Source organism: Esox lucius, chromosome 2, assembly GCF_011004845.1.
Source record: "Esox lucius isolate fEsoLuc1 chromosome 2, fEsoLuc1.pri, whole genome shotgun sequence".
Lineage (NCBI taxonomy): Eukaryota > Metazoa > Chordata > Actinopteri > Esociformes > Esocidae > Esox > Esox lucius.
In genome coordinates, this window is record NC_047570.1 from 26,318,577 (window position 1) to 26,462,755 (window position 144,179).

General features: G+C 40.4%; 4 protein-coding genes across 12 annotated transcripts; all 4 read left to right on the forward strand.

Annotated features, from left to right (window-relative positions):
- The first annotated feature begins 401 nt into the window (after positions 1–401).
- tpma (alpha-tropomyosin) lies at positions 402–7,861 on the forward strand. Of its 4 annotated transcripts, XM_010891227.5 has the most exons (10): positions 409–710; positions 1,153–1,278; positions 3,248–3,381; positions 3,886–4,003; positions 4,132–4,202; positions 4,370–4,445; positions 4,606–4,668; positions 4,878–4,947; positions 5,735–5,813; positions 6,222–6,579. In XM_010891227.5, the coding sequence occupies exons 1-10, from the start codon at positions 597–599 to the stop codon at positions 6,223–6,225; spliced, it is 855 nt and encodes a 284-aa protein (XP_010889529.1). In that variant the 5' UTR covers positions 409–596; the 3' UTR covers positions 6,226–6,579. The 4 variants fall into 4 exon arrangements, with proteins under 4 accessions (XP_028981053.1, XP_010889529.1, XP_010889531.1 ...); XM_029125220.2 differs by lacking the exons at positions 5,735–5,813; positions 6,222–6,579 and adding an exon at positions 7,111–7,861 and having other exon boundaries at positions 402–710; XM_010891228.4 differs by lacking the exons at positions 409–710; positions 1,153–1,278 and adding an exon at positions 2,421–2,657.
- Positions 7,862–8,501: 640 nt separating this feature from the next.
- On the forward strand, positions 8,502–16,064 carry fbxo22 (F-box protein 22). The gene is made up of 7 exons (XM_010891230.4): positions 8,502–9,217; positions 9,705–9,837; positions 10,081–10,168; positions 11,136–11,234; positions 13,163–13,315; positions 13,640–13,805; positions 14,156–16,064. Exons 1-7 carry the CDS (start codon positions 9,087–9,089, stop codon positions 14,547–14,549), a joined length of 1,164 nt encoding a protein of 387 aa, XP_010889532.1. The 5' UTR covers positions 8,502–9,086; the 3' UTR covers positions 14,550–16,064.
- An 898-nt stretch (positions 16,065–16,962) lies between these two features.
- LOC105022633 (transmembrane protein 266) lies at positions 16,963–68,403 on the forward strand. Of its 2 annotated transcripts, XM_020056517.2 has the most exons (12): positions 16,963–17,581; positions 18,788–18,926; positions 28,031–28,309; positions 32,455–32,679; positions 51,332–51,486; positions 52,779–52,852; positions 55,845–55,901; positions 57,073–57,211; positions 58,932–59,047; positions 60,922–61,114; positions 66,019–66,084; positions 66,167–68,403. In XM_020056517.2, exons 4-12 carry the CDS (start codon positions 32,459–32,461, stop codon positions 66,934–66,936), a joined length of 1,791 nt encoding a protein of 596 aa, XP_019912076.1. In that variant the 5' UTR covers positions 16,963–17,581; positions 18,788–18,926; positions 28,031–28,309; positions 32,455–32,458; the 3' UTR covers positions 66,937–68,403. The 2 variants fall into 2 exon arrangements, with proteins under 2 accessions (XP_019912076.1, XP_010889534.1); XM_010891232.3 differs by lacking the exon at positions 28,031–28,309.
- A 20,632-nt stretch (positions 68,404–89,035) lies between these two features.
- isl2b (ISL LIM homeobox 2b) lies at positions 89,036–93,536 on the forward strand. 5 transcript variants are annotated; one of them, XM_010891233.2, is made up of 6 exons: positions 89,036–89,202; positions 89,638–89,827; positions 90,321–90,583; positions 91,563–91,858; positions 92,312–92,479; positions 92,793–93,536. In XM_010891233.2, the coding sequence occupies exons 1-6, from the start codon at positions 89,145–89,147 to the stop codon at positions 92,907–92,909; spliced, it is 1,092 nt and encodes a 363-aa protein (XP_010889535.1). In that variant the 5' UTR covers positions 89,036–89,144; the 3' UTR covers positions 92,910–93,536. The 5 variants fall into 5 exon arrangements, with proteins under 5 accessions (XP_010889535.1, XP_010889537.1, XP_010889536.1 ...); XM_010891235.2 differs by having other exon boundaries at positions 91,563–91,846; XM_010891234.2 differs by having other exon boundaries at positions 91,566–91,858.
- The last annotated feature ends 50,643 nt before the right edge of the window (positions 93,537–144,179 follow it).

A 144,179-nucleotide genomic window follows, 5' to 3' on the forward strand; every position in this document is an offset into this window, starting at 1 on the left:
ACTTGTCTTATCACATGATCTGGTGTTGCTACCTGAGGCCTGCCTGGCTGACTACCCACGTAATTAATCCACGATGAGGACTTCAAAAGTCATGAGGGAATTCCTCAGATTGTTCTGTGGAATCTAATACTTCCAAAATGAAATAAAAAAAATACGTTTTATGTCATATATGTTTTTGTTATACATCTCTTAGAAATGACCTCTACTTCCCAAACCGAACTCCATGTTCGTGCCGTGCGTCTCAGAACAGTGTTAGAAATAGGAACCGACGTCTTGGAGGGGTGCCTCTTTGTCGCCCATACCCCATATATAGTATTATCAACCGTCAAATGTCTTGGAACAGCGAATCGCCGAGGAGATCCATAAAAAATACAAGACTCGCAGAGAACACCTGGCGTCGTTTCCAAAAAAGTATTCGGTATCCAAGGGGATCCAGTAACTCCTCTAGGAAAGTACATATTTGACAGGCTACGGTCAGCTCGAGCTTGCACTCCAGCTTTAAATTCAGCGTGGTCCAGACGCGTGGAGCTCCTCACCTTCTACACAAGTTTGTTTCTCTTGTCAGTAGGCTAGATCAACCCAACAACAGCACAGCCATGGATGCCATCAAGAAGAAGATGCAGATGCTTAAGCTCGACAAGGAGAATGCCTTGGACAGAGCTGAAGGAGCTGAGGGAGACAAAAAGGCAGCGGAGGACAAGAGCAAACAGGTCGGCATCCATAGAGAATTTGGGTTGTCTTTTTACGCGCGGGTGCCATTGACGCTTTGACGTTTAGGCTGGAAGTTTTTTGGAGCGTGCTCTCTCGATATGGATTTAACTATTTTCCATAGAATGACGATTGTACGGATCAGTACAAAATGTTGAGTTAAATATTGTTTGGAAAATCTATATGTTTTGTGTCTGTGTGTGTGGGTGTGTGGGTGGGGGGGGGGGGCGTATTGTTGATAACTATTTTAAACATATCATAATAATACGTTTGGGTTTGATACATGAAATGTAAATACTTTTCTAATAATTAACAATATCTTAAAACATATCGAAGTGTTTGCATCTGTTCCACTCTTCCTTCCTTGTTTATGTGTCTGTGCCATGCTCTTATTTTCCCCTTGCGTTTTAATCCAATTGGCTGATATTCTCCACCATTCATCAGCTTGAGGATGACCTGGTAACTCTGCAGAAAAAGCTGAAAGGAACAGAGGATGAGTTGGACAAGTACTCCGAGTCTCTAAAGGATGCCCAGGAAAAACTTGAGCTCGCTGAAAAGAAAGCCACAGACGTAAGTTTGGAGGAACGGGATAGCATAAACCAAACTGTCAAGTTGTCTTCAAGGTCCCTACAGTCTACTGACATTGAACCTCAAGACATTTCACTTTAAGTGTAGTTATATATAGCCCACTTGTATATATACATACGTGCATTTACATGCAAGCAATAAGCACATAGCCAATATACCAGAACTAAGCGCTGTTTCCTGGCACATAATTGGCAATGAATCACTAACCCCCTAGATGCCTTATAGCTCTTAGAAAACGATTATCAACGCAATTACTGCAGTAAAAAGTGAAGTCACACTATTGGTATACGGTCTCATATATCACGGCTATCAGCCAATCAGAATTCAAAACACCTGGTTTGTGTGTATACATATAGACATGTACGTAGGCCTATGTGGTTATCATTCATTTTGGAATAATTACATTTTAGGCCTGCCATTCGCAGTATTCCACATTACTGATCGAAACGAAAGCCTGAAGACCAACAATAGGTCTGACACATCTTTCTCAATTGCCGCCCTCCTCAAAGATGCAAGTGGGAGGTTAAATTTAGCCGCATGCTTTATATAGTTACAGATGACTTCTTTACACCCTCTGCACCTGTGCGCCCCTTAACCACTTGTTGAAATGCGTGTTGTAAATTACCTCACAACACACATTTAGGATTAGAACCAACCAGTTTTTAAATACTTGTATGATAATTATTTTGTAATATCTTGTCGAACTTAACTTTATTAACATTAAGAATGCCGAAGTGGGCACAACTAATTAGGCTACAGTTAAACCTCCAAATTATGATGACTAATTATAGTAACAACATATATAGCTGCAATATATTCCAAAAACATGTCATTATAAAGGGTAATCAGATTAACCGTGCTAATATAGTTTCTAAGTATGAGATTTGTTTTACTACTTAATGAAATATAGCCTATGACATTTCTAATGTACATTCTTTATAACGTTATAATTAGGCTATCGGTTAATTCCCCAGTGTGCTTATATCATATCATCATTCTCATATATATTTGGAATGCAATACAATATTAAAATATCTCTCTGACAATATATTTCTTTATATTTCTTACTTCCGGTGTTATTAAGCGCGCGTCATATACTCCCCAGGTACGATCTGTAGAGAAAAAGGGACGGGCGTAGAGATTCGCATCCTGAAAGCATTGCTTGTTTATGCATCAAAAATCGTTACAAAAGGGCGTGGGAAATAGAACATTGTTTCCAAACTAGAGAAATGGCTGGGCCAACGTCGTTGGAAGCTGTGAAAAGGAAAATAAAAACCCTACAAGAACAGGCGGACAGTGCAGAGGAGTCGGCAGAGAGGTTACAGAAGCAACTGCGGCTGGAGAGGGATGCGAGGGAATCAGTAAGCACTTGTTAATAATTTAAGACAATTAGTCTGCAGCCTGCCCGCGACAAGTACAAATCTAGTCATCTCGCTTTAACGATAATCAAACTATAGCATTCGTGTTTTTAAACTGCTCAAACGATTGTGTGTGTAATGTGATGCGCGTAAAGGGATGGATAAATGATACAGTGAGAATCGACTCAGTGAAGAAACGTGCCAGGCAGGATGGCTCCAAAATAAACCCATTAACCTGGGCTCTTGCGGTCCATTATGCCCTAGTCTAGTGGTCATACACTGTCACCATATTTATTTACACAATAGGACTCTTTTTATGTTTCAGTTGCTGCTTTGCAAACATATCACTGCAGGCAAACGGTGTACACAATGCTATCCACATTGCATGCGATGCTGGAGTTTAGTGTGAAATTGTTATCCCTTTCCTGTACATTGTTACATTTCCCCTATGTTAGGAAACCCCCTCAAAGGGGTAGTCAAAAGTCACCCCCCACATCGCACTACAGGTCACATACTACATATCAATATAGTGTGACTGTCTTAGTCCAACTGCACTGGGCTAACAGTGGTTTCTCTGTGTAATGTGATCTCAGGCTGAGGCTGATGTCGCCTCCCTGAACAGACGTATCCAGCTGGTTGAGGAGGAGTTGGATCGTGCTCAGGAGCGTCTGGCCACAGCTCTGACTAAGCTGGAGGAGGCTGAGAAGGCTGCCGATGAGAGTGAGAGGTGGGCGGCAGCGTGGAGACGCTGGGTTTCTGTATCATAAGGGGATAAACGCACGGCCATCGTCCTCAAACCTACAGTGGACAGTGAAACTCTCCCTGAACAGGCACAATAAAGACTACATTTAATATGGAAATATCTATAGTATAAAATGCATGTGCGCCGCACAGTGCTAAATGTAGTTTTTTTTGCAGTGTAGATCGTACAGCTTTTGCAGTGTAGATCGTACAGCTTTTGCAGTGTAGATCGTACAGCTTTTGCAGTGTAGATCGTACAGCTTTTGCAGTGTAGATCGTACAGCTTTTGCAGTGTAGATCGTAAGGCTGCAGAACTAATGTCCTCCTGACCTTCAGTTCTGAATGTCCGTACCATACCAGGAATCACACCGTCTGTTGCAATATGTCCAGTAGCCAGATGTATTGACTAGGTACAACCCCAACTGTGTCAGGACAGAACTATGTCCTCCGGTTCCTAAAATATGTTACCCCTTGTGCTCCTCACTTTTAGAGGCATGAAGGTTATTGAGAACAGGGCGTCGAAGGATGAGGAGAAAATGGAGTTGCAAGAGATCCAGCTGAAGGAGGCGAAGCACATCGCTGAGGAGGCTGATAGAAAATACGAGGAGGTGAATTTCTCAGCCATACAAACCATTGGCTGCACCCGTGGATCTCCCCTGTGCGTGTTGTGTGAGATTGACAGCATGTAGACTTAGAGTTCAAACTAAACACGGCTACATGTGTACTGTGACTACAGGTCGCTCGCAAGCTGGTCATCATTGAGAGTGATCTGGAACGTACAGAGGAGCGTGCTGAATTGTCTGAGGGGTGAGACCTTTGGAACCAACAACAAAATTACTGCACACTTCACTGCTTTTGAGACCCCCTGTCATTACCGTAAATGTGTGCCCGCTACCCAGTTATAATGAATGTTCCTCTCCCCCATCTATTTGTCTGTTTCCACCCCTTTCTTTCAATAACACCTAAAATACCAGCAAATGCTCTGAGCTTGAGGAAGAGTTAAAGACAGTCACAAACAACCTGAAGTCTCTTGAGGCTCAGGCAGAGAAGGTAGGTTTCTTGATGCATTCAGGGTTATATCTCCAATGCTAACGATACCATGGAGGAAGAATAAAGTTGGCCCCTCATGTATGTCTGTTATCCATTAAATCAGTAATTGAAGGCTGTATTATGATGACTCCCTGACCTCTGCTCCTGTATGCCACTACAGTACTCACAGAAGGAGGACAAGTATGAGGAGGAGATCAAGGTTCTTACAGACAAGCTGAAGGAGGTGAGTTCGCCTACACATTATCATTGTATAATATTTCTTGTTCACTTTGCCATCCACTTGCGAGACAGAGTGAGCACGTTGGCCTCTGAATCTTATACACAGTAGGACAGAGGAAAGTGTGGATATTGTGGCATGAACAGTATCTATGTGGGAACTTCTTATGAAAATGGGACACACTCATCTTTTCTTGTCTGCCTATTGTGCCACAGGCTGAGACCCGTGCTGAGTTTGCTGAGAGGTCCGTTGCGAAGCTTGAGAAGACCATTGATGATCTGGAGGGTATAGAAATTTTTACTTAATTTCATGTTGTGTAGCATACTGAGGCATACTGCATATTTTTCTACATTCTGTTATTTCTTTCATGTGACAATCTGTGGCAAGTTTTATATTACAACAGGACAGACATTTTCATTGGCACTTTGTTAATGTTTTTTCCTGAAAAATGATTCCATCAAGATACCAAATCAAATCTGACCTTTCACCATCCCCTCTGTGTTGACATCATGTTATTTATGTGGTCAGTTTATAGCAGGTCACTGAAATGGGATCTGTGGTATATGCTGTAGATGTTTATATACATTCTGCACAGTCATTTCTTTGCAGAAACATTCAGTGCCACGGCTTACATTATACTGACCCTCAGTCAGTCTACGTTAGGCTACACTAGGCCAAGGAAACATTTGTCAAAATTGCTTTAATCAGAAATAGAACGTTTCAGACATCATGATGCTGTTTTTGGGACTGGATCTGGAAGGACAAAGAGTATGTGTTGTCATTTGGAAAATGCAGCTACATGCTGTCAATTATTTAATATGTGTATCTCAGTAACCAGTAGCCTTTAACAGGGTTTCAAGTCATTTCAGGTATTTTTACCTTATTCTTTGTCAGTTTGCAATTCTGTTTCCTTTTGTTCAATTCTGTCCTCTGAAAATCCTTTGTTTTTTTCCTAAACCCCCCCTTTCCTCTATCTGTTTTCTCCTGTCCTTTGTTGCTGGCCCCTTCCTCTTCATTACCAACCTATCAATGTCCTCTTCTCCATCACTCCTGCACTCCCTGTCCATAACAGACGAGTTGTATGCGCAGAAGCTGAAGTACAAGGCTATCAGCGAGGAGTTGGACCACGCCCTCAACGACATGACCTCCATGTAAATTATCCCCTGGTTGTGTCTGCGTGTCATGGAAAGCCCCCCTTCCACTCATCATTTTACTACTACTCCCTCTGGTGGCACTTTCATTGCTTTAGTTTTGTTTTGCTTGCATATTTTGTTTCAGTGTCTACTAATAACTATTCCACAGCAAATAGCTCTGGCATGTTTATGGTTCCTTTCTAGTTAGATTATATTATTTTCTTCACATTCATTTTACAATTAGACATAAAACTTTGAAAGCTCTTAAAATATTCTAAATAGATCCCTAGAATGGTATACCACTCAACAGCTTTTGAGTACCTGGCTCTGCTTTGTTGGTTATGGTTTTCATCCTGCATGTCATATCAGTCAGCTAATTCTATTATTTCTCCCTCCAACACATTCTGTTTTCCCCCTCTTTTCCAGTTAAACTGCTTAAGTTACCTCACAACCATCACAGACGCCACCCACTGGTTGAGAGGCCTCTCTACTGCAACTACATGGCAGTATCGCCCAACATCTTGTCCCCTATATATCTGTCTCTTCTATTACACATCTCCTTGGATTGGGCTTCTGCCGTTGCCAACTTACATAAGTTATACAGAACCCTGACTCATTTTGCTTTCTGTAAAATAAATGTTACACCCACACATGTCAGCTGTCCATCCCCTTTTCCTCTTCATTTCTTTATTTGATTCATTTCATTTCTTGTATTTTATTTTTTTCTATGTTTAATTTATTGAAGAGTAGCTTTGAATAAAACCAAAAGCTCCTCTTTTACAAACCTATGCTTTACTGTTTTGGATTAGATTTTGATTCACGCTATGGTCCTATTGTGCTATGAGCTTATAATGAGCTATAAATGAGCTTGCATTTGGTAAAAAAAGCACATCCACATAGATTTGACTCCTTAGGAACTAGACTTGTTTGGGTTAAATCAAAAGGGTTTGATTTAAAAAGGAAAATGGTTTTAACATTCCTTGCGTCAAGGAAATTCACAAGAGAATGGCAATATAGCTCCCAGGTTATTCTTAGCTTAATATTTCCAGCAAAAGGAAGAATAATGAGTTGTCTAGTAGCAGGGATATTCTGTTAACATAATTCAGTAATTTCCCACCATCTCCACACAGAAGTGAGATTTAATTTTCTTTATTGGCAAATGTTACCACACACTAAAGTAGAGGGTGAAGTGTTTGTGCTAGTGGAAGTATTTGTTGTGTATGCAGCCAATGGAGATTGAAAATCATAATTGTTCCTGTACTAACAATTCTTTTCATTCTTCTATTTTCTCTAAACCCGCTTTCTGACTGCAAAGACCCTCTGTACCAGCAGCTTGAGAAAAACCGCCTCCTTTCCAATGAACTGAGAGTGGTATTAAATCAGGATTGAACCAAAACTGGATGTCTTGTGGATTTAGCACAGTTTGAATTCAATTGGCCATATACAGTGCATTTATATTAGAATAAAACTGACAGTCTCTTTATTTATGTTGCAAAACTAAAATCTCTATTGTCTTGGCATGTCATTGGCCATATACATTTCTCTGATGCTATAACAGAAATATAGTTTGCGTGTCTCTGACACAGGAAATATAATTTTCAATTGTTTTAATACATTTATTGGGAAGGAAGTCTACATCATTTGGATGTAGATTTTGCGGAGCATCAGAGAAATGAAATGCATGTTCACTAAAAGAAATGCATGTTCTCGTTGCAGGTAACAAGGGTGGGTTTCACAGACTCAGAGTAAATGGATTTAAGAAAGGGCCTGTTTTGGTTCAATTTATCAACAACTGGACTTGTTGCATGGATCACAATAACCAGATTAGTGGTTACTGTGACTTTGTCGCTGTACATGGGTATTTCCGGGCATTATCAGAGTCTGTAAAACTGACCCCAATGTATGATAAGGTTTGAAATTAGTGGGCATAAATAACACACACTGACTTTGGTTGACTAAAGAAATACACAGGGACCATATTTTATCTTTTTAGCATTAACAATCTTCATTCAAAATGATTGTTTCTGTAAACTTATAAAAATGATTTGTTTTTCATTCTGAAAGGATATAAATGGTCTAGTGTCTGTTTTTTTTATGTTAAAGATCTGGTAATGCATTTACATGTTTACTGGTATATGATGACAAACTTTCTTGGGCTAAAGAGAACACCGGCTTGAAACATGGTGGGTCATAATTCTGACTTACCTACACCTGGTCTGTGATCACACCAACACTCCCCTGTTCAGAGGGCATTTCCATACCTTCTATGTTGAAATCTGTGGGGATTGATAGTGGTGCCTTTTCAGCTCTTAGAGGGACTGAGATCGCTGACACAAGGGACTTTTAACAGGATGTTAGAAAGCAACGAAGACATATGGCTGAGCTGAAAGTTAAAATTCTAGTTATACTTTGATCTTTTCCACTTAATTTATTAAGCTATTATAATGCACATGATCACTCCTGACCAATTAATTAATAATAATAAAAATAATAATAATAAAGCAATAACCGAAGGTTTAGAAATGGGGACTACTTGACTTCTCCAACATGTTGTTGGGTTATTGTATGTTTGTTATATGAATTGTTAATATAGTTTATATTCTGGTGTTGCGGTAATATACAGTCTGTACTGTATACTTAAAGATGCAATCTGGAATTTCTGCTATTATACAAAGAAATATTTAAAATATATACAACAAAGTTTCCAAAAAAGTTGCACAGTCCCAAAGCCAGCATCCGTGATGGTAGGGGGGTGCATTAGTGGCATATTAGTTGCATACATAGCATGGGTGACTTGCACATCTGGGAAGGCACCATTAATGCTGAACAATATAAGCACGTTTTGGAGTTCATAAGCTTGCCGTCCAGACGATGTCATTTTCAGGGAAGGCCTTGCATATTTCGGGAAGACAATGCCAAACCACATTCTGCACGTCTTACACCAGCATGTCATTGGTGCTAAACAAGCCTGCTTGCATTCCAGACCTGTCACCCTTATAAAACATTTGGCGCATTATGAAACAAAAAAAACGACACCGAAAATTTTAGCAGCTGGAATCCAATATCAATAATAATAGCAGAACAAATATAATATTATTTGACACACTGGAAAGAATCACCCAACAAATAAGATAATGTAAGCTAGATAAAAACGGTGTGAAGTTTCACTTATCACTAGATGGCAGTAATCGTGTATTTGCTTTCCCCGGAAACTGCTTTAGTTTCGATATGCGTTAGAGGTTACAGTTCAAACTCAAGAGTCGGTAGCGAACAACATATTGAGAAGGAAATATGGATGAAAACACAGCTTTTCCCGGAGCTTCAGATGAAAGCAAAGCCGAATACATACTTAGCAATGTAGCAGAAGTCGTGGAGAGAATCTTAACGTTTGTACCAACCAAATCCCTGCTCAAAATGACGTGGTAAGTGAAAGATACAGTATTTGCTAACGTTAGCTAACTAGCTAACGTAATTTAACTAGTACAGTACTTCGCATTAAAATAGTAAAGGTCGATTGCTCGATTTGCCATGGTCAGCTAATCCTATCCAGCAAGAGGTTTAATGTTCATCAGTAGCAATGTATGTTTTAATTGTACAAGAAGTTGGTGAGATCTGAGGTTGCTAGCTAACTTGCTAGCTAAACGAAATGTCTGTTTATGCGTTACATTAGCTACGGTACGGTTTTCTTGCCAACTTTCAGGCAGACAACACGTGAGATTTGAATATCAGTTAAAGTTAGCAAGCTTGTCTTAGCTTATGATACGTGCTGCATTGATACCTAAGAAATGCATGGAATCTAGCTAACTGAGGTTATGTAGCAAAGTGGCTAGTTTGTATAGCGTTTATTTGCTTACCACACAGTGGTCGCAAACACATTTTCTAACCACGCTTGTATTGGTTGCGGTGCAGTGTTTGCAAACTGTGGAGGAACTGTGCACGTAGGGTTCTGAGGGTCCAGCAGAACATGACGTGGGTGTCTGCCTCTGGCCCGTCCAACTGTGACGGCCATGCGCTCTGCCCCAAACTGGCTGACGAAGTAGAGGTAAGTTAGACTCATAACGAAATACGACAGGACACGTTTTTAATAGAAATGTAATTAATATAGAAGACATAATTGCATAACAGAAAGCATATTTATATAACATATTATATTTTTATCAAGTAGACTATTAAATATCCTGCCTTACACTTATAGTCTAATTACTGATGTGGAAAAGTCTTTGTGACATTGTTAAATCATTAACATTCTTGAACATGGTAGAAACACATCTCTCAATGTTTGCAGAATATATACATACTGCCCAAAACAGTCTTGGTTATGGTGGACAGTGAGACCTTCAATGGACAAGACTGTTGCTACAAACAAAAAAAGGGTATGATGTTACATTTATAACACTTGTAACACGGTTATAAAAGTGTTAAAAATATATATATATATATGTTAAAGTAGCTGTTAAGTCAACCCCATTTTTTCCTGTAATGAAACAAAATACATTTGTGTGTGTGTGGGGGGGGGGGGGGGGGGGGGGTCGACTACAAGCACTGAGTGGACATGTAACCTGTCCAGTTAAAAAGGGTAGCCTACGTGTTCCATTTTAATTATTTTATTTCAGTTTACTACAAAGGTTTTTCAAACTTTAGTTAACTTAAAGGCCTTGCTGTATAGTTAGGTTGACTGTAGCAAGGTGACTATTCATTTATTCAGTTTGTGTAGTAGTAGTAGTCGGGCTATCCCTGTTTTGGATGACTTTAGAACAATCGGTTGTTTGAAATGTTAAAACCTGTACTTTTCTACATACTGTATGTACCCCTACTTCTTACAAGTAGGCCTGGGGTCTACATAGTTTACAAAACAGGGGCAGGGTCTACAAAACATAATAATTTCCAAAATACAGACCCTCCAAGTGCTCAAGAATACAAACTTAAATGGCTTTACCCTATTTCATAATCATGTGAGTCAATGTGTATCTGTTCTTTTCTCGCAGCTGTGATCAGCGCCCCCGATTTTGTTTCGTTCAGATGTTTGCTTATAAGTTTCTCTGTCCTTCACCCACTCACCCTTGGATAAACTTTGGATTTGAATGTCCTTGACATTATGTAAAACGTTTTTAGTCAAAAAATCCTGGCACTTCGGCAGTTGGGCAGAGAGAGAAAGAGCGTGTGGTTTGGAGGATAGATGAGAAGTTTTGGGTAATTGCCAAAATTAGGTCATCATTCATTTTCTAGACATAAACACTTGTGAGTTGTTAAGTTGGAAGCTTTGTTCTAAATCTTATAGCTTATACCTGAGACCTAGTCCAAATCAAAATGGAATATGTTAACCTGTATCCACCTTTGCAGCACGTAAGTCACATCACGGCCCAGACTCAATTGAGGAGCTGAATGGACTGTTCCCTAAGGGATGTGACATCATGGGCGTCGCCACTCCCGGCATCGTCTGTAAGAAACCCATTCATTTTGTATTCCCTTTCCTACCCCCTGATAACCAAAACATTGATTATTTCTCTGGTACTTATTGTGTGATGTCTGTTCTGCAATACATGTACAGCAATTCATCCAGTTTCATTTTCCTTCAGCTATTGTGCTGTAATTCATGATGCAGACTGCTGGCAGTGCGTGACATTCAGGTCCTTTGCTCTCTGATGTGGGTTCTGACTGAGTGATGCATTGTCATCTAGCAGAGTATTTTATTGTTAACTAGCTCACTTAATAATAATACATTGGATTTATATAGTGCTTTTCTCAGACTCAAAGTCGCTTTACAGGGGAGGTAACAAAACAAACAAAACAAGATTCAGGCACAGATGAGAAGGGAGGGGGGCGTGGGGCTACGGATAGGCAGAAGTGAAGAGATGGGTCTTGAGGTGGGACTGGAAGATGGTGAGGGACTCAGAGTTGCAGATCTCTTGGGGGTGGGAGTTCCAGAGCCTGGGAGCTGCCCTGGAGAAGGCTCTGTCCCCAAAACTGTGGAGGTTGGATCTTTGGATGGAGAGGAGACCAGCTGAGGTATGAGGGGGCCAGATGGTGGAGGGCTTTGTAGGTGAGGACCAGGATTTTGTAGGTGATCCGGTGGGAGATAGGAAGCCAGTGGAGTTGTTTTAGGACTGGAGTGATGTGGTGCCAGGATTTGGAGCGGGTGATGAGTCGGGCGGCTGCGTTTTGGACCAGTTGGATTCGGTTGATGTTGGTAGAGCTGATGCCGAGGAGAAGTGAGTTGCACTAGTCCAGTCGGGAGGAGATGAAGGCGTGAATGAGTCTTTCAGCAGCGGGGGGTGTGAGAGAGGGTCTGATTTACTTAAGCTTATCAGAGAGGAGTGGGTCACCTGTCCACAAGGGATGGTCCACATTAATCTCCCCCTGCCCGATTAGCATAAGGAGCTCAGCTTTGGAGATTGAAAAGAAGCATGGGAACTGTTACGTTGATTGATTACCAGTCTTCTAGGGCTGGCAACCAGGATATGTGCTCTTTGTTCCTCTGTTAACACTAAACTGGAGAGAAGTGACACTCCCATCGACACAGCACTTGTTCGATATTCTTCTTGACCTGTCTTCTTGTTGATCACATTAACATCTCTCTCTCTCTTTCACTCTCACACTCTCTCGCTCTCTCTCTCTAGTGGGGAACAGAAGGGTTAAAATTAAGACATCACTGCAAATTGAACGCTTCTGTTCCTCACTCAAAACTTTCCTTTTCAACTTCTTTGGAAAGGAAAGAAAAAGGTGCAGTGGTCTCTTCATTTTGTTTGCTGCTGTATATACTCATAAATCAATAATCTACGCTTTTCATTCATTTGAAAATTATTTTAATACAATTTGATTCAAAATACGTATTTCAAATGTCATTTCAAAATAATGTCAGAAGTTTAATATAACCTTCTTTGCTATACCATGTTTTGCATTTTTTAAAACACTGCTTTATGAATCAAATTGTATTATAATAATTTTCAAATGAATGAAAAGCGTAGATTATTGATTTATGTGTATATACAGCAGCAAACAAAAGTATATTTTGATTCATCATCACAATAGTTGATTATCAAAATAGTAATGAATTACAACTCTACTGCAGGCTGAAATTAAACCCTTTCCATCCCCTAACCCTTATCTCAACAACCTAACCTTTAGGTCTAAATATATCATAACCCATAATGCCTAAACCAGTTATTGCATTTTTCAGTTTGGCTACCAGATTCAACGGTTATATCTTCACAGTACGATGGGTGTTGTTACCTCTCCCCATAGTTAATGTTGGAATTTGCTTAAACATCATCGGTTCCCTCATAAAACAATGATAGCTTTTTTTTTTTAAGTAATTTGCCCATTTCCTCAATATCAGAGTCTTGACAATTATTTTATCCCCCCCACAGTAACTCCCACTGGCTCCCACTCTGGTGCACCCAAGGAGTTCCAAGAAGGAGAGGCTGGCTACGCTATCATGTTTCCCAGGATGGAGGGAGTGGACATCCGCCCTTTTCACTTCTGCAAGAACACCATTTCAGAGGCAAATCTGGTGGAAGCAGGTTGGTCTGACCGACTGGGAGTGGAAATTCTGATGACCTCATAAGTAATATACTTGTCATTTTCCCACATGAGGGCAGTAAAACATTCAATTGGTTAGTACTGTTTGACATTGTCACTGCTAGCTTTTCTATAGCCCAATACAAACCATGCAGTGTAAAGTTGATCGCTACAAGGGCTGGTTGGTATATGAATGTATGTAAGGAATGTAGCAGTGTTGTGACAGAAGTCTTTCTGCAGCGTGCTAAACACATCCTGACCAATAGCCAACCGTTGTCATGTGTCAGTATTTCCTCTGTGACCTCTCTCTCATCTGGTCAAGTCAGGCCTGGTGAACAACACTGATCTACGGGTGGTGCTGTTGTTTGGCTATGACGCCTTTAAACCCGGAGCTGCTCGCTTCCTCAACCAGGTGCTAGAGCCACTGGCACGCAGCAAGGTTCTCATTGCCGGTGGACATGTGGAGAACGTCTTCTCCCCTAAAAGAAAGTGGTGAGTACCTAAAGGGTGTGTAAGGTGTGCAGTGCTCTTCTCAGTGCTCAGATAGGGGAGAAGTTCCCCTATGGGGTGCTTAGTCCCACCGTCGTCATGTTTAGGGGCCCTCCATTTTTTTAGTATGTTGCTGTGATTTAGTTTTGTTCTTTCTGTCCCTGTGGCTGTGACTTTATTATGGTCTGTCTGTCCCCATAGCCGTGACTTCTGGTCTGTCTCCCTGTAGCTGTGACTTTATTATGGTCTGTCTGTCTCCATAGCCGTGACTTCTGGTCTGTCTCCATGTAGCTGTGACTTTATTATGGTCTGTCTGTCTCCATAGCCGTGACTTCTGGTCTGTCTCCCTGTAGCTGTGATCGGGGATCTTATGGTGTGGTGGGTCTAACCCTGAGCGGCCCCAAGATCCAGGGGGCCAGTGTTCTGCTGGAGCAGGATGTGAGCAGTGCCAAGGCAGCGGAGGCCATCATTCAGAGGCTGAAGGCTGCCAACCTCCCAGAGAGGAACACCCTGGGATTCATGTTTGCCTGCGTGGGCCGTGGACACAACTACTACAACAACCAGCGCAACGTGGAGGCCGACACCTTCCGCAAGGTCTTCCCTAATATCCCTCTCTTTGGTTTCTTTGGAAACGGGGAGATTGGGTGTGATCGTATCGTGAAGGAGGACTATAACCTGTGTGACATGGATTCCGACGGTCTACAGCATGGATACACCACTGTCATGACCCTGGTCCATCTGGGCTGAGGAGCTCTTTGCGTATTCACATTCAAACAAAATGTAGTTAACTCACTCCTGGCTCGTATTTGTTAGGCACAAAAACAAAGGAAAACGAGAAGAACCCGTAAGGTTCCATCCCAGTCACTCCAACAAATGCCTGGCTTGTTTTACATTGCTAAATGTGTATAAACGGTGTGTCCATCTGAATACAACCCTGGCTCCTTAGTTTTGTGAACGCAGGACAAGGGATGAAGGTTGACAACCACATTTGGATTCTGGAGTCTCATGTCTTATCTTATGGTATTAGTGCATTATTATTAGTACATTATTCCCAATGCTACATTTGATCTGCTCCAATACCGGCAAATACTTAGTTCATCTGTATACATTGATCAGTTTGAAACTTTTATAGGTAATATTGTCAATAATTTTGAGTTGTATTACAAGATCCTGATAGGAATCAGTTATAATAACTACAGTTCATAAATCTCATTCAATTAAAATACATTGGTCTTTCCATGTAATTTATTCTAAATTAAACTAACAAATGTTCTTGACCAAATTATTTATATCTACCAAATAAATATCAACACTTGTTTCCCAGTCATTCATTATTATTAATATTTAATATAATTGCATAGATGAACTGATCAGGCACTTGACTTCAGGACTACAAGGTTTAAGAAAAAGCTTACCTTTTAAAATGCCTTTTAGTACTACTGTATAAAACTGTCTTACATGCTATCATCTATTTACTCAAATAGCTTCTGTGGTTTTTGACCGAATCTTCCTCTCCGGTGTTAATACTTGTCTTAATACTAACATATCAGATCGTATTTCTTGCTTCATTAGAAAAGATCGTTTTGAAATTCACATTATTTCATGGATTACAATCTCCAAAATGTATATCTGTCATTATAGAATTCTGAGTTACACATACCATGCACAAACGTTATATTGTAGTTGGCATTATATACAATAATCTGCTTAATTCTTTACATTTTCCGTTTATAATTCTCATTCCTTATCACAGTGTTTTTGTTGTTTATGAATGTATGGACTTCAAGTCTTGTTTGTTTTTTTTGGAAATGAATGTGCAATTTTACAAACGTGTATGTTTGTTTAATTGATTTCTTTCGGTTTGTGTTTAGACTGAAACGCTGTAAGGTACAACTGGAAAGAATGACGGACTAGCATTCTGATGATTTCTTCCCCCCCAGACGCTGACACTGTGGCAATGTAAAATCACTGTTCATATTTTTCCTGAAATGCATTTCTTGGATTGTTTTCACCTTTTGGATAACAAATGTTTATTTTTATTGACATTCTAAGAACTTACATTTTTGTCAATTTCTACATTTTCATTAAAATGTTCAATATATACTGTAATACGGTTCAGTATATAACTTTCACCTACTACACATTCATTCTATATAGGGTTGAATAGGGTTATTGTAGCATTCTTTACATTTTCTCTGGTTTTAATGAGCAAAATGTTTCATACAAGCACTTTTGAATTGTGTGCCAAATTATTTCAAGTTCAAATAAGATCAGGGATCCTGTGGAGGAATATGGCTGCCTTGCCTCGTTGAGCTCTAGCAACTCCTTGTGGCAGCTGTGATCTCAATTAAAAATTGGGGATAAAAAAAAAGGAGTTGGTTTAGGGAAAATTTAGAATTGGGCAATGTTAGGATATCTAGGAGGATGTAAGAAGTACAATGACTTTTTCTTTTAAAGTATTCCAAGTAGCCTACTCCGACTTATAGCAATGTCTCTGAATCTCAAGCCATATTGTCCAGGATCAAGAACTGTGTAGTTTAATAGCTAATTACACATTGTTTTCAAAGACTCTGAACTTGTATAGTCGATCATTTCAAGACAAAACCAAAAGAAAACAGTTGAATCTTATTAGAATTTAAAAATGAAATACATTTTAGGCTATACAATTAAATTTATTTTAGATTAGGTCTCGGACCTCTGCTGCTACCTTCGACCCTTGTTCTAAAAATCTTCCAGTATGGAATCCTACAATGTAGTTTTATGGAAACAGAAATGTACCGTATGTCCTTGCTTCTTATGTAACTGGCATAGCTTACTTTTTTCAATGGCTTTATTATAGTCCACAATGAATTCATCATATAGACCATTTTCTTAATTTCCTTACTCAAAGCTTAACCAGAAGACGAGCAAGCGTTTGAAATAAAGGCTGCGAAATAGCCATGAGATTGATTGATGTGCGCTCTAACCATCAAAAGTCCATTCCTGGTAAACCGTTCAACCAATTGGTAAAAATATAGTTTATTCTCCCATAGTTACTTTATTTTTGGAAACCTTACAAAATAAAGCTTGTATGATTGTGAGAAAATCTACTGTTATTATCAGGATTATCGAACTAGAAACCACCTTCTAGAATCCACAAAAAACGATCATGTGAGTCATGACCAAAGCAGTCACAATGTTATAGCCTACGATACTGTTACTATTCCGCATGAAAACAAACAGCAATGATGTCGACGTTTTGTGCGGGAACTAGGCTACTATTCTCGGTTTTGAGAGCTAGAACAGGGAAAACCCGCTATCATAGCGTGGCACTAGTGCAGCTGAAGGAAGGTTAATCACGGTTTCAGCACCTGGACAGCTCCGTGTGGAGGAGGTCTATTCGGAAGCAAGGAGTCCCTGCTGCGATCGCGGGGGAAGCCTTCAAACCCAGCTAGAAAATCTGGAGCATTGTAGCCTACGCACACAACGTTCGGTCCTTTCCTACTCCACTCTCCAATGATGCTGTCAGCTGGTTATTTGTTGGATAGTCAGGGAGACTTCATTTGATCCTGCTGAATGACGATGGTGGTTGTATTTCGGCTCCACTCTTTTCGTTCATCTCAAGATTCTAATCAACAGCAGCGGCGGTGCTTGTCCAACGTGAAAGTGCTAAGGATAGCTGCAGCCTACACATCGCCACGAGCTTGGAGCACGGGCCTCACTCACGCTGATCATCACAGTGGGGGACACGGGGCCAACTGGAGGCACGATTAGACAGTCAACAATGTAAATCAAGACAGGTAGGAATGTTATTTTTTTCAAATGAATAATAAATTACTTTTACTTTGCTGGAGTGCTCCCCGGGGTGTAGACTACAATGAGGGCAGCCCCGCTTTGTGCACTAGGCTAGCCTAGACTATTCTAGTCTCTTATCTGTCCCTGCGTCTATGAACGTACTACAGTGACTAAGTACATTAATAACGTGGATAATAGGTTGCTTCTGTTTAAATTACTATTTCGGTTCGGGATTAATTATTATTGTTTTCCGAATAGCGAGGCGAAGGTTTGCATGTCACGCCATCAGTTTAGTTTTGACGTGGATATAGGGCTGAGTAGTGCTTTGAATGGGTTGCAAAGGAAATATCTTGTAAAAAATAGTGTGAAGAAAAGGTACTATAAGGAGGTAGTCAGGACATTCATATTTTTCCTTTTTATGAGCAGTGAGAGACTACTTTTGACCAGAGCTTTAGGCTATTTGGATTGGGCAGTCTAGTCTGTATAGTAAATAATGTGCTGTTTTGGAAGCTTTCCCACAGAAGACTAGAAAGGAGATGGATCTAAACTGATAGACCACTGTGGCATATTAATGCCACGCAGAGAGAATTCAGGGGACTGACCTTTCCTGATAGCACTCAGTTGTAGTCTTCAGTAGAAGTCTTTCTATACACCTTCTCAACATCATCATCTGATATGAAAGATAATGCAGGAAGGTCTTTCCTGTTTCCTCTCTCAGAGCTTTTCCATTTTAAAGCATTGTCTCCAGTCTGTGAGGTGTATGTATTGTATTTAAATTATTATTATTGAATGACTCATTATAGCAAAGCTTACAGTCTCAACGTGTTGCCGTAATAATGTGTCACTGTCAACAGTCAGTCTAAATAAAGCCTAAGCTCCTGGGTAGGTATTCACTCTTGCGCGTACTTTCAAGTGTAATAGCTTTCCACAGCAGTAACACACATGCAGTGGACTCATTGTATGGCAGAATCAGCTAATAGGTGTTATCCACCAGACATGCGGGGGATTTGCTCCAATCACAAGTCATCCTTTAGGTATCGCTGTTGTTGGTTATTCAAATTACTATAGGTTGTCCTTGCCTCTGTATCTCCATACAGCCTGTGATGCCATTTATACAATGTTTGACTGAACCCTGACATGTCTTAGTATAATAAAGTTGGGTGATATGGTTGTTGGTATGTTATGCAGGGTGTCATTTATTTTTATGCTAGGTTCATCATGAGTGCCGCAGAGTCTACCTGGCGTGGTGAACTGAGGAGCTAAGAAAGCCATTGCCTGACGTGGGAACTAAGTGAAGAGCAGCCTCCTCTTCTTCCTCTCTCTACCACCCACCGACATGGCTAAGCCTCAGTAAGTGTTGCCCATTACATCGTTGCATACTCCCCACAGAACATGACCTGTGCTCAGCGAGACGATGCCCACTCTGCCAGACTTTGTTGACCTCCTCTCACCTCTCTCCCCTGACAACAGTTGTACACATAGGCGCCATGTACACACTGATGCTTGCGCACACACAAAAACAGAAGGACACCTCATCGGTCAGCTCGTTTGGAATTCTGCAGTCTTGCCACCTCTTTCACAAATTGCTCCTACCTTGCCATTTGTTTTTTTATTACTGCTATCCTCATCTATGAATAGTTGATGTTTTGATGTGTTTGTGTGTGTGTGTGTGTGTGTGTGTGAGAGAGAATAGTAGAAACAAAATATTGAATGTCCTTGCAGAAGCATAACTGTCTAATTGACCGTTGCTTAAATTGACTTAATTATTAGTCTTTAGCAGGGTGTATGTAACTAGTTATTATTTTCCAGATGTTTAATAAGGTAATGTTAAATGAACAGCACACTCCCACTGATCTCTGTCCTTTGGTATGACAGCGAGCCAAAGGACTGGATTGATTCCGTGCCCTGTTGATCCAATTCCGTTCTGCTGCTCTGTCGTGCTTGGTCAGTGGTGTAGCCGTGTTGCCTGTGGGCCTTGTTGTTTAAAATTCTGAAGGGTTCTTGTTGCAGGACAGCATTATTCATCTTTCCTTCCAAATTGTTGTTTATCCTGTTGTTTATTCAATGCCAACATTATGATCGGGAGGTTTGAGGGCTCTGCCTCCATTAATCACCATGTCCTGGTTGACAACCACATGGAGTCTGTCTGCCTGAATAAAGGAATTACATGGCTATGTCTCAAAAAGGTTTCCATTCAGTACTTCCCTGTATTTTGCCCCGTCTATGCTTTCTTAATTTTATCAAAATGCCCAGTCTCTACTGATGAAAAGCATCCCCACATCATGATGTTGCCAATAGCATACTTCACTGTTGGGTTGGTGGTTTGGAAGGAATAGCCAATGTTAGACTGGCACCACACATAGAGCTTTGATTTCTGGCCAAAAAGCTTTATCTCCGTCTCTTCTGACCATTTCATAACTGGGTCACTTTTATGCTTTCAGATTGTGCTTTCTGAATAACAGCTTCTTTCTTGCCAGATAATATCATTGGCACCTTCTTAAAGTAGTTAGACATTTTAACTCCTTGAAAATCGTAAGGCTGATTGACCTAAGATTCTATATGTGGGTATGTAATATACATCAAATTATATTTTCATGAAAGCTAAGCAATGCATTATAAGATGGCAGAGAAAATGGCAGATGAATAGAAAAATATATAGGCCAAAGTATACATTTTTGTAACTTTGTGCTTAAAAGTATTATGGTCTTGATACAGCTATATGAATTCAATAGAAGGATTCGAAAGGTTGTGACTATGGGGTGGAGAGCATTTGTAAATACTGTAGGAAGAGGAGCTAACAGGGATACATATAGCACAGAATCTTGTTTTGTGCTTTTGTAGTAGTTGCCGAAGTTACATAAGCACAATGTAGCATTGTTTTTATTTACTGTAAATATACAGTTTTTTAAATAAAACATAGGTTAAAAAAAACTAAACTGTGAGAATGCCCAGGTGCCTTCTTTTCCTTCATTATAACTTCGCAGAACTATTTTGGTGACTATAAAACCACTTGACGAGACTACCACACAGCTGCTGCTGAAAGAAATGCAGGGACTTACATTAAGGAAATTCTAGCAGAGGTGAACCACTCTGTTCAGTGTTGGCACTGATTACCGAAACAATAAGACTCATTAAACCTTGTTGATCAGTTTAGAGCTAAAAGCAACTTATGCTAAGTCAGCATGTTAGAGTTGAGATAAGCTATTGGAAGATTTTGGTAGGGGAGTCAAAGGGCAGTGGGGCAGATTCAACACAATGATACATCTGTGTGGCTAACACCACTCGATCATCATAGACCAAGGTGTAAACCTCCTGTGCTTTACCCAAAAGTAACACTATAGGAGCAGTCACCAGATTTCGGCAGCCATTTTAGGGATATGGCAACCCATTCAAACAAAGTAAAATAAACGCTCACCTCCTTTTCTTTGAAATGCGGTACAAACCGGCTGTTCTGATTAAGATCAAACTCTGTTGAGGGTGTGGGCTGGACTTGACTTTGAAGTGCTTTCAGTTCTTTTTCTCTTTGGCATGCTTCCAACTCTATTTTTAATGGCATGCTCACATTGTTTTTCCTGTTGTTTGGCAATATGTTCTTGTGCACATTCCTCTGGTTTTAGTGTGGTTGCACATTTTAATTCTTCTTGTTTTTCCTTGTGCCCCATTTTTCATTAAATGTTACTATTAAAGTAAATACTTTTTATCATCTTCTCTCTCAGGGAGGATTGCCTTCTCTACTAAAGCAACCTCTTTGACAACTACTTTTCACTCGGCCAATGTTAGACTGCCAAAATGCTCTGCAATGTAAATCTGATTTAGTTTGGTACATTGTTCTGCTATTTCCCACGTGGGCTCTTCCTCAAATGTCCATATTTTTATGGTTTGTTGGTATACTTTTATAATAATTGTATTTGTTGGTGTTCTTTTATAATAATGTTATTTGTTTGTGTTCTTTTATAATCATTTCACCATCTTATAAACAATGTTTTGTTAATGAGAGAAACTCAACAACGTAGGGCTTTCCCCAAATAAATCTAAACTAAACAGTATGTTGTTTGATATCATCCCATAAAAGTCAATATCACTGATATTTTCCATACACTTAGTGAATATAAAAAGGATACATTAAAGCATATTATAATTGTGGCAAAAACAAGTCTGTTGTTCATTGTTTTTTTAATGTAAATGTAATTTGCATTGTTACTAATATGCATTTATTGGTGCTAAATAAACTATAATTTCTACTGCTTGTCTATAAAAACCTCAGTCAACCAGTGGCCTAACAATCAAACCGTTGATCGGTCAAATAAATGGGGTCAATGCCACTAAAAATGTGTTGTTTATTAACACTCACATATTTGGGCACATTTGATGGGTGTTAAGAGACTATCACACTCAAGCGAAACAAGATCCCTTCTTTTTGTTGCATTACATTCTCAAAAAAATATTGTTGGTGAAATGTAAAGGGAACTACCAAAGCAGCCACTTCAAAGCAGTCACAATCAAAACAAAACAAAGGTCATTCAAAAATAAATTCTGAAAGACAGTCAGTAAAAAGACATAACCGTAATGAGGTGCCACTAAATTTGCCATTAGCAAAAGCCAAAATGAATACCCAAACATTTTGAAAAGGGAGCGAAAAAGTCAAGAGGAGAACAAAAGTTTTCAGCCACAACATTATGACCACTGACAGGTGAAATGAATAACACCGATTATCTTGTTATCATGGCACCTGTCAGTGGATGGAATATATTAGGCAGCAAGTGAACATTCTCTCCGCAAAGTTGATGTGTTAGAAGCAGGAAAAATGGGCAAGGATAAGGAAGGATCTGAGCGACTTTGACAAAGGCCAAATAGTGATGGCTAGACGACTGGGTCAGAGCATCTCCAAAACTGAAGCCTTTGTGTGGTGTTCCTGGTCTGCAGTGGTCAGTACCTAAGAAGGAAAAGCTGTGACCCGGCGACAGGGTCATGGGCGGCCAAGGCTCATTGATGCGCGTGGGGAGTGAAGGCTGGCCTTTGTGGTCTGATCCAACAGACGAGCTACTGAGCTGAAATTGCTTAAAATGTTAATGTTGGTAATGATAGAAAAGTATCAGAACACACAGTGCATCACAGTTTGTTGCGTATTGGGCTGTGTAGCCGCATAGCAGTCAGGGTACCCATGCTGACCCCTGTCCACTGCCGAAAGCCCCTACTTATGGACCACGGAGCAATGGAAGGTATCCTGGTCTGATGAATCATGTTTCCTTTTACATCACGTGGATGGCTGGGTACATGTGCGTCTCTCCCCCGGAGAACACATGGCACCAGGATGCACTATGGGAAGAAGGCAAGCCAGTGGAGGCAGTGTGATACTTTGGGCAATGTTCTGCTGGGAAACCTTGGGTCCTGCCATACCACCTACCTGAGCATTGTTGCAGACCATGTGCACCCTTTCATGGCAACGGTATTCCCTGATGGCATTGGCCTCTTTCAGCAGGATAATGTACCCTGCCACAAAGCAAAAATGGCTCAGGAATGGTTTGAGGAACACAACAACGAGTTCAAGGTGTTGACTTGGCCTCCAAATTCCCCAGATCTCAATCCAATCGAGCATCTGTGGGATGTGCTAGACAAACAGGTCCAATCCTTGGAGGCCCCACCTCGCAACTTACAGGACTTAAAAGATCTGCTGCAAACGTCTTGGTGCCAGATACCACAGCACACCTTCAGAGGTCTAGTGGAGTCCATGCCTTGACGGGTCAGGGCTGTTTTGGCGGCAAAAGGGGGAAGTACACAATATTAGGCAGGTGGTCATAATGTTATGGCTGATCTGTGTATATTCTTAATTAGTTTGGGAAACTGATGTTGTTGCCTAACTAAAGTTAAAAATGTTACTACAATTTATTAAATATAAAACCAAAAATGTCTCATGTACATAAGAATTCAGATCCTTTATTCAATACTTTGTAGAAGCACCTCTGGCAGTGATCACAGCTTGAATTCTTCTTGGGTATGCTTCCATCTAGCCACTCCAACACTAAGGTCTGATGGAGTGCTACAGAGATAGTTCACCTTCTGTCCGGTCCCCACATTGCTGTAGAGAAATTCTGCCTTGACACAATTCTCTCAGAGGTTTACTGAGTGTTTTTTGGACTTCATGTCTTGGTTTCCGCCCTGATATGCACTGTGAAGTGTAGGACTTTATATTGACAGGGGTGTGCCTTTTTAAATCATGTCTAACCAATTGAATTTGCCACAGGTGGATTTCAATCAAGTTTTAGAGAAATCTTAAGGACAGTCAAAGGATGCAGGATTAATCTGAGCTTAGTTTGGAGTTTAAATACTTATATACATGAGATATTTCAATGTTGTATTATAAATAAATTGGCAAACATTTCTTAAAAAATATATCTTTATGTCTTTTATAAAACAAAATGTAAACAAAGTAAAGGGCTCTGAATACTTTCCAAATGCACAATACACTCTTAAGCACTCTAACATCATTAGATAACCTGTTTAGTCAAAGTATATGGATTCAAGGACTTTGTTGTCTGCCCAGTACAGTAAGACAGCTGTCCAGGAGTATCTCTAGTCATCATTGTGTTACCCACTACTAGAATATGTAAAGGTCAGATCAGACTGGTAAAATGTTCCTGTCTAAAACACTCCATTCCCAGTGTCTTTCGGAATCCCAATATGACCATTATGGAGATTCCCTGCATTAAGTCACAGTTGATGCAATATACCCATAGGCTAACACCACACTGGAACAATTAGTAAGGCACCAAGGTAGGGCCTAAGAGGAAGAGGTGAACAACAGATACGTGTGTGTTTGGAGTTTGCATGTACATACGTAGGACGGGGTGAGATGCTGCGCGGATTGAATGTGCTCTAATATACTGTGCGCCATGCTAAAGTATTTAACAGTAACTCATCTTGATGACTAGCTCCTCAATGTTCTCTGTGGCATCTGGTGGCTAGAATTGGACAGCTGCTTCTTCAGGCTGTTTTTATTACTTGGCCAGGGTGGGTGTGTTTAGCTCTGGCTTACCGCAGCCTAGATACTTTTATTAAGGTGTACGTTGATCATATCTAATCCAACCAACTGTGTGGTAGAATATGGAATGGTGTGGCTTTTCTGGATTAGGAAATGCTGCTAAGGCTATTTATATAAACAACAGCAAGTGGCACAATGATCTTCTATGTAGTTGCTCCCAGTTGCGCAACCTTTTGTATAGTCAGTGGACTGCCTTGAGCCAATTATGCAACATGAATAATGACCTTTTCTACCTGACCCATAACACTTTTAATTCCATATTTTAGCTAAAGGGTCTGGCCATGTCCCAGTGCCCCAAGTCTTACTCCACATGTCTTTTCTCCTGAAAAGCACACACATACAGTAACCGCTGTTTTTTCCTCAGTAGTCCATGAGCCAGGTGGCTTGGCCAGACTCAGTTGGGCCAATGATATCTCATTGTGATCTTTCTAAAGGTCTTTGTTCCGAGATCTGAGTTCACTACCTGTCTAGTATTTCTTCCTGGAGGTTTCTGTGTATTTAAAAAATAAAACTACTTTGGAAGGAAGAGTGTTTAGTGGGAATTATTGATAAACCTTAAATAATGCCTTGCTCCCCTTCAAACATAGAACAAATTAACATTTCAGAGTGTGGGTCCGATAAGAATGGTGACTGTGATGCACCTACAAGATAGAGATTTATTTCGCAGATTTTGTGTAACATTTAACATCTATTCTTCACAGACACTTTTAATAGTCAAGCTTATTGTGAGCATTACTTTAGAAATCCTTATTAAATGCTCAGGGTTTCTTGGAGATTGTCCCAGAAATGTCTAACCAACAGTACTCAATTATAATTTGTATACATTTTTAATAATAACACCATTTTACATATATATTTTGATAGACCAAAGTATCAGTTATTGCAACATATAAAAAGACAATTTCTTATTTTTTCGTGCAATGCATATGTGAGGTTCTGTTTTGTTTTGTTTTTGCTGTTGTCCCTGAATGTAGCCTCTTCTGTTTGGTTTTTTTCATTGTTCTTAAACCTAGCATGTCCTTTTTGTTCTGATTGTTTTCAACTGTTTGTTGTTTAGCGCTCGTTAGCACCCTATTTATTTTGCCCAATGTGTCAGCCCTTTGTTGAGTCATTGAGTCTTTTTGTGTCTTGCCTGCCATCAGTCTGTGGTTTCGCCTGTCTGCCGTGTTCCTGCTGTTTTATTTTCCCACCTCAGTTTCCTTATTAAACTATTTTGTTGTCCTTCAACTCTGTGCCCGATGTCCTGCGTAACCAAAATGAGACAGCATATAACTGAATTAATAAAAAATTAAATCTATTAGTTACAATTCATGGCATTACATGTATTTTCCAAAAGTGTTTACATCTTTGTATACATGTGTGTTTACATCAATCTGGTTCTTCAAATATTACATTATCCGACTTTCCAAAAATGTGGAATACCAATCTTCAAATTGTATACTATACCACAGGAAATTTGTTTTGGCACGTTTAAATTCAGAACATGAAGCAACCATTTTTCCTTCATGCAAAATAAATACTTAAATAGTTTAAGAATAAGTTGCATAAAGCAACCATTTTCCTTCATGCAAAGCATATACTTAAATAGTTTAATTATAAGTTGCACAACAGTAAGTTTAATATATTATTTCATAATATTGACCAAAACAATCTACAATGCTGAAAATATTAGAGTTTCAGTGTTTCTCTGCAAAGATGGGAGAACCTGTCAGTAGGACAACCAGCAGTCTGCAGCTCTCCATCAATTAGGTCTTTATGGTAGAGAGGCTTGACAAAAGCCACTCCCAAGTAAAAGGAGAGCATGAGAAACAACCAAACTATTAGGCCTAATTATGTTTTCATGTCAGGCTTTAAGGCAACAAAAGTTGAATATTTTGAAAGGGTGTGGTGTCGTTCTATACAAGTATTACCCTAAACAAAATTCCACTAAAATTTTCAATTCAAAGTTGTTTCCGCCTCATGGCAGTGTTTTACTTTTTTAAAGCTGGAACAAAAATATTTCATGAGGCAGACAAAATTACAGAATGAGCCGAGTTGATCTTCCTCAGGGGCCAAGAGTTGGTACAATCAGATCTGCACTGCCAAAGTCTTAGTCACAAATGTATTAAAGCCAAAATCATTGTGATAAATGGCATACCTGTTTAATCTGCTACAGTTGCAATGCCGGAAAATACTGTAGCATGCAGTCTGTGTCCCTCATCACTTGATGAGCCAGCATCATAATAAGCCATTATTTAGAGTGGTCACACTTCGCTGACTATCACTAAGGTTAATGGTGTGCTATCACTATCTCTGGGACTCCTGTCTATTCAAAAGAACCACCTCTGTGTTTACAATGATGAATGAGGAGTTCCCTCTTTTCTGCTGGTGTGTACTATACTGCATCGATGTGCAGTAAGCCCACAGGGCTTCTATTCTCTCATGTCTAAGCAAAGGTGTCAGGAAAGGTAAGAATGTGAACCTGTGATTCAAATTTTTCACTGAAAAGGTATATGCCATATATCACAGTTGATTGGGCTTCAATAATCTGGTATTTTTGCTGTAACAGACTTTTGTTGTTCCACGACCTGTGCTTCAGATTTGAGGTGTAAGCCTTGCTGTAGCTCCACCTCACTGTGCCTGAGTGAGAGATGGATTTATTTACCTAGACACATTTTAGATTTTTTAACCATAACCATATACCTCACCATATTCCCTAACCTTATCTCTTAACCTTAACACCTAACCCTTCATATATAGGCATTTGCCTCCGCTTCACCCATATACATTTATCTTCTCTGTATAAATATTAAACACTCATGTAAAACTGCCTGGTAACTTGGTCCCTGGGTAGCTCAGTGTCTAAATATGTGTGTTTTACTGCATTTCGTTGTGCTGCATTTCATTGTACTATACTTGTACTATTCAATGACAATAAAGTTGAATCAAATTTAATCTAATCTGGTGCACAGAGAAAAATGGGCCTAGAACTGAGTCCTGTGGGAGATAGGTAATCATGTGTTGGAGTGTGTTTGTGGGTGCGTACAATAGAATGTGCTCCTGGTCTGGTCTGCTCTCTCCCAAGCTGCCCTTAGTCCTTCTGGAGGCAAGTGAGTCACTACAGCGATCAGATGGGCCGTGGATGCTAACTCCCCATACCTACCTAGCCTGGTATTGCTGATTGGGCAGTGCCCTCTAACTGCAACTAACTGTCAAACCAGATGCCATTAAAATACTGATCCCATTACTGCTGGCTTATCTCTGACTTCCTTTTATTTTTCATGTATAGGAAATGTATATTGTTTTACTTACTTACTTGAGGGGGACATGGGGGGGTGGTGAATAGTAAGGTTAATAAAATAATCCAAAAATAATATTTAGCCTCACAACCACCATCTGATATTTACTTACTCTCACTCTCCTTTTTCTTCACAAGGCTTAGCTAAAGTTCACTGAGAACTGGAGAACTCCCTGACCTGCTAAGCCCAGACCCCACCACCCTGTGAAGTATAAGAATTACACAATCTAAACAGCACATCGGAGCACATCATAGCTCATCACACAGCACAGCAACATCACAGGACGTCATGAGAGAGAAGGCAGGGAATGGAGGACGGAGGAAGGGAGGGAAGACTGGCCGTCCCCAAGAGCCGGCTCCTCTCTAGGTTTCTTTCTACAAACTCGATTCCAAAAAAGTTGGGACACTGTACAAATTGTGAGTAAAAAAGGAATGGAATAATTTACAAATAAAGTTATATTTAATTCACAATAGAATATAGATAACATATCGAATGTTGAAAGTGAGACATTTTGTAATGTCATGCCAAATATTGGCTCGTTTTGGATTTCATGAGAGCTATACATTCCAAAAAAGTTGGGACAGGTAGCAATAAGAGGCTGGAAAAGTTAAATGTACAGATAAGGAAGAGCTGGAGGACCAATTTGCTACTTATTATGTCAATTGGCAACATGATTGGGTATAAAAAGAGCCTCTCAGAGTGGCAGTGTCTCAAGATGGGCAGAGGATCAAGATGGGCAGAGGATCACCAATTCCCCCAATGCTGCGGCGAAAAATAGTGGAGCAATATCAGAAAGTGGTTTCTCAGAGGAAAATTGCAAAGAGTTTGAAGTTATCATAATCTACAGTGCATAATATCATCCAAAGATTCAGAGAATCTGGAACAATCTCTGTGCGTAAGGGTCAAGGCCGGAAAACCATACTGGATGCCCGTGATCTTCGGGCCCTCAGACGGCACTGCATCACACATAGGAATGATACTGTAATGGAAATCACAACATGGGCTCAGGAATACTTCCAGTAACATTGTCGGTGAACACAATCCACCGTGCCATTCGCCGTTGCCGGCTAAAACTCTATAGGTCAAAAAAGAAGCTGTATCTAAACAGGATCCAGAAGCGCAGGCGTTTTCTCTGGGCCAAGGATCATTTAAAATGGACTGTGGCCAAGTGGAAAAGTGTTCTGTGGTCAGACGAATCAAAATTTGAAGTTCATTTTGGAAAACTGGGATGCCATGTCATCCGGACTAAAGAGGACAAGGACAACCCAAGTTGTTATCAGCGCTCAGTTCAGAAGCCTGCATCTCTGATGGTATGGGGTTGCATGAGTGCGTGTGGCATGGGCAGCCTACACACCTGGAAAGGCACCATCAATGCTGACAGTTATATCCAAGTTCTACAACAACAGATGCTCCCATCCAGACGTCGTCTCTTTCAGGGAAGACCTTGCATTTTCCAACATAACAATGCCAGAACACATACTGCATCAATTACAATGTCATGGCTGCATAGAAGAATGATCTGGGTACTGAAATGGCCAGCCTGCAGTCCAGATCTTTCACCCATAGAAAACATTTGGCGCATCATAAAGAGGAAGGTGCGACAAAGAAGACCTAAGACAGTTGAGCAACTAGAAGCCTGTATTAGACAAGAATGGGACAACATTCTTATTCATAAACTTGAGCTACTTGTCTCCTCAGTCCCCAGATGTTTGCAGTCTGTTATGAAAAGAAGAGGGGATGCCACACAGTGGTAAACATGGCCTTGTCCCAACTTTTTTGAGATGTGTTGATGCCATGAAATTTAAAATCAACTTTATTTTCCCCTTTAAGTGATACATTTTCTCAGTTTAAACATGTGATATGTCATCTATGTTGTATTCTGAATAAAATATTGACATTTGAAACTTCCACATCATTGCATTCTGTTTTTATTCACAATTGTACAGTGTCCCAACTTCTTTGGAATTGGGTTTATAGATTCTCAACTTTCTAGAGTTGCTTATCCATCTTTGTGCTTCTCTTTGGGGATTTTGTATAAGGACTTTGTGACAACAAGGTCTTATGAAAAGGTATTTTTATAATACATTTGATCAACTGACTAAGGATCAGTGGTGGACTGCTTGTAGTAACCTCCCTCCGGTCTTCTCTCCCTTCTCCTCTTCCTCCTCCACTCCGCTTCCTACTCGTTCTCTATTTCATGTCTGTAAAATTGCAGAGCCACTCATCTGACAATGGGAGGCTTGTGATCGTAGAGGAGTGACATCACAGCATACATAATACACCCGCATCTGCTCTGGTCTAAAAATATGCACCACAAGGCAGAGAGAGAGAAACAGAGAGACAAAGAAAGAGAAAATGTGATAGAAAGAGAAGATATACTGCAATAATAATAATAACAGTGATGTATTCAGCTTATATAGCTCTCTTCATTAAGCAATGATATCTTAAAGCACTGCCAAGCCCAAAAAATACATGAAATTAAAAAAGAACAACCATATGATTGTTAATAATGATAAGTAGATAGATCTAGTGGAGGTCAAGTGGGGTCCATTCCTCAACGGAACAGGGCTGTTTTGGCGGCAAAAGGGGAACCTATACAATATTAGGCAGGTAATAATGTTATGGCTGATCGGTGTCCCCCCCTCACTTCCCCTTGTTTAATGGGTAACCGCATCAACAGTTGACATGGATGCCCCAGATTTTACACATCTCACTAGGCTGTTGCTAGAGGCCTGACCCACAATACAAATCTGTTATATACAGTGCCCTCCACTAAAATTGACACCCTTGGTAAATAGGAGCAAAATGGCATGTGAATAAAATGTCTTTATTGTGTATTCTCTTAATCTTTCATTCAAAATATTGACTAAAATGTAACTTAAAATAAACTTTATTATAAAATTATTATTCTACTATAATGCATAATGAGGTTGGAGAACACATAGCAAGAGAACTAATATAATTCCTCCATGCAGAATCTCTCCAGATCCTTCAATGTCCATGGTTCACTCTTGTGTACTCTCCTATTCAGCTCATCCCACAGATTTCCAGAGGTTTAGGTCAGGCGACTGGAATGGCCATGGCAAAACTTTGACTCTATGGTCAGTGAACCAGTTTTGTTTTGATTTTGAGTTGTGCTTTTGATCGTTGTCCTGCTGGAAGATCCAGCCCGGGCCAAGTTTAAGCTTCCTGGCGGAAGCCGTCAGATTTAGTTTTAATATGTGCTGGTACTTGATGGAGTCCATGATGCAATGTATCCTGGGCCTTTGGAAGAATGTTCACATAACTTTTGGCAAACTGTAGGCACTTTAGTTTCTGGTTTGATGACCACAAATGCTTTTTTATGGCAATCCTCCCAAACAACTTGTGGTTATGTAAGGGCTGTCTGATTGAAGTTTTGGAGACTTTCCCAACCCCAAGACCCAACGAACATCCGCAATTCTCCAGCTGTGGAGATTCTTTGGCTATGCGAACCATTCTCCTCACTCTGCATGGGGTTAATATAGACCTGTCCTCTTCCAGACTGACTGTTAACATCTCCAGTGGCTCTAAACTTCGTAATTATAGCCCTGATAGTAGAAATGGGTGTTGTCCACCATTGAGCTATTTTGTTACAGCCATTTCCTGATATGTGCAGCTCAACAATTAATTTTATTGTTTTTCTCAGATTTTCAAAGTGTGCCAATTTTAGGGCACTGTAACAGATTGTACAGAGTACACACTTTGGAGGGGACCCTGTGATGACAAGGCTGCATGGAGGTGTGTAACCATACTACAGAGTGAAATGAAAAGATCTGGCTTTGTGCTTTTTGCTCCTTCATTGTGCATTTGCAAAAGCTGTTTACATGGTTATCGCTTCAAAGCTGGACCTTCAGACTGCTTTTTTATTAAAAAATATCTGCTGGAAACTGCTTACAGATGGCGAAAGTGAGACAGATTTATTTCATTGTTCTCCTATTGAGAGATTATTTATATAATAACATTCTGTGTTTGTATCATTTAAACTTTTCTTCCACCCCAAAAGAAGTACTGTAGTCATGCATATAACAATAATCCATGTCAAATAATTGGCTGTGCTCAGTATATTCCCTTTGTCATAGGACTGTGTTGGCTTCAAGCAGTAGAAGGTCAGAGGTTACAACTGCACTGCTCTGCTCTTCTTCTCTATCCTGGGATTCCTCCCACCTTGTTGCTAAAAGTTATTTTGTTTATCTTTAGACTGCTAATGTTTCTTTATAGCTCTTCAATATACTAAATGTTCTCCTGTTTTCTGTCTGTTGTTTCAAGTAATGACTTGAATTTGTCATTCTGACTGATTTGTTTCTTATGAGTATCATTGTTATATAGTTCATAACATGTAGCTCATCGTTCAACGGTTTCAGCCAATGAAATGGCTAACCTTGCATGAGACTATTATATTGTCCCCATGAGCACAATACCTTGACAATACATCTTTCTGGTTGAAAAGACATTAAAAAGACCACTTCAAATGAATTTGCTCACCGGGGTGTTAAGGCTTTAGCTTAATTGACACAATGTTCTTCTTTCCCTGTGTGTTTAGGGACATGGTGGTGCAACAGCAGGCAGGAGGCCTGTCAGACCTGGAGATCATCTCCCAGCCAGACCCAGTAGAGGAGCAGGCTGTAGACGAGATGAACCCATCCGGCATGGCACCTGTCCAGCTGGTCAGCTTTGGCTACAGGGACCTTCCTCTGGCCCACCTGGACCTCTCCCTGGCAGGGTCACAGCTCCTATCTAACCTAGACGAGGATGACAACAGGGATGGGTGAGGCAATATGGTGGCTTGAATCTCAGGAAAACGCACATTAAATGCTTCAAGTTAACTGGCTGTAGTTCTTGATTACCCAGTTTCAAGCCTAGTATCCGGAGGCTTTATTTACTGCCATTACACAAACAGGTCTAAACCTTAAATATATCTAGGGACCTGGCAGACGTTCCTATTAATGACTTTCCACACCTTGGAAATTACAAATTGCCAATTATCCTCCTAAGCAACCTACTTCTAGTATGAGAATGTGAGACAAAATGATGTAATTGAATATTGTTATATTATGCAGTCATACAGTACATTAACCATTTAACAGTTTGAAGGTTAGGAAGAGAAGTCTGTGGATATTCCAATCTTTGCTTGGCTTAGCTGAGAATCACCCCATAAATATAAAAATCACCACGCCTGTACATATTTTACTAGAGGACCCATTTGTTCTCCCAAATTATGTGAGAATGCGTTTTGTTTTGAGGAGTCCAAGGTAAACTTTCAGGACTTAATTCCAAATATTCTTTTTGGCACAAAACACGTCTGGTCATCCAAAGCATTATGCTATGGCGCTGCTTTTCTTCAGCGGGGACTGGGTTACGGGAAAGGATAGAGTGGACAATGAATTACTCCAATTCTGGAGATATTTTTGAAAAAACCCAGCTGCCCTTTGCCCAAAATCCGATGTTGAAGAAGAATTTCACTTTTCAACACAACAATCCAAAGCACACAGCCAAATCAACCAAGGAATGTCTTGCAAAATGGAAGAACAATGTCCTGGAATAATTCAGTCAAAGCCTAGACCTGATATATACAAGCTGTGAATTGACCTAAAGAAATCCCTTTGCAACTAGACCAAGCTTTAAAATTGCTAAATCCACGTGTTCTAGGTTGATAGAGGCCAACCCAAACAGGGTGCTGTAATCCAAGCAAGTTTCCATAAATTTCCATTTTTTTAAATTTATTTATTATAATTATTTAGAAAAATTAAGCATTTGTTTTGCATATTATAAGGTACAAGTTGTCTCACATAATTTATCTTGATTTCAGCCTTTATATCAACAAAATCTGCATTTTTAATAAGGGTGTATAGACATTAGATATGCACAATATATGCCAAATGGATGCCTGGTAAAAAGGGGTATGTAAAAACACATTACATTTGCACCCCTATTAAAACATTTGGGGAGCAGCTGTGCTCTATACCTTTGGGGTTTATGTAGTGGAACGTCTTAATTATGCAAATTAATTATTGCCCAACACAAAGTAAGAAGTGTGGTTGATGTTCAACCTCACATGATTCATTGGTCCTGTTTAACTTCACAGTAGTTGCAATCATTCTTTATCAGTTATAAATAGCCACTTTTTTAAATATTTGGCCTAAATACATTTCCTATAAATGTCTAAATATATTCCTTGAAAACACATTCTGTTCTGCCAAGACCTTCAATGTAAAGTCCATGATTAAACTTCTATATAATTACAGTACACTGCCAATTGAAGAGCTTTTAGCATAACTCTACAGTGCTGTGTGTAGGATATATGTTCTTGGCTATTTCATATCTGTCATTGTGCACTGCATTAACAGACTGTCTTTTTCCATATGTAGAAGCAACATGGCCCTTGTATGCCATCCAGTCCAGTTTTAGTGACTCAGACCTATTTCTTCCTGTGAATCCACTACAGGAAACAGATAAACAACACCATACGCTTTAGCCTTAGGATCCAGAATCCAAAACACACGCACCTTCCAAGCGCTCCGTTTGACACCAGACCAGGTCTTACTCCACTAGGCACCATGTTTGCCGGTCGTCAGCTATCAGCCAGGTCCCAAAACAGATGGATCCGACAGACGCACAGGCAACAGTGGGCAGCTTAGTGCTGACACTAACACATTACTGTTGTTGTCTCAGCATCATGTTGTGCGCACACAGGCTCCGCGTCCCTCATTTGTCCCATTTTCACGTCAGAAAATGTAGGATACTGTAGCTAGCTGTTCACTGACCCTGCCGCACGGGACATGACGCTATGTCACATTGGTTTTTATTGGCGGATGTTTTTTTTGTAATATCTAAGTTGACTAAGTATGGCCCAAACACATGAAATGTCCATCATTGGTTAAAAGGTGATTTTTTTGTTTCTTTCTATTATTTTAGCCTCAGCTGTACTATTCACTATATTAGGGTTAGGGTCACTATTTCCAATCCAAGTCATTAGTACAAAATGTCTGCTTGTAAAAATCCTGCCAGTAGAAGTAATAAAAGTCATAATTCTCTTTTCTACATGCAATCCCATTTAAATCCATGAGGCTTGAACTTGGGAACGTTGTGCATATCTTGTTCTAACGGGAGTATAATTTAAATGGTAAACTAATCTTCCCATTAATCCTCATTATCAGGGCTGTTTGGTCTCTTTCTCTGGGCAGCTCCATTAGAATTCACCATCAGCAGTGGCTCTATAGTAAAGGACTCAAGGGTGAATCTCTGTTAAAGAAGGCTGATGGGATTGTGTCTGCCGTCTGTGCCTGGTGCAACATGGGTCATTTGTATTTACTTATCTCAGTTTCGTATAACCGTGTGAAATGACTTGCTAATTAGCGGTGCAATTTTTATTATTGTGTTTCAATATGACATCACTCGCTGTGAAGTAGATTGCATTGTTCTGTTGACCAGTAGAAAATCTGCATTTTAGGATGCGCTTTTACATACTCACAAAATAATTTGTAGTGACTTAATGTTGTGAAACAATATCATTCCACAATAACAGCAGATATATTATAGAAATGTTCTTAAATTACAATGCAAACATTCTGCATAATGCCTTGGTAAACATTAGGAAAAAATATATGATTTCATTGTTTTGATTTTCTATCACTATAATTATGAGAGAAATGTATGCTTTGATGTAAAATTGTTCTCAAACCCCTTGTGGGCCCCCAGACTTACATTTTGTTGTAGCCCTGAAAAAGCTCACCTGAATAAACTAGTCAAAGGCTTGAGAATTAGTAGGCAAGTTGATTCTTGTGTGCCAGCTTTGGAATACATTTTGTACATTAAATGGTTGGAGACCACTGTATTAGAGTATCAAAAGTATTTCAAAAGTCTTGTATTCAGCATCTGAAAGGTACACTCAGCTGGATTCAGATGGGGTGATTGACTTGGCCGGTAAATCGTTTTATACATTTATAAAATTGGCCCTGAAATCTCCTTGGTAGCTATGGCAGTGTGTTGGCTGTTATTGCCCTGCTGCTTGAGGAAGCACGGCTCAATGTGTTTAGGCATTTGGTTGTGTCTGTACACTTCAAAATCCAACCTGTCGCAAGTGAGCCAGTTCTAGTTGCATTCATACATGGTGAAGCCATAACACTACCTACACCAAGATTTACAGATGAGGTGGTTTACTTTGGATCATGGCCTACATGGAGATCATCCCTGATCAGTTGGGGACTTAGTTCCTCCACTTTAGTAAACATTAAGGCTGACAGTCTGCCCTTCATCCCTATAATTATCTATCATTTCAAACCCAAGTGATGGAATATAGAGCCGTTCATTTTTCTGAGGAATGTGTCACTGTCTAAAAACGGTGTGAAAATGTACACTCACCACTGTTAGTTGCACTGCATGAGAGCATCTGCTAAATTACTTAAATGTAAATATGCCACCTGGGGGTGTTGGACACAGCAGGTTTGAGTGAGATGAGTGACATGGTGAAAATTGAATTACATGGTTAAGAACTTGAACCCAGCCTGGCAGCTTTTGCACAAATAATTCTCATGAGCAATTTTACAAAGAGCCAAGCTAAACAGACAAAACAATAGCCAACAGTTTTTGCCAAGAACTTTTTTTTAAGAATTTGCAAATGACGTGGACTGAAGTGGAAGTAACGTTGACTATATTATCGTCCAATGTTTGATTAAAGAAGCTGGAGGCTTTTTGTTCAGTGGGACCAAGAGCGGAAGAATCAGAGAATGAGTCGTGATTATATCACCTAGAAAGGCAGGGCTTCCAGCCCGACTCCAATTCTCATTGGCTTTCTATGATTGTATAGAGTGTTCAGAATATGGTGCTGTGAGAGCAGCTAGCCCATAGCATGTTGTACCAAATGACCGTCTCAAGTGAGAATTTGCAATTCATATTCACCCAATATTATTCTGTGGATTTCAGCAGTGCTAGCTCCTGAATGCTTACGCACATGCCTGCTCATTACTGTATCGATCGGCCCTACTTAGACAACAGCAGTGGACCTACTTCCTCACGGCAGCCTTCAAGTACCACTATATAACAGAGACCTCCTCTAGAATAGGGGCGTAATGTTGTATCACATTTACGAATAGATATTAATGGTTCATAATCGTCCCTCTCTAGCCCGTAAGTGTAACATGCAATATAATGGACAAACCAGAGGTTTGAAAAACATGTTCATATCTGACTGCTCTGGGGACAAGACCACATTATAAAGGGAGAGAAGTCACCTTTAGAAAGGACATGGGAGAGAAATAAACCTCATTTATCGCTGTGGCTGAATGATGAAGTGAAGTTGGGACAAATGGAGACACGAGCAGCATCACTAACACCAGTGCAAGGAGAGGGTGGAAATCCACCGTCAAAATGATACTGTATTTCACAGAGGAATGTGTCCTGCGCTCCACTGACTCTCTGCAGGAAACTGGATCACTTTCTCTCCCTGCGTTACATGGCTCATTGTCTCTCAGAGAGTAAAGGGACAGAGGGGGAAAGGGAGAGAGATGGAGGTATATTGTTATAGAGGTGCCCAACTGCACTGAAATCAGACGGACCGACTGGCTGACTTATGGATGTGTGTACTCTGTTTTGCGTCTCGCGGCATCACAGTCAAGGTATATACAAAAAGGTGTTTATTTGAGACAGTGGATAGTCATACAAACAGAAGACCACTGATCTCAGTCAACATTTCTTGTTCTCAGTGTGATAACTGCCCTACATTTTGCAAAGGAAATTAAATGAGATCATCTCATCTCCAAGAGGTTGAGTAAAACAATGATTTTCATAACTGTCCACTGTGATTAATGTGCAGGGACTGCAATACAGTCTCATTGAGGCCAGATCGGGTAACAGTCTTGCATTCTAAAAGGCTGCATTTTATCACTGTGCTGCCATAAAAGGTTGCCTGTATTCATGTAGCAACATCCAGCAGAACCGAATCAACAGAAAGCCGCTCATGTCAACATGCTGTGTCTCTGGGTAGGGAACCTGTTTTGGAGGCGTCCTGTGATGAAGCTCCCACCATCTCTGACTGACGGCCAAGTTTACATACCCTGGCCTGTAGCACTCTGAAGGTGGACCTGACCTTTTGTTAACGCTGTCGCTCTTACACACCTACTCTACTGGCCCACTCCACCCCACCCCACATGGGAATCAGACTCCAGGCAGTCACACACACATTAAAAGAGGGCAGACACACAATCTCTGGCTGCAGTTTGTGGTGATTGTTATCTAATCGCCTGTAATCATGGTTCACTTCATATTCAAGTTTATGCCTGCCTGTCACATTTCATTAGAACTAGCAAAGCTCCTTCAGTGCCTCCCATCATCCAGATTGGCTCTCTCTTTCTTTCTCTATCTGCCTAGCAATCTCTCTCTCCCTTTCTTTCTCTTTCTGCATAGCATTCTCTCTCTTTCCCTGACGACTCTGTGACAGCCACCGTCAAAGTTGTTTGTGATGATGTCAAAATGAGTGTTGGCCTCCCAAGTAGCAAAGAGGTCTGAGGCTCTACATTGTGTACAACACCCAGATCAATACCAGGCCATGTATCAGTAAGCTGGGCCTAGGGTTTGTCCTAAAACATGGCAGTACCCCAGCTTTGTCAAACACATCCGTTCAGACAGAATAATACACCAATGTACAAAAAAACTAAACGTTGGCAGGAACCTTTGGTATGGTTTGCATGGATCCATGTTTCTAGGAGGAAGGATATGAAAGGATCACATGCATGTGGGTGTTGACAATGTGGGAGGTGGTTGTTCTTAGCTAGCATCAGGGAGTAGTTGCAATTGTTAGCCATTGTGGTGCACGCATGCATGCAATCTCTCACACACACACACACACACACACACACACACACACACACCTAACATCTATCATCTGTTGCATTTCACCTTTTACCTGGACGCTTACCTGGGTGCTGTCCATGTTGGGGAAGCATTGGGCAGCGTAGCGTGTAGTAAAACAGTATGGGGGAAAAATACACATGACCTCAACTGGAGCCAGGCTGTTGCTTGCCAAACATGGGAGGTAATGGAAGCAGAAGCATATGTCGCTGATCTTACCACTGTGATATGATCTGAGCTCAGGGTGGGGCTGGGACTGGTCTGATACCAGATGGCCCATCTAAAGGCGGAGTCCTGTTGGGATAGGAAGCAGAAGATAACACCCCTCTTTCGTTTTTGGAAATCGTGCTCACAACCCAGTCTAACGCTTTAAATAACCTTTTCCGCTTGCGGTCGCCGACGAAGTGTATTCTATCCTGAGTGACTACTTGAAGCCTACTTGAAGTTTTGATGTCTTCGTCTCCTGCAGAGAGAACTCAAATATAACTCATATTAGAAATGATTACTCCTAAGCATTACTGTATGGCATTAATGATTCGCTTGAGGCTTTGACCAGTTTGGAATGATGAAATTAAAGTGCAGAAGAACTTGTCCGGGAGCCACCTGGGAATCACAAGCCAGACACCTGGTTATCTCCTGGAGACATTTGTCTGTCTGTCTGCCTGAGGGATGGCTACAGGAAGGTAATCCAGGGCCTGAGATTTAAGGTTACCTGTGCATTTGTCAAACAGCTACTTTCTCTGTCTGTCTTTCTTCCCCCCTCTATCTCTCAGCCTTGGAGGTGTCTCACTCACATTGTCGACATACTGTATCTCACTGTGTGTTGAGACCTTTTTTTTGTTTATTCATATAGCATATGCTTTTATACAAAGCAGACAGAGGAGCCCTTTGACTGGGCTGCTCTTCCAAAAGGCCTCCAAGGTTGTCTGAATTCTGGACAGGCGACGCCATGGAGTACTCAACCCCTGTGAAAAGGTTTTGAAGTGGACAGGGACTGGATGTCAGCGGAGGGGAAAGGTGAAAAGTTGTCGAGTGTCATTCACATAGTGATTTTTACAAGAGCCGTGGTTAAGATGTGACAGAGACAAGTGACTTAGGTGTGTAGAGAGAAGAGGACCGAGCCCTGGAGGACCACAGAGGTGACAGCCTGCGAAAGCAGATCGAGATCCTTTCGTGACAGGTAGGAGCGGCCTGCCAGGTGGAATGCAATTCAACAGTACGCGGAGCCTAAGACGTCCAGCCCTGATGGGGGGGGGGGGGGGGGGGTCAGATGGTTCACAGTGTTGAAGGCAATGGATAGAACAAGGAGAATGAGACCAGAGGATAGTCAGCAGGGCCAGTGAGGACACCATCTGTGACACAGCAGAGAGCAGTCTGGATGAGTGAACCGTCTTGAAGCCTGACTGGTTGGGGTCACAGAGTTTGTTCTAGAAGATAATGGGGGCGTTGGTCAGCGATAGCACATCATGTAAGACAAGCCTTTTTGACGTGACAGGGGGTCATGTGTTGGTTTCTTGAGACAGTGAGTAACTCTGGTTATCTTGAAGTCAGAGGGAAAGCTCAGGGATGAGTTGGTTAGGGAGCTGAGAAATGTGAGAGTGTCCCCAGAGATGATCTGAAGAAGGGAGGAGGGGATGGGGTCCAGGGAGGCACACCTCTGAGAATGTGGACTGGTGCTGGAAGAAGTCTCCTAGGATTGAAGCGAAAACGCAGTGAGAACAAAAAAAGAATTTCAGAGATTGTGGTTTCAATACTTTATCCAACACAGGGAGTATAAGCTGACATCAGTGCAGAGCCTGGCCCACCAAATAGACCAAGCCCAATGCTTTGTTCACACACCCTGCACTCCAAAATAGACCCAGATGGAATCACCTTGAGAGGAGGGAAGGAGGGAGAACCATGGCAGCGCTGGTGGTTGATATTCACAGACATGCAAAGTGTGAGATTGCTTTTCTGGCAAAGAGGGAAAGAGATCAACTGTTCTGGGAAAAACCTATTAGCTCAGAGCAGCTTCTCAGCTTCACTGCAGACACAGATAGATCTATCTCACTTTAGCCGGTATAAAAAGGCTATTTCTCTGTCAAAGAACAACTAGAATTTTAAAACTTCATTTTCTGCACTAGGTGAAGTGAACTGGCTGCATCATGAAAATATGTTTAAAATATTTTTTATTGAACATACATAAAGAAAATTGACATGGTGTAATTATTATTATAGTTTTGAAAGTGAAAGTACACTGCCTCTAGATTGATTATCTGGCTAATGATTCTGGCTAACAATTCGGGCCCTGAATTAATGAAATAATGCTGTGTGGTGGCCTCAATAAAAAGAAATATTGCTCTTTGTAGGTGCCTCAAGTCAATAAATTGATCAGTGTAAATAAATGGGTCTAAGTTTCCTTCTGTCTGTGCTACACAAATTCAGGGTAGTCACTGACGCAGAATAGTGGTCATCCTGAGATCATCTACATTGCTAGCCACATTAACAAGTCTCAGGAACAGAGCAAAGAAAGCTACTCTGCAAAACAAACCACATTTTGTCCCCTTGGGTTCCTTGGCTCACTAATCCTGTAGAAATGCCACTGCAGTTTTAATGACACTAACCACATTACAATTAATCATTACTATTAATGATAGACAGGGGTGTAGAATTGGGGGGGGGGGGGGTCCCCCCTGGAAAAGTATGAACATTCTGGTATCCAGTGACCATGACCCACCCCAATAAACAATACAAACCTACGTCATTGATGTTAGACATTTACTTACTTCTAACAGTAATTATCCAATTTGATTGCTGTAATACATAAATTAGCCAAGTATTTGAATTTATCAGTTAAAAATATGTCAAGTCAAAATGTATAAACAAATATGAATAGCCTTTTGACAATATGATTTTTTCTAAAGTGTGTTAGGTCTGAAAAGTCATGAAGCCGTAATTCATATTTCTGTTTGCCAGTTCCAGACTTAGGTTGCCACGATCGCTGATGGCTGGGCATCAGTAATGGGGAACCTTTCAAATGTAAAATTAATTACCTGCAATTTCAGCACATCACTAATGCTCAGTATATATTTTGTGCTTAGTTGGTATTCCCCTCTCTGTGCTTGCTTTAGCAAAAACCTTTATGTGTCTGCCCACGCCGTGGAAGCTAGCTGGCGGGAACGTTTGTTTTTGTGGGGAGCGTTTTGAGAGGGGCGCCATGCTGCTGTGGAGTCTGAGGGCTCATTTTTGTCAGGTGAGATTGAATTTCAAATTAGCCGAGGGGGGAGTAAGTTGTCATTAGGGCGGGAGGTTTTAGTTTCCTTCCTCTACATCCCTCTCAAGCTGTCCTCACACAGGGCTTCAGAATGGTGTGAATTAGTTGAAGCCATTGGGGTACAAGTTGTGATGCCAGTCCAGTCTTTCCCTCTCAGAAACGTTTCAAATTGATTTGTGCAGTAATGCTGCAGTGAGTTTTGTCAGGCATTGGACAAATATTGATGTATTTCAGTTTGTCAGAAATTGGACACTGCGCACAGAAATAAGTCATAGAAAGATCAATCCAACTTGCTTACTATAACTTATCAAGGGGACCTACTCCGCACAATAGTACCAATACAATGTACGCTCTGCCCATTGAAAAGCAGTTCAGTTCAGAGAAAATGCTTTTATTAGAGTGTCATTCTGATTGATAATTCTCTTTGTCTTCTTCTTTCTGCTTCCCACCACCCTCTATTCCCATCTTTCTCTGTCCTTAACCCCTCTGTTTTTCTTTCTCTCTCACAACCTGTATCTCTACACTGGGGAACCAGTCTGGTCTACAGTATACTTCCTGGAATTCAGACAACGCCACATATTAGTATAACAATTTTTTGTAGACATGTACAACAATTTATTTGCATGCTTTGGTGTTAGGTTCTGCTCCTCTGAGGTAACTCGCATGATTCCATCACATGATTGTATATACAATATTACTAGTAATGATATCAACACCACAATATCATTAAAAACAATCGGTAATAGGCAAGGTACACAGTACCGATCCCCTGAAGGAACAAACATGTGGAGGGACTGGTGTTGGGTGGTTTCGCACCTGCATGCTAGAACCAGCGCACATCAGACTAAATGAGGGACCTGACCATTAAATAGTCAGTGCGAAATCTGATATTGTGATTGGAACGATCCCCGGAATCAGCTGATATGTGGCTAACCAATGACCACTCGGTTTTCCTGTCTGAACTGGCAATGGTAATTTATCTAAGGACCATGTCCTGCCTAATGTGTTAAACTGCAGAAAACCTAAATGGGGAAACGAAAGAAGTAATATAGGAAAGAGAAAGGAAAGCCTCCTTTTCTCTTTCCTTCCTTCCCGCTCCATCCTCCTGCTCCCCTTAATCATGGTGTGATGCTTGAGCAAATAGATTGTGTAATACAAATCCACTGTGATTGGCTGATAAGGCTGGCTCTAATCCGTGCCCTGATGAAGAGATCAAAGAGCTGTTGCTCTGTGTGTAACTTATTTTGCGCAATCAGAGTGAGTACCTGTAAATATTTTGAGCAGTAGTAGCACCTGGTCAAGTACGGTGCCTACGGAAATATTCAGCCTCCTTTCCTTTTATGTTATCGACGTACTTTATAACTGATAAAAAATTTTTTTGCCATCAATCCACACACAATATTCCATAATGACCAAGGGAAAACATGATTTTGAGTCAATTTATTGAAGATTTGCTGGGCCACATAAAGACATCCTCCCACCACCATGCTTCACCGCAGGGACGGTATTAGCCCGACGGTGACCGGTACCTTTTTTCACCAGACGCGGTACCTTTTTTCACCAGACAGAGCTTGGTATTCAGGTTTAATAGCTCGATTTTGGTGTCATCCGACCAGATAATCATTTTCCTCATGCTCTCTCATGCCTTTTACACAGGAGTCGCTTCGGTCTAGCCCCTGATTGAAGGAGTGCTGCAGAGATGGTTGTCTCTCTGGAAGTTTCTCCCATCTCTGCAGAGGAACTCTGAAGCTCTGTTAAAGTGTCCACTGGGTTCTTGTTCACCTCCCTGACCAAGGGTCTTCTTTCTTAGTTTGGCCAGGTAGCCAGCTCTAGGAAGAGTCTTGGTGGTTCCCAACTTCTTCCATTTCACAATGATTGAGACCCCTGTGCCCTGGAGAACTTTCAATGCTTAAGCAATGTTTTTATAACCTCAGATTTATGCCTTGATACAATTCTATCACAGAGGTCTGTGGACAGTTCCCTGAACTTAATATGTTAGATTTCGTTGTGACTTACACTATGAAGTATGGGACCATATATAGACAGGTGTATGCCTTTCTAAATGTCCGATCCTTTACATTTGTTACAGGTTTACTGGGTTCAAGTTCTAGAAATATCTCAGGATGTACGGTATCTGAGATCAGTTTGGAGTGTTACGGCAAAGCATCTGAATGGGTCATTTTTTATGAATTGGCCCAAGCATCTTAGTAACAGTTTTTTGCTTTGTCATTATGAGGTATTTTGTATAGCTTGATGTGAACAAAAAAAGATTGAATAAATTCTAAATTCAGTGCAAAACACAGCAATATGTAAAATGAAGCAATCTGAATACTTAACAAAAGTCACAGTATAAGTGTTCAGACCACAGTGGTAGGTGGATGTTAGAGATATGGATTGTCTATTGCAATCTGTCACTGTGTGTTGGAATTGGAGTCCTTGTCTTAATCAGGTGACCATCAGCACTCTGATGAATGGATGCTGCCTGACTGCTGAGTTTGGCTACACACTCCTTCACCGCTCTGCTCAGCTATGTTGTATTGATCACTTTCATGACTTAATCTACCACCTCCGTTTCCTTGTACAGCCTAGCTCAATCTCCTCCACACTACCAGCTCCACTGATGGCTTTATCAACCTGTCCTACACGGATGTGTGGAAAGAGACAGAGATGGATATAGAGACATAGGGAAGAGAGACAGGAAGAGAGCATGATAAAAAATACAGATGGTAGGAGTGAGAGAGCACCAAATACAGGATGTAATAGAAAGTGAAAGAAGAGAGGAAAGAGACAGACCAGTATCAGAGTGTGTTCATTTGGGACATGCATGTTCAGACATGACCTGAGATAAGGACATAATAGTGCTTTCCATATTTAGGTAATATTCACTCTTGTAGGTCATTAATGTTGACTACTAAGAATATTGTTTTGTGTGATGTCATGTCAATGACACAACCATGTCTGCATGCTGTAGACTGTGATAGGTCTGTGTGTGGTGACTAGTCTGTGTGTGGTGACTGGTCTGTTTGTGGTGACTGGTCTGTGTGTAGTAAGTGGTCTGTGTGTGGTGACTGGTTTGTGACTGGTAACTGGTCTGTGTGTGGTGACTGGTCTGTGTGGTGATTGGTCTGTGTCTGGTGACTGGTCTGTGTGTGGTGACTGGTCTGTGTCTGGTAACTGGTCTGTGTGTGGTGACTGGTCTGTGACTGGTAACTGGTCTGTGTGTGGTGACTGGTCTGTGTGGTGACTGGTCTGTGTCTGGTAACTGGTCTGTGTGTGGTGACTGGTCTGTGTGTGGTGACTGGTCTGTGTGTGGTGACTGGTTTGTGTGTTGTGATGTCTGACATCTGTTGTCTGTTGACTCAAAAGCAGGCATAACTGGTTTCCTACAGATCTACCCTGCTTTATGTAAAATCTTTATTGGAATTGCTTTTTATTATGTTCTTTCCTTAATCAGAGTCAAATTTGCCCCATACTGTCTTGTTAGGTATACATAATTGCAATGTAGTTACTCCCAGGCAGTTTTTGCATTTTCACTCTATTAAAGTATAATTTGTCCTTTAGGAATCCCTGAAGGGTTTTCAGCACATTAAGATTACGTATGAACAGGGTAATTTATCTTTACTACTTTGACAACTCCTACAGAAGATTATTGTCTGAGAAATTAATATATTTTTCTTATTATTATTTTTCAAGAAATTATGTCTGTGGAGGACAGTTTAAATGAAGTATGAAATTATACATTCCTTATATGCATTTGAATGCAGAATCTAACAGCATAGAACAGTCCCAAAGCAACTCAACTCATTCAACTGAGGTCACAGACACAAGTGTGTTAAGTGGCTTATGCATCTATGTCCATGAACTAATGACAAAATATATTTTCACTGCTGCAATACAGTAGATAGAATGAACTGAGTCTATTTTTGATTGGTTAAGGCAACTCCATTTCTTCAAGTTTTTTTGTTTCTGTATACACTACAACAGTGAAATGATTTGTAGCACTGTTTTTCTCATATATATGTCACACTCTATGATGATCCACTGAAATAACTTTGTGTATTTGTAATAAATCAGCCATTTTTTAGAGGGTACAAATTTGATTTAAACCTAGCAGCTTGTGTTTGTCCAAAAAAAAACTTTAAGTATCATATGTGGTGTGGCAATTAAAGAGGCCACCCACTTTTTTCCAGTTTTGTGGTTCCATCTTATTATGTCATTGCCTCGTCCCAACAGCATGGTTCAAGACTGGCATCCTGTGATGGACATTCCACCAAGCCGCTCTGCTTCTTATCGCACTCTTCACTCAATAAGGAAGTATGCCAAAACCAGTTCCCCAGAGCACTTCCGTTTTTAGGGACACGGACATGTTCATAACAGGTTATGACTCATCTGCGTTGCGATACACTGCTTCGGCACTGGAGAACCAACTTGGTCCAGATTTATCATTTGTGGTGAACTCTTCAGGGCCGAGAGTATATATTTTGAAGACACTGAACACTGAAGTGAAAACAAGCCTTCATATACAAAGCATGCTTTGATTTACAACGTATTACCAGTCTCTTTATCTGTTGACCCTTTTCTAACAAGCTCTGTATGCTCACTCCACCCTTCCCCCTTTCCTCTGTCCAATCCCGTGGAGCGTAGAGGAAAATGAGGGGACGTGGACCTGAGGTCTACAGACTGGCTTGATGACTGCTTCCTGTCTGGCTGAGGCCTGGCCACAGACGCTGTAGTGACAGTCAGCACCATCTGGCCCAACACACACACTTCATCTCCACAGAGCCTCAAAGAGCGCCAGAAAGATGATTGCTAACAGCATGATTATGGCTGTATGAGATTAGCCTGGCCTTGTTTACAGGCTTGTAGGTTTGACTGTGTCTAGTGAACGTACCACTAACTTCAGAGAAGTAGAGACAGAGAGGAACTGAAGAAAGCAAGCCCATCAGCCACTGTAAGAGCACTTTGCTCGATATCTTGTCTTAACAGGGTTAAGTCTATTATTACAGAGAAATATTGCTAATACATCTGACAGCTAACTACAAAAAGAACACACTTTTCTCCAACTACTACAGTCCAGTAAAACATAAGTAATGCTCTTCAGCTTAAGGAAGTACTGATGCAATTACTGGTTGTCCGCTAATATTCAGTATATTAGCTTGACCAGTTCCCCCCAAACTCATCATTGTGATCTTAATGCTTCCGTGAACTGGCTCTCGCTGCACACACAACACAAGACTCACTAGTACCAAAGTTTCTACTAGTCCATCTTAGACAAATCTCCGCTCTACCTCAGTTCACTCCTCAAAATCAGCCTACGTAACAGAACACTCTGGTAGATACTCCACACTAGTTATCCCTGGAATTAAAATGTAAGAGTATCATTGAATAATAATCTTCTGTGCAATGTTGTAAACTTATTTTGAATGATGGTTTTACTCTTCAAAGCCCACTAATAAATGAAACATTTACTTTAAATTGTTTTATTATTAGTAACATTCCAGTGAAAACACTACAGTCCAAATCCTTACCTCACTGTATAGAAATTCAGATTTTAATTTATTCTATGTTCATGAATTTCAGTCAATAAAATTAAATGTCTTCCAAATTAGGTGGCTGTGGATCCAACTTTTTCTGAATCTTTAGTCTGGCAGACCAAAAAATACAGAACATCCTGAAGCTTATGTACATTTAGGGAAGAATAACAAGCAATAGGTTAGGCTATAGTTTGCTAACACCTGCTCTAAAATATGTTCACTGTACGCTGTATTCAATACAACACTGAAGAATACTTTAAAACAACACTGAATACTACTTTAAAACAACATTGACATATACTGTAAAACAACATTGAAGACTACTTTAAAAGAACACTGAAGACTACTTTAAAACCACACAGTCACAAAGATCAAAATGCACATACCCCTGAATTACAACTGATTTACATCAAATGGTTACTATGCAGAAGGATTCCACATCATCGCTATTACTTGAAGAATTAAGATTCATGATTGAATGCAGTCCTTTATTTGTCTTTCATTAAATTTGGTCCTGTTTGACCTATTTAAAATACTTGGGTCATTATGTGATATTCAAGATGTTGACTCAGTTTTGATCTAGTTGTCTGCTACACAAGTAGACTATAGCAGAGACTGTGTTGAGAATAAACACATGCATTGAACGTGATCTGCGCATGCTCAGAAGCTTCAGCGATATCCAGATCTTTTGGTTTGGCAGACCAGTTATCTTGAAAGGGTCGTATCCACAGCCAGTAGAAATACAGATTTATTCCATTCAACCACTACCGACTCTCCCCACCAACACTGACTACTTTAGCTGGAATTAGCGCCATGCTAGGGAGTGAAGACATGATCACAGAACTGGGGTGATTAGCCAAGCTCTCTGTATGCCAGGCCAAGTACGTGTGGAGCAGAAAAAAGTGTAAAGCAGTACGAGCCAATTTTCCATTCTGGCTGGAGTTCTGGCATCATTTCCCCTTGTCTGTCTCCCACTGCTAATAGAGAGAGGCAACAGTGGGTGTGGAAAAAGAGATTAGGTTATCAATGTCAGGTAGGATCATGGACAATGACGGAATTCTGTTCTGACCAACACAAAGCATTCACAAGTATTCAATATTTCATTATAGAAAAACATCACATATATAGAAAAAATATTATGTATTTATATGTAGCATTTTATCCATAAATTTTATTCTAGTCACTTAAAATTTGTTAATGTTGTATGGAGCTTTTCAATCTACAGACCAACCCTTCATTGACCTCTAAATAGAGTTCCTTTACTATTCCTCTCACAGATCTGCCTGAGAGACTAGCGACTTTCTCAAAGAACCTCAGTGTCTCTCTTAATGCAGCCTCTGTTCTCTTTACGGTGTCCCCAGTCTTGGCCCACGAATCCCAGGCTCAGATTAAGAAACTGGTCCACCACACTGTATAGATGTGGTTATATGTGTTAAATAGCACCCCCTTCTGGTGATTATAAGGAATATATGTCAGCCATTGGAATTTTAGTAATACTACAGTTTTTCCTCAATCACTTTGCCTCAATTCTCGAATGATAACAATTTTTAGTTAGCTTCAATTAATTTCTTGTTCACACCAGATTTTAATTTCTTATTAATTTAAGCAAATTGCACACGTTTTGGCACATGTGCAAAAGGTTAAATATTTAACATAGTATGTTTATGATGTCTGCTACATTGGCAAAATACCTGCCAGGTGACATAGTAAGAAAATAGGTATCGCAAGGAGATTTTTCCTCCGGTGCATCACAAGGGAAAACATCAGATGTGATATTGATGAAAATCTCTTGCCAGACCGACAAGAGTGACAGGATATTCAACAAGAAGATGGGAACTTGTAGTGTCATGTAACACGAGGAGGTGCAATTCATTGTTTTTACAGAACCTATTGTTGCATTGATGTCATTTTGTGGCAAATATACTGTTTACTATCTATGACTTTACATATAAGAAATATGTAAAAATGTACATGTAAATGTAAATTTTCTGTGTATATGTAACACATTGCTAAATTTACTGTATATATACAAATGTGCATATCCTTTTTCTGTGTACTACTGTATTGTACAGTATTGACTTTTCCCAGTAGACCTACATAAAAACCTACAGTTGAAATCGGTAATCAGCTAGCCAAAACTGACATTCTTGTACTGTGGATATAAAAAGTCTACACACCCCTGTTAAAATGCTAGGTTCTTGTGATGTAAAAGAATGACACAAAGATAAAGATCATATCGGAACCTTGTCCACCTTTAATGTGACTTATAACCTGAACAATTCAATTGAAAAACAAACTGAAATCCTTGAGGGGGAAAAATATAAAACAAAAAACTCACAATAACCTGGTTGCATAAGTGTGCACACCCTTAAACTAATACTTTGTTGAAGCACCTTTTGATTTTATTATTGCACTCAGTCTTTTTGGGTAGGAGTCTATTAGCATGACACATCTTGACGTGGCAATATTTGCCCACTATTCTTTGCAAAAGCACTCCAAATCTGTCAGATCTCCTGTGCACATCCCTCTTCAGATCACCCCACAGATGTTCAATTGGATTCAGGTCTGGGCTCTGGCTGGGCCATTCCAAAACGTTAATCTTCTTCTGGTGAAGCCATGCTTTTGTGGATTTGGATGTGTGCTGTGGGTTGTTGTCATGGTGGAAGGTGAACTTCAGCTTCCAAATGCCAATTGCCTGGTATTTGGAACTGTTCATAATTCCCTCTACCCTGACTAAGGCCCCGGTTCCAGCTGAAGAAAAACAGCCCCAAAGCATGATGCTGCCATCACCATGCTTCACTGTGGGTATGGTGTTCTTTGCGTGATGTGTAGTGTTGTTTTTGCGCCAAACATACCTTTTGGAATTATGGCCAAAAAGTTCAACCTTGGTTTCATCAGAGCATAACACATTTTCCCACGTGCTTTTGAGAGACTTGACGTTTGTTTTTGTAAACTTCAACCGGGCTTGGATGTTTTTCGTTGTAAGAAAAGACTTCCGTCTTGCCACCCTACACTATAGCCCATTCATATGAAGAATACGGGAGATTGTTGTCACATGTAGCACACAGCCAGTACCTGCCAGAAATTCCTGCAGTTCCTTTAATATTGCTGTAGGCCTCTTGGAAGCCTCCCTGACCAGTTTGCTTCTTGTCTTTTCATCAATTTTGGAGGGACGTCCAGTTCTTGGTAATGTCTCTGTTGTGCCATATTTTCTCCACTTGATGACAACCGCTGAACTTTATTTGTGATTAATCAGAGTCAAATGATGGCAGGTGTGTAATAACTTCTATTTATCATGAGTTTGAATGTGGTTGGTTAATTCTGAATGCAGTTATAAGAGGGTGTGCACACCAGGTTATTGTAAGGTTTTTATTTATTTTTATTAATTGAATTGTTCACATTATATGTCACATTAAAAGTGAAAAAAGTTATGACATGATTTATCTTTGTCTTATTCTTTTAATCACAAAAACCTGGCATTTTAACAGGGGTGTGTAGACTTTTTATATCCACTGTATGTCCCATAAAACAGTTGTGACAATTGTGCTTACAGTTTTGATAATGATAAAAATTAGCCAAAGCGATTGAGAAAAACCATAACATGGAATCCAATCAAGAAGGAAATTAGGTATACCAACATGGACGAAAAACACTGTCAACACACAAGTAGGCTACTTCCTGTTTTGCTATGCTAACACTGACTTCTAATCTCTCTCTTTGTCTACCAATCTCTGCGCCTACTTTCTCTCCGTCTTCTCCTCTGCTCTTAAACACTTCCCTCTGTCCAGGTCCAACTGGTTGAAGCCGTGCTGTGGTCGGAGGGTCGCCTTGTGGCAGGTGTGTCTGCTCAGTGCAGGCTTCAACTGTATCCTGGTTGCTCTAGTCATCTTGGTGGTGGTCTTCTTGACTGTGGAACTCCTTATAGACACCAGGCATCTGCAATGTAACTATCTCTACCGTTAACAGTGAAGAAATATCCCTGCACACTGTTACACTGAACAGCATTTTTTTTTTTACATATCTCACAATCAGTGTGGAGCCATTATTACTAGAAGATAAGTTGATCACTAAGGCAGGACTAGACCGGAAACGTCCGGTTTCCAAGGATACAGTCTTCCCTCAGCCTAGTTTCCGTTGCCTCCTGAAAACCAGATTTTGTATCTCCGCTCTGGCGTTTAGTTTACGCCTGAAGCGTTAAGTTAGTCTCTCCTTAACAGCACTGACTGCCTGGGCAGATGTTGCCATCGATTATGTTACGAGATGTGAGCCAAGGTATGTCCCAAATAGCACATCATTGCCTACAGAGTCGTGAGTCCTGGTCAAAAGTAGTGAACAGGGTGCCATTTGAGACCTCCCCCAAGAGACAGGACAGTATTGATAGCTGATTCTCGCTCCACTCCACTCTTCACTGCTCTGGAGACTACAGGACACCAGTCACTTCAGATGTATTATCATTTATCCTGACTGCCCTGGCTGTCCTGATGCCAGATCTGGGAAGACAAATGGAGAGGCGAGGAGGGAGTGTAGGGGGTGTGGGATGAATGCACAAAGAGAGAGAGAGAGAGATTAGCGCTGGCGGAGATGGAGAGGTAGAGGTTGGCACACGGCTTAATGGAAGGAGCGGTAGGGAGGGATGCATGGGCTGATCAGATCAGGGAAGGAGAAGAAGAAAGGTGGGCGTGAGGAAGCACAACACTGTTTCAGTGGCCAATTAGAAAAGGTGGGAAAAGGCAGGACAAAATAATGGTGACAACAGCTTACTGTTATATCCTGTACAGTCAAAAAACAGAATTTCCAAATGTTTGGACAATATTTGTACACTATAACAATGAAGTAACCAAAGGTTTAAATTTAGTGTCTTTTTTTCTGTTAGGAAAAGAAAGGGCGTGCAATTTCAGGCTGTTGATTGGGTACTTTTGGCCAATTACATCACGTCACCAGCCCAGTGAAAAATACATTGTCATACATATATTTTGTGATTTATTAGACAAATTAGAAACTTTAAAATAAAAAGGCACAATACTGTGTTGCACTTTTTTAAGAGCTTGCAAGATCACCATGTGCTTTGAATGCCTAGATCCTTTCTGTGAAGAGTACCCCAGTGTTGTACTCGTCCCTATTCCTCAAGCTTAAAGGATTTCTTCTCTTAATCTGGTAGCAAATATTCTGCATATATTCTGTAATAATACATAATATTATACATATATTAAGATTTTTCGCATATTTTTCTTCCAGTTTCCAATGCTTTCCAATTTGCCAGCATAATCCATTGGATCAGCCTTGCCATCCTTTCAATCTTCTTCACTGAGGTAAGACAAAGTTCATACACACACACACACACACACGAACACACACACATTTAACACACACTCCACAAGAACAGTCTCCTGTATGTCCATGCCTAACCCTACCCTTACCCTCAATCACAGAATCCTTTTTCCTAAACTTAACCTACTTATAATGTCAAACCCTTACCCTAGTTCCAACCCTAACCCGAATTGTAATTTTTGCCATAAACATAACATTTAAGACAAAACAATTGTCTTTTTCATAATGGGGACCGGAAGAAAATCCCCATTAGTCAATTTCTTCTGATTTAAACATCATTTCGGGACACTTCTGTCCACATAAAATCTTGTGGACACTTCTGTCCACATTAATTAACACCAGCAGGGTTAAGAAATAATTAAAGAGGAGGTTAACAGGGTTCAGGGGTGGGTTACAGTCATCTGATCCACCCAACAGCTTATAACACCTCTGTTTCCTGACACTATAGATGAAAGGTGTCAGATGGGAAGAATTCTCAAGGTCTGTTAATTACAAACTGTCTGTAACTATAGAGACTGTGACATATTGAAAGGTCACCATCTGCTGCAGATCCACCAATCAAAGAGCAGGTCCCTAAAAGGGGAATATCTGTGTGTTTTTACCTGACGGTGGGGTAGTTGATGCTACTGTATGATGAATGAGGCCACTTTTCAATTAAATGCAAACATTTCATTTTCTGAAATCTTCAATTAAAAGCAAAGATTTCACGAGATGGCCAAGAATATTAAATAGCAGTACTGGATAGTTCTAGAAAGGTTTAGAACTAATCCTACTGGTAATATTTTATATTAATATCTTAGGTGTACTCCCCTTTGAGGACACAAGCTCAAGTACATTTTACAGTATTATATTTTCAGCAGAAAGTAGGGGATAGGCCTTATAATGAAGAATGTGAGGCTGTTAGACTTTCCAATCACACACTCCTGAACCCCTGGCCAAGAATGTTCTGACTTTATATCATGCTGCTGAGAGTTGAATGGGGATCAACCGATCTGGTTAATTCAGTTTCAGATCAGTCACTTTCCCTAATAAGCCCAATTACTGATGCTTACTGTGCACTTAGAAACTCAAGGAATCATTTGATACTTGGGAGAGTTTTCTGAATAATTGTTTGTATGTTTAAACTTTTTTTATGGGTTTTTCATATATAACATGTTGACAATAATAGTGCAGTTGTAGATTTTCAGTAAAAACTATTAAAAAAAAACTGAGAGCCAACATAGAGTACTTAATAATATTTTAAATTACATTTTCCAAATGTAACAATATAGAAAAGGAAGTCTTGAGCAATTTAAATACAAACCTGATTCCAAAAAAGTTGGGACACTGTACAAATTGTGAGTAAAAAAGGAATGGAATAATATACAAATCTCATAAACTTATATTTAATTCACAATAGAATATAGATAACATATTGAATGTTGAAAGTGAGACATTTTGTAATGTCATGCCAAATATTGGCTCATTTTGGATTTCATGAGAGCTACACATTCCAAAAAAAGTTGGGACAGGTAGCAATAAGAGGCCGGAAAAGTTAAATGTACAGATAAGGAACAGCTGGAGGACCGATTTGCAACTTATTATGTCAATTGGGTATAAAAAGAGTGGCAGTGTCTCTCAGAAGTCAAGATGGGCAGAGGATCACCAATTCCCCCAATGCTGCGGCAAAAGATAGTGGAGCAATATCAGAAAGGAGTTTCTCAGAGAGTTTGAAGTTATCATAATCTACAGTGCATAATATCATCCAAAGATTCAGAGAATCTGGTACAATCTCTGTGCATAAGGGTCAAAGCCGGAAAACCATACTGGATGCCCGTGAACTTTGGGCCCTCAGACGGCACTGCATCAACATACAGGACTCATACTGTAATGGAAATCACAACATGGGCTCAGGAATACTTCTAGTAACATTGTCGGTGAACACAATCCACCGTGCCATTCGCCGTTGCCGACTAAAACTCTATAGGTCAAAAAAGAAGCCGTATCTAAACAGGATCCAGAAGCGCAGGCGTTTTCTCTGGGCCAAGGATCATTTAAAATGGACTGTGGAAAAGTGGAAAAGTGTTCTGTGGTCAGACAAATCAAAATTTGAAGTTCATTTTGGAGAATTGGGATGCCATGTCATCTTGACTCAAGAGGACGAGGACAACCCAAGTTGTTATCAGCGCTCAGTTCAGAAGCCTGCATCTCTGATGGTATGGGGTTGCATGAGTGCGTGTGGCATGGGCAGCCTACACATCTGGAAAAGCACCATGAATGCTGACAGTTATATCCAAGTTCTAAAACAACATATGCTCCCATCCAGACGTCGTCTCTTTCAGGGAAGACCTCGCATTTTCCAACATGACAATGCCAGACCACATACTGCATCAATTACAATGTCATGGCTGCATAAAAGAAGGATCCGGGTACTGAAATGGCCAGCCTGCAGTCCAGATCTTTCACCCATAGAAAACATTTGGTGCATCATAAAGAGGAAGGTGCGACAAAGAAGACCTAAGACAGTTGAGCAACTAGAAGCCTGTATAAGACAAGAATGGGACAACATTACTATTCATAAACTTGAGCAACTTGTCTCCTCAGTCCCCAGACGTTTGCAGTCTGTTATAAAAAGAAGAGGGGATGCCACACAGTGGTAAACAACTTTTTTGAGATGTGTTGATGCCATGAAATTTAAAATCAACTTACTTTTCCCTTAAAGTGATACATTTTCACAGTTTAAACATTTGATATGTCATCTATGTTGTATTCTGAATAAAACATTGAAATTTGAAACTTCCACATCATTGCATTCTGTTTTTATTCACAATTGTACAGTGTCCCAACTTTTTTGGAATCGGGTTTGTACTACCATCACATTGGACTAACTTCTCATATTTTTAATCCATATTCAAATTGCATATTCATAATATGTTGCATATACAGAGGGTGTTTTTAGCTTCCCCTTTCCATCCTTTCTCTGTCTTTTCACAGACGGTCTTCAGAATTGTAGTGTTTGGGATTTGGGACTACATTGAGAACAAAGTGGAGGTAAGATTCCAGTACAACAATAAAAAGGCCATAATCACATGTTTGACAAAATCAAAGTAGGGGTAAAAAAATCCAGGGATAACTTCCCTTTAAGAATTAGTTTTCTGTGTCTGAGGTCAGGCCACTGGAATTAGTTTTCTGTGTCTGAGGCCAGGCCACTGGAATTAGTTTCCTGTGTCTGAGGCCAGGCCACTGGAATTAGTTTTCTGTGTCTGAGGTCAGGCCACTGGAATTAGTTTTCTGTGTCTGAGGCCAGGCCACTGGAATTAGTTTCCTGTGTCTGAGGCCAGGCCACTGGAATTAGTTTTCTGTGTCTGAGGTCAGGCCACTGGAATTAGTTTTCTGTGTCTGAGGTCAGGCCACTGGAATTAGTTTTCTGTTTCTGAGGCCAGGCCACTGGAATTAGTTTTCTGTGTCTGAGGCCAGGCCACTGGAATTAGTTTTCTCTGTCTGAGGCCAGGCCACTGGAATGAGTTTTCTGTGTCTGAGGCCAGGCCACTGGAATTAGTTTTCTGTGTCTGAGGCCAGGCCACTGGAATTAGTTTTCTGTGTCTGAGGCCAGGCCACTGGAATGAGTTTTCTGTGTCTGAGGCCAGGCCACTGGAATTAGTTTTCTGTGTCTGAGGTCAGGCCACTGGAATTAGTTTTCTGTGTCTGAGGCCAGGCCACTGGAATGAGTTTTCTGTGTCTGAGGCCAGGCCACTGTAATTAGTTTTCTCTGTCTGAGGCCAGGCCACTGGTCTAATCCACGGCCTCCAGTGTATATGAGTTGATGCAGCATTTCTGTTAAAGAATCATAAAAATATATCTGATGAAATATGAGTTTTATCAATATTAGTATTAATTTAAGTAATTAAAGTCATCACACAAGCTGTGACGAGAAGTTCCTCAAATCAGTTTACATGACACACTGATATTAAAGGCTGCTTTAGCGGTTGTGTTGCATTCTTCCCCATACTAAATGTTGGGAATACAAACAAATTTCACCTAACGACTCTTGTGTTTTTTACTATTAGCGTGTCATATTACACGCTTGCTGGTCTGTGGCCGTGTGGTAGGTGTTATGCTTTCATGCGTTGTCTCTGTGTGTGTGGGTGTGTGTGAGTGTGTGTCTGTGTGTGTGTGCGTATACATTCATCCATGCCGGCTTGCGTGTGTCTCCTCCCTGCAGGTGTTTGACGGGGCGGTCATTGTTCTGTCTCTGGCACCCATGGTGGCGTCCACGGTGGCCAACGGCCCCAGCAGCCCCTGGGACGCCATCAGTCTGATCATCACCCTGCGCATCTGGAGGGTCAAGAGAATCATTGACGGTGAGACCGAGGAGGGAATCCGACACGCCCAAATGTCCCCGTCTGTCTGATTCATTCTCTCAGTCAAGAGCCTGACCGAATGTTCTTAATATCCATTCGAATGATCTTCTTCGAGATATATGATCTTTTTTTCTTTTCAATGATTGCGCCATATTGAAAATGTCATACTTCAGGAAGATGAAGCATATTGCTTATTCAATACATGACTGCTGAATCAATCCCTGCAATGACAATACGACCCCATTCTCCCTGTAATTACACAAATTATTTACTATTCAGAACAATATACTGTAGTTATTGATTGTCCCTCTGAGTAAATTGCCAACCATTCTTCTACTTAAACTGGTATTGATCCTGAGCCTTGTTTAAACAGATTCAGAATGGCCGTGATAGTGAATATACTGGCTGTTATACATGTTATGCTAATGCGATGCAGATCGATTCCTACCAGGGGTCACCCTCATTCTCAGTGAGGAGCTCTGTAGGAAACATCATCCCACTGATCTCACGGTCTACAAAACATCCATGAAAGGCTAATATTGCTACAATGACTTCAATGGGATTTGTGCCACACAATAAAACCATACACAGTAGCATGAATTGCTGTCATACTTTGTCAATTGACCGCCTACAAGGTAAGGACATTTGCATTTACACTCTCATTTGGGTGAACTATCCCCTGATTTATCACTTTTGAAATGCTTAACAGCACTGATAAAATCTGGAGCAATACCATGCTGGTCAACCTACTTCACATAACGTTAGAGTCTCTTTGTGCTTGAACTTGTTTGTTTAGATGTTTTTGAGTGTTTGAATTAGCTCGTTCAGTGGCTAGCCCCGCTCAGCATGAAAAACAAACTCACACCACTATAATAACAGCTGGGGAGACGAGAGCAACCTGGACTACACACCAGTAGGGTCTAAGTCTTCTTGAGAAATAGCAATATGATATTATAAATCCTCATATAAACAAATAAAAAGTAAATCAAAACAAATCAAAACAATTAGAAATATCATTTTCTTTCTTCCATCACTGAAAAAAATAAATAGAGGAAGAGGGACAGAAAGAAATCAAAAAGGGAGAGAGGGCAAGCAGGAGATGTGTGTCGATGCTAGGGGCCTTACGCTTGGCCTCAGCAGAGAGAAGAGGTGGGAGTGGAGTTGGCTCTTGTTACAGAGGCGATGTGGAATCCGCCATGGTATGAATGACACTGCTGCTCCCTATGTCCCGCCATGCCAAGCAGCTGTCAGCAGTTACAAACGCACACACACACACACACAGTACGCCAGTCCTCTATCATATGCTTAGTTATTACCATGCACTTCATCTTCCCCTTGTTGAGTATGACTTATGTGCCGTTCCACCCCCTCTGCTCTCCACATAATAGCTGAGTTCTACTGTTCCATCCTTCCCCCTCTGCTGTCTCCTTTCCTCCTCCTGCATGTTCACGTCAACTACTCTATTATTAGGCTACTGGAAAGTAGAGCTGGTGGAGGGAGCGCTGGCACTGCCTGCAGACAGTAGTTCACTAGTAGTCCTCCTTGGTTATTCATTCTGCTGCCATACAGGCAGTATAAGACTGAATATCTTAGTAATCTGGACTGTCAGCAGTACCAGGAGAGAAGACAGTGGTATGACTCAGATAAACGTGTTTGTCTTAGTGGTGTTCTGTGTATGTTTGGGGGTTTTGAGTGAATATATGATGTACCCCCCACCCAGCCTATGTTTTGCAGGTGAAGGTGGAGATGGAGATGGAGATCCAGCAGTGTGAGAAGACCAAAGCTGTCAGAGAGGAGCAGCTGGAACGGCTCACTCAGATCTGTCAGGAACAGGCAGTAAGTCACACATCATTTAACTCACAGCTAGGACCAGGTAGTAAGTCATACCACCTTCACCTCACAGATGGGAACAGGCAGTAAGTCCCACCACCTTCACCTCACAGATGGGAACAGGCAATAAGTCCCAACACCTTCACCTCACAGATGGGAACAGGCAGTAAGTCCCACCACCTTCACCTCACAGATGGGAACAGGCAGTAAGTCTATCCACCATCTCCTCACAGATAGGAACAGGCAGTAAGTCTCACTACCTTCTCCTCCCAGATAGGAACAGGCAGTAAGTCTCACCACCTTCTCCTCCCAGATAGGAACAGGCAGTAAGTCTCACTACCTTCACCTCCCAGATAGGAACAGGCAGTAAGTCTCACTACCTTCTCCTCCCAGATAGGAACAAGCAGTAAGTCTCACTACCTTCTCCTCCCAGATAGGAACAAGCAGTAAGTCTCACCACCTTCTCCTTCCAGATAGGAACAGGCAGTAAGTCTCACCACCTTCTCCTTCCAGATAGGAACAGGCAGTAAGTCTCACCACCTTCACCTCCCAGATAGGAACAGGCAGTAAGTCTCACCACCTTCACCTCCCAGAGAGGAACAGGCAGTAAGTCACACACCTCTCAGATGAGTCCCAGCAACTGAAGTGAACACTGGGGGGGTATTTACTTCCTTCTAAAAATCCATCTAGAAATCTTAGATTTTGCCTCTGATAATTAAAATATCTGAGATTTACCTTTAGAGTTACGTTTTAACTTCTCAGGGCTAACTAAAGACATTCCCGGTGACACATGAAAGAAATGCAGACTGTCCCTGGAAAACAAGGCTCTCTGGTCAACTGGCTAGGAAACATTAGGGTTGAATCAGGATGGTTCAAAGTGATATGTCAACACATGTTAAACCATATCATAAGAAATGGATGCAGACTGTGGTTGAGGTTAGGGTAAAGTGCGGGCACGGAATAAAGTGAGGGATGTTGTTGAGGCTATCACAGATTTTCAGAGGCTGCAATACCAATTGCTAACAGAAGATGGCAGTAACCCATCACAGTATAGTTCAGCGTGACCCGGATTTTCAGCAAACGTCAGAACGTCCTGTGTTTTTTGTTATGTTTAAATTAATATTTTTATTTTTATTTAAATATACCCTTTTTTACAGGCACCAGAAATGTGTTTTTTTGTAACTTTTGTTATAATGTTATTCCTTGATAATCCCAATATTAAGAAACATGCAACATGATTTATAATGCATTTGTAAATATACAAGTAGATAGGGTGGGAAATAACCTAATGTTTAGAGCATTGGGCTAGTAACTGAAAAGTTGCTGATTAATCGCTGAGCCAATGAGAAAATCATAATTGTGCTAGGAAGTTGAACCCCTAATTGCTCCTGTAAGTCACTGGATAAGAGTGTCTGCTAAATGACTAAAGAAAGATGCTAGTAAGCAACACCCATATTCCATTTTGTTACTTTGACTGTCATAAGCATTACTGAATGCACTCCTCTAGTCAGTAGAGCTAAAGAACTACATTTCTCTCAATGGGCTCAAGGCCCCAAAATCAATAGAGGGTGAAGTCATAACCGTAAATCATTGGAAGCATGTTGTTGTACAAAATGCTCCAGAAATGATGGGATACTCAGTGTTATTCTAAAGGGAAAAAACGCAGTCTGACTCTCTGTTTGTCAATACGAGCCATTAGGCACTGATCCTATAGCTGTAGAAGTATTACCATTTAGCCAGCAGAATGGAATCATGCTGAAGGGACCTTTCTGGGACTGAAGGGATTGGTTAATCAAACCTGGAATATGACTAGAGTTACTCTGTCTCTCTCTCTCTCTCTCCCTCTCTCTCTCTCTGTGTGTCTTTTTTCCCCTGCTCAGTTTGAGATCAGACAGCTCCGGGCCCATCTGGCCCAGCAGGATTTGGACCTGGCTGCAGAGCGGGAGGCTGCCATGCAGATCCACCATGTGTGGGGCAAACAGAGCAGTAGCTACCAGGTGGTGGAGGGCCAGGGCCCTGGGGAGTCTGATGATGAGGGACACAGGGTCCTCAGGGAGCCACGCAACCCAGCAGGTAAACTCACCAATACTGTAGCTAGAGGCTGTATCGGATAGGGTAATATATAGAATAGTCCATACCATGGGACTAATCCTCCTTGCAGTAATATTCTTGCTCGATATTACTTTATTCTGGACCATGTATTGATAGTAAGTCTGATGAATACAGCTGCTCCAGAAGGCAGAGGTGAGGAAAACCAGGCGATCTGTAAAGACAAATTCTAATCACTCCGCTGAACATCAGTGACCTTGGCACATTTAAATAAAGTTCTACGTTTGTTTGTTTTGTCGGCAAGGCCACTTCACAAACAGGGAGAGTGGTTTGGATATAAAGAATGTACATTATTGTGTGGGACAAAAATGTTGTAAAATAAGTAACAGGTGTCTAGATGCTGAAGCAGTGACAGACTTATCTGACTGCAGTATCCCAAGCCAGTCTCCAGGCCCTAGCCCCATAAAACACACACAATACCCTCTGACCGTAGGCAACACACACACACACACACAACACCCCTCTGACTGCAGGCAACTCATACACATACACACACACACACACACACAAAACCCCTCTGACCGCAGGCAACTCATACACACACACACAACACCCCTCTGACCGCAGGCAACTCATACACACACACACAACACCCCTCTGACCGCAGGCAACTCATACACACACACACAACACCCCTCTGACCGCAAGCAACTCATACACATACACACACACACACACACACAAAACCCCTCTGACCGCAGGCAACTCATACACACACACACAACACCCCTCTGACCGCAGGCAACTCATACACACACACACACAACACCCCTCTGACCGCAGGCAACTCATACACACACACACAACACCCCTCTGACCGCAGGCAACTCATACACACACACACAACACCCCTCTGACCGCAAGCAACTCATACACACACACACACACACACAACACCTCTGACCGCAGGCAACTCATACACACACACACACACACACACACAAAACACACACACACACAACACCCCTCTGACCGCAGGCAGTCCAGGATCGATAAGAGAGCATAAAAGCTTTTAGGATGTGCTGAGACCTGGGGATAACAAGCCATGTCACACATGCACACAGGCATTTAGCAGCACACACACACACACAGACTGGTTGTTTCAGGTACAGAGTGCTCTGTGGATTGAGCCTTGTTCTGAGGTCTGTGAAGAGAGTGGGCCACTATGGAACATCTGTTCCTCTTCACCTGGAAATCACAATAGGGCACCAGGAGATGCCGTGGCAACCGCCACACCAACACCCCTAGGGGATTGTGGGAAATCTGGCTCTTAGGAACAAGCGTGTTTTTTTCCTCAAGAACATGGAAGGAGCACTGGAACAGGATGAGCACTTAAGCCGCAGGCTGGCCTGCGAGGGCAAGCCATGGACTGGGTTAAGGGTCCTCACTTCCTTGTCTTTCTCTGCTGTTCCCTCTCTCTTACTGTTTGCTCATGCCTAAGGGGTGGCATCAAAGTGTCATTCATTCTTATTGAGGCACTCTGTTGCTAAGTCTATTTCCTTGTTGAGAATTCAAAAGGAGGTAGAAAAGGTTAGAACATTTTGTCTACTGGTCACAAGGGATTTGTGGTTTTGTTTCTTAAATATTGGATGCCTCTCACAAAAGCACAAACAGATTTTGAGGAACACTGACCACAGAGGTCCATCATATACTACCGTACACACTGCTTGAATAATAACCTAAAATCTTTCCACACAAAGTAGAACTAGCCAAATGTGCTAATCGAATATGTAATAAAATAAATCTAATAATGAAACACTGTTTTACCACTATAATAAAGAACATCCTGCAATCCAGTGCATGAAGTGTTTCACAAATGTATATTTATTTAAAAATGACCTAACTTCTGTCACCTTCACTTAGCTTGACTTCTTTTTTTGTTGTCCATCCTTCTTTCTTTCAATTCTTTCTCAGAGACCTCATCCTCATGTGTTATTTATTAGTGAGTGATTGTCTTGGTCATGTTTTAGTGAGTGCAATGCTTCCTCTCTGGGGTGCTCCCCCTTCCCTCTCTCTCTCCCTACCTCCCAGCCTCCATCCATCCCACCCCCGGATTAATATTTTAGGCCCAGAAATAAATGAAATTACCCGTCAGAGTCTGCCGTGGTCCTGGGGGAGTGGCCCAGGCACTCAGGGTACTTTGGGCACCACTCTGTGGACAGCCACTGAGCTCAGGCCCAATCAGGCGAACACAGAAGGGAAGATCAGGGCAGAACCATTCACCGTGGAGGCCCTAGCTGGCTGGGTGTGGAGACAAAGAGCACTGTATACCAAAATCTGATTGCTCTCACATTCACCTGTACATTTAATTGCTTGGTGTGATTATTTTGTTGCTATAAGCACCTGGGGGAGCCAGTGTTTATGCCAAGGGAATGCATTTTGGGGGGAGATGAGTGAAGTGCAAGTCCCTAACCACAAAGCATTTACAGCCCTGTAATCTGGATAAAGGGGTTTTTAATATAGAGGTGCCAGTTAAGTTTGTTAGCCATCCTTTTCACACAAATGGATTGCTCCTACAGAGAGTTAGTAACATGGCTGTAACTTGGTATATATATATATATATGAAAATATTTCTGATCATGCAAAAACAGCCTTTTTAAGGACATTGATCATATGAAGCCATTTATTATCACATGGTTGTTTGGCTCCTTTTTAAATCATAATAGCAGAAATCACCCAAATGGCCCTGATCAAAAGTTTTACGGTCCCTTGAATGTTTGGCCTTGTTACAGACACACAAGGTGAGACATACAGATGAAAATGGCAAATTTCCACACCTGTGGCTTTTCAAATTGCAATTAGTGTCTGTGTATAAATAGTCAATGAGTTTGTTAGCTCTCACATGAATGCACTTAGCAGGCTAGATACTGAGCCATAGGGAGCAGAAAAGGACTGTCAAAAGACCTGCGTAATAAGATACTGGAACTTTATAAAGATGGAAAAGGATATACAAATATATCCAAGTACTGTTCAATCACTTATTTAAAAGTGGAAAATTAGGATCTCTTGATACCAAGCCAAGGTCAGGTAGAGCAAGAAATTTCAGCCAAAAATGCCAGAAGAATTGTTCATACAAAGAAAAACCCCACAGGTAACCTCAGGAGAAATACAGGCTGCTCTGGAAGAAGGTGTGGTTGTTTCAAGGAGCACAATACAATGATACCATGAGCTGCATGGTTGAGTTGCCAGAAAGAAGCCTTTACTGTGCTAATGCCACAAAAAAGCCTGGTTACAATATGCCCGACAACACCTTGACAAGCCTCACAGCCTCTGGCACACTCATTTGGAGTGACGACTCATTTGGTCACAACCATAAGCGCTATGTTTGGAGAGGGGTCAACAAAGCCTATAGTGAACAGAATACCATCCCCACTGTGAAGCCTGGTGGTGGCTCACGGATGTTTGGGTGGGTGAGCTCTAAAGGCACAGGGAATCTTATGAAAATTGATGGCAAGTATCAAGCGTGTTATCAGAAAATATTGGCAGACAATTTGCATTGTTCTGCACGAAAGCTGCGCATGGGACGCTCTTTGACTTTCCAGCATGACAATGACCCTAAGCACAAGGCCAAGTTGACCCTCCAGTGGTTAGAGCAAAGGTGAAGATTCTGGAGTGGCCATCACAGTCTCCTGACCTTAATATCATCGAGCCACTTAGGGGAGATCTCAAACATGCGGTTCATGCAAGACGACCAAAGACTTTGCATGACCTGGAGGCATTTTGCCAAGACGAATGGGCAGCTAAAGCACCTGCAAGAACTCAGGGCCTCATAGACAACACTTACAAAAGACTGCACGCTGTCATTGATGCTAAAGGGGGCAATACACAGTATTAAGAACTAAGGCTATGCAGACATTTGAACAGGGGCCAGTTTTGCCATGTTTTGTTTTATGATTGTGCCATTCTGATATGACCTACTGTTGAATGTGAATCCCATAAGAAAAAAAAAAAACATGTGTTTTGCCTGCTCACTCATGTTTTCTTTACAAATGGTACATACATTAACAATTCTCCAAGGGTATGCTAACTTTTGAGCACAACTGTAAAGCAATCAGATAGCCATTTTATTAACCTCACCCCCAGGGTCTTATGCATAGCCAAAGTATGCATCTTACTGATCTTACTGAAGTATTTGCCATTTTTGATTGTAGACATTCAAAATACTGCAATCCAGAGGCAAAAACTTCACAATATAATGTTTTTCTTAAAACATTATATTCAATGGAAAAACATGAAAGAAATTTTTCAATACGCTTAATTTATCATTGACGTTTTTCTCAATGCATTGCTTTCAAAAGGGAAATATGAATATCACAGGGCTTAAATATTTCTCTATTCATTGCTATACACATTTGAAACAATGAATTACATTTCAAAAAGGCAAACCGTAACATTTACGCAAAACCTGTTGTTGAAAACCAACTGATCAGACCAGGCTGGTTAGACAGTGGATGCCCAGTGACTTCTCAGAAAAGTAAACATCCTGTCTTGTGTCCATAGGATCTGTGGAGAAGTTGTTGTTTTTTACTGCAAATACTTTTCAACCAATCACAATGCTTAATTTGACCAACATCAGGGATTACATACACATGAGTCCAACTATTGTATTTTGGATTGACCAATTTATTCTGTGCCTAAAGTCTCCCCAAACACTTTTTATTGTTCATCCTCTTGATCTTTCATTCAAAATATTAACAAAAATCAAACCTTAAATTGAAGTAAAAGGATTAAAATAGGAAACCCTGCCACACCATAACAGATTATTTATTCAGGTTTTTCCTTTAATTTATCACCAGTCTGTTGGTTTTCTCTGTCTCTTGCCTGTCTCAGGCCTACCGTACCTCATGTTTCTTTTATCTTTCATCCAGATTCTGTCGTACATCATGACGACATGAACAACTATATCAGTCAGTACTACAGTGAACAAAGTAGTGGTAAGTAACTTTTCTTTATATAACTGACACATACCTACAGCCATTTCCCCAGTCTGACCTACTGTATGATGTTTCATTTCAGACACAGGGGATCCTTGTGCCATCACCACAGCAGCCATTGATGTCCACCACCCAAAGACCCCTAACCCTATCCACAACAAATCTCTGCTGGGTGTGGAGCGAATTGACAATGCTGTGAGTGGGAGTGACACCTGTGCCAGCATATCACAGTCCAGCGGGAGTCTAACGGCCCGCCCTCATAGCCTAAGCAGCCATACCCTGGGCTCATCAAATAAGGACTGCAGCAGCAGCATCAACAGGGACTACAACACCCAGGGTAGAGACTTCCATTTCAAGACCAAGGCCCGGGGGCCCTTCCTGAACTACAAGTCCCAGAAGCAGATTCAGGCCAGGGACTACAACATTGAGGACTACAACACCCAGAGCCGACATTGCTTTCCTCTGCCCTACTGTGGCCCTCTGGGCCTGGGTCTGACACCAGCCCAGCATGCCCTTCCATTGGATCACAGCATGGTAGTTCAGGAGTTGCTTTCCTCCCTGTCTGAAGACTCCTGTCTGGCCCAGAAAAGCCTGGTGGACCCGGTTAACCTGAAGCTACCTAGTCCTGCTGGCTCAGCTAAAGCCAGTCCGGAGCTGGAGCACCGGGTCAACATCTACAACCGTAAGAATCAGGATGAGACCCAGTACCAGAGCCAAGGCCCATCCTGTGTTCTACTGCAGACTAAGCCTCTCATCCATCTACAGGACCGTACTCCTGAGTCCTCTTTGGAGGAGAAGTATAGGCTACTTGGGCCTGCTGATGGTCCACTGAAACGCCTGCCTGATACATAGGTTTGATTCAAACCACTGAGCTAAGCCCAACAAAGCTGCATTGTGCTAGCCTATTAATTTATCTCTGTGTTTGTTAAAGACATGTGAAAACAATCTAAAAGCCAGGACTTTTTGGTTTGGGTTGGCACAACAGTGTTAAGAGGGCAGTAGGTCAGCCCCAAGTATACAGCTCAGACAAAACTCACAGACTTTACTTTTCCAAATCCTTATGCCTCGAACAAAAACAGTAGCAGAGCCTGCTGTCATACCTGGTCTGCTCCATGCTCATACCTGGTGTGTCAGAGACTATCTGGAGTTAGCAAGGCAGCACAAACAGACCTGGGACTTGGCTCCAGACAGCCATAGCCACCCTTGTCCTCCAGTCTGGGCTGACTTTGACAATTGCCTAATTCGCACAGCAATGTTTCAATGAGGACGGAGGGGACAAGTGTGGGCCTAGGAAGAACCACCATCAGGAAATCCCACTTTAAATTGCGTCCTAAATGTGAAATAAAACAGTTTGAAACAAACCAGCAAGGGGAAATATTCAGGTCCTTATAGAACAAGCCTATTTACATTTTCCTGTTTTAACTACCTGACTGATTTGACCTGGGGTTTCTCCACGTTTGGTGACAGTAGGAGTTGGAGGGATGTGTTTTTTTATTATTATAGCTACTGTAACTGTGCAGCTCGTTCTGCTCTAACAACCAAGCCACAGGGTACTTTTCACTGGACTAACAGTCTTTGCCAAACAGACAATTTCTAACTTTACCTTTAAGTTTGTCTTTCTATAACATAGATGAAGATGTTCGTATCTAAATAGAGCGACATCAGTAAAGTCCTTGATATCTTTTTTTGCCAGATACAAGAACAATAAGAGTTTAAACTAGCAGGAAAATGACAGGTACAATGTGAGGATAAGTACTTAAGAATAGTACACATTTATTGCAATTTATTATGTTAAAAGTATGCAAATTCGATTTTGAGCCGTGTTAAAGGATGGATGTTTTCAATTGGTGTGCTTGTAGCATGTACCTTTAAAAGATGTGCGCCTGGCGCCTGAACATGGCAAGCCAATCCTGTGCACTTTAATGTTTACAGATGTTTTGTAAACTTAATATGAGGGAAACTCATTGCCAAATTGCAGATGGGGTCATTCAAATAAACCTTTGTAACATTAACAACATTGTGGTCCCGTTTCAATGCTATTATTTGTACATGGGCCAGGCAATTAGGAATTAAAATAGTTGCCACTTTGTTTGCAGAGAGTTTTCATATTAATTGGTAGTTAATTGGTAGGGAAATGCACGTGGGCTTTTTCCCAGATATGATGAGTGCTCTTATTGTATTCAGACTTACAACACTTTTGCATTAGCAACTGTTAGTGTATTTGCATATTGCATACTACAACTAAATGCATTATTTATATATACAGTATTAACATTAGAGAGACCTGTCACAACAAAAACTTAATTGGTTAACAAGCTTTATCATTATAAATGTCTAGTAAAGAGGATTAAACCCCAATAAACTTTCAATCAAATAATTAATGGAGGAGAAAATCAACCAATGTAGTTGCTTGTCAGGTGTTTCAAGCATTTTAATTGTTAATGAATTATAATCAAAGCTTCAATCAAGCAATCCCAAGTGTTTTATTAGGATTTCATTGAGAAAAGATGATGTTAAGTTAAGTGATCAAGTGTACTAATTGTATTTGAATTGTTTTGACAATAGGACAAGTCTATACAATGTGTTATTTCCAGCTGAAATATTACATAACACTACTGTGGAGACCAGGCTTTCCCTCTACTTATGGTTTGCAGAAGACATGTTTGGTGCGTATCTAATTCATTCACATTATTGAGGACAAAACCTTTGAAACAATTGAGTATTTTGTAGTGTTTTATTAGATATCATCCTTCCGAGGTAGCCTTGTGTAGACCATCTTTTGTCTTTACAAACATTGCTTTGAGAGGGCGTTATGTGTTGTATGTAGAGTGATGATCGAGGAAAAAACAAATAGACTCCATTTTAGAACAAGGCTGTAACCTAACAAAATGTGGAAAAAGTTTAAGGCATCTGAATACTTTCCTAATTTACTGTATTTTGCACCAGAAGCATAAAATGCAGTAAGGCACAATTCATTTGGATAGTAAATTTCACAACACAAAAACGGTTCATGGTTCAGCTGTTTTTTTAAGATATTGGCCGGATCATTATTACAATCAGTTACGATCCAGCAATTCAATGCTGCCAACATCTGACAGCGTACGAGTTCAACCATAGTGTTTTTTACAAACAAACGTTCAATTGTTATTTGAGACCGGCATTGATACAAACATACACGCAAACAAACAAACAGGAAAGATGACCACAGTGTCACAGCTCTGGGCCTGCTGTTATCTGTATCCTCCTCAGCCATCAGTTCAGCAGCGTATTAATAACTAAAACACCCACAACCAGCCGATCACACGCCAGGTCACTGGTTAATAAATAACGAGCTACACCCATATGAAATGGAAAAAGCCACTAGGCTTTCACATTGCACAAAGAGTCCCTCTTGATGTGGGTGCCAAAAGCTTGGTCGCTGTATCTAGGGCTGTCACCTCTGTCTTCATGCATACACTGCATGGTAGAAGTGCTGCTTGGATACTTGTGATGTCAAGCCCTGTCAAAGTTACCTGAGCATGTAAATTAGAAGTGAATAGGTGAAGAGGGACACAGAATTAATCGGAAGGCCAACACAAGGCAGTGATCTGATTTGAACATTTATGTACAGTGCACTCACCACTCTCTTTATTAAGTACACCTAACTAGTACAGTGGTAGCTTCTGCCTCCATCCGCTTCTGTCTCCACACGACTGTTGTAAAGAGCGGTTATTTGAGTATTTGTGGCCTTTCTGTCAGCTTGAACAAGTCTGGCCATTCTTTGACCTCTCTCTTAAGGGGTTTTCACCCACAGGACTGCCGCTCACTGGATGTTTTCTCATTATGTCACCATTATCTGTAATTCAACAGACTAGTATGCAAAAAAAAAAAAAGCAGTAGGTGTGCTTTTTCGGAGATGCTGGAACCACCACGTCTGGCACAAACAATCACTCCACAGTACAAATGATTTAGATCACAAGTTTTCGCCATTCTGTTTGTTTGAACAACTCAATCTCTTGACCATGTCTGTTTTTGTCTGTCGTCTGGAAATAAAACAGATATTTAATGTTGGTACACCAACTGTAACCCTGTTTATAGCACATTTCATTAGTTCAGCAGGCTAAACATTTATAAGATATTGTAATCAGGTTTGCCCAGAACCACCTAAGTGATGGGGCAAGTTCTGAATTAAGAATAATCTGATAGACTGGAAGAACAATTCCCTGCCTAAACAGCACTTTATAGAGGGTAAACCCAGAACTTGCATGTTCCCTAGTGTGGTAGGCCATCATGACATTGGTTAACATCAGCAAAACAGAACAGTTGAAGTCCCTGACCAATCCATCGGAATGGGGATGATGCCGAGCTTCAGGATTTGTGAATGTTCAACAGCAATCCAAAAAAATGGGATTCCAAGTGTCTTCACTGTTCTAAATAAATACTTCAGTGGATGCCACTCTGGAGCAGTTGTTTTTTTAACTGTAATTTTACCCGGTAAGTATGACAAGTAACAAATAATACTTTTCACCTGAGAGCAATTTTGGGGTTAACTGACTGGCTCAGGGACTACCTGACTTGGCAGGGAATGCAGGCAGCCTTGACAGGGGATCAGTGAAAGTTTATTGTTTCCTGGGGCAGTGTACAATTTTGTTCCAGAAATTAGCCAACTGACTACTGAGGTAGACTTTTCAAACACAGATGCATGTAACCATCATGTGGACAGCTCATGGGCTTTACTGCACAAGCCAACATGATGTCTTTGGAGATTTTGGAAAAGGTCAATTTTAAACCTGGCAACTGTCATTTATCACATTAACTGTTTATAGTATGTATGTACCACAATCGATTGAGGGTCCCCAATTATACGTTTTTTTATGAAAGAAAATTAGATTTTCATATAGATCCTTATTTCGTCAAGTTCAATTAAATCACATTATAACCAGATGACACTGCACTCATACTTGGTCAACCCTGCTCTCCCTGAGTGAGAGAGTTACGATCAAAGAGAGACTAACGACTACTTCAAACGATTTCTGAACAAGACAAATCGTAGATATTCATTGTTATTCCACTTCAAGGACTGTTTTTGTGTTGATCAGCGGCAAAAAGTGTAACAAAATGTGGAGAAGTCCAAGGGGGTGAATACTTTTCATTTGGCTAGGTGTGGTTGTCCCACCTAGCTATCTAAAGAGGAAAGCGATAAGTCAATCTGGCTAAATGATGAAAATGTATACAGTATGATCTAGCGTCAGAGGGATGGACACACCAAAACCTGGCTCAGGCATGTCCCGGAGTCTGACAGGGCACAACCGCAGGCATCAAACCGTCGGGGTTGACCACAATTCCTCCATACTGAATCCATACACTGGGGTTCCTCCACAGGTGTGCCTCCCCTATGTTTTTCTCCCTGTTCACCCACGACGGCGTGGCTCCGCATGACGCCAGCCCCATCATTAAGTTTACGGACGACACCGTGGTCGGAGGCCTGAAAAGCAATACGAATGACAAAGCCCACAGGGAGGAGGTAAGTCGACTGGTTCCAGGACAACGCCCTCTCTTTCCAAGTCAACAAAGGTGATTGTTTACTTAGGCTGGAGTAGAGAATCGGCAGTTTTAGGAACAAGTTTGGATTCATTATATTAAAGAGCTGGATCCCATTCAAATTTATGAGGTAAAAATATAAAATAGCATTGACTTTAAACAGGTGTTGAAATTGCTTCCTGCACCACCAATATTTCATAAACCCCACAGTTTATGACTGATGATCAGTCTCGGCATTTAATGTTCTATAATTATAAACTTTTCAATACATATTATCAATCAAATTCTTATTCAGAGCATGTAATTCTGACAGCCTGGGCCTCTGAGCAGACAGGAAATGGCTTGTGGGAGTTCTCTGGTGAACCAGGAAGTGCCTAATTGTCACAATCAGAGAAGAATAAGATTGAATTAACAGTGACCATTAGACTCTTTAATAATTGAAATATTTGAATAATGGCTCAGAGGGAGTCACTTAGTTTAAATGCATTAACATTACATGATCAGTCTTTGATCTGTCTCATCAACTAATATATGATATCTGAGATATGATGTCCTTCTAGTGCATTTCACTTAGACAATAGTTCAGCAGAATCTGATGGTCTTTCAGCATGATGCGAGTGAAGCATGCCTCCATTTCATGCAGTACAGTTCTTCCACTGTCTGTCAACTGATGTTAGTATATGTTAATGTACCGTGTTTTCTTTTGAACACTCAGCTATGGTAGCAAACATTCCCTTCTGAGGAGGATTTTATTTATTTTTTATTTATACCAGCTGCGACATTAGGTAACATCAGGTAACCCTTCAACTTTTAAATGTCAGCTAAAGACCTGCATAACTAAATTAAACTTCACAATTCACGATTAAAAATAGTGGGATCTATAGAAGCGGTTTAGGTAACTTACGCAGCGAACATGTTATTGTTAATTAACGTACAGAAATGTAAAAGGCACTCAATGAAAGTCTGTAACTAGGTCCCCCACAAACATTGTCCAGATCAGAAGAGACCATATGTAGTTATTTTTTTAATAATTACCTAATTGCATTGTACCGAGTGGGTAACACCGACGACAGACACAAGTACGCATTAAATTCCGCAAAGGCGTTTAATTAACAGGAAACAGAACTCAAGTAGTCAAAACAGAAAGCGGCTAACGGCATGCAGTGCACTGCACAACAGATAGACCTTGACTGTGAACTATCTGACCAATAGCCCCAGAGTTCATAAGACTGAACCAGGCAGAATCAGATCAGATGGACTAACCAGGAGCCCCACAAAAGACAGTCCTGTCCCGTTTACTGTTTACACTCTCTGTCCTAATGACTTCCCACACAACAATAAACTGAGCCACCAGCAGACATTTTGGATGTTTTTTTTATCTCATGAAAGAAAACAATAATTAATACAGGAATGAAAGAATCCTTCATGAAATGGTGTGAGGCATCCATGTACTGAAAACCAAGGGGTTAGTTGTAGATATAAGTCATTTTTAATCAAGTTGGCTTGCTCCAGCACCATCTTAGCCTCACAGTCTTTCATTTAAAAATCTTGAAAGAACATTCACGTTGACATGGGTGATATTCATGTGCTTTAGACCTATTGTCTAAAGCACAATATCTCACCCGGCACAGCCAGAAGAGGACTGGTCACCCCTCTGAGCCTGGGTCCTCTCTAGGTTTCCTAAAATTCGGCCTTCTTAGGGAGTTTTTCCTAGCCACTGAAATTCAACTCTACTGTTGTTTGCTCCTTGGGGCTAAATGCCGGGTGTCTCTGTAAAAGCACTTTGTGACAACTGCTGTTGTAAAAAGGGCTTTATAAATACATTTGATTGATTGATTGATTGTATGCACAACCTGAAAAAAATACTTCTGAACATTGTGAATGAAGAATGCTGGTAAGCTTGGTAGTTTATGCTTATCAAACATATAGTCTACATGGGATGTAGACAATACGTGTGATAAAATGCTTACTTAATTACTTAATACTTAATTTAAAATGTTCTGGAAAAAGGCAGACAATGGTTTCACATTCAAATAATCTAAAACACATTCACATCCTGTACTGTCAAGTGATATACAGCAGTTCATCTCAAATCTGAAATGCTACTATTGAGTTTCAGATCTACTGTCTTTTACATTATGTACATTTTATAATGAAATATAACAGCGCTTGGCACAACCAATCAGCCAAATTGTTTGTGGAAAATTGTATTTAATTCACCGTTTGCAGGTGGCTTGTTGTTGAGAGCTAAGTCTTTTTAGTCGCTATTGGAAAGGTCAGTTTCTGAGGGCCACAGTGCAGGGGGTAGAAACTGTTCAAATTGCAGGATTATTTTGTTCAAAATAGGCCTGCCGTCTGCCTGCCAGAGGAACAAGGTGTGATGGATTTGGTAAGAATGGACTCTAAGAATGGACACCTAATGTGCGTTCTTGGAGATTACCGCTATGTTTTCCTCCCCACTGAGGTTGTGGGATGATGGTGCCCAGGAACTTTAGTGATTCAGCCCAACTAACAGCTGGGCCCTCAAACTTTGTTGGTTTTGTGTGCATTACATTTAAGCTTACATTTACATTTTACTGCCACTGACTTCAGTGCATAGCCTAGCTAGGTTTTGTGTATAGCTAAATTGTTAGTCTGTTGTTGACCCTTATTTGGTAGCTAGGAGCCCACCTGGCGCTGAAATCTTGTCCCGCTCTCTCTCTGTGGGCAAAAGCCCACTCACACTGACAAACACACACACACATATCAAACTGTGGTTTAACTCATAAGTACCTCGTCCTAGATACTTTTACTATTGACTGAATGTTTGGGATCGCTGGTATGCCCCCACTTGACCAAAGTAAACCAACAAGGAAGCCTGCTAAGTGTTCAGAAAAGTTAAATGAAATGAATGGCTCCAACAAGGGCCTCAGCTGCGCCAATCTGCTTTCAAGTATCTATTGAATTGAATTGTGTTTTATTCAGTCTAAACCAATGTTATGTTTGCTTTTACTAGGAACCAAGTAACTCTTTGAATTGAAATAGACAGGTTGTGATAAGGATCTGGGATGATTCCTTGAGAGGGTGATGGATATTTCCGCCAAGTTCCCTCAACCCCAATTTACCTGTCAGGACTGTGCAGATCACAAGGACATGAACACTGATACTTTAAATAGTGCCATGAATTAGATATACTGGGTAACATCCAGGTTAAATCAAGGGTATCATTGTTGAGTTGGATGCCACACAGCACTTCACAAAACTTCTATTCAGGTTCAGAATTATTGGCACCTTGATTATGATTGTATCAAATTAATTAAACAAATAGTAAGCTATAAATAAAATATAAAACAGAGCTCTTTGGCACATCTTGGTGGATTTGGCGTCAAAGAAAAACAGATACGCAGAGAAGAATGACACATTTATTAATTATTGGGGTTTTTTATATGGATTTTATCAAAGGTAAAAATATTGTCTGTAATTTTGTCTGACAGTTTAAAGGTAAACAAACTGAACAAAACAACACTAGATTACATTGCAATGTAAATGTATTTATCCAGATCATATAGCAAGGAGTCAACCATCACAATTAGGACAATATACTCGGTGTGTTATTAATCTTAATCTGAAGAAAATAACAAACATGTTGTGGCCTAAGGTGATCTAGAGGTCTAAGCTGCTGTCTCCAATGCACAGGTACTGCTGTAATATAGGTCAAAATCTAGCCCACCGTTTTGAAAAAAACTCTCTTATCCAGCTTTCTCTGCCAACCAGCTAATGAAGCACTAAAGTTCTGAAAGCATATAAACAAAGAATAAAAACATTTTATTACAACTTATCTCTTACTTACTCAGGTTATTTATGCAGGAGGCTTTCATGAAGCAATGGATAGTTGGTTAAAGCGGGAAGCAAATTACCTTCACTTACATGATGTCGTGTATGAATTACTTTTTTTTAAGTGGATGAAAGTGATTTGGAAAACAGCTCAGTGACATCAAGCTGCTGGATATATGTAAAAGCAGAGTAAATCTCAAACAAAACAAATAGATATGGGACTGCAACCGCATAATAGTACATAATAGTGTGGTCTAACATTCAGAACATGTTCCACACAGGACACTCCTCTCAAGAAGCTCTGAAGGAAATACAAATGAATTATACATCATTCTTTAAAAAGCTTCTTCAGGTTCCCCTTTTAAACATACTTCTTAAGTGCATAGGATCCCGGAGCAAATAGCTCGCCTTGGTGGAAGACATCCACTCAGGAGACTGTTGTCATGGCTACGGAAGAGTTTTTCAATTTTTCATTTACATAAAACAATTTCCTCTTCCATGGAGAGAAGTACTCTGCCCTCCATTACTTGTTTTAAAAGTGGGTCAACGACAGAAAGATAAATAAAGAAATGAACCCATGACTAAATTCAATTAAATCCTCCTTATAGGGGAAAAAAAAACTCCTTTAATTAAGGAGCTAACAATTGAATGCTTATATTGGTAATATTCAAGTATATTTGGTGATTCTGTAGGACACCTATTTTTAGCCTATTCTTCCAAAGTCAAATATTATTTGAATGTGTATATTCATACTATTAGATAATTTAATTAGAATCACTTTGATGAAACTTAAACAATAACAGACTGCAAATTGCTACAAAATTTTACTTTTTTTTTACAAAAGTTTATTAATGAGCAACATTAATTACAATAATAGGAAACATCTACCAAACTTGTATTTAATGTCACATTTAATCAATGTCATGATTAAATGTCATGTTTTTTTATTTTGCATTGATATATAATGTATGTACACAGTATATGTACTGCGCATATATGTAAATATACACTCACCTAAAGGATTATTAGGAACACCATACTAATACTGTGTTTGACCCCCTTTCGCCTTCAGAACTGCCTTAATTGTACGTGACATTGATTCAACAAGGTGCTGAAAGCATTCTTAAGAAATGTTGGCCCATATTGATAGGATAGCATCTTGCAGTTGATGGAGATTTGTGGGATGCACATCCAGGGCACGAAGCTCCCGTTCCACCACATCCCAAAGATGCTCTATTGGGTTGAGATCTGGTGACTGTGGGGTCCATTTCAGTACAGTGAACTCATTGTCATGTTCAAGAAACCAATTTGAAATGATTCGAGCTTTGTGACATGGTGCATTATCATGCTGGAAGTAGCCATCAGAGGATGGGTACATGGTGGTCATAAAGGGATGGACATGGTCAGAAACAATGCTCAGGTAGGCCGTGGCATTTAAACGATGCCCAATTGGCACTAAGGGGCCTAAAGTGTGCCAAGAAAACATCCCCCACACCATTACACCACCACCACCAGCCTGCACAGTGGTAACATGGCATGATGGATCCATGTTCTCATTCTGTTTACGCCAAATTCTGATTCTACCATCTGAATGTCTCAACAGAAATCAAGACTCATCAGACCAGGCAACATTCTTCCAGTCTTCAACTGTCCAATTTTGGTGAGCTTGTGCAAATTGTAGTCTCTTTTTCCTATTTGTAGTGGAGATGAGTGGTACCCGATGGGGTCTTCTGCTGTTGTAGCCCATCCGCCTCAAGGTTGCGCGTGTTGTGGCTTCACAAATGCTTTGCTGCATACCTCGGTTGTAATGAGTGGTTATTTCAGTCAAAGTTGCTCTTCTATCAGCTTGAATCAGTCGGCCCATTCTCCTCTGACCTCTAGCATCAACAAGGCATTTTTGCCCACAGGACTGCCGCATACTGGATGTTTTTCCCTTTTCACACCATTCTTTGTCAACCCTAGAAATGGTTGTGCGTGAAAATCCCAGTAACTGAGCAGATTGTGAAATACTCAGACCGGCCCGCCTGGCACCAGCATCCATGCCTTGCTTAAAATTGCTTAAATCACCTTTCTTTCCCATTCTGACATTCAGTTTGGAGTTCAGGAGATTGTCTTGACCAGGATCACACCCCTAAATGCATTGAAGCAACTGCCATGTGATAGGTTGATTAGATAATTGCATTAATGAGAAATTGAACAGGTGTTCCTAATAATCCTTTAGGTGAGTGTATGTGTATATATTTAAATATATCCAATAAACCGCAGAGGAAAACTATATACATATGTGTTAAACATAAGGGTGAGACCAGATTGCTTCATCACAGTTCTCAGATTATATAAATAAAATCATATATACCACAATTAACCCCCAATTGTATCCTGAAAATATATGTACCTACGCATGACTGGGGACTACAAGAATAAGAAAATGTTTTTGAGAAAAAGTACAACACACAGCAACTGACTCTTCAGTTTTACATTGTTACTTTTTCTAAAACATCTGCTTCAATTACGTTCATCCTATATTATATACTGACAATCATAATAAAATCCCAAATATTTATTTATGTACACACAAATAACATGTATTTCATCTTCTTTAAATTGTACTTTTAATGTGTATCAGAATTCATACATTTAAATACAATTTATTGAGAAATATAATGGTTAATACCATAAGGGATAACTGAAATGATTTTGAATTAATGCAATGTGTTTTGTCTTGTGAAAGTTGAACATGTTGTATGTAGTGTGGAATACCTTGATGTGCTGCTGTGACCTAGAGTTCTGGAAATAAAAACAGTAGCATAAAATGGTCAGAAAGTAGGCCTATCCAGTAAACAAAAATGATAAATAATATAACAAAATGTTGATAGTGTCACAATTATACTATGAAAAACAAACCTAATAAATGGTAGAAAAATATATTTGTGAATTTAAATGAACAAACAATTAAACTAAAAAGTTTGGCCACAACATGGTGATTTAACCAACATTTCAGAAATTGAAATTAAGACAGTGCATGTTTGTACACAGATATACACAGTGTGGACATCGGAGAATTCATTTCACCTGAAGAGCTAGGTTCCTATTGTATCAGTTCTCCTAACCAGGTAGTCAGATGAGACTGAGCCCCAATCCCCCTGAACCATTTCCAACATGCTTTGACCAGGTAGGTAGCCAGGGGAATCACTGTTCTGAGTTCCTAACCATACATCTCAAGGGTCCTGACCAGAGTGTGGTACTTTAGGGTGTCTGCCAGCCAGAGTTTTGGGGCCTGGGCCCCTGGCTGCAACATTACTATCCATTCTCTAGAGAGAAGCACATCAATTGCTTTCAGCTAAATGCATTCACATATGAATATTTCAGTACAATTTAATGTTTCAGCTGCAGCCCCAGAGGAGCAGAGCATCAATTTGTGAACACAGTTCTCCCAGAGTTAAAAGCCAGGCCGGATAATACAGTATGAAAGGCACTGTCAATCTTGGGGCCTTTTTTAACCCCAGAGACTAGGAGAGAGAGAGAGAGAGAGAGAGAGAGAGAGAAAGAAAGAGAGAGAAAGAAAAATAATAGAAAACCTCTCCCTGTTAGCCTTTCGTAGGTACACAGCTGGGTTTAAACAGCTTTTTGAAAGTTTTCATCCATAATATGCCATACTTAGGGGTCAGTTAGCCCTGGGTGTTTCTCTAAGTATATAGGGAGTGAAGAGAGGAATGGCCAGCCGATTTGCCAAGCTTGGTCAGTTTTCCCTCCCCATTATCCCCAAGCTTTGGTCGTCTGTTGCCAGACTTCATTGTGTCCTGTCTGCCTGCCTAGTTGTCCGTCTGCTTGCCTGTCTTCTTGCCTGTCTGGCTGCCTGGCATTGCCTCTCCCGACAGCTGCTGTACGCCAGGGCAGCCTGACAGGGACTCAGAGCACCTGCTGGTCTGTTAATAAAATACCCCAAAGTGATGCTGAAACCCGGTTGCTCACACTGCATAGCTCCCCTCAGGTGTGAGAACACAAGCTCCTCTACATGCAGCCAGATTGCAACCCAATTGGGTTAATCAACCAGGTGGACACAGGATGCGGGTGTGTGCAAACAGACACCAATAGACAACAGGTTGGCTCACGATACAGAGTACAGTCAGACTGGCCCGTTGGAATCTCAGGGTTTAGCATGAGAAAAATGTATGTAACGTTTTTCAATATGTTAAGTCTTTGTTTTGGCCTCTGTGGGCCTAGTTTGGACAAAGCTTGTAAAATTATCGATTGTAATGATAAAAGTTGTGACACTTAAAATTAAAGTTGAGACATTTGAAATGAAAAGAACAGACACTTTATGTTAGTCATGTACATTTAAAATAATGTATTTTTTTGTAGTTATTTACTAGATGCTCTTATGCAGTTAATGACTTGTTACTTGACTTGTTAATGCTGTTAAAATGCACAGTTTCCTTTACATGTTAATCATATAATTGGTCTGAAATTATTTAATGATTTTAATTAAAAAAGTCCCATATGGAATAGGTAGTGCAAGTATACAGTAATTGGAAATGTCAAAAATTTCCCAGCATTGCTTTGACTGAGTCTCGCTGTGGTGTTGCTCTCCTCATTTAAGTGACATGGCATCTTGTAAGAGCAACTAATAAGCTTTATCTTGATGAGTGCAGTTCATAATAAAATACACGACAATGCATTTGTAAACTAAAACAGACCACTGACAGTTACACTAATAAGGTAATAATGGCCCAGGTTGAAGCTAACAATGCAGAAATGCCTGCAGGCACCAATCAAAAATTAATCCTAATTATCATGTGAATACTGCATTAACTCTGAGGAATGATGAATTATAAATCCACAACATGGTTTCCCTCTCAGACAAGCTTGCATGAGGAAGGATGTGATTTTTTTTCTCTTTCTTTCACATAGCATTTCTGAAGGCTGTCATGGCATAATCGAGGGTGACTTAAAATGAAAATACCGCCAGCCTTTTACGGAGTAGGAAATATAGCTAACTAATACTATTTGTAAGTAATATTACACTATTAAATATATCACATTACATTTGATCTGATTTCAAAACAAAACAACTATACTGTAAAACACAATAAACTAATGTTAGCAGGTTTTTGTAGTAGGAGAATATCACAGAAAAGGTTTCCTGTTTACATTGTTTACACCATATTGGCAGAGTTGTCCATTTTGAGGGGTAGGGTGGACTCAAAGCACTTAAGTCTCCTCACTAATGGGTCTGGTAAATCATTTAGGACCTTAAATCAGCCATTACTACATTACAGGCACTTCAACCTGCCCTAATGTGTAGCTGATGACAGCTGAGATATCCCTGTCATGAGCCAAATTACCTAATTAGCCCTCATTTAACTTGAAATAATGAAATAATGTCACAACAGAGCATTTATACACAATCAGCGATTGTCTTTGTATTGTTTGTGTGTGTATGTCTGTGTGGGTGTAGGTATGTGTGTGTGTGTGTGTGTTAATTACCTTTGCTCCCCGTGTGGGGTCGGTCTAGGTGGTTGAGGGCTGTGCTTTTTGGTTTTACTGCAGTGTGTTGGCACGTGGACGCACAAGCACACACACACACACACACACACACACACACACATCTGCTAATACATTGTACACACACAATTCATTTAGGAGAAAGATTTACAAATGTATTTACATAATTGAATAAAATGTACTATTACAGGGTTATGTGGTTGTTGCCAATCTAGCTAACTCAAGATAAATGCACTTTAAGTGCATCTTTAAGCCACTCTGAATAAAAAACTTGAAGTACATTTCTAATATTCAAACAGAAGTAGTTCAATTACATAATTAAAAAAGATAAGATTGTTTTTTATTACAAAATAGCTTAATTCAAATTGTAATTTAAAAGTGTTTTTATTTTTACAGAAATTAATAGTTTTTGTCATTTGTATCTATCCACATTTAAGTAATTTTATCAATTAATGTTAAGTAATGTTATTAAGATATTTTTCTTGTCACTTCTGTTGAATGAAACATTGCACATGACAGACAATGAAGGGTGTGTGTCGTTACATTATAAACAGACTGGCGGACCTTCATGTCAATAGAGATCTAGCCAGCATCCTCTGCAGCTCTTCAAACATCTACTGCATAAAAAAAAAAACTGGAAGTTATGAATTCATATGAACATACCTTGAATTTACACACAGGCTATTGATCACAAATGCACACATACCACACACTCTAAAACTGTCCATCACACTAACAGTCTTCCTCACACACTGTCTCAGTCACTTAATGACTCTCAAACATACCTTCTCTTTCCATCTCACAAATGTACCCACACACATGTCCTCATTCTTTCCTGCAATGGCAATAAAATAACTGAACTTTCAATTTTGAAGTTTCACCACGCTTCAGTCCTCGCCCTAATTAGACAAGAAAGAAATCCTGTTTTCTGTGGTGATAAATGAATGAGAATGCAAAGGTATTATGGCTGGAGCAGTAAGAGATTGTAAAACTAAGTCTCTACCCTTCAACACTAGCACTTCTTTAAAAACATTACAAATGGGAATAAAATCTCACTGATAATAGCCTAAGAACTTCTGAATATATAGTAAATCAATTATAAAAAGGTTACTGACAGTTATTGCTGTCACATTTCTACAAAAATATAAAAGATAATGTGTTGTCCAAATGGTAAGAAACAGAAATGACTTTCTGTTAAGGTGCAGCACAGCAGCAGTTCCCCAGAAGGTGTACACCTTGACCTTCACTGTGCACTGTACATTGGCCAAGACATTCTTTTAGCAATACAAGCAGATTCCCAGCCACACACAAGCTTCCAGTGCGAATGGAAATGAAGAAGAAAACGTGAATCAGGAACACAAAAAAAGCTGTATACAAAATGAAACAATTTCAATAACTCATTGCTGGTTAAAGATAAGATAAATGCAATTTGAATATTCTGTCGAATAAAATTACACTGTTCACTGGAATAGCCTAATTAAAAAACAACAACAAAAAGGGCAAGAATTTGCATTCTTTAGAGCTAGGCCGTATTTTTGGTGTAGGCAGTGTAAATGACAAATCAAGCAGCCTGACCACAGAAGCAACAAGGCAAATTACTCATTAAAGGCTAAGAACGTCGCCTGTGTCAAAAGTTCAGCAGAAAAGCGATTGAGAAAGGCCCAACAGAATTCCCAAACAGGGAGTCAGGCTCTTGCCAAAGTTTAAGTGGATAATTTTAAACTGACATATATATTTTATGACTATAATAGGCCCAATCAAAATATGATCTGAGCTTCAGGGAGGCTTTTAGGCTTTCAGACTGACAGCTGGGATCACTAGGGTGGGTCTTTGTAGTCATTAGGAGGTCAAAAACAACAACAACATGCACAACTACAGCCTTTCATCACTTTACTAATGAAAATACAACAATCATCTCCATTTAACCCCTGATCCCAGCCCATTAGCAAAACAGTACACCAATATGGAAAGAAATCCAATAACTTATTCTGCTGCTTACGTAAGCATTATGGCTAATGCAATGAACAGGCCTGCATCGATAAGCAACTGTTAATTAGGCCTACTGTGTGCTTTACAAAAATATTGGTGGAGAATAATTTATAAATAATTGGTTAATATGAAATACTGTACAATATTCACATTATCTGAAAGATATCATTAAAAATAGAAAATATTTCACAGCAATTTCGAAGATAGCAGTAGTACTATATAAATGTAGAGACATACATTTAATATGACTACAACTTAGAACATTACAACCAAATTTCCATTCATCCCAATGCATTTTAATGAGCATAGACATGCATGGGAAAATATCTGATTTATTTTCTACCCTTCAATCTAGAGATGCCATTTAAACTTTACAACATGTAGACCAAACTGGAGCAGGTTGCATGTAAACAGTGTTTTGATAGCATTAATACTTCTTGATATTTTATTGGACATTAACATTACACAGGCTTTAGGAAGGTATAGGAAAGTATTAAGATTTGCCACTGCTGTTGAACTCTAGAAGCTACCAACACCAAAACAACTTTAAAAGGCTGGCATTGGTACTGATGCTTATTGGTATTGATGCTTACTGGTACTGATGCTTGACGAAAATTTGTTGACACTATTTACATTTCAAATTACAACCATATTTGCATAAATCCCAATGTCTTTCACGTTCAGTATAAATATTCTTAGGCTTGAATGGGATGTATTTGGTATTGTCACTGAACTTGAAATGCAACAGCAATGAATATTAAATGTATAGTGCAACTCAAAATGTGATGGTATTTGTAGCTTTTGAACTACAGCTTAAAAACTTCAACAAAACAAGTGGCACACTTCGGATTTACCACTGCTGTGTTCACCTAAAAATACCAACCCAAAGTTGCTGGAAAATAACATTTAGAATGTTTAACCTTATCTTCCAAAAAAATTACTTTATATGGCTTATGTTGATATTATACTCATATGGCTTATGTTGATATTATACTCACTCTAGCTTACTCAAACCAGCTATAAACCAGCTTAATTAATCCACACCTGAGAACCAATCCCAAATATATATATAAACCAGCTTTATTACATTAACTGTTAATACGTGCTCCCTGTGAGTTGAACATCCTTTGAGCTATGGAGACTGAGACAACCTGGGTGAAGTTAAGCCCAAGGATGGACAATGGCATTCAAAGTCTTCTTTAAGAATTGACTGCTGATTATGTTTTTAGTAAAATAAATTAAATTAAATACCAGACAGAATTAGAATGCATCAGCTGAAACACATTCATCTACTCAGGGAAATCAAGAACAGACCACCCAGACTCAGTCAATATGAGTTGGATTACAATACATAAGATATAGTTTATTAATGCATCCTAATTCAATATAAATACCATTAGATCAGGAAGATGACAGTTGTGTTGCAGAATGACAGATTACGGGGCTAGTAATTGAGGGGTAGCACTACAGTCTCTCTGGGTAAAATTGGAAGGAAAGGTAACTTTCAGAAGCATTAAAGCTTAATGTTTGAAAATGCAGTCAGATAAAATAGACATGGCTCTGTTGATAAAATGCACTATAATTCATGCATGTCTTAAAACAAAAATAAAATAAACTTCCCTGATAAGTAAGGATTTCACAAAGATTTTGTAATTACATAGCACTGAATAACATGGGTAAAGGCTGTGTGTTTTTAAGCAGACACCATTAAGTGAACACTGTTGTCTGTATACATGAATAACAGATCGCATGCAGCAGGAAGCTTTATTACCCACTCACACAGTATGCAGGTGATTTCAGGTATTATAATCAACAGGCCCCACCTCAGAATTAGTGTGAAGCTACCTGCAACAATTTTTTCTTAAAATCAAGCAAGCTTTCTCTGCCTATGACCTTGTGGGACATGCACAAATGTATGGTCACACGTCTGTGTTAATTTTATGTTTTCATTTATTTAAGAGGTGTGCATATTATTTTAACAAACAAATATTCTGTAAAAGAGACTATGGCCACCAGATGTTTCCCTGTCATTTATACTAAGTGTCACCACAGGAGGGAGACCACAAGATTTTGTTGCTCTGGATGGTGATATTCTTTGACCTTCATCCCTGCCAACCTGACACTTTATTTCCAATCTCAATATTTCTCCTGGTTCCAGACATGTGGTTATGTGAAAGTCTACTCACACAAGTACTCAGGAGTTTAGTTAGACAGCATACTGTCCTTCTCTCATCACGTCTCCAAGCTAATATAGACATGGTATTCTCCACTATTATCATTCCTCCATTACCCCATATGCTAAGCTAACCCTGATCCAGAATTTTTTATTTTGGTCATTTAAAAGGTTGGTGGTTAGGGGGGATATTGAGCAGACAGGTTTGCTGCCGATGCTCCTCTAAAAGGAGACCGCTGGACCTTTACGCCTCCATTCTTATTTACACGAGCCACATGTTAATGCTTCTTTACAAAAACTTCTTAGGCCTCACTCCCTCCTATCTGAGATGTCTATTACACTGCTCCTCCATATATCAGTAAATTTAGGATTTGTTGGGCCAACAGGGAGCCACAAAAACCTGCGATAGGCCCTCCAAAGGACATGGTCTAGAACGCAAACCCTGCATGGGAACCTTGTTTGACTCCTTCTTGCTGGACCTCTTACTCATTGTGTGGATGCAACAAGAGGCCGTCTACAGCGTGTTGTACCAAACGAGGACAGGAAGGGAAGGCGTTGTTCTAGACACTACATATAATGAGAAAAGACTTATAACACAGGTCTGTAGCAACATACTGTAATAAGGAATGCTATAGCTACATCAGGGCAACACTGTGTCCTGACAGGTTACCAAGCCGGTTTCATCCAAGTCAGGTGAGGTGGCACAAATAATGTTGCCAAGCCATTTTGGGTATTTTCACAGAAATTAATCCATAGAATGGATGAAGGATTGGTGACATATTTGTGTACATTATTAAGCAAACCAACCAGAGTATCCACTGTAACTAAACAATGTATTTTGGATTTGATATACCTCATCAGGTCATGACTTCCGTGCTATCATCAAACATGTTTTGGAGAACAGCCGCTAATGTCTCAGGACAAACTGCCTCTCAGGCTGTGTAAGAGACAGAAACGGTTGGTAACAACATGTGAGATGTCACACACGTCTCAACGTGTGGTTTGTTAGGAATTACAACCCTGTTTCCAAAAAAGTTGGGATGCTGCGTAAAATATAAAAACAGAATGAAATGATGTCCAAATAAGTTAATCCCTATATTTAATTGGAAATTGTACAAAGCCAACATATCAAATATTGAAACTGAGAAATATTATTGTTTTTAGGAAAATACATGCCCATTTTGAATGGGATGCCAGCAACGCGTTTCAAAAAGTTGGGACAGGGGCACGTTTACCATTGTGATGCATCACCTCTTCTTTCAACAATACTCTGTAAGTGTTTGGGAACTCAGGAAATCAATTGCTATAGTTGAAATGTATTCCCATTCTTGATTCATATAGGATTTCAGCTGCTCAACTGACCGGGGCCTCCTCTGTTGTATTATTTGTTTCATAATGTAACAAATGTTTTCAATGGGTGACAGGCCAGTTTATCACCCAGACTCTTACTACGGAGCCATGCTGTTGTAACACGTGCAGAATGTGGTTTGGCATTGTCTTGCAGAATAAGCAAGGCCTTCCCTGAGAAATACGTTGTCTGAATGGCAGCATATGTTGCTACAAATCTAATGCACTAATGCAGATGCTGGATGCTGGCTTTGGAACTGAGCACTGATAACAAGCCTGATGGTCCCTCTTAAATCCAGAGGATGCAGCACGATTCCCAAAAAGATTTTCAAATGTTTATTGGTCAGACCACAGGACAGTTTTCCACTTTGCCTCAGTCCATCAAAAATGAGCTTAGGCCTAGAGAAGGCAGCAGCGTTTCTAGATCTTGTTTATGTCTGTTTTCGTCTTTGCATGGTAGAGTTTTAACATGCATTTGTGGATGCAGCGACATGTTCACAGATATTGGTGTTCCTGAGCCCATGCAGTGATGTCCATTACAGAATTGTCCCTGTTTTTAATGCAGTGCTGCCTGAGGGCCCAAAGACCATAACCCAATATTTTTGGTTTTTGGCCTTGTCCCTTGCGTACAGAGATTTCTCTGTTTTCTCTTAATCTAATTTTATGTTCTGTAGATGATGAGATCCCCAAACTGTTTGGAATTTCACGTCGAGAAACAATTCTTAAATTGTTGCACTATTTGCCTGCGAAGAGTGGTGAACCCCTCCCCATCTTAACTTCAGGCTTATCTTCTCTGGGATGCTTTATTTATATACCCATTCATGTTACTGATTTGTTGCTGATTAACCTAATTACTTGTGAGTTGTCCCTCCAGGTTTGTTTTTTTAGCATTACACAAACGTTCCAGTCTTTTGTTTCTCCTGTCACAACTTTTTGGAAACATGTCGCCGGCATCAAATTCAAAGTGGGTGTGTATTTTTCGAGAAACAATAAAATGCCTCAGTTGCAACATTTGATATGTTGTTGTTGTACTCTTTTCTATTGAATGTAGGATTTCAATGATTTGCACATCAATGCATTTCTGTTTTTAAAATGTAGTTGTTTAATATGTTGTGAATATGTTGTGAATATGTCATCTTTACAGTACATAGAATTACTATCATACCTCACTTAGTCATGAAATTCAACGTTTGAAGGAGAGTGGTTTTGATGCCATGGGGGACAAATTGACAAATACTGTACATTATATAGTAAAACATATTCGTGGCCCCTTACTGGCTCGACACCACAATGTTTATGACAATTCTTCAGAAATCGCTAAATGCATCCTGTTGCAAACTGTTGTTGCTTGCTCCTTGGGGTTTCAGGCTGGGTGTGTTGTAAAAGCACTTTGTAACAACTGCTGATGTAAAAGGGCTTTAGAAATACATTTGCAGATATATAATTGGTATATAACTGATATATAATTGGCATATTCAAACAATTCCTCAAGATATTATTTTGTTTCCTTTTTTACCCACAGTAACACTGGTACAGCATGCATTATGAAGGAAACAGGAGAAAAGAAGACCTGGGTTCACATAAATTATCATTAGGCTACAGATCAAATAAATTCAATACAACGTATTGGCCTAGCCTCCATTTGACCTAGAATATGGTTTATTGCAGAGTTTGCTTATGACACAAACAGCATTTCAGCAAAAGGGAACCAGACAGGACAGCGGACCCAATGGGATTTTGTAAAAAATTTAACATGGACACATAGACAAGCACCTGTCTCATTACAGGTTTACTTAGCGTGCTTGTTTGGGAAATACACTTACCAAGTTAATAACATATCATCTGGTACAACCATTGTAATGCCTAAATTACATAACATTTGACTAAATTAATCAGATCTGCACATTTAGGGCTAAAACAAAAATAAAAATCTGGGTCGGGAGAGGTTTGAGAAACCCTTTGACATGTTCTAAAATCAATATGCACAGAGACATGGCTGGGAAGCACTACCATGGGAGTTAATTGTAGCTCTCAAGTTCTGATTGGGTTTTCAACAAGCATTTTTCAATTTGAATTTCGAAGTATTTTTTTTGCATTAACCATGCAAAATATGAAATAAAAAGTGTACTTTCTACTTTCCCCCAGTAGGTGTCCTTGTTGTTCTCGAATAGATTTACATGGTGTCATGTGTCATGAGTGTTTTCTGGGTGCTTTCGATTTTGCAAAACATAAAAAAAAAAATACATTTACTGGTTACTGTTGCTCACTACATTCATAAAGTAGGCCTAACAAAATAGTACACATTTTAAAAATAATGATCAGCCAATGTCAGGAATTATTGCTATGCTAAAGAAGGTAAGATTTTTTTTTTCTAATCCTAAAATCCGTATACAAATACAAACATTGCTTTACAATAAATAACTATTATTTGAAGTTACATTGACATTTTTGATTACTTAAAATCTTAAAAATCTCAAGAGACATTATGTGACTGAAAGTGGGAATATGTTGGAACGAATGGATGACCAGTTCACGCGTGACGTCAGAACGCGTGTGGGACACTGCTGCGCCTCTACCCCAGGCCGTCCCACAGTCCGGACTGAAGTTATCAGACATCCCGGCACGGGCCGCTCACCTCCTTCTTACTCTCCTCTCACACTCCGTTTTCTAACTTAATTTCTGCATTTTATCGCAATCCCCTCATCATTCCTGTATGGTGGATATTATTTTCAACTCTTCTTTCTTGGGTGATATGGGGGATCATTCCAAAAGTAAGTTTAATTTTGAGCACTTATTTTCTTCACCAATAGAATTCAAATATATTTTTTTTTATCGCAATCAGTATTTTATAAATGCGTGTGCCTAAATATAATACATTTGTATCGTCATTTGTTGTTTTGAGATAGGTGTAATTTAGATTTTTAATTTATTTTAGATTGATTTCAGAACGATTGAGTTTAATTTCAGAACTGATTTAAGTCATTGGCATATTTTGAAGTGAGGAACTTTCGCAGAATGATTTCTCGTTTTGTTACACAAGACCAAATGTTGCCCAGCCTGCAAAAGTGCATTCTGAAGAGCATGCACTGTCAGATTTAGACAAATTATGACGGCTTGTGGATCTTCAAAAGTGTGCTAACTTGTAAAGCACTATTTACATGTGGCCGAGCAGTTACAATACGGTTACAATGCTGTGCTCTCTGCAGAGAAGCCCGGATTTGCGATGTGTGTAGGCTGTGGAAGTCAGATACATGACCAGTACATACTGAGAGTGTCCCCGGACCTGGAGTGGCACGCTGCTTGCCTGAAGTGTGCAGAATGCAGCCAGTACCTGGATGAGACATGCACTTGCTTCGTCCGAGACGGAAAAACCTATTGCAAAAGAGATTATGTAAGGTAGGGATTGACATTCTTTGGAATATTTTTGTAGATTTGTTATTGTTAGAATGTATTTTGTTTCATATAAACACTAAACAAAAGGTAAAAACTAGAGAAATGTAAATTCATAAACAAGTAGGCAACTTGACTGAGTCTGGAAATGAGCTGTTCGCTGTATAAATAACCAATTGATTCCTTGGAAATGCATTCTAGTCTACAAGGTAACATTTGAGCCAGTAAAAAATATTTGGAACTTTTAAAATAATTGTCTTAGGGTGCTAAAAATGTTGTTCTAGTTCAACGCAGAAAGGGCCGCATTTCCAGAATTACAACATTCGTTCAAAATAACAATTATCCAATGATATTTCGCTAAACATACCACAATAACATATGCATCTGATTTTGACGTTTTAAGTATGATTGGTTAGATAGTTTAAAATAAAAAACAAATTAGACACTCTAAAATGTATCGTTTAATTATATACCTTTGTGTTTCATTAATTTATTGCAGGTTATTCGGAATAAAATGTGCAAAATGCAACCTTGGATTCAGCAGCAGCGATTTGGTGATGCGAGCCAGGGACAACGTGTACCACATCGAGTGTTTCAGGTGTTCGGTGTGCAGCAGACAGCTTCTGCCGGGGGATGAGTTCTCTCTTCGGGATGAGGAGCTGCTCTGCAGGGCGGACCACAGCTTACTAATGGACCGGAGCTCCGCCGGAAGTCCCATCAGCCCCGGACATATCCACTCCAACAGATCGCTACACTTAGCAGGTCAGTTTCACATCCCAAACAACACCATCTGACTTTTGAAATGATAAAAATGTGTCTACATGCACAATAACAACAACAACAACAACAATAATAATAGCCTACTACCCTTACTCCTACCAGTACTAAATACTAGTACTAAATACTAGTACAACAATATTAATAATTTCAATACATAATATTAACAATAAGTGGTAATATTCATAATAATATGGACACAATCATAGTAACTACATATGATAATATTCGTTGTGTTATTAATGTTCATCTTTATATGCTGAAGATTATTATTTAGGCCTACATACTTTTTTTTTTTTAAATATAACGATTTATAGATTCCAGGAAATGTAACTATACAAACACAGCTGTAGAAGACAATAAGCTGTAAGTGTATTATGCAGGCTTTATACAGACTTTTTTTAAAAACATAGCTTTTACTTTTATTAATTGTTTGAAATAAAAGTGAAATTAGGATATCGATATACTTAATTTTAATGATTATACTTAATGTTGTTGACCCAGTAACACAAATATAATAACTCATACTAACTTCAACGGTTATGTTAATCATTACTTTATGGCATTATCTGGATCATATGGATCACAGAAAATAACATCTTACAGATCCACTTGTAATGGTGCAAATTAAATAATTACTATAGTGAAAAACGTTACCAAGTATGACAAATATAGCATGCTTTCGAAATAACATTTTCTTTGGGGCCCAAAATAATATTCAGCATCCGTGAAGTTTTTTTTATGTTGTAGATCAAATTGAATATGTATGGATTGATTTAAAAATGTTTAGGGTTGTAATTATATTACACCAATAACACTTGTTAAAAAAAAGAATTTGCATAGCATAGTGAACAATTTAATGAAAAATGCACACACTTTATTATCAATAATAGTTATAATAATACATTATTCAAACTTTTAGTGAGTTTCTTTTTTTATGAAATGTAATTTCGCCTCTCTTCAGCAGAGCCGGTGACAGTGCGGGCACCGCATAGAAACCACGTCCACAAGCAGTCAGAGAAGACAACACGAGTGCGAACGGTTTTGAACGAGAAGCAGCTCCACACGTTACGGACGTGCTACAACGCCAATCCGCGGCCAGATGCGCTAATGAAGGAACAACTGGTGGAAATGACCGGCCTCAGCCCAAGGGTTATTCGAGTTTGGTTCCAGAATAAAAGATGCAAAGACAAAAAGAGATCTATTCTCATGAAGCAACTTCAGCAGCAGCAACACAGTGATAAGACTGTAAGCATCTTCGTAAGTTAATCTCGGAAACCTTTTTTATACTTCTACGTTCTCTTCATGTTTGGTTCATCTTTGAATCCTTACATTTTTGCGATAGTTGAGGTAGGGAATAGACTCTGTCAGCAAAGAACTACTTGTGGCCAAATGTTTTCCTCATAAAGGCAAAGCATGATCATGCCTTCTCGCTCCTGCATTGCTATTTCGTTTCTCTGGAATGATTTGACCAGTGCCACACTTGAATAACCCTTGGTCCGAGGCCGGTCATTTCCACAAGCTGTTCTTTCATTATTGTTTTTCTGTAACCTCTATGTCAATAAATAATGAATCAATAATTACATTTTGCATGACCTGTATTGGAAATCAAAGTCAGAAATACATTCTGCAATCTGATTTGTGAATTAATGGTTTTCTTCCTCTACTAAAGTGTAAATTTAATTAGGATTTCCTATTCTAATCTCCAATTAGAATCTGCAGGGGCTCACAGGTACGCCTCTGGTGGCTGGAAGCCCTATCAGACACGACAACACTGTGCAGGGCAACCCGGTGGAGGTGCAGACCTACCAGCCGCCTTGGAAGGCCCTCAGCGAGTTCGCGCTGCAGAGTGATCTGGACCAGCCGGCCTTTCAACAACTGGTAAGATTGGTGGTGACACACTGGCATACTATACTTAGTAGCATGCAAAGCGTTCGTGTAATTACGCATGAACACACAGACTTAACACAAACCAACTCGCACACACACCAGTGCTTGAACGAGCGCGCGCGCGCACGCAATTCTTAATTCAGATGAGAACAAGGTTTTCTAGTTATTTTTTTAATTTATGTAATCAATCTAAATTGTAAGGAAATAGGCCAGAGGTATTATTTTTAATGCAATACAAAACAAATAATAGAATGAAAGCCTGAACTGAGATTTGTTTTGACATCACCGTATTTGCACGTTCTAGGTGTCTTTCTCGGAATCGGGTTCACTGGGAAACTCCTCTGGCAGCGACGTGACTTCTTTGTCATCGCAGTTACCCGACACCCCTAACAGTATGGTACCCAGTCCCGTGGAGACGTGAAACCGGGTTCCCAGGCTCAGTGCCCGGTCCCAGGCCTAGCATGTTCCCGTCCAGATCCCCGGTCCCCTGCATGTGACCAGCTCATCACAGCGCCCAAAAGACGGAAGGTTTCGGAAATGAGAAAGTGACATATTCTGAATTTTTATCAATCACCTAACGGCACTATTAAGCAACATGAACGAAGGCCCTTCTCGAGACTCAGTTCAGCCTTTTGGAGGATATCAGTGACAAAACAAAAACAGAACTTGGTTGCTTTAACTGAGTTCGAATGAAGATGCTCGTGATGGATTTACAAAACGAATCCCCTCCATATTACATTGGAGCCATTTGATGTTGAACCAGATGGACATTCTGCAATTTATTGTGAAAATATTGTGTCTTTGTTTCTTTACGTGACCTTTGATACATTTATTTCGTTATCGAGTCAAGTGGCTCATGTGTTTGTCTTAATAAGCAGCATGATTTTCCGAAGATTACATAAAACAGATTATTGTTGTTAATATTTTATCTCAATGGGTAGAGGTTGTTTGAGCCTCTTGAACAAAAGTAAGTTATTGTTATTTATTGTCAGGACATCGATTCATAAAGGAATTAATAACTGATCAAAATAAAACTGTTAAATCATAATGTCTAAGGAAAAGTCTTTGCAAAGCCTTCTGGAATTTTGCCAGTCCATGCCTAATCAAACTGACCGGTGGTTATTTGATCTATTTAGACTTCAAAACATTCACCTATAAATACCTATTCCCAAAACTAAGCTTCATGCGTAAAAGAAAATCTCTTTCTCCAACTTCTAAAACCCACAAATGAAAAGTTTACATTACAGAACGTATCCAGAATAATTATCTTAAAAAATATATGTTTATGATCAGCATTTATCACAGAATATTAAGTCCTAATTAAGCCAATTAATAATGCGATACAAAATTCTTGTTTAAATCGAAAATTATCCAATACTGAGGGCCCATTAGGAAAACATTTGCAAAATTATTTGTGTTGAATCGTATGACTATAATCCGGCTGATCTGATAGTTCTAATGATTTGTGGGTAAAGATTATGATGATGTTATTGTAATGGTTTGGCTAAACGGCTATTCGAACCATTTTAACTTATATTTGAGAATTAAAACTTCAGAGTGTGGAATGTAGTCTATAGTCGACCATCGTTGTAGCAATAGAACACTCAATTTGGTTATCATAGCCTACACCGTCCTTAACATAGACCTAATTGTTTCTCTAACGCTAGGAGATTGAAATTCAGGTGGAATTGCTTCTGGTCATTTGCTTTCTTGGTCTGAATTTTTGTTGTGATCAATCCAGTTTCACTGGTTAAGTCACAAGTCTAGACAGCCATTATAAGGATCGGCGGCGTCTTATCTGAGCTTGGCATCACCTGCAAACGATAGGCTACAATGAATGAAGCCACAACAAACCTATTTTGCTCTTTGAAAAGAGCGAGTTTAGGGGGGGGGGGTGATCGGCTCGTAAACCCACCCTGATCTGGTCGCAGTTTATTTTCATTCCACTTAGTCAATTGCTTTATTACGCATTGGTCAGACGTCCCAGGAATTACTTTTAACCGTGTGTGTTCTTTACCCGGCTACATAGAAAAGAAAAAATATCTACCTGGACGCAACTAGCCAACATTAAACTGACGCACCAACACAATCTACCTAATAGAAACAAATAAAGAAAGGAAGAAAAAAAATTCACGGTTTGTAATGGCTGGCTGTGAATGTTTATGTGGGTGTAAATCATTATCATAAATGTCTGTCCAGTGGGTCAAAATAGATACATTAAGAGATCTCTATATCTTGTCTTCTTTTTTCTTTCTTTAGTTTGTTAGGCCTATCGTAATCCAACTGAAAGATGGGCTAGGCATGCATCTAAATCGGATGTTTGAATTACAATGGTTAGATAATAGATGTGTAATTGAGCTGTTTAAAAGACTCAGCAGGATAACAGGAGATAACGAAACACGTTGGTTCATCTCGCCTGGAGTGGATAGTTTCAAAAGAGAATGCATTCAATAAAAAATAAATAAAATAAGTTTTCCTTTATTCCGAAATTCTATGGAAAATAATTTCAGTCATATAAACACCAGATGAATGGGATTTGATTTATATTCTGAAATAAGTGTATATAGCCCAACATTTTTGAAAACTATATTCAATGCTATTGGAATATAGGCTACTTCTAACACAATCGAATAAACAAAGACAATTGGTAAAATCAACACTTGAACTTTATGAAACCTTATTGACGTATTAATAAAACATTTGACCTATTTAATTGCAGATTGCAGGCTGTAGCAAAAAGTGCACAAAATGATGATTTGTTTCATTAGATTTCATTGATTGTTATCTAACAACAAGGAAATATTGAATAATGTGTAATCATGTTTTATTTTAATAATAATAATAAACATAATAGCCATGGAATAATCACACAAACGTAACCAGAATTCACAATCACTGGAGAACGCAAATTCATGTTAAATGCAAACCAATGCATGTTAAATCAACACCAATGCATGTTAAATGCTTCTTAAGATGCAGTCCGTGTCTTTTAGCCACAGGCTTATATACATGAATATGTAAGAAAATATAAAATCTCAATAATGCACCCAAAGCGAAATGGACTTGCAAAAATGTAATTCCGTGAAAACGAATTGTTAAAATAAAATATTCCAATCGATTTATGCATGTAAAAAGTATACAATGACCGAATAAGTTAAGATAGTGAATATAGTCACATCCTGCCTCTTGCGCTATCAGTTGTTTATCTTTTATCCACTAAATCTAATAGCGGTGTCTACCAGTTGCGTTAAACCAGAACGAAAACAAACACTGGTGATCCCGGCTTGCCTGAGCGTTCGGATCACATATATGCACTTACACTCATGAACAACACACACAAACTCATGCAGTCTCTCTCTCTCGCTCTCTCTCTCTCACACACACACACACATACGCACACACGCACGCAGACAGAGTGAGAGAAAGATAGAGGAAATACATGTTGGTCTAGTAATGTACACCAGAGACACTCCAGAATTTCCACATTAGAATAATAAATGGCCTAAACCGAACGACAACGCATATTCTGTGCTAGTTCTGTCAACCCATGAATTGACACCATTCATTCAGAAAATGAATATCTATTTAATGATTATGAATTATTTGAATAATGTCAATCCATTCATTCAGCCTTATTTATTTGCTTTACTTGACACTTTCAGAGTAGATGCAATCTAGATATTATTGACTCATATCATGTCTGTTTGAGAAAAATGCCACTGTTTGCCTGCCAGCGGACTAGGTCTAAAAACAACACAGGCACATTTAGTTGCTACCTGGTCACTCAGTGCAACTGGACTCTATTTAAGGGCATTGAACCAGATCATAAATGATTGAATAAGACCAAACAATTTACATAAGTCAAGGTGTGAGGCTACACTCTATTCGTCTGGACGCTGTGAAATAGAATATCAGGTCCAGCGAGTATAGTCCCCGTCCCATCCGCGCCCATTGAATGCGCAGTCACTGAGGTCAACTCGGTCACTGAGGCCCCGCCATATTCAGACAGGCGAGGAATGACCGGCTAAGGTCTTGCGTGCACAGGGTGCTCTGTATTTACTAAGCAAGGTCCATGTAGTGGTACGAAAACTCACCAATGTGCCACCCAGAGAATGGCCAAATTAGTTCGAAATATATATTGATTTCGCTTATATGAACCAAATAGCCCAAAACAAACAAATTATACCAATTTTGGATTCACATAAAATCCCCATTCTTTATTCAGGGTTTATTTAAGGTAAATTTGAATAGTACACATTCGTAGATGTGCGCTGGGAGAAGGGAGGATAACATATTGCATCGTTTTTTGTTTCAAGCCTTTCCTAAACCTTATCTTTTAATCAGTCAGAAAAGAATACCTAACTGACCCATACCTTTATTAGTACAAATGAATCATGCGCATTTAGTTTTTGTTTCTGATCCACAGAGTTGAAGTAGCCCAACATCGCAATAAACTATATGTTTTTCTCCCATGTTAACACATCGGATCCTGAAGTAAATTTAAGTGTTACATTTAGAAGTGAATTTGTGATATCTAGTAGGAAAATAATAAGGGTTTACATCAAGTTTAACTGAAATGTGTCAGTTACCACTGATGCAATCCATGCACAGAAATTAGAAAGTCAGTTGGACCATAACTAATAAATTACATACAGTATAGATGCTTTTATACAAAAAACGAATATGTTCTATTACACAACTAAAGCTAAATGTTATTTTGACTCCATCTGTCAACAAATCAACACCAGAATATAATTCGCACTTGCTTTGTTTTACCCATGCAATGCTTGTCAGGTCTCTAAAATACGAAAAATAAAGACCAATTAATCTTAGATGTGTAATGACCAATTTTACTTCCAGTGACAAGAATTTAATCATCTATACTCTTAGGTTACAGGGATAATGAAAGGGTGCTGTGTGTGTGTGTGTGTGCGTGTCAACATCTCTGTGTAATACTGGGTACTTGTGCTCTATCGATCTGTGGGAATGGATGCTCCTTTTATGGGAAAGTGACACCATGAAGTAAATATACAGATATTGTCAACCTTAAGAGCATTGAAGAGGACGCCTGGGCCACATATGGATATTTTTCAATAGGATAATAACCGCAGTACAAATGTATGAAGTGGCTTGTCTTCTGAAATTATTTCGTTATTGTGTTGTGATGAAACCATTAATAAATTAGCCTTTATTTAGTATATAGTGGACACTATATAGTAATATGTATATACAGTACATACAGTATATACACAGCATGTATTATTATATATGCATATACTATATGTACATATTATTGCATAATGAAGCCAACATTTTCCATAGTGACATTATGAAATATTTCTGTATTACATTTATTTGTAATATGGTATAAATAGCAAGAGGATTGTGCCATGCGATGTGGAACATATCACATTCACCTACTGTAAATCATGTAATATAGTGGTATCTTACTGTGGATGACCTACAATGGTGTTATCCTACTGTGTATGAATTAGATCCTACCGTAGAATAGCTCATGTTCATGTTACTGTTACAGTGAGACTAGGAAAAAGGACAGTCCAGTATGAGCCAAGACGCAGGTCAACAAAGCACAACTAGCCAACTGTGTGTATATGTTTACACGTGTATGCACGCATACGCACATCTCTGCATTTGTGTGTGTGCGCGTGTGTGTGTGTGTGTGTGTGTATGTACAGCACGGCGAGCTGCTGGCCAGACTGCATGGGATAACCTGGAACACACACAGAGCACAGTTAGTCACTCCAGTCCCACCGCCGACAGTGTCAGAGCATCGTAAATCACCCTGCCCCACCCAGGCATAAATCTAACACAAAACAACACACAATCGCCCATTAAGGGGAGAAATAAAGGTCAAAACCACCCACTCAACAATTATTTGCTATAAAACACTATGAAGGTTTACCGGTGTTACCTCCCTTTCCACTGAACCAAGCAGTTGGGAAATAGATACAGATATATTCACCTGTCTTTACTGCGAGACAATCAGGCATTGAGGACGAGTCACTCAGTCAGGTAAAAACACACTGCATTAAAGATAATGGTAGGTTAGAAACACTAGTAGGCTTAATCATGTCGGGGGTTGGGTTGAATTTAATGTCAATACAGGACATGTTTTTGACATTTTAAATGTTGTAGTGGTTCACCAGAAATGGAATTCACCAGAATCTCAATACCTCGACTGAAAAGGTATGGATTAAATCATCGCCTTGTATGGGATGGCTTGCCTCCACTGTACAGTAATAGCCCAGTTGAGGACAAGACAGCTGGGAGTGGAGAGCTGATTCTGAGGGGTTTGTCTCCGCAAACCATGGTGGCCCCCTTCTCCCACAGATACCACAGTGCTATCGCCACTTTAACAAATGAGGCAATACCATTAATGGAACCCAGCCTTAGTGGGGCTGAGCAGCTGATATGTTGCTCCAATCCACCAGGTCCCCGCTGTCCATCCCCTCCATCCGTCCATCACGCCATTATGGCTCGGCCAAGCAATATTAAAATCCAATCACTACTCAGATAGTTTGATTAAGGAGAGAAGAAGACGACGGGAACAATACAAAATGTAAAAGAAGCCAGGAGGTCTGGTGACACTTCAGAGCTGCTTCTCAATAGCACCGTCCTCCTAAAATAGTGCACTACATTTGACAGAAACCCTGTGGGCCCTGGTCAAACTCAGTGCACTAAAAAAGCAATAGGTTGCCATTTGGGACTCAACTTGTCTGTCGGCCTGAACTGTTGTTGGATCTCCCTAGAGGCTGGGGTCGAGTCCAGGGCATGCTGTGGTCACAAGAATGAACGGAAGGTATATAAACTCTTTGGTCAGATCAGTAAATTGTGGCTGGGAAAAAGGCACTACACTACACTATTACATTTGCTCAGTTCGATTCACTGACATGACCTCCAGAGTATTTATCTACAGTACCTTCCTCTGTGAAGTGACTATAGCATCCTACTCACAGGTACAGACTAACCCAGAGCCAGAGAGCAGAGTAGCAGGGCACAGCCCAAATTGGAACCATAAGGCCCGGGTGAAGCTTCTCTACTATGGCGACATAAATTATGGGGATTTACAAGATTTTTAAAACACTTTTAACAATACCCTTTTAATGCGTTCTCTGTTTAATAATGCACTTTAGGGTTTAAGAGCGTGATAAACAAACCAATAATTCACTTTTTTTTATCATCTGGAAGGTGAAGCCCTTCTGGACTAGGTTCTACAGCAGCGTTCAAAGGCTCTGTCCAAACAGTGCAGAATTAAATAAAGACTTATCTTAAGATGCTTTGAAAGAGGTTTAAAACAACGCAGCTGATCTCTGTCTATTTCTCATAACAGTGAAATTGAGACAAATGTTGAAGCAAAGCAAGAATACATGGACAAGAAGTTCAAGTTAGGGTTAGTCAAAGACAAACTGCTATGTGGCTGTGTTTTAAGCCAGTTTTCAAATTATATATTTAGTAAAGCAAATTAATTTGATTCTTATTTTGATTCATTTATTTATTTGTTTTATTGTCATATAAAAATTACAACTTTTGATATTGCTCTATAAACAGAATATTATCATCTTCTAAAAATTATGAATGGAACTCCGGGAATGTCACCTCTACTATCTACGATATCCCTCCCTCCTCTCTCACTTTTATCATATGTGATCTGGCTATTCTCACAGTAGCGTTCGGTTCTGTTTGAGAAGGCACCATGAAGCTTCACAGAATGAATCAATGATTCTCCTCTCTGCCAAGATTCTTAAAGAGGACCTGGCAACATAGGCTTTTCATAAATCTAAAATGAAATTCCTAGAAAATAAATCTTTTAGCAGGACATTTAACATAATAATCCATAAATTCATTCAGAAGGTAACGGGTATGACAGCGGGTAGGACAGCTGATGTCCGTGTTAAAGGAAGATCTTGGAACCAAAAGCCCACAACTGCCTGACCACCGTTGCCACAAATCACCAAGCCATCATATGTAATACTCTACCAGCCTGTGCCTAAAGGAGCATCAATCAGCCAAACAGATTGTTCTTTCTCAAGTGTGATTACTAGTTTACTATACTTGTGAGTACCAAAAGTCCTCCAAAGTACAGCAATCTATGGACAATACGTTGAAGTGGGAACATTTGGCAGGGCCACAAACATAAAATAGTCTATTTTAGACTTACGGGTGATTGGCTCGGGATATGGTTAGAATTAGGTGTTAGGGTTGTATTTAGTGTTTTGTGTTTGGGATACAGATAAACAACATCAGGGCAGCCAATGTCTCCAAACTGGCTCCAAACTTTGGCCATTTACAAAGCAACAGTGATAAATTAAACATTCTATACTGCAAGCAAAAGCATCACATTGGCAGGGTAATTTAGTCAATGTTAGTCCTAGTTGCCAAGTTTCCCATTGCCATTGGAAGTTGGAAGTTAAAGCATGAGAGCATCACAAATCCACAACCAAAATTCACAGTTGGTATATTTTTGTATGACTATTGCTAATTTTACACCAAACCCACATCTGGTGTTTGTTACCAAAAAGCTACATTTGAGTCACATTGGACCACAGAACGTGATTCCAATCAAAGTTCCAATGACATTTCACAAACTCCAGGGGCTTCAGTTTGTGGTTTGGTGACAGTAGAGGCTTTCTTCTGGCAACCCTTCCAAATAACCTGCTGGCATAGAGGTGGGGTTTAACTATAGTTTTTGTGGCTCGGTGACCCCATGATGTAACCAACTTTTCTAGTTCTCCAATCCTTAGATATTTTTGTGCCACTTGATGAACACCCGCCTCACTGTGCATGGGGCCAAAATACACTGTATGTCCAAAAATATGCGGAATGTTTAGCTGGAGGATTACACCATGAAGAGGGAGGTTTACTCGTTGAATTCCAATGTTTCAGCCAGACCCATTGCCCACAGTTGCATAAAATCCAGCACTTAGCCATGAAATCTTCATAGCCAAACATTGGCAGACCAATGGGTTGTACTGAAAAGCTCAATGACTTTAAACACTATCATAAGATGCCTCATTTGCCAAAAGGCAGTTCATGAAATTTCTGCCCTACTAGATCTGCCCCAGTCAACTCTAAGTTCTATAATTGTGAAGTGGAAGCATCTAGGAGCAACATCCCAGCCACGAAGTGGTAGACCACGCAAACTCACAGAGCGGGACTGCCGAGTACTGAAGCACATTCCTTCCATCTACTGCATCTCTCACCAGAGTTCCAAACTGCCTCTGGAAGTAACATCAGCACAAGAACTGTGTTTTGAGAACTTCACAAAATGGATTTCCATTGCCGAGCAGCTGTAAGGAGGCATCACATCAACACGCGCATTGCCAAGTGTCAGCTGGTGTGGTGTGAAGTATGCCAACACTGGACTCTGGAGCACGTGTTCTCTGGAGTGAGTAATCACACTTCAGAATCTATCAGTCTGATGGATGTATGTGGGTGTGGCGGATGCCAGGAGAACGCTACATATGGAATGCATAGTGCCTACTGAAAAGTTTGGCGGAGGAGGGATAATGGACTGGGGCTGTGTTTCAGGGTTTAGGCTCCTAAGTTCCAGTGAAGGGTCACCTACAGGATACATTTTAGATAATTGGGTGCTTCCAACAATCCAAAATGTTGTCGAAGGCCTTTCCAGAAGAGTAGCAGCCATTATAGCTCTGAAGGGGGGGCAACTCCATATTAATGCTGATGGTTTTGGAATGGGATGTCCAACAAACCCATATACTGTAGCTGTGATGGCAAGGTGTCTCTCTGGCCTTTCTCAAAGTTGATGAATGACGAAGGGAGCTTAGTCTGCATGTCACCTCATATTTGTACCCCAGTTAAACAAGATCTCATGGATGACCACTTAAGAGTTTCTAAAGATTCAGATTCAGAAAAAGTTACATTAAATAGATTTTGTTCATAAGATTTTCACATTTTTTTCTTCCCTTGAACAATTTTCACTCAGTAAAAGGTTAGAGTCATATGATATTGTGAGAGTAAGATCAAGCTGATAAACACCAGTAAAAAAAATCCCTCATAAGGGCACAGTAAATATTATATATATATAAACTTGGCATCAGCTTAACTGGCATCTCAGCTTCTATAGCATTTTAGTCACTGACATTAGTTTCAAAAGTTTCATTAAAGAACAATGTGTAGTCAAGGCAAGAGACACATCCCTGCAGGAGCATTCATCAGCCCGAATTATATTCTCATTCATTTATATAAGCCCCACCGTGTCACAAACGAATGGCATTCTCACCCATTTATATAAGCCCCACCGTGTCACAAATGCAGTCATGGGCTTATTGTCTTTTGCCTTAAAACCGGTGATAGGCTTTGCATTGATCCAACATTAAGAACTGAGACTTTCCTCTGAGACTACCTATATTGTCTTGCACTCTGGGAACTGGTAGGTGATCATGAATAGTTGTTTTTTTAACTCCTTGTAATCTATTCACAGCCGTAGACCAACAAATATTTTCTTTACACAAACGACTGGGGATGCATACGGCACCCAACTCAGTGCCATCAGATAACGTAAATAAGAATTAATTTCTCATTTTTACAGCTTGGGCGAAGACAGATAGGTGTGTGCAAATGGTTTGGTATCTTACAGCAAAATACTCAGCTTTAGCTGCCCGATTTTCCCCAAGTGTCCCATGTCATTTTTTTTGTTGGAAAAAGAGTCTGATTCCTCCCTTAGCATCGGCTAGCTATCTGTTGTTGATGTTTGTTGAGGTGAATCAGGTTGACAGCTGGGTCCCATGATCCCCTTAGATTATTCTTTACCTGAACTTGATTTACAGTGGCTGAATGTTTTGGAGAGGACCCCTTTTGTATTGTTGCAAGATAGACTGCCTGTACCTGCTGCACAGTGCCAATGATAGTTATTCCTATCAACATGATGTCATGGCCTGTGGAGTAATATGTGATTAAACATTTGTTTCTCAGTTTCACTATGGTATCACAGAACTCAAGGCCTTCAGGCCACTGGGGGATTTACATCAGGTTTAAAATAAAATAAAAATCCTTCTATCTAAACAGTACCTACACATGATATTTAGCTTGGATTGATGTGTGTTTTAAAAAATCTATTCTCTCTTTCGTACTTCTGACCACGTGGTCATGCTTTGTTCAGCATTCACTATATTTACATCTCTTTCTAGGTTAGATAAAGCCATGCCCAGAGTCTTGTTGAGCTGTTCTCTGTCCCTGAGCTATGACTGTTTCACTTCAATTTTGTTCATCACCTGTTCAATTAGATTTCAGCCAAAGATGGTATAAGAAAAATGTCTGACTCCCAAAACCAGCACTGGGATCTTCATCCAGCACTAGATCTTTATTAGCTTCCTATGAATCTAAAGATTTCTGTCCACTCATTGTAAGGCTGTTGGCTGTTAGCGGCCACTGTCAGTATGTCAGAGCATCAATCGCCCCAGAATAATTTCTCAGTCTCACATTCAGTACATGTTCATTTTTCCATTGTTCATCTATAATGCAAACTTGGGAGTCCGTATCCCACCGTCTTGAACTCTTCGGCGGTATGTAGCAGTAAACAAGATGCTGTTTGCCTTCTAATGCAGTCCCACTGTTATTAGTGAAAGTCAAACAAATTAAATCATTTAGAAGGGAAACACTATGGATTCATGGTTTTACAATTTATTCGAGAAACAATGCACATGCAACAACCTGGCATACTTTCTGTGTCTTTTGGGGTAACTTATCGCAGTTGCATGCTTTTGTATACGACACAACTAATAACAACATTAACACTGTAAAATTATTTACAGGAATACCATCAGGCAATAACCAAGTCACCATTCCCCTGAAGAAGGGAACACAGAACCCAACACGTGGAAGGTGGTGGTATGGTACAGCAACCACATGCTAAGATGACCAGCAGAGCAGCACTGAGAGAGCACTCTGACCCGCTTAAAGAGACCGCCATATTAGATAAGGAAATCTTGAGACTGTGGTAGAAGCAATCCCAAAGTCATCTGACACATTGCTAAGCCAATGCCCACTAAGGTTCCCTTGCTGAACTAGCTGTGCTTCATTTAATCATGGTAAATTGCCTTATCTTGAGATTAATCTTTGATTAATTGGAATTTTAGAATATGTTAAAATTTGGTGTCAAAAACACACTTTTCTTTTCAAAAAGGATTATGTTAAAGACACACTCCGTTTTATTGTATACTATGGACAGGGATTTTCTAAGTCAGTTCATTAGATCAGGGTGTTAACATTGTGCTCTTGATCAAAGCACCAAGTATAATAACTGCTATGTTAATTAACTGGACAAAACTTACATGGAGAGCTGCTGGGTGTCCAAGGATTTGATCCAACAGTGAATCACACCTAAGATTGTAAAGGTATTGTCTTTTGATTTTAAGCCTGAAATATGGTTAGAATGGGGTTGGGGGGGTCAGTAAAGTCAAGCACCAACAAAGTACGCTGTTGCAAAAAACAATAGGTGCTGGTGTTGGCGCTCCAGACAGCTCCCACTCAAATCAAGCACTGACTATGGATGTTTCTGAGGCTCAAACAAGAAAAGAAAATGTATGGTGAAAAAAATTGCATTCAGCATTTTAAAGTAAATTGCAACCATTATCACATTAACTCTGACAGCTTTAATTGGTATGTTTGTTCACATCAGACAGCAGTGTCTTTTCACTTTGCACAAATGTTCTGTCTACAGTGTTTTCTGTGTTCCAGAGTGGGAGGGCATTGTGGGGTGCATTCATGTGGTAGTCCACTCCCTGTTCCTCGGGGGCAACTCCTCCTTATTTAAAGGATTCTCCCTGTATGGCTTTACTCCTATAACTCTGCAGCCTGCCAGAAATTGTTTTCTGCTTCCACATCTTTAGCAATCCATACAGTATACATCATATTCACTCTGATGGTAGTTGAAACATCCCATATGTGCACCGTTGGGAGTAGGATAGTATTGCTGTGGTGTAAACCTACTGACACGTTTCTCTCCTCTGTCCAGGACCATGAGCTGGCCAGCAGGGTCGTGGTGGGTCACTCAGCTGATGAATTACTATATTGTCCTCCAGTTGTTGGAGAAGGATACTGTTTAAGTATGAACTGTGGCTGCTGGACAGAATCTCTGATTTGTGAGAAGGAAGTTGAAGTGTTTGGGCTGAACTCTCTCTTTTCAACAGAAGCATTGCTCCAATTTTTTATATTGGTAGTGTTGCCAGATGGGTAGGTTCCCCCAAATTGAGGCTGTTTTTAATGGGCTTGGGCGGGTCGATTTACGGATAGGGATGTTTTTCAATAGAGATTGCGCAACAAAATGACTGGTAAAAAGATGATCAGATTAGAGTATGTAGGATACTATCCTGAACAAAATTTTTTATGCAATATACAGTGTAAAAATATACAAACAATGTATTTAAGTAACTAACAATATAAATATACAAACGTGACGATACTGGATGCGGGCAGGCGGCATAGCCAAGTAGCCTACAGCTAAAGGAAGTTGAGAGGGGGATAAATGACGTCAAGGCAAGGATGGAGGAATGAAATGCTCTGTATGCTAGAAGCATTGTGGAGCCAATGTGTTTGGGGGCCTAGAAAAAGCAGAAACTACAGGCTGGATGCACTTAAACCCAATAAAATGTCTACTAGTCCTGGACAGGCAGAGAAGAACAAAAACACACATTGGGGGTAAAATCCTACGAATGCAAAAGAAAAATCATCAAATGTGCAACATATTAATATGTAAAGAATAGATTTATTGTTTGTTTTTTGGTTACTATTGTATTAGAGAGGACATTGTAGTGTGCATCAGCTGCTCAAGTGGTCATGGACAACAGGACAGATTTAAAACTACAATAGTTTTATTTTTCAAGTGACCACGTGTAAAGTATATCACAGAAGGGCGTCCGGTAGAACGTGGGGTAGCTGTATACCACCTTTGACAAATCTTCAGCCAGGAAAAACCCTGTCAAACACAGGAAGAATCTAAGTTGATAAGTTGATTAAACTACTATAGCCTACTTCAAATCATATTCAATTATTCATCGCTGCGGAGACTGGAAGACTAAATGAGCTGACTAAGCATTGCTTGACTAAATACAGTAGACAGCATGCATCAGTGTGTATCAGAAATGTGTATATACAGTGCAGTCAAGTAAAACCTATGATAACTGGACACATCATTCTTAACGCATAAGCTGCATGCTCCCTCCCAACAATTTATAGCTATGTAGGCTATGTTTGCAGCTGTGATAAATAATAAATATCACAAACTAACAGCTTCAGGAACTAATTTGCTTTTTCATAAATCATTTAGCCCTACAGTTGGCATTAATACTATGTTTTGAAATCAAACAATCGACGTGGAGAGTTCAGGGGCAGCCACACCCCCAATGCTCAGTTTAATGCTGTGCTGTGCGGTCGTCGAGAAAAGCAAATTGTGGACCAAAAAAAGGCGGCGCTTGATTAATGCAATTACCTCTTCACAGTGCAGAACACCAAAAACCACGCTGACGCTGCCATGACGGTAAGCTCCTCACGCATCCCTGGTCTAGATTCTGACTTACAGTTAGGTTTTAGAATTCAGGCTTAGATTTAGTGATAGGATTAAGTTTTTTGGGAAATAAGGTTAGTGTTACTATAGTGCGTGTGTGCTAGTGGGGAATGTATCTAAAACTGTTACTTTCTAAACTGTGTCCTTCCAGTCAAGTGCCTTCAGGTATATATGGTTTTGAAAATGACTTTGCTCTTAATGTTCATTCTTCCTTACCCAAAGGCATTTGGCCCTGAACTGCAACCTACCTCATTCACAGAGGTATCTAGCTACCTAGAACCAGGCCCACAAGGTAATAAAAAGAACGACAAGCGTTTGAACCGATGAATCAGCCCTCAATTACAGGGAGACACCGTAAAAAGCGACCCAGGCCTGACAGATCTGCCCTTTCTGAAGTACAACTAGCGGGTATTTCTCTCAAACAGGGCCGGTGTGCTTTTATGGCGTCCCATTACATAAGTCTTAAAGAAGTTATTCTGGGAAAACAAAGGGTACGTAAACTTAACTTTGTGAAACACAAACATCGCCCCAGACTATCTAGTTCAGTAGGGTCAATAGTGGGCCCTTAGTTGTGGCAGTTAGATTTTAAAGCCTCTCTGTAATGTTACAATGACTGTGAACCGTAAGGTTAAGGACATAACACTAAAGATGTAAATTTGGATTAGCTATAACCGTGAATGGAAAAGCAAGCAAAGTGAGAAACAAAATCAATGGTACAGAGTAGTAGCAAGTTTCATTATGAACAAATACACAGTATGTCAGTCTAATCTAATAAATGAAAAGCAAAGAAACAAACGACAAGCTTGGTACAGAGGTCAGGGTATCTAATGAGGAACACAACACAAATGACTCACAGGGCTTAGCTTGGTATACAGTGTACTATCTCCATAAATAAACACCCAGGAAGGGAGAGGGGGGGAGGGATCGAGAGAGAGGGAGAGCGAGAGAGAGGGTGGGATCCAGGCCAGCTACAGGCAAGTTCCTGTTTCTTGTCTAGACACCTTGGTCACCCGTACTTTGAGCAGAGAGTGAAGGAGAAATAAAACACACCACAACAAGAGGACGGATCTTCATCTCCTTTGCAAACATTTGCTTTAACTCTCAGTCTGGAAGTGGGCACGGTCAAGTTACTGATAAGAGCTCGGGTCGTATCTGAGAGATCTAAGAGATGGTAAGAAAAGAGAGACAGAAAGACAGACGTGCAGAGACATACAGGGACAGACTGAGAAAGAGGGAAACAGAGACCAAGAGGGAGACAGGGAGAGGGAAAAAGAGAGAGCCCTTCTGAAGCGGTTACTGACATAAGGATCTACATAACAGGTCCTTCTGCCAATTGACTGATACTGACATGAGAGCAAATTAAGGTTTTGTAAATTCTCCTGCCTCTTAAAACTGGCTCTGTTCAGACAACGAGACTACAGACAGTGAAGTGGTATACACTCGAGTATGAAGAGAAATATTAGGCAAGGTAATGAATGGGGAAAGCTAGCAAAACAACATTACAAACTTATTTACGTATGCATACATTGTAAAAAAAAGGGGAAACTGGACAAACTCATAAACTATATATATACATTTATACTGTTACATCAGAACCGCCTTAAATGAAAACAACTATAAGATGATTAAACAGATTTATAAAGACATTCAATTTACACTTGCTGGTGTATCTCTGCTGACCTATGACGATGATAATGACTAAATCAAACAGTAGTAACTAGTAATTACAGTAGTCTATCGACGTCCCTTAAACCTGCACACAACCAAACTTTTTCTTTTAAGCATAAAAAAACCAACATAAAAATAAAAAAGCTACATCCTCATTCCAAAACGGTCCTCCTTAGAAATGGAACTCCCCGAGGATGATTCAAGCCCTAGCCCGATTGGCTCCAAGTAGAAAGAGCGGAAACATATCCCAGTGTTATTGTACAAATGACGGTGTATAAGTCACTCCTGAAATGGCTTTTGTGCTATTGGATAGATTATTTATACCCTCAGAGCAGGCGACATTTATCATCCAGGCTAGTGGGTCCCCTTCAAAGTTCTCCCGTTTTATGATCTGCATTATTTCTTGTGCACACACATAAACAAAGCTCTGGGCTTGGGGCGGTGAATCAGGGGGCTGTGTCACGGCGTGCCCCCCCCCCAGGTCAGGACAGCTCTCTTCTGCCGCCAGTGCTTACATTAACATGTGAAAGGCTAAAGCTGCTCGAAATATCCCCTCTAAACATTTATCCTGCCTGTATGAACGCCTTGGAGCCCGGACCCCGTGTGGAAACATTCCAGGGAGCCTGCCTAGTTCTACATTGTCCAGGGTGACATGTCTGGAGTATTCATAACTCAAGTGGGATCAAGATGCCAATGAATGTTCAAAGATTTTTCTCAATGTGGCTCTTAACAATTTGCCAGATTAGAAAAGGATTCCAATGATCATGTTAATGCAGACATCGTAATTGTCAATATACACCATAATCCATGTTTTACTTCAAAATCTGTTTGAAAATAAATATTGTATTTCGCAAATAAAACAACTATATTTTCTTCTAGACTAGGCAGGTATCAATCAAGCCGCTGTAGCAGTAACAGCTGTGTACGAGACAGGCACCATGAACAGTCTGTGTTTACAGTGGAAGTGCTCAGAAATGAATTTCCTCACTCCACTCCACCCTGATCATTCTGTCGCCATGGGTTGTCTCATTGATGGCGCTACATATTGAAATTCTCGAGCTGTTTCATTTGACCAAATACTGCCTTCACACTGGTTGTCAGTGTCAGCTCCTTAGGGAAATATTACTCTATTGCCTATATAGTGTGTTAGTATTTTTGAACAAGGCCCTATGATCATTGCAGACCGAGACTATATCTGTAGGTCCTGAACAGCAGCCAAGGAGAAGAGGAACACAACACAGCAGCTGTGACCTGCAGTAGAGAGCAAACAGAAGACTAAATAACTTCAGCCACTTCACAGCAGCACAGAGCCTATTTCAAATTAGCAAGAGTGCGCCAGCCTTGGAACAAAAATGAATATGCATGAATATCAGCTAGCTCCAATTCCCAGCTTGGTCATTCCTTTAACTTTTCCTTACGGACCAAGGACTGAATCATCTGTCATTTCATCTAATTTAATCACAGACCTCTTCATTCAATTATCCAATAAAATATGCAAATTTGCTGAACAATGGCCAGCTCATGCTAATGATGTACATCAGAATAATTAAATTGAAAAGGTAGCAATGGACGAAGGGGGGATCTGAGCTGCCATAAAATTGGGAGCAGATCCTTTAATTAAGACTACAATTTGGTTTTATTAGAATCTGTAATCTCCCCGTAAATTGTTGAATGGTTGAGGGCGGTGGACGACCCACGCGAGGACATTACTCTTATTGGAAAGTTTTTCCCTGAAGACTCAATCCACTGAGGATGGCGTGAGGTATCAAGGGACATGCCTGACTTAAGTAGCCTGGGGAACGGAGGGGCTGAACAGGCCAACACACTGTCTCCACTGTGCCAAGGCGTTAAGGCATGCATGGCAGCCCGTTAGCCACAGGACAGGGAACCAACCAGGGCTTTAATCCTCCAATCAGTCTGCTACTGCTGTTTGCTATACAGGCGCTGCTGCCTCCTCACATGGGCAGTCCACACGCACGCACATATATGTACACATGCACGCACGCACATACACACACACACGCACATACACACACACACGCACACACACACACACTCAAGACCGCATACAGCCTGAAGCATGCCACCTCCACCGCTCTCTCTAAACATAATGGGCCTCTCTGAGAAGCAACAGAGTTCATGCTGTGGGAAACAACCGAGGTGCCAAACCTACTGAAACATTTACAGAGCCACCGTTTGTTGCTGTTGTTAAGGGATGACCAGAGAGACACCATTCTTCATTCCACCGCCGTTCTGAGCGGTCTACTTCACCCCGGCCCGACAGCTGCCGGTATGCAACGCACCGGAGAGCCACTGGGGAAAATGAAGACGGAACAACGGCATTCTCGTCCACATGCACATTCAATACAATCTCAATGTATTTGTCGTCACACTAGAATTGATAGAAATGTATTATATAAGAAAGTCATTTTAAAGTCATTTTAGGAAACTGTGCATGACACCCTAAAAAATAAATGGCTTGATTTAGGACATCACTTCCTGAACATGATTTATTTCATTTAAGCCCCTTGCTACCCCCCACATTGTCATGACAGTATCTCCTGGCCCGACCCTGACAGTATTTGGTAAACATGTCATAGTGACAGAGCAGTAAAGGGTCGGGAGCAACACAGATCAAATCAAACGTGTGTTTGCGTAGCGGTTGTGTATGTAAGCATGTGTTAGGGCAACTAAAGTGGCAAATTAACATGAACACAAACAGAGCAGACACCACAACGATCCTGACCTATCCCTAACTTGACAAAAACCTCTTTATGTTTTTCCCTTGGCTTAAACGGGCCTGAATTGAAATTCCATGGATTTTAAGTTCTGATTCAACTGTCTGTATCAGAGCTTTGCTACAGATCAACAGAGAGATTAAAGACCAGGCAAGTCCAAGCCAGCGTGTGAAATACCCACTTAAATGATGGCTTACTGGAAGAGGAACACACAGGCAGAGCCCACCTGAGTAACAATCCTAAACCACCTGAAGGTTCCCCAGCCTAAACTCACTCTAATCTGGTCCTTGTTTTCTAGAAGACATGATCTGGGGCATGGGAGAGCCGCAGGAGGTTGTCATTCAATTGTCAGAGAAAGATCTCCAGGGCCCTGGGCAGAAGTAGGGCATGGAGAGCTATTTGGAAGTCATCTGCAGCATTCAGTGAAAGTTTGCTGCGACCAGCGGACAACATGAACCACGAGTCCATTACCTAGTAGGTTCCATCGCGGACACCATTTAAAATGTCCCCAAAAAAACATTTGAACTCTTAGCCAGTTTGAATAGTGTAAGTGTGGTGTGCAACCACGGAAGATCAGTTCATCCGTTACTTCAGCGAATGTGGAGTGTGAATAAAGTGTGAATAAAGCCCTGGCTCTTTTTGGGCTCTTTCCCCTCTGGCCCGTGTACACACACACACACACACACTCAGAAGAGACAACCGTGACAGTCTGTGAGACAGTCCTGTACCTGGACAGCCATTGCGGTAATGTGGCCGTGGTGTGGTGGTACCCTAACCCTGGTCACATGTAGTGCACCGTAACCAGAGACAACCTTTGACTCCAGTGGCCACTGCGAGTGACTGACCAGGTCTGCCCTGAGCCCTCTCTGACCTGTCTCCCCATGACAGATTAGCCAAGGTCACAGGTCATCCCAGGCCTTTATACTCAGAGAGGAAACCTATTTTCTTAATGGCAGCCCTGCAGGGACAACAATGAGAATGCCTCTAACAACCACCTGATCATCAGGTTTGGGCTGTAAGGGGACTGTGTTTGAACCTTTATTATTTCATTTCTAAAGCACTTCGGGAATGTACTTCATTGTAAGACATGTTCTATGTAAATGAAGATTTTTGTGTGTTTCGCTATATTCATTCTTCTGGGAAGCATGTTAATAACAATGCTTTTAATGAAATGTATTTTAGATCCAATATGATGTATGGGGTGCCTTTAAGATATGCTGTTAATTTGCCTGAAGAAAAAATATATATTGCAGTTTTATAAGAAGGTTGAATGCAAGTACATAAAGTTTTTACTGATGTGGAGTATACCCATTCAATGATCCAGCCTCACTGTTCTCCCAAAACAGCAATTGAACTCTGTAGCTGTTATAAAATGGCAAATGGCCTCATAGTGACGAAATCAGACATTTTTAGACAAACGTCAATTTGTTTTTAATTTCAGATACTATTATAATATAATAGCATTAAAAACACAGATATTTAGAAAATTAACAGTTTGGCTATTAACTCCAACTAGTTAACGAAAACATAAAAACGTTGACATTTGACATCAAGTATGTTACCGCCTTCTACTAAATTCAACAGCGGTGCCTGAGTGGAGTTAAACTACTGCTTCTCATTCTGTAGCTTGCAATATCAAATCCCAAGTCTTTTAAATTTGGGGGTGTGAATTATGAGAACAGGCTGTATGGTGATATCCCTGAGCAGTTCCCATCCTGTCCTGCAGCTGAATTCAAAAGGATGATGAGAACTTTGATGTGTCTGGGTGGTTTCACGCGTCATCCACAGAGTCATCATTAATTTTGACAATGCTTTCAAAAAGCTCACTGGTCTTTATTGGTGTATCTGAGTTTGATATTCAATACTTGACTGAGGAACTTTGCAGAAGTTGTATTCACAAGGGGAATACAACTTCTGAAAAGTCAACTCCTATAATTACACAAAGAGTGTCTCTGTGCTATATATTATGTGAATTGTCAAGACAAATTGTATTCCTGAAAGTACACTATGGATAATTTTGTGGAGATCAATCATTTTTGTCTCACTTTGTAAAGGAACAAAATCAGAAAAGCAAGTGGCATGAATACCTATTACATAAATTGTAGTACACTAAGTAAAAAACAGCCAGAACACAATTAGGTATTGCTCTCCTGAGATTCAAACCCAGGTCACCCACATGAAAGGCTGTGTCGCTAACCACTACACCACAGAGCTCTACATTTGACAGGTGTCAGTATAGCGTCTTGTGTCTATGAACAAATCCTCTTTTGCCACTGGCCATTTTAACAGTTAATTGGCCATTTGTTAATGATATTGATACAGTTAAACTGACTAACGTTTCTTACTAAGTTTACCTCCACCACAAATAGCGTCTATGTATGCTGTTTGCCACTGGCCGTTTTAACAGCGTATTAGTCAGTAATAGGCTTTACTAGTATCTACTAATTTACTGGAATCGTCATAAGAATTGAGCAATTGCTAGCGAGTCTGCCAAAGCTATTTCATTTCATGCCATAAGAACATAATTTTTTCTTTCATGGCAAAACAAGTAACTTTTTTCTTTCATTCGTGAATGACATTGATTTCAATAACTATCAAGAAAGGTCACGATAACTAACTTTTTAATGAAGTGAAATGACGATAGGAAATAAAATAAATGTCATTGTTCACCATAGATTCAAACTTGAGCCTTCCACTTGAAAGGCACTGTCTTTAACCACTACACCACAGCAAGTCTCTAAACACTATTGAGCATTGTGTTAAATGTTTCTTATTTAGTTTACCTCCACCACAAATAGCGTCTATGAACTGTTAGCTTTTGCCACTGGCCGTTTGGACAGCTTATTAGCCAGTAAATGGCTTACTGGTATCTACTAACGTAACTACTGTAACCTATGTTGAAGCCAGCAAATGTGTTTGTCTATCCTGACCCAAAATGCATGCATGGTTGCAGCCAGAAAAGTTTTCCTCTACACGGAATAATTCATAACGCCTACTTCACTTCGCCTGCAAGGAGATACAAACTCGGGACCTATAGTCTACAGGCTTGCATCTCTAACCACTACGCTATTTAACAAGTGGACGTCAGGCAGTCACTCAGTCACTCAGTAAGAGACATTCGCTCTTCTTAGCCGGCTCCGCTTATGCGGTCCGGCCCAAAAAATACATTGAAGAGTAGAATACTAAAAGCCTACATTACTCTGACATAAATAATAATAAAAACATAAATGAGAACAAACAAAGATCACACCATGGTCCCGTCATGTGTCTAAGATGACCTAACATTTCGAATCGAAAACATCCTCGGAGAAAAGAATCGGCCTTCCAGCTATGTTGAATAACCTGAACGGTCGACTTGTTGACATCTTGCAGTTTTCATGAACCGGAGACATTAACCCATAGAAGTGTTGGTCGCCGCCCTGCATCCCCACCACAAACACTGGTTTGAGACAGACTGTTGGAGGCAGAAACCGAAGCCTTGTCAATGTCAGTGGTTCACCGGGAAATCCCAACCCTTACCCACTGACTCGGCCAACATCTCAAATGACACCTTATTACCTATTCAGGGCACTACTTTTGACTAGGGGTTCTGGTTAAAAGTAGCGCCCTACTGAACATATAGGGAGCAGGATGCCATTCAGGAGTTGTCCCAGGGCGATCTCCTCTCATGGCAATATTTCTGAGCTGTTCAGTTTTAGCAACAGGCCTGTCGTGTTCAGAAAAAACACCTATGTCTGGGGTTGTTTGGATGCAGTTTGGGGGAGATATCCGGACAGACAATATCCAAAATTGTTCAGCCTTTCATTTGAAACAAATCCCTCATCGCAGCGTGTAGCCCAAAACGATGTATTCACAGACTGGATACTCAGGCGTATTCATAGAGGGCATTTTGATAGATGTGCGAGTCACTGGAAATACACTTAACTCACCCTCACCTCCCACTCCCAACTTCTGAGTGTCCCTGAAACAGAAACTGATATAAATCCTATGAGAATGTAAACGACAGACACATGGATGCACACACAACAACACCTACACACACATTCACACACACACTCCAGGAGGATTTGTGGAGCTGATGAGCTAAAGAGAGCTTCCTCTGGATTAGGATATCAGCTTTTTTTTCGGACTGTCTAACTAGCTGAAAGCATCCTTCTTACAGAGGAGTAAGGAGTCTGACGACCGGGAGTTCGAGCCAGGAGTCAGCAGGAGCCTTTCACAGCCTGAATAGAACCTGACTACTACTGCATCAATCAATGTGTGAAAGAACCGCTCTGCCTGATAACTTCCAAATTACTCCTAATGTGACAAAGATGTGAAGAGTCAAAACATTTTAAAACCGAGCGATTACACACTCCAGAAGTCTGGTGGAAAGCAGAGCCGTATTCTGAAAAGAACCGCTTGTCCCTCACTGGATGAAAGGAGACGCAACGTGACATTTGAATCAACAAAATTACCTCTAATAAACCCCTCATGTAATTAGTCTTGGTCAGTCCAGTCATTTAGACCCAATAAACATCAATGTCGTCTGTCTCAGACCGGCAGGCTGATTCACAAACAAACAAACATACATCAGTCTGTCGGATCTTCAAGAGCTGAAGCAATTGTGTGTGTGTGCGTGTAAGTGTGTCTGTATGTGTGTGCTTGTTTATGTACCAAGCTCAATTCAAAACATGGTTTTAATCTTATAATAGGTCAGCAAACATTTTCATTTCAAAATTGGACTAGATTCCCCTGGGATGGTGATTCTAACCTTCCTCTCATGAATGCCACGCGTAGGTAGACTATCCTTTACTCTGGGGCATGCTAAGCACAGGATGAAAAGGTGTATGCCAATACCTCCACAATGTAAGGGTCCGATTGTGTGACAGGTCACCTGGTCAAGAATGCAGTACTGAGATATCCGGGCATGGCTACAGCCATTGTAAACGCAGCCAATTCTCATTTATCCACTCACTCTCGGCTGCTCTCTCTGAATCGGAGCCAGACAGAGACTGAGTTTCCACAGCTTCCGACTGAAATCAATGCCTCTCCCGGACAGTGCTTGGTCAGGGCTGTCAGGTGGCACTAAATGGGCGACACAAGGGTTCTAAAAGGTCAGAGGTCAGCACTGGATGTTCTCATCGGAAACAGCGCTGAAGACGCATTAGGGGAAAAGCCAGGCAGACTAAAACCTCTCAAAAAACACCTGGCTTTAATAATGACGTGAAAAGAACACGGGACATTGTGAAATGTTGACTCATTAATGGCACAACATTAAAAAAATGTTAACGAATACAAACTCGACATTTTTAACTGATAAATCTATACATTTTACAAGAACGCAAAATAAAAATAAAAAGGAGTGGCGGGGTGGCAGGGTAGCCAAGGTCGTTCTGTCCTTCAGTTGGGCACTTAACTCTAAATGACTCCCAGATCATAGCTGTACTCAACTGAAATGTACAGTAAATACAAATGAGATTTTTAACGGGGGTCAATGCCCTGTAGGAAAGGACTTCCAGACATACATTGGGCATAATTTCGTCCTGATTATAAACAGATACTATTCTCTGACTACTGCGCAGGCCTGTGAAACGATTCACTGAATCTTAAATGGCTCCCTCTGGCTCACGGTGCCCTACATTTGAGCAGAAGCCCAATAAGGTACCATTTGGGATGAATCCTCAGCCAGTGAGCTCCGGAGCAAGGGGACTGGCAGGCAGCGTGTTTTTCTCACAGGTATAGAGTAACCAAGAACCCAGGAGTGTTGCCACAGACCAAAGACCTTAGAGAGACACTGAATGTCAAACAGCTGGCTACCATTACAGCACACGGCAGCTGGAGTGGGCACAGACAGTGAGGTAAGCATTGAGCATGCACAAGAGACACAGGCAGGAATCACAGGACACATAGGACTGGGTCTGGTATCACTCTCACAGATATGAGCCGTGCCATGTCTGCCTACATTTCATTAAACAAGGTTTTTGATGCTCTTAAAAAAATTAATCTGGTTGGCACCTCTAGACACTGTGCAAAGAACCTCCAACAGATAGACCACATTCACACGTGGGACATCACTTTAAAGCATCCATACATCCCATAAATATCCTACAACCCGGACTCCAATTCAGTCTGTCTCAAAGGAACCGACACACAGACACCCATCTGCCTTGATGATGAAAGTAAGACTTTATGGTGAGTGATTTAGAACGCAGTTCAATGTCTTCCTGTTGTCTGTGTTCCTTGTAGATCACTATCACAGGACCTTTCCTAAATGACATCCTTTCCCCTGTGTAGGGCACTACTAATGACAAAGGGCCTCTGGGGAATGAAGTAACATTTGGGACGCACCCACATACAGACATATACCCCAGGTAGGACTGATGGCTTGGAAGGCAGCAGTCACTCAGCAGCCCTTGTCTACAGACGAAACAACTGCATTGCTGAAATGGAAGCTTTCCGTCCATTCTGTCCACCACGCGTCTGCCCCGGATTGGGAAACCAGCAGCTCGCACCTTTCATTGGCCCAATAAAAAAAAAACATTGCTAGTTGACAGACAGACACTGAGAGGAGGCTGCCTGGGAAGAATGACAGAGCAGAACATGATACAGCTCAGGGGAAGTGCTGGGCATTCAACCTCGCGCTCTAGACAGAGCAGTGGGGCACAGTGCCAGAGCATGTTAAGCAGCAGTACTTAGTATGTGGAAAGAGACGCGGTAACTGCAGAACATGGTCCATTAGGGCTTTAACCATCAGAATAGAAATACTGGGCATATACTGTTTTTATCTACAAAAATGAAAATCACAAGTTCTATTTGTAAAACAAAATGATTACAGTTTAAACATAATCTAGACATTTAAGAAAACACAATACATTTTAAATAAAAAAATCAATCCCTGCTCCTCTCCAGAAATGTAAAAAAAGATGTGATCTTAAGTTATAGTCCCAATAGTCTCAGCTGTCCACCGGAGGACCAAACCCTCCCCGGCTGACCTGCTATGCATTATTGTGATACCGCTAATTTGTCTGCAATGACAAGACTGGCGAACACTCTCTCAGCCCACTCTGTGACAAATCACTGGTAATTAGGCTATTATTCTGTCTGTCGCCATGCCGACTTTTCGTTGTTGTAGTGATCTGCCCCCAGGGGGAGGGGCCGGTAGGATCAGGGCGATCAGGGTCTCACCTCCTGTCTGGTCAGGCATGTCAGTCTGCCCTGAGGAACGACATAGACCCTGCCTCGCCCTGGCTTACAATAACTTTCAGTCGAAGACAGGACCCCTCTGACACAATCCCAGCATTTACTTTCAATTCTTTGTAAGAAACAATAGCAGACTTACTCATCTAAGAACACAGTCTCCCTCTCCTACCTTCACAACACCCACCTATCTCTCAGTCCTTTTCTTTGTTGAGTCAAGACAGCCACTCTTTCTTTCTGGTTATTAGAATATCCTAGATATCGTTTCTACCAACCACTCAATAGGTCAGCTGTCACTTGAACCAAAGCTGCTTGTTATGACATTATCCTCGACTGAGTTTTCACTGCAACTCAAAAGACAGACTTATTTGGTACAATTTGTCTCTGTGGGTTCAACATCAGTATGGCTAGCAGCCAGTACTTTAGTGAACTCGCATGTCATTTTGATTAAATTGTCTTTATGAGGAATACCAAGTTAGGCCAATAAGTGTTGTGCAAAAAGCACAAATAAGGTGACTCAAGTACTTAATCTGGTTATTTTTCGGCCACAGCTTCTCTGGACCAGGGTTCATGGTGAATAGGACAACGAAAAGAAACCACGGGCCTTGAACATGAGGCCAATCGTGTGCCTTGCCTCTGACGATCTCAAGCCCACTCATATGGCTGACTCCTTAGATGTTATTTAAACTTCACGATGTGTTGCAAGTGTCCTTGACTTCAACCTGACAGCTAGTTTATATGACCCAATGCACTGCCCACTCAATGACTTGTAATCTTGCCTCCACCATCAGTGTACGTCGCAACACTGAACAGAGCGTTGCCCAATAACACACTTTATGCATCAGACTAGGGATGAGAGGCCCTTTAAAAAGGTCAGACTACATCCCGCTTAACTTCCCAAACATATTTCCTTCCTTTTTCCAAGAGCTTTATATCGTAGGAGATTGTGTCGTAATTTGTGGCTTGTTTGGAGGGACTTGCTCTATACTGATCACATAAAAGCCTTACAGTGAATTGGCATAATGTTCAAAACATACAGAAATATTTTAACTGGATTTACATTAGAATTTACAAAAATGCAACGCTTGCATTACAGCTTGTAGGTATCATGACCAGTGATTTGAGGTACTGTAGACAGCAATTAGCACTGTTGTCTGTCTGTGTGTCAGAGCAATATACACATGATGTTTCATGTTGGGCAGATGTGCTACATAGATCTTGATTATATCTTACAAGTACTCTTCTGTTTCGAACAACATATATTTCTCCACAGACCATATAGCCAATAACAGCAGAACACACAGGGAGTGAGGCCAAACCTAATCTCTTCCACCAGTGCAGGACAAAACTGCCAGCAACACAGCACTGACAAGTGGGCATAATTAAAAGCCCTTAATAAATGATAAACATTATCTATAAACAACAAATGAATATGAATGATGTATCCACTTGTAATCTCAAAGTAACAACAACATCTCAGGTTGTTCACCCTATTCCCTACACATTTCCCTAGGGCCCAGGGGTCTGGAAAAATAAAAAGGGTTTGCATGTTTTAGGGAATAGGGTGCTATATGGCACACAGGTCAAATGAGCTCTGGTTCGACCAAAGTCAGTTGTAATTCCAGAACCCTGGCCATGCTAGGCTTTTGCCCAGTAGGCCCAGCGCCAGTAAATCTCTACTAGCTAACACACAACTTTGTTAGTTGATCCATAGAGAAGGATAAAGGGCTGTAGTAGCCAAAATCACCATTGAATGCAGACATCATAAGAACGGAATTAAATTAGATTTTCAACTTCACTGGATATTTCCTCATAAATAGATGAAAGTCATGAATTAATTCATTGATTATACGTCTTTCTCACCATATTTGTTGCACAATTACAATAAAGGATTATTTGTAGTGGGAGACTTTTGCGAAACTTCTGGGAACCTTTCCAAATAACTTGTTGTCATGGAGATGGGGTCTAATTATAGTCTAATTATATATCTGTGAACCCAGTGTGTCCTCATTGCAGGCAGGTTCATCAGAGCTCCAGTTTTTGAATTATAGCCCTAATTGTGGAGATGGTAATTTTCAGTCATGTAGCTATCTTTTTGTAAACTATTGCATGACCTTTACCTTGTTAATGAATGACTAAGCGAAAGTCTGAGTGTAACGTCATTGTTCTAACACTGTGAAACAGGATGTCATGGATGACCACCTAAAAGTTCCCAAAGACTCAGATTAATTTTAAAAATGTACACGAGCTGGACCATAAGGTGAAAGATTATTTTTGGTCAATGAATCAGAGAAATTGTTTAAACTGAAAATAAAATAAACTTAATTTTAACTGCTGCATCATTAAGTTTATCTCATTATATCTCAAAATAACTAATCAAAAAAAAGGTTTCTCTCATTGTAATGAGATAATAATGGCAGCAGTAAAAAATAAATGTGTTTTAATTTCAGGTTAAACAAATTGTTTTTGTTTAACCATGCATCTGTCTATATTTTCAGAAAGTGGATGGTAGTAGTCCTTTAACTGTATCATGTGTTGGCAGTAACATCTAGCATTTAAGTTCTATGAGTCGGTAAGTTAGGCTACTCTTTCCAACAATCAAGCATTTTATTTTGAAAATAAAATAGCAAATATTAAATGTGCTTTGAAAAAAACCAAAACAGAGGAACACATTAATAAAAGGAGCCTTGAATTATTAAATGTACAGGCTACTTTGACTTTGCTGTTACAGAAAATCCCAACAATGTCCACTACAGCTGATATTTCTCAAGGACATTCTGTAGCTGATAATTTCAGTATGCAAAACTAATGCTTGAATTAGTGTTTGTCCATTTCAACATACAGCCATATCAACAAAACACATGATAAAAAAAGAAACTAATACAATCATTCACTTTCTGAAAGTAAAGACAGATGCATGAAATGCTTTGTGTATCAATGAATCTGAGAATTTGTTTATCTTGAAATAAAATCAAAAATATTTCTTGCTGCTGTATCTCTAAGTGTGTCTCGTTATAAAAAGAAAATCTAAAGTTTCTCTCAATCCAGTGACTGTTCTGGCCACTCCATTATAGACAGAATACCAGCTGACAGCTTCTTCCAAAAACATTTGAAATTATAAAATTGGGTGAACAGTTTGTTAAACGTAACAAAAAAAGTAACACAAAATGAAAATTGATTAATATTACACTTTTCAGTGTATTCAAAGTGTTGTCTGTCAATGTGAAATGAGAGTATATGTCTGTGTTAAGTGTTTTGTCTATGAGTGTTGGGATATGTCCATAAATATTTGTTTTGCATCAGACCAAGACTGTAATAACGTTTGCAGGAAGACTACAGTGAAGAGTAAACAAATAAAATAAATTTTATCTTATTTCAATAATGAAAACATTCTGCATGTATGAAATTGAATTGCCTAAACATTTCTAACAGTATTTTGTTTATTTAAAGATATGAAGAGAAATGACTGGTATTGGTGAGCATTCTTATAATACAGTTGTGCTCAAAAGTTTGCATAACCTTGGAGAATTGGTAATATATGTAACATTTGTAAAGAAAATGTGAGTGAGCAGGCAAAACACATGTCTGCTCTAACCACTGGAGGGGCAACTTGGCCTTGTGCTTAGGGTCATTGTCGTGCTGGAAAGTCCAAGAGCGTCCCATGCGCAGCTTTTGTGCAGAAGAATGCAAATTCTCTGCCAGTATTTTCTGAAAACATGCTGCATTCATCTTGCCATCAATTTTCACAAGATTCCCTGTGCTATTAGAGCTCACACACACCAAAAACATCAGTGAGCCACCAACATGCTTCGCAGGGGGGATGGTATTCTGTTTGCTATAGACCTTGTTGACCTCTCTCCAAACATAGCGCTTATGGTTGTGACCATAAAGCTCTATTTTGGTCTCATAACTCCAAATTATATTATGCCAGAGGCTGTGAGGCGTGTTAAGTTGTTGTCGGGCATATTGTAACCAGGCGTTTTTGTGGCATTGGCGCAGTAAAGGCTTCTTTCTGGCAACTCGACCATGCAGCTCATTTTTGTTCAGGTATCGTTGTATTGTGCTCCTTGAAACAACCACACTGTCTTTTTCCAGAGCAGCCTGTATTTCTCCTGAGGATACCTGTGGGTTTTTCTTTGTATCCCGAACAATTCTTCTGGCATTTTTGGCTGAAATCTTTGTTGGTCTACCTGACCTTGGCTTGGTATCAAGAGATCCCCGAATTTTCCACTTCTTAATAAGTGCTTGAACATTTCTGACTGGCATTTGCAAGGCTTTGGATATTTTTTATATCCTTTCCATCTTTATAAAGTTCAATTTACTTGTTACACAGGTCTTTTGACAGTTCTTTTCTGCTCCCCATGGCTCAGTATCTAGCCTGCACTCTGCATCCATGTGAGAGCTAACAAACTCATTTACTCTTTACACAGAGACACTAATTACAAATTTAAAAAGCCACAGGTGTGGGAAATGTACCTTTAATTGCCATTTTAACCTGTGTGTCACCTTCTGTGTCTGTAACAAGGCCAAACATTCAAGGGTATGTAAACTTTTGATCAGGGCAATTTGGGTGATTTCTGTTATCATTATGATTTAAAAAGGAGCCAAACAACTACGTGAGGATAAATGGCTTCATATGATCACTGTCCTTAAAAAGGCAGTTTTTTGCATGATCAGACATATTTAAAAAATCAATGCCAAAATGTCACAATTTCTGCCAAAGTATGCAAACCTATGAGCTTACAGCTGCATTAAAACTTGAACAGTAGCATGATCTTTTTTATTAGCTTAGCTTGAGCTAAAGTGCTAAAATTGGTGGCTAAAACTCAAAGTGGCAGACTTCTGGTAGTGTTCAAGACATAGGAGGATGAGAAGCCTCTGAAGTTTCTCAGGATGTAAGGGAACTCTGCACCCCCCGGTTAGTGTGTGTGTGTGTGTGTTAGCCTGTGCAGATAACCGCTGAGAGGCTAACTACCAAGGACCTTCAGCTGTCATCATTAGGCTGTGAACCAGTTAGACCCACCACAGGACAACAATAACAGTGACATGGAGAGAGAGGAAGAGAGAGAGTGACTGTGTGTATTTGTATGTCTAACCCTAGCTTGACTATACAGGTGGGGACCACAAATATAGTACAATCTGACAAGTGAGTTCCCAAAGGTATTTATAGCCAGTCCACACAAGGAGAGCTACTGTTATGCTTATGGTAAAGCTTATGATTATTGTTGTTAAAATTGGTTGTGGCTTTAGGATTAGTTATTAGGACTGTATTACATTAAAAGAAATCAACAACAAAAATAATTGACCAGGTTAGAGCTAGTGACATTTTTGGGGTTGAATTAGGATTAGGTTTAGGATTAGGGAAAAGGGCATATTTAAGAAATCTGTGTTGAAAGCAAAATAACACAAACCTTATTTTCAACTGATAATGCGATTGTGAATAAATGATTTCCTCTTTTCCTGAAAAAAAATTCCTTCCCAGACACTCCTGCCCAAATCTGTGGTTATGGTGGTTCTGGTGAAATAGGTCTCCCTAAAATGCACAAAAATGAACAACATATGGCTGGTAAATATGCATTTTTGTTCAAATCGAGCGTCTCTAAAACGCACAAAATCCTTGACAAAACCTTTTTACATTTTTTTGTATGAATTCACTGAGACAGTGTGGCAACACCCCAGAACATCAGTAGGGTGTGTAAAGGTCCCCTAGATGTCCTTAGAATCTGTGTTCTGGGTGGCAAGCTACACACTAGCAGATTAATCATCACCTTGATGCTGCTCTAATTCCAGTAGCCTTGTGCTGAATTATTCATGCCAAGAGAACATAACTTCTCAATTAACAAATTGCCAGGCTCAGGAGACCCAGCTCTAGACTAAACACTGCAGAGGCAGCTCACAATGTGGGGGGAATTCTACTCTACAGTCTTAAAGTAATACTTACTGACACGCATTTAAAATCAAACCGACATACATTCAAAAGAAAATAAATTAGTAAACGCTAAAGAGGACAAAATTAATATACATTAATATATTTGCAATTCCACAATCTTGTCGTCCAAATTACACCACTCCCCAAAGTTTAAGCTTAAGCTAGCTAAATACTTTTTATAGCAATCGGTCAAGTGCCTTCCTCATAACTGAGGTAATGATGATAGAGGGGATGGTTTCTTGTTATTTGTGTTAATATACAAAACTTGAAACAAATAGTCCTGTTTATTTTGAAGGAATAACCAAAAACCTTTATGGCCATCCTCCATTTGAGAACAGTTCTTGTAGTCATAACAAATAACAGAAAGTCAGTCAAATCAACACCAATCTAAATGCTGAGTAACCAGGGTGTGTGTGTGTGTGTGTTACATACAGCTGTACACCTGTCATAGAAAACCTAGTTCCCGGAGCTGAAGCCTGACAGCTGACACACAGAGTTCTGAAAAAGTTGATGAAATATTGACATGGTTAAATGGTATGATAATGGGTTTCTCAAAACATGGCTTTGATCAACAGTTGACGGTGTTCCTTTGAGTAAGAAATGTGACTAAACGCATTGATTCCACATGTTTTTCTGTTGCTCATTATGAAAAAAAGATTCCATCAAGGAGGTGTGGTATGAATTGGCATTTACTGATGTTTGATACCTGTGAGACGTCATATAAAGGAGATCAGTACCACCTTCTCAAAAAATTACATCTTAGCTATCTTGTTGATTTTACATCTAACTAGAAGATTAGGAGATGATTTTAAAAAAACAAAAAATGCACGTTAACAAAATCTGAGTCTTTCATGGGCTGTGCTATTGGACAGCTGGTAGAGCATAGCAATCACTCTACCTGTTCCAGTGATATTTGGCAAATGGACATTGTCAACAACACTTTATTAACACATTTATTCTATTCAATTGAGGAGTGGTCTAAGAAGCATTTAAAAAAAAATAATGGTGTTCCCAGTGTTCCGTGAGGGGCCACTATAAAGGATTATGTAATTGGCCTGAAGTTGGATGAAGAAAATTCCCAGCCGCAAGGGACACATGATTATCATATACTGAGAACCTCGTTGGCCAAAGAATCAAACTTAAAATAATTCCCAAAGACGCAGTCAGCTTCATTTTAATGCACAAGTATTCGCCTACTTTTTTGCGGAGAAGATACATTTCTGCATTGATCTGTGTCAAAACCCCCTAATTTTGGGCTGTGAAGTGCGGGATCTAATATAGCCTAGACAGGTGGGTGCCTTTTCCAGTCACGTCTATTCAGTTGAATGTGCCACAGGTTGGATACAATCAAGTTCTGGGGACATGTCAACGACACAGGATGCATCTGAAGTCAGCTTGGAAAGTCACGGCAAAACGTCTGACTACTTATGCCGATACATATTTAGATATTTAAATTATTAACAAATTGGCCCAACAAATTTTTGCTTGGCGATTATTGGGTATTCTTTGTAGAGTCACTGTACATTTTAATTATTTAATTCTTTAGAAATGATGTGCCTAACACAACAAAATGTATAGAAAGTTACAGGTTCTGAATACTTTCCGAAGGGACCGTAGCTATAATCAGTTACTTTGCTTATTCATCCCATACACGTCCACTTACTGGAAACTCACTAAGCAATATCGACACTTTTACAGGAGCATGCAATAGAGCTATCTGACCAATGTAAAGCATTTGATATAGTCTGCATACAGAATTGCCGAAAAGCCAGTCTTTCCGGGAATGACAAGGAATGGCAAGTATTGGAAAAGCTATAAAGACTGGTACTCAATCTAGGATCATATCATCCGTTTTCAAAAAGAGAAGCTGTTTTTTGATTCAGTCACCTTTAAATATTTTACCAGATTGATTTGACACATTCCTCAGGTAGGTCATTGTGGCTACAGGTCTAGTCATGTAGAGAACATTACATAGCTGGTGGGGGTTTGGGGGGTGGGCGGGGGTTGGGGTCCATGGACTGTGAATTGAAAATCGGGAGTGGGCAGACAGGCAGGAATCCCCTTACAAATGTATGCTATGAGGTAGAAATAAGACATTATTGTTAAAAAGAGTCAGGAATGAGGAGGGGGGAAGCACTAAAGAAGAATAGCAGGAGGGTAGGGAGGGAGGGCTGGAGGGAGAGAGAGGGAGAAAGAAAAGGAAGACCCAACATATCTCAGTGTTTGGAAAGGAAGGAACCTGAACCGCTCACTGGTTTTGTCAGATTCCACCTTGTCATAGTCACCAATCTAATCTGTGCCGTGGTGACCGATACTCAAAGAAGAGTGATAAGACAGACAGGCAATGTCAGGGTCCCATCAGAATACCATCAGTCATCCACTTAAGGACCTGTCTTCTACCACGACCTGGGCAGCACAGGATGCATGTACACAGGCAGCTTAAGTCTGGTTCTGTTCCTAATTATTGCAAAAAGAGCAGATCTGATTCAGTAAGAATAGATTAACTGGTCTGCCAGTTACACCTGAGGGCACATTCACTGATATGAAATGAGCATTTTCAGGGGAATCATGATAATCATTGGCTTCAGTGTATTTCTCACTGTGCTATCTGTTTTGGAAAGCAGTGGAACTGAGTATGTAACCATAAGCCCAGGCGTGTTCAGAAATTGTGTGGCCTGAGTAGAAAAAACTACGGCCCTAGTTATAAGATATTTAGTATTGATTTAAGACCCAGTTTTGTATGGTCGGGTCAGATGTCAGAAAATGTCTGGCACTGTTCATCCTTCTCCTTCCTGTCTGGATTCCAACACCAAAGTTATTTTTTACTCAATAATATAATGTACCAGCAAAGTAACAAAGTGATCTGACTGAACAATGCAAACTGAATGAATGTATTTTTCAAAGTAAAACCATGTTTATTTCTTGTTATAAACAGTTCCATATCTACAATAACCTTCCCCATCTGCTCCTTGTTTTCAACCAAACCGTAATCAGGCATAGACATCATAAAACTGCATGCAGTTTATAACATTAGTCTGGTGAAGCATGCATACACTGCACTCCTGGTAGCTATAGATCAAGATTGAGCACATTTGAATATTGTGAAAATTCACCGGCTCAGCTTTCAGGATGTCATAACCGATCTGAGAGGGGCACACAGCAACAGGAGAAGACACTACTACTTATTCTTCAGACCAGAGAGGACAATCTGGTGAGCTGGGGAGGGCAGCAGGGGAGAAAGGAGTCAGGAGGAGGAGATTTCTGGAGTGAAGGAATCAGAAGTGATACAGGCTCCTTTCAGTCAGTAGAGCGGAGTGCCGGAGAGGTAGAGGGAGAGGTAAGGTGAGACACCCTCCAAACTGTGCTTTCTGGGCAGGGGCCCAGCGGCAGCCCAACCTCCAGCCCCCAGGGCAGCACGATTGATACGTCCAGAAAAAGGCCTGTTTGTGCGGCTCTGCTAGTTCTGCCCCTCCTGTAACCCACCAGCGCTCCCACTGGGATGGGAGACCAGACCTCGCTGACCAACATTTACAGACTCCCGCTGAGAAGGAATCAGGCCGTATTTCCAAGGTGAAATATTGTCTTGTGTGTTTATTTATTCCTCAGTGTAGAAGGCTGTTTGAGGTTATTATTTCTCTGATGTTGTGTTGCTGTTGGAAAGGTGTTAGGTTTTGCCAAAAAGTTTCAATACACAATGGATAAGTCACTTATGTGAACATGGACATACATGAACATGCATACACAAAAAGCTGATTGAGTTGACTGATGATGGAGTTGATTCCCCAACTCCAATATCATCTCAGATAATCTATTTGAATCTTTTTGGCTTAATCACTTACAGGCCGATTCAGACTTGAAATGTACGCCTTTCATACGCATGTCTCAGTAGTTGGAAATGTGTTGTTCCCATATCCTGCTCTTGCTGAGATACCCTCAGAAAGATTAAATGACCCTTATTTGTACAATTTAAAAAGTTAACAAAAATAATATGAGTCTTCAGAAATAACTATATATTGCGTTATTTCTATTGAAACAAATACCCAAATGTAATAACCTAATTCTTAGTACATTTTGTGAAAAGCTGTTAAAATTTGAGGGAAGTAAGTCAAGAACAGAATACCGCATTTCCATTGATGCACAGCTACACCTCAGTTTCCTTCATCTCCATCACAAATGCACAGATAGCCAGACAAAAAGCCCCGGTGATGCTCAGAACAGTGGGGAGAACAAGTATTTGATACACTGCCAATTTGGCAGCTTTTCCTACTTAAAAAGCATGTGGAGGTCTGTCATTTATTGTAAATCCAGAAAATCACATTGTACGATTTAAAAAAATATATATTTGCATTTTATCCCCACTGTAGAGACAAAAGTGCCCAAAAATGAATTACGTTCCATTCCCACACACATACTCAGTATCTCAAGGTCTTTGCACACATGTATTTCCTATATTGGGTGACACCTACTGTACGTAACGGCTGAGTGACACTGAGGGGGACTGCAGTGGACTAGAAGCGCTATGGCTGTGTGCTGTGCTCTCTCTCTCTCTCTCTCTCTCTTTCCCCAGAGTTGAAGCCAAGCAGCTTTCCTCTCCTCTCTTTCATTAGGCATTCAGAGTGCATGGGATAAGGCAGCCAGGGAGCCCCAGGTGGCCTCCACTGTTAAATGGCAGATTAAAGAGACCACTACTAATTTCTTTACTCTAATCTTATTAAAGACAAAACAGCTGTCGACTGTCAGCATCTGAATACAAACTGTCTGAGACAGGGCCAGAACATAACCGCTAACCGTGTTGGCTAGATGCACAGTGACACTGTGACTGCACACGCCGCCTGATGTGATACATATTCATCAGCTGCAAATTGGTATGTATTACACAGTACATCCAGGCACATATAAACCCCAGAGGGTTTTTCAAAGACTTTATAGGGGGCTGGGGCCACTGTTCAGCCTACATGGATTCAGTCTTGGTTGTTTGTTTGAATTTACTTTGTTTGGATGTATTGTTTCAAACGGTTATGCCAAATTTCAACAGGATTTTTATTTTTTTTTGCTTATTCAGAGTTCAGAAAGGTAAGGTGGATATTCTCATTTATATGTTTTGTAATTAACAACCATCCAAAGGGATGTAGGAGAAATGTACATTACTAGTCTGGAACACACAACATCACCCTTTAAAAAGCAACTGTTTAAACGTTCCACCAGTTAATTCTGACCAACCAACGACATACATCAGACTCTCCCTGTCCCCAGGGATTAAAACCCTGTTAAATGATTCAAGGACAAATGCATTGAGACCCAATTGCCTGATGACACACAGCCCCGGTGAACTTTTCTGTCAACCCAGCCAGGGGCTTCCTCTACATCACAGCCGATCGGTCCTCCTCCCAAAAATTGCCAGTAATGAACCTGCACAGAATACTACCTGTGTGTGTGTGTGTGTGTGTGTGTGAGTATGTGGCTGTTTGGGTTTGTGTGGCTGTGTGTGTGTGTGTGTGTGTGCATGCATGTGCCAAAAAAACTCTGTTCCCCAAACCACAGCCCCCCCCCCCTCTCCTCCACGCTGACAGTCCATGTCAGTGGTTTGGAAGGGCAATTTGGTGGGTGACATGCCTTCCCTCCTCTCCTGTTACGAGGTATGCAGCAGAGTTTGACCAGCGACTGCCACTGGAATCCCCCACTCTCCCCCACTCTCCCCCTCTCACCCCCTCTCTCGGCGCTATCTCTGTCAGAGTTCCACATCCGACATTGCCCCCTAACAACCCGAGTCTTGGCTTGAGTGCCTACTTCGCCCGCCCTGCTCACGCCTGCCTGCCAGACTGCATGGGGAAACAAACAACGGGCGCATTGTTAATCTCTCCCTCCCGTAATACAGCTTTATCTTGTAGACATGGGATTAGGTTTCAGAGGGAGCTGGGACCTGGCCGATACTGCCGGGCGGACAGGGACTCAGGATGAGGGCTGAGGAGGTGGGAGAGAGAAGGGAAGATTCAGATTATAAATGGTGTAATCTGCTCACCTACTCTAAACAGATTGACCTGACATCAGTGGCTGTTGCTGGACCAGAGGATTGCAGAATCATGATGTAAGGGGTTAATATTTCTGAACAATTTGCTAAATGATGACAGCTTCCACCTGGGCCCAGACAATTTCTATGGTCACCATACCGGCACTGCGATCTCGATTTAATCCACAATCAAACAATTTTGTTTGATTTGGAAAACAATCGTAAACAACACCATCCAATATCCGCAACGTAGCTTCAATTTAGCATTGACCCTTAATTAATGGTTAATAATTCTGGGGCTGCCAACCCCAGAATACTGTCAATGGGATTCAAGGCTCAGAGAATTCCAGAACAGATGGTTTTCTGACAGAAGGTTGGAAGGAGTGAAGAGGATTAAAACAGCAGGCAACAGTAACAAATTACTTCTTTGAACTGATCCTGATCTTGTGGCTGATTTGGTATAAACCCAGGCAAAAAATAAACAGATAATGTAACAACAAATAACCTGCCAGGATATTCCTCCAAATGTGTCCTCTGATACTCTCAGATAGTTCATTTACAATCCAAGCCAATGGAAACCTGATGTACATACATTCTCGGCCATAATCACTGTTCAGTAGGACAGTAGTGTACAGTGGTTTACCAACCTAAAAATACTGCACATTGATGTCCTCAACCTCTAAGCTGCCTCTGGGCACAGTTTTACGTGAATCCATGATTTGGTTTGGTTTCCCTGGAACTGTTTCCACAAATCATGTCCAAGTCCAAACACTGCTATAAGAAAGTTTCAAGCACCATGTCCAAATCATCCACAAGTATCTGAAATTGAATACATAGCTCCACAAAGACCCTTATAGTGAATTTGAAAAAGATGCGTGACGATATTAATTTAATTGGATTTTAAAAACTGTTGTTCCTCAAATGCCACAAAATAAGGCAATTGATATTAAAGATTTTATCATGTATATTTAGCATTTTGTGTGTAGTCACAATTTGTTTTAAAAAATTTGATGGGATGGGATCTTTTTAATTGTGGTAAAAACCGTGAGTTGTCCCACCATCCACACACACCATTAAATTAAAAACACCTGTGGTCTTCATAGATCACCTGAAGTGTTATACCACCACCATTTACATCCCTAGTGGTCAGGAATTAAATTGCCCAAACTATATCATGGACCCTAATTACTCCAACATCAAATCAACTGTAAAGGCCCTGTGTAGGTAAGGATACCAATGTGCCCTTTTTGTAAATTATGTGAACTCCACATTCCTGGAAGTTCCATGCGGTTGCCATAGGTAATCCCGCTACCTACACATTTTGCCATGCAGCGGAGTGAACAGTTTGCATTTGTAAAGCATCAGTTCCACTCTTATAGACCTTTTGCCAAGGCCTACGCCATGTTCATTTGCTATCTGAGCATATCTCAGGCTCTACCTTTTGGGCCGCTAGGTTAGGTTCAGGGGCCTATCCACTTGCCCACACCAGAGCTCATCCCCTGCATGCCTGTCAGGAATCTGGACCTTCCCCTGGCGTACAAGGAAAGGTTTGGGACTTCCAGTAGCTACACAGCTATCGGCACTATTGACTGTGTGCACACGCAAGAAACTCTACTCAGACACACTCTTACATACTTCCTACCCAATACACACAAACACACACACACGGCAGGTATGTACTCAAACCTAAATTACCTCGTAACCCAGCACATACAACTCATACTTGTGGCAAATAGCCAAGATATGGTTAATCACACAACTGTTCATACAGTCATGTGTGAGGTCGTTTTTCTTAATATTGTCCAAACAGATCTTTTCACGTTTTGTTTAATTCTGTGTGAATTTTTGGATGTATGTAAACATTTCACTGTGAAATGTATATTTGCACAATGATGACAGGAAGGACAGAAGACTCATCACGATTTTCCAAACATACATTGTCGTTTGTAGGTATAATAAAACCGATATTGAATTTAATTAATTTAATGAAAGAAAATCTTTAAATGTTTTGCAGACATCCTATCGCCCCGCATTACAATTTCATCTTTCCTTACCCTTACAATTATCGTTTATGAGACAGCACATAGAAACACCGACAGCATAAACATTGCATATGGTACAAAGAAGATTCACTGCCAAATCATTGCCACAATTTTCCAGGTCTTAAAGGCCACAACTGGAAACGCTGGCTTTGCAAGAGAAGTAGGATTTATTTACAATTCTCACTAAGCCTGTTTAGTCCTGTTTATTTACTCCTGGTGTTAATACAAGTTGTTAATACGATCCTGACCCTGTAATAGTTCCTAGTGGCAACAGTGAGAGGTATCAGAGTTTGTGTGTAACTTTGTCTGGTAGTCTCTAGAGGGTTTGTGAGTATTGGGCTTGTATGCTGACAGCAGCTTGGTGCTGAGCCCAGATTGTGGGGACAAGAATCACACACACACACATTCGTCTCCTAAATTCTCTACTGCTCTCCAGCAGCACCTACTGGATTGATAATGGACACACACACACACACACACACAGACACACAACACACACAGACCCAGGCACCCACGCCACACCCCCAGATATAAAGTCTCAAGCCTTTTATTTCTGTCTCCATTATGATGTTGTATTTTCAGTGTCCAACACAAAGCAAACATTTAAACCCCAGTAGACAGAACACACCCTAGACAGACAGACAGACAGACACACACACACACACACAGTACACCTTTCACAACAAATCAGTTGCAGCATTTTTTTTTTTACTATTGAAACAAAATTCCTTTGACGGTACTCAAAAAGATGTTAAACACTTTCATTTGAAATATTGCAATAATAATATATAGCTGTTTGCCATTGGGATAAATTGTGATGATAAAATGATTGGGCACCAGAGTTAGATTTTTAGAGTGAACTGATATATGGATTTCACTTGTTTTCAATACCAAACATAATCTACCACAGCTTCCTAATAATCTCTCCTCCCTGCATCACATGAATTACAACAACACTTAACGTGGCCAGTCTGCTCCCGCTCTATTCAAGGAACCCAGAGTAACATTACTAAACCAAAAATCAATCATTATCGGCCTCTGAGGGAGACGAACGGGACACAGAGAGAAGTGAGATGGGGAGAGAGAGAGGCAGAAGGAGATGGAGATAACATATTACTTATGTGGTGTGTAAATCCGTGGTTATTTATTGGACACGGAGGGGTCAGTGTCTAGGAGAATGCTAGTACATGAATATTTCCGAACACTCAGGAGCTGGTTATTTATGTGAAACAAAAAAAGTTTCTACTCCGGCTGCGGACACTTGACCTTCACTGGGACATGATGGAAAGTAGCACTGGAAATGTAACAGTTATTTCAGTGATTTGACAGACTGATTGATATATATCTGCATTGTGTCTTTTTTGGTCATTTGTTTAAAATGAAAATGTTAACAAGAACATCCTTAACAGAGGACAATATAGCATTCAATTTCCTTTCTAATCAGTCTCTACCAATGTGTTTCAAAGAATAGGAACAAGAGGAAAATAAGTACATTAGCAATGAGGATTCATCAACTGGGTGTAGCTGAAGAAGGTGTTTGGAAGCTGTTAGTAAACTGTATCTGGCTGGAGGTCAGGTCTGTTCAAAAGAAGAAGTTTGGAAGCTGTTAGTAAACTGTATCTGGCTGGAGGTCTGGTCTGTTCAAAAGAAGAAGTTTGGAAGCTGTTAGTAAACTGTATCTGGCTGGAGGTCTGGTCTGTTCAAAAGAAGACGCTTGGAAGCTGTTAGTAAACTGTATCTGGCTGGAGGTCAGGTCTGTTCAGATGCAGAGACGTGGAGGATTCATACTGACTGGCATATGATCCAGCCTCATACATGACTATAACGGACCTTGGTTCGAAAGCATTCTGATCAATAAAATTGTCTTATTTTGCAATATGAAAAAAGAAGCACTTTACACACAGTCCATTACTCTAAAACCAACACCCTATCTTGGCCACCATCAGGGCGCCGGTTTGACAGCTTCCTGCCGTGTGAGGGAGCGGAGGGTCCTTTGGGGCCAGCGTTGATAGGGTTTTCACAGGTTCAGAGCTTGTATCAGCATTTCCAAAACAAGCTATTGTATAATAAATTCAATTGTAAAAAGACCATTTGGTACATAGGACTAGACTTGTACAAACAAAACTCCTGTATTAGCATAATGAGGTTTCACTTTAACTCCTACAAAATGGCTCTAATTCTTTAATGGTTTCATTATTATGAAGCAATTTCTGAAAATTCCTCTCAAGAAGATTTCTGTTTCTTTTGTTTCCAGAGTGAACAGGACCAGGAAATAAGAACATACTCAGAAGTGTTGAGAAGATCATACACAGTTATTGCGTGATAGTCCACCTTGATATTTTAGTCTTCCAGGAACTTCCCTAAACCTTTAAAATGCACTGCAAAGCATACTTAATCTAAATGGAAATACTGTTACAAATCAGTCATAATGTAATATTGGTCATTGAATTTCTATCCTTTTTTCATACCTTTTTAATATCCAAATGGAGTCATGGGCCGAAAAGGACAGCAGAGGAAAGTGCCAGGAGCCCTGACTGCCCTCCCAGACATACTGCAGCTCAGGCTTCTCAACACCACTGATAAGAAGGGGGGTGCTTTCTAAACCCAGCTGACCCCCCTAGGCCTGCTTGTGCCACAGACCCCCAGCCATCTACCACGCCACTCAGACACAGGAAGCAGAGGTGCTGGGGAAGCCCCTCAGTCTGTTGTGTCTCTACCGCCAGGCCACCTTTATCAGCCCTCCCTTCACTCTCTGAGAGCCTGCTCTGCTCTCCTTCTCAATGTTATGCTGGTACGAATATGGACAACCCATTCAGGAAGTGTCTTGTCATGGAGAATTTAATCTGTCAAAGGAACGCTGCAGGCACATGCTAATAAACAGGCCAATAATCTAGATTAGACTAACCAGTAAGTTAACATTTAGACTACCTTTTGGTCATCCTATGGAACAAAAGTAGGTATGTAATGATATTTATTCATTAATGTTAAAATTTTGTGCATGTACAACTTCCTAAGAATACGGTTCTCCCATCTCTGTTAAATCTAATTTTACTATAAAAAGTGTCAATTTAATTAACAGTGTTTAACATAAAATGGTTGACAATTAAATCCACCCTCTCTCTCCTTGTGACTGGGGGAACGTTGTTGTGTATCACAGGACTGGGCAATTGAACGCAAGCTAAACAAAACATTAAATGTAGCCAAGTGGTTAGAGGGTTGGGCCACTAACTGAGTGGCTGCCAGTTTGACTACCAGAGTTGATAAGATTAAATAAATCTGTTGATCTGCCTGATCATTTGACACCTCCTTTCACATGGCTTTCTGAGAGTGTCCGCAGGCAATATGGATTTGCAAAAAACACACTTTCATTTCATACATATACACGTGTGAAACAGGAACAAATAAGTCTCCCCTAAGCATATTTTTCTTTTTTTAAATAAAAAATATATTTTTAAATAAAATGTATCTGACAGAAAGGAATCTGTCAAGGCAACAAAAGAACTATGGCTTCACAATTACTGTACAGCAAAAACTTGGAAATGTTGGAGTCAGTTAAGATCTTCCTAAAAGCCAGACAAACATGACTTGGTATAAGCCAACATGTGGATTTTCTCAGGCAGGATGGATTTAGAACATTTAGAGGAAACCCAAATGCTTTTCCATCTGACTGCAGCAGCAAGAAAATACATTTAAATTTTATAACCAAAACCACACCCTGATTTAACCGAGTTTCTTGTTTTGTCGTTTTGAAACATTATTTTCTCCCTAATGCAGAACTTGACTTCATATTCCTCCAAGAGTGGAGATAGATTATGATATCGATCGTCTTTCTCCCTGTAAAAGCATTATAAATATACAGTGCTTTTCTACATTAATGGGCAGAAGGGAAACTTAGCTAATGATAATGAGGGCTGGAGTGGCCATTCCAGTCCATTAGAAGCTCTTAGTGGTGGAAATGTCTGAGTTCAGATTAACAGAGGGAGAAAGAGAGGGAGCGGGATAGCGAGAGCGAGAGAGATATGGAAAGGGAAAGAGGGGGAGCAAGGGAGTGAGAGAGAGGGAGAAGGAGAGGCAGGATGATAACACAGACATGGTGAATGATCCACAACTTACAAACAACAAACTCTCCGGAGTGATTAATGAAAGGATCTAATGGACAGTCAGAACATCAGAGGAAAGAGGATTAGAAGCAAAATCCGCAGGAAAGATTTGCTTCTTTGTAAACTATAGAGAAGAGAAGATTCAGAGCAATTTCAAGTTTGATAAAGTTGTAATTCATATGTTTGTAAATAACAGCCTACCATATCTTTCAATACATACACCTTTGGCCTTTTAAATAACATAGCCCCTTGTTGTGTTATTGAGTACAGCTCCTTTCCACCCTGGATTCTAGCAGTGAAAACAGGTTTGGGATGAGGGCAGTCCAAGCATTCTATTAGGTAGCAATCATTTTCTCACTGTGTGTAAAGAATGGAGGGTTTATTGGAGCCAGGCTGTCAGTGCTTTACTTTGGAGGAATGTGTGGGACTGGATTAGCGAGGAGGAGGGGAAGGATTGAGGGATGGAAAAGGAAGAGGGGAGGGGTAGAAGTAGCAGCAACCTGCAGAATCAGTGTTCCCCTCCGACCTGAAATGCTACTCGATCTGCATTGTTCTGTGACGGCAGAACAAGACACAGTCAAGAACAGCTAGCCAAGTCAGAGTATCAAATTATTTTCACAGAGGAAAGATTTCCCCTCCTCCGCCCCCTGCCCTTCCCTCTTTCCTTCCCTCCCTCCCTCTCTCTGCCTGTCTCTCTCTCTCACTCCCTCTCTCACCTTTTCTCCCTCCCATCTCCAGAAGGGAGCTGAGGTGAAATCCGAAACAGAGCAATCCACCAAAACATTCCTGGTAAATCTCAAAAGTACAACCCCACCCCTTCCCATTGAACTCCACCAAAGCCAGGGAGGTCTGCCCTCAAACAGGGGGTGGACAGAGAGAGGAAGATAGAGGGAGGAACAGAGAGATATAAAGATGAGAGACACACGAGAGATGAGAGAGTGTCCATCTCCATCAACAGAAGGGCACTGAGCCACTGACATGCTAGAGACATTAGCCTATTGAACGCAATACGAAGGGCATTCATTAACTTCACATTAAAAACACTGAGTGGGAACAGACCTCATCATTTGTTCACCATCTTCCCCTTATTTTTCTACTGAGAGCAATTTTTCTCATCTCTTTCAAGGTATATATAATCTACATATTTTTTTAAGATCCATGAAAAGAAAATGTATTAATGCAAAATAAACACACAGAAAAAAATAATTGAGATGTTTTGGACAGGGAACCAGTGAGGTCAATTGTAAGCACACCTTGGAATTAAGAGGGAGCTGACAAAGGGCGCCTGTAGTGGGACTTGAAAGTGTCAAGCATTTTAACAGACAGAGTGGTAATAGCTTCAACTAAATGGACAGCTTTTCTTTCTCCGTCTGTGGCAGTCAGCTAAGTCTGACTGATATGTTTAGACGTCTGACATATTTACCTACTTCCACAGATTATTTTTACGATAAAGGCTCTCTGTCTGAACTGACAGCCTTGTCCAAGGCAAGTAAATGTTTTTTTTATTATTACTTTATTTCAGGTTTGGCAGAAACACCACCGGAGTAACACAATATCCTAAGTCAATGATGCACGATGCTGTATCAAATGTTAAAGCCCTTGAGTGACGCCTTTGTGGTTATTTACATAGGATGTGGGAAGAGGACAGTGACGGAGGGGTCGTCCTAAACGGTTCTAAAACTCCACAGATGTTCACCAACCATTCCAACTTTTACTAGACAGACGTCTACCGTCGGTGCTGTGGTTCACTAGGCTTGCAAGCCTCAACACATTTCACCTAAGAACAGAGGACGCTTTCCCCTCAATTGCATGTCAGCTCCTACTCTTGTCAATCACTGACCGAGGAGACACAAGAAGGATTTATCTAGTGACAATGTAGCCAGAAATATGCCTGACTGGCATGAAGCACTGATCAGGTTTCAGCCCATGTCTCTTCTGTCCTCTGTGTCACCTGCTGACCGCCTGGGGGTGAATTAGAATAACACCTTGCTACGATCAACCTGCCAACATGTTGGTACCAACAGCCCAGAACAGAGCTACTTTCTCAGTGGACTGCCTTACTGTCCAATACATTGTCACTATGTTGCTACAGCCAGTGGCCGCTGGCTACATCAGATTAGAATCTCATTCATTATCTAAAGTTAATCTAGCAATTATATTAGACAAGAAAACAACATTCCCAACTTTACATTGTCAATAATTCCTTAATGCTCATGAAGAATAATGCTCTCATAGAGAGTGGAGCTTTAGCAATTTAGTAACAGCCATGTATTTTAAATCCTGTGAATTCATAAGAAATTCTGAATACATTATTTAAAAATTTGTCTGCTGTAAGGGCTCACATTGCTCAGTTAAAAAAGAATGCATTTGATAGCGAATAGGGTGCCATTTCAGACAAAGACTAATTCAGTCATAAAGCCTCAGCAGACAGCAGACAAATGAGAGGGGAGGGCTGGAAAGGAGTTAAGGCACAACCCTGGCCCAAAGTTGAATGACACAGCACAGCCAGGAAGTTGTATCCAATTATCATCCTTTGTGGTGTACGTTCCACGCGCTAATCTGAACGCTAAGTGAAGGCTAATGGAGCAAACCAACAGAGGACTGGGAGGAGCAGGGAGGTAGGGGCAGGCCAGACGGGCCTTTGTACACCCGGCACCCCCCTTCTCCTCTCCCACCATTCCAGTCCTCAAGCTTGACAGGCTGGGTGAGAGGAAGGGGGGAGAGGTGAGGAGGAATGAAGGGTGACGGGGGTGGGCAGTCCCCAAGCCCTCCATGAGACCTGGGGCAACAGATGGGGAACAACTGTCTGGGACTTCATTAGGGGGACTGGGAACACTGTGGGCGATGGCCTGACAGCCTGCTACTGTTACAACAGTAAAGATACACATTAAACACACAGATGAACCTGGGGATATCTAGGCTCAGGCCGGAGGAGGTTTAATGTTAGGGTTAGTATAGCCTCTTAACCCAAGCTTGGCTTGTCGCTATAGGCCTGGGGGATACCTATAGGATTTTAGTTGCAAAGGGGTAGATTTTTTTTTTTAAAACACCTTAACCTAATCAAATGTATTGCTTGAGCTAACACCTCAAAACATGTTAACCCAATCAAACCCATTGCTTGGGCTAATGCCCCAAAACACGTTAGCCCAAATAAATGTATTGCTTGGGAGGGGCTTATACAGGCTCACGAGAATAATGCCTTCAGTACAATAGTAGCTAGCTAAGTAAGGATGGCAGCAAAATCGCCAAATTAAACTCCATCGAAATCTGTGGATGTTTGTCATGTTTGTGGTGAACCATGTCAGTCTTTGAGAAACAAACATTAGCTTTTCCTAGGTAAATAGTCGTTATTGTGACCGGACAACACACTCACTTTAGAAGATATAATAGAACACTGAATGATCGATTTTCTAAGGCGGTATGTGGCTTCTGCCACAATCTTCTGCTAAAATATACAAGAAGTGTGGATGACGTAAAAAAAAAGTGCGGTTTTGTGAGGGGAAAAAGCTCATTCTAAACACTGAATGAAAATAGGTTGCGAGGCAGTCTCAACCCCCAGATGTACCAAAAGATTGCCTGTAGGAAGACACACCAAAACGTCTCTTTTCAGAATAAGCAGAGATGTTGAAATGGCTTTGTTGACTCTGTGTTATAAATAGAGCACAGTTCTTCCAAAACTGAATTCAATTTTTTCTCCATCTTTGTCACGTCCTGGCTATGCCCATAGCCATCTCTGCGCTGGGCTGGGGCCATAGTCAGGACTGGACAGAAAGTGGTCCCTCGAGGCACCTCTAACTCTATTTTGGTCTCCCCAATAGGAGGCAGGAGTTGATCGTTCCAATTGGGGAACCTTGAACCTCCAATTGGGGAACCTATTTATGTTCAGTGTTTGTACAGCCCCAGTGTGGATTATTGGTTTTGTGTTGGTGCTACCTGCTCAACGTGATCGGTTGCTGCTTTGTTTTGTGTTTTTCCTTCTTTAAACTATGGATTTCTACACTCTCGTCCTGAAAATAAACTTTCAGGAAATGTGTCCTATCCACTTCAAGAAAATTGTGAAACCACCCCAAGCCTGCCTTCAACAAGCCTGTGAGTAGAGGGTTTTTGAAAACTAACATCCAATATAATTTTTTTTAATAGTTATGTTTCCAGACCTCCAAGGAAGCCAGACAAGATTGGAGGTGTGGCCTCATGAGACTAGGGTTAGTTCAGTGATTCTCAACCTTTTTTGGGCCAGCACCCCCTTATCCATTATCCAGGTACCTAACTGCCCCCCATCAAATTAGATGTAGGCTAATTGCCCTGACTATTAATTATTATTATTAGCGTTGTTACTATTGTTATCATCATAAATTATCAAAAAAGCACATAATTGAATGACAAACAATTGATTTATTAGTTTCCCAGGGAAACAAACAGCAGCCAATCAGAAACAGATAGCAATTTAACATTCAAATCTTTATTAAAAAACAGCCAATCAGAAATGCCAAATAATAATCATTCTTATGAATTGTTCCAGCGGAAAACAACCTGGCACTTATCAAGGGGTAAAAGCAGAATGATTAACTTTCAAAGGAAATCAGTTAAAAACCTTTAAATGTTAGTGAGAGCCCTGCACCTGGTGTATTGCAGTCATGTCAACAAAGCCACTTGTATTGAATAGTGTTTTAATGTTCGTCTGGATGATAGATGCTAAAAGTTACTTTCAGGGGAAGTCCGACAGTGGAATATCCCTCTTGTAAAGGTGTAAGCACTGCGATAACAAGGCGTTCACAGGGTATCCTTCAGAGAAATTAACACTTTTAAGAGAGAGAAATTCTTCCACAGATAATACCAAGAAAGAGTGCGTCCATTTCCCATTTTACACAGTAAACGCCATGTGGGTGAAAATGTATCGATGATCCTCTGACGACCCGTTCCTGGGATGGCAGCACGGAGCTGCGCCACAAGAAGCTGACAGAAACAGTGAAGAGAAGAGTTTTGATACACCGTCTCGTCCAGTCGCAGTGGCGTAAACTGGCAGGTTTTAATGTTTCAGGCCACAGTTTTTTGCAAGTTGTTGAAACTTTACTCTTGTTTTGTTGTGAATTCCTCCATGTAAGCTCGCCTTAAAACAAACGCCCCCCAAGGGCACCTCAACGCCTCCCTTTCCAAAAAATGGATTCCGGCTCCCCCGTCATCCTTTGAACGCCCCCTGGGCGGTGGTACTGCCCCCATTGAGAAACACTGGTGTAGATAGTCGGTAAAACATTTACAAATTGACTATCCAAATAAAGTGTTAACTCTAAACCTAACCTGTAATACTTATACTTAACCCATACCCTAATTCTAAGCCTAATGTTAACCTTAAACCTAAACACAAGTCAGAAAAGCTATCTTGTCAACGTAAGGACTGGCCAAATATCCTAATTTCAAATGATTTTCCTTTAATTTTTATCATAGTGAGGTCCTGACTACGACAGTAAAACAGGAACATAAACACACAACACATACTCACTGGAGAGAATAAACAATCTATTTCTATAAAACATTCAAGAGCAATGTTTTGAGACAAAAACTTAAAATGGAGAGTTCTTTATTTTTCTGTATTTTTCAATGTATTTAATTTACAGTAGAATGGTGGAAATGTAAAATGACATGCTGCAGCAAGGACTTCAAGAGTCCAAAACAAATAGTGAAGCTGTGGGAAATGCCCTGTGTTGTTGCCTCACACAGCAACAGAAAAACCTTCTTTTGGATGCAGAATTATTTCAATTATTAATGATTAATTGTATTAATCAATTAACCAATGTGAATATACATGAACACGACTGAAATGAATAATAATTTTTTTGAGTTCACAGTGACAAGCCACATACGCAAATGGGAGTGAAAGGTTAACAGGTGTGGGGGAGGGGGTTGTGTTGGTGCACAAGTGTGGCCCAGTGTGCATACGAATGCAAACCATACAATCAAAATGACAGGTAACACATTTATTTTATGAATTACAACACTTTTGTCACCTCTGCCCCACCCTCCCCGCCTAACCAAACCTTGAATGGTTGAAGTGTTTAGTCACACCATATAGAGACAGGATTTATCACACTGGAAATAATAATCTGCTAAAACATATAGTATAACATAGACTCTCTCAGATTCTTTTGTAGTCCAAAATACCAGAGTCCCCCCACCCCCTTCTCTGACAGCTCTTGTCAACAAACAGAGGGAAATAAGGACCCTCTCCACACTTCAACAGACAAAGGAAGAAAAGCAGTAAAGTCTCTCATTCAGGTCACACAGAGGCAAGATGCTATTCAGCTGACATCACATGGCAGAGGAATGCCAAAACAGACAGATTTCTTCTGTTCTCTCAACCTCTAATTTTAACAGTCTGATTCCCCCTGTTTTCTCTCCCTCTAATCTGAACAGCAGGTTCCTCCTGTTCTCTCTGCCTCTAATCTGAACAGCAGGTTTCCCCCTGTTCTCTCTGTCTCTAATCTGAACAGCAGGTTTCCCCCTGTTCTCTCTGTCTCTAATCTGAACAGCAGGTTTCCCCCTGTTCTCTCTGCCTCTAATCTGAACAGCAGGTTTCCCCCTGTTCTCTCTGCCTCTTATTAACAGCCTGATTCTTCCTGTTATCTCTTCTTCAAATTCTAACAGCTTGATTCCACCTGTTCTCACTATCTCTAATCTTAACAGCCTGACTCCCCTTGTTCTCTCTACCGATAATCTCAACAGGGCAGAGTAGCACTGATGGTGTGATGTTTTACAGAGAAGGAGCATCTTGGATTTTGGATCCGTTGCACCCTGGTCATTACCTTAGCAGAGCCATCTAGTGGTTGTCTAAGGACAGAGGTGGTTTGGGTTGGAATTAGCAATTTTCTAGTTTGATCAGACTAAACAGTCACAGATTACATTTTATATTTAATGAGGAACGGACCTAACTTTACATACATAGTTTTTTTGTCGTTTAAAATAATATTATCCAACCGGACATACAGTAAGTAGTGATTACATCCATTTTTGTCCAGGCCACGCGTGGGAATTCAACCCACAACCCTGTTGTTTCAAGCACAATGCTCTACCAGCAGAGATTCACTTTCAAAATGCCACTGTGATATTTCAAAAATAAATTATGTTCTTGTGTTACTCCATTGGTAGAGCATTGTATTTTTATTTGAGGAGAGACATACTGTAGGCGCTTGAACCAGTCATTTTCAGCTAAACCAGAAGAAGATATATATTTTTGTCTAAAGCTAAAACTAACTACCTTTACTTTGGTTAACTGCATTAAGTGTCACTATGTACAATTTGCCTAACATATTTGTCTCCAGTTGGGTCCAGTCAGTCACCAGTCAGGCCCACTACTGAAAGCAAAAATAAGAGAACCGCAAAAAAAGAGTGCAAAGACACAAAATACCCACTCATACTGACATTACCCCCTCTTATCTGAAATACCCACCCATACCGACATTACCCCTACTTATCTGAAATACCCACCCATACT

Coding starts and splice junctions, on each gene's coding strand:
- tpma (XM_010891227.5), top strand. CDS start 597: ATGGATGCCATCAAGAAGAAGATGCAGATGCTTAAGCTCGACAAGGAG. Junction 711..1,152: donor CGGAGGACAAGAGCAAACAG/GTCGGCATCCAT, acceptor ACCATTCATCAG/CTTGAGGATGACCTGGTAAC. Junction 4,948..5,734: donor GACCATTGATGATCTGGAGG/GTATAGAAATTT, acceptor TGTCCATAACAG/ACGAGTTGTATGCGCAGAAG.
- fbxo22 (XM_010891230.4), top strand. CDS start 9,087: ATGGATGAAAACACAGCTTTTCCCGGAGCTTCAGATGAAAGCAAAGCC. Junction 9,838..10,080: donor AACTGGCTGACGAAGTAGAG/GTAAGTTAGACT, acceptor CAATGTTTGCAG/AATATATACATACTGCCCAA. Junction 11,235..13,162: donor CGCCACTCCCGGCATCGTCT/GTAAGAAACCCA, acceptor TCCCCCCCACAG/TAACTCCCACTGGCTCCCAC.
- LOC105022633 (XM_010891232.3), top strand. Junction 52,853..55,844: donor TTTCAATCTTCTTCACTGAG/GTAAGACAAAGT, acceptor GTCTTTTCACAG/ACGGTCTTCAGAATTGTAGT. Junction 61,115..66,018: donor GGAGCCACGCAACCCAGCAG/GTAAACTCACCA, acceptor TCTTTCATCCAG/ATTCTGTCGTACATCATGAC.
- isl2b (XM_010891233.2), top strand. CDS start 89,145: ATGGTGGATATTATTTTCAACTCTTCTTTCTTGGGTGATATGGGGGAT. Junction 89,203..89,637: donor TATGGGGGATCATTCCAAAA/GTAAGTTTAATT, acceptor TGCTCTCTGCAG/AGAAGCCCGGATTTGCGATG. Junction 91,859..92,311: donor ATAAGACTGTAAGCATCTTC/GTAAGTTAATCT, acceptor ATCTCCAATTAG/AATCTGCAGGGGCTCACAGG.